General features: G+C 45.0%; 4 protein-coding genes and 2 long non-coding RNA genes across 23 annotated transcripts in view; 4 read left to right on the top strand and 2 right to left on the bottom strand.

Moving 5' to 3' along the window:
- The window catches only part of MBNL3 (muscleblind like splicing regulator 3), a 94,526-nt gene extending 64,434 nt beyond the window's left edge, over positions 1-30,092 (top strand). For 7 of the 12 annotated variants that reach the window (XM_042029129.1, XM_042029136.1, XM_042029130.1 and 4 more), the window contains 7 exons: positions 5,344-5,544; positions 6,976-7,212; positions 14,722-14,872; positions 17,147-17,182; positions 19,284-19,378; positions 20,816-20,889; positions 22,797-30,092. In XM_042029129.1, coding sequence (XP_041885063.1) covers positions 5,344-5,544; positions 6,976-7,212; positions 14,722-14,872; positions 17,147-17,182; positions 19,284-19,378; positions 20,816-20,872 — 777 coding nt within the window. In that variant the 3' untranslated portion in view covers positions 20,873-20,889; positions 22,797-30,092. The remainder of the gene's footprint in view (positions 1-5,343; positions 5,545-6,975; positions 7,213-14,721; positions 14,873-17,146; positions 17,183-19,283; positions 19,379-20,815; positions 20,890-22,796) is intronic. The other 5 variants (XM_042029132.1, XR_006016268.1, XR_006016267.1 and 2 more) reach the window with 5 other exon arrangements.
- Positions 30,093-44,495: 14,403 nt separating this feature from the next.
- Positions 44,496-54,412, top strand: RAP2C (RAP2C, member of RAS oncogene family). Its single transcript, XM_042029138.1, has 3 exons — positions 44,496-45,056; positions 46,770-47,089; positions 51,923-54,412. Exons 1-2 carry the CDS (start codon positions 44,784-44,786, stop codon positions 47,046-47,048), a joined length of 552 nt encoding a protein of 183 aa, XP_041885072.1. The 5' UTR covers positions 44,496-44,783; the 3' UTR covers positions 47,049-47,089; positions 51,923-54,412.
- FRMD7 (FERM domain containing 7) lies at positions 51,957-80,937 on the top strand. 7 transcript variants are annotated; one of them, XM_042029124.1, is made up of 13 exons: positions 51,957-52,044; positions 54,788-64,707; positions 68,689-68,793; positions 69,141-69,183; positions 70,455-70,488; positions 71,145-71,242; positions 71,371-71,485; positions 71,679-71,826; positions 72,969-73,064; positions 73,350-73,513; positions 73,739-73,807; positions 73,904-73,979; positions 74,146-80,937. In XM_042029124.1, the coding sequence occupies exons 2-13, from the start codon at positions 64,651-64,653 to the stop codon at positions 75,178-75,180; spliced, it is 2,040 nt and encodes a 679-aa protein (XP_041885058.1). In that variant the 5' UTR covers positions 51,957-52,044; positions 54,788-64,650; the 3' UTR covers positions 75,181-80,937. The 7 variants fall into 7 exon arrangements, 6 of the variants coding, with proteins under 6 accessions (XP_041885058.1, XP_041885055.1, XP_041885059.1 ...); XM_042029121.1 differs by having other exon boundaries at positions 70,410-70,488; XR_006016266.1 differs by lacking the exons at positions 51,957-52,044; positions 54,788-64,707 and having other exon boundaries at positions 64,714-68,793; positions 70,410-70,488; positions 74,146-78,083; positions 78,194-80,937.
- Positions 79,163-116,305, bottom strand: STK26 (serine/threonine kinase 26). Its single transcript, XM_042029126.1, has 12 exons — positions 116,045-116,305; positions 115,821-115,939; positions 100,929-101,159; positions 88,453-88,509; positions 86,670-86,778; positions 86,420-86,577; positions 83,764-83,949; positions 82,970-83,118; positions 82,237-82,330; positions 81,697-81,759; positions 81,470-81,606; positions 79,163-81,061 (listed from the first exon to the last, which is right to left on the bottom strand). The coding sequence occupies exons 2-12, from the start codon at positions 115,860-115,862 to the stop codon at positions 81,037-81,039; spliced, it is 1,251 nt and encodes a 416-aa protein (XP_041885060.1). The 5' UTR covers positions 115,863-115,939; positions 116,045-116,305; the 3' UTR covers positions 79,163-81,036.
- A 13,165-nt stretch (positions 116,306-129,470) lies between these two features.
- Positions 129,471-131,905, bottom strand: LOC121665185. The gene is made up of 2 exons (XR_006016265.1): positions 131,470-131,905; positions 129,471-130,210 (listed from the first exon to the last, which is right to left on the bottom strand). It is a non-coding gene; the product is annotated as an uncharacterized LOC121665185 (long non-coding RNA).
- A 144-nt stretch (positions 131,906-132,049) lies between these two features.
- LOC121665184 lies at positions 132,050-138,495 on the top strand. The gene is made up of 2 exons (XR_006016264.1): positions 132,050-134,833; positions 136,252-138,495. It is a non-coding gene; the product is annotated as an uncharacterized LOC121665184 (long non-coding RNA).
- Positions 138,496-142,505: the final 4,010 nt, after the last annotated feature.

Here is a 142,505-nt window from a genome sequence, read left to right as displayed (position 1 = left end):
GACAGACTTCCAGAGCTGACCATGGAGGTGCTTCAGCCCAGGGTCCAATTGATGTGGTGGAGCAGGGCACTGGTTTGCCCCGTGCTTCCCCATTAGTGCCTGAACAAGCTGTTGATGGAGCACGGCAGTGGTGACACACCTGCCAGCACTCCTGCCCTTCAGCTGCCTCTGCTGCTGCCTAGGGAAGCTGTTTCCTCTCTTTGTTTTCAAGCTCTTCATCTTTTCTTCCTGTCAAGGTCTTTGCAGACAGGACTATCTTGATAGTTCTGAGTCACCCATGCCCCTGAAGACAGCCCAGACTTTAACCCAGCCCTTTGTTCCCTCCTGGGGCAGCAGGATCCTGCTGCCACTCCTTGGTGCTGAAGGAGGGATTAAAGCAGAGGGTGAGCAACTTGCTTGACTAGTGATGCTTGGAGCAAGTGCTGGAGCCGATTTCGACAGGTGCTTTGCACAGGCATTTGTTCTGTGCAGCAAAAACCTGATTTATATCTCAGCCTCTAGTCAAAGGCATGCTAGGAATGAATAAACATACGTACCCTGGCCCACCCAGGAGGTGGTATCTCCCAAGAGACAATGCTGTGGGGTGTTAACACCTGTCTTTTACACTACAGCAGCCCACAAATGAGAGATCCTTTGAACTTAGAGTGTCTTTGCAGTCTGGTTGGGGAAATGAGCATCTGTATAAGTAGCTGGATGCTGTGGCCTGTTGGATTCACTCCAGCATGCTCAGTCTTCATGCTGGAGGGTGGCTTTGCAGCCAGCCAGCCCCATGCAGTTACATTGGAGGAGAACACTGGGTTTTGGGTTTTCTGACAGCATCAATAACGTTTTTAATATCAAGGTTTTCAGTCTTGTCAGTATGAGATCTTTATCTTCAGTTTCTGTTACCAGACTGTAAGCTGCCATTGTTTTTTGTGCACTTTCCTTATATAGCTCCTTAGTGGTGACCTGTCTCCCCTCCTTCATTCTATCAACACCTCTGTATTTACAGTGGGCCTCTCATTTTCAGGCTTTCCCTTTTTTAGGGTCTGAGGTAACTCAAAATCAACACTTCCTGGCTGAGACAGAGCTTGTGTTTGACAAAACACCAACCACTCCTCTGCCTTCCTCTTCACACCCACTCTGTGTTTCTTCTCTAGCTTTAGCACAATTTCTGCTAGGCAAATCAAATGCAACTTCTAGATTGTTAACAAAATCAGCTGTTCCAGGTTCTGTTGCCACCACTGGTGACAAATGTCCCTCCCTGGGACGGTGCCTTCTCTCTGCTCACACCTTCAACCCACCAGCTTCCATGCTTGAGGTCTATGAGGAGCTCAGAGCTGTCAAAGTCCTTGGCAACCCTCCCCCTGAGATGTGTTCTGAAAACAACCATTTCAGCTTTTAAAAATTATTGCTATTATTACAAGCATTTTAATACAATACTCAGTAAACCAGTCTTGTGAGCTGCTACCAGCCTGAACCCTTTGCTGCTGCACTGTAACCTGTTTCCCTCTGCACAGGAGTTACTGGTAGTGTCTCTGTGATGTATAAAAGTTAATTTGCAAGGAAACCTGTCTCTGTATTTCCTGAATTAGCAAGAGCTTTAAGGGGGGGCAGCAGGAGTAAGTGCTGATACTTTCAATCCTTCTGTTTTGCCCTAAAGCACACCAACAATTAAGTTGAGAGTTTGGTTTTTTAGTGTACAGCCATAATATTGCTCTGGCATGTCCCCTGTTCCTCCCTTCCTCTTCCTCACACAGCTTTATATCAGGAACATGATGCTGTTTGGTCTGGGATATCCCTTGGGTCAGTTGGGGTCAGCTGTCCTCTGTCCCCTCTCAACTCCTTGTGCTGCCCTCCATAGTCAGCTCACTGGTTGGATGGGGTGAGAGGCAGAAAAGCCCTTGACCCTGTGTAAGCACTGCTCAGAAACAACAAAAGCATCCCTGAATTTTCAATGCTGTTTCCAGTACAAATCTAAACCACAGCCCCACACCAGCTACTGTGGAGAAAATCACCTGTATCTCAGCCAAAAGCAGCACAGCTGTCACAAGAGGTGGACAGGAGGCATGTTGAGGAGGGCAGTGCTGTTTGGAGTAAAAATTGCATTTGGGTTCTGGCTGCAAGGAGGAAATTTGCTCAAATTCCCTGAGGACATGGAGGACCTGCACAGACATAGAGGAGAGAACTGGCTGGCAGCACTCCTATTACTGATACTGATGCATGAGCCAGACTGGATTTCCCAATCCAAGACAGGCAGCCAGATCTGGCGGTGAGCACAGCCCATCTTTTCCCCTCATCAGCCACAATAAATACAGAGCTCCCTGGTACCAGCTCACAAAGGCACAGTTTTCAGAGTGCTTCACACACTCCAGACTTAAAACCCCAGCTCTTGTATGTTTAATGTGTTGAGTGTAGTCTGCTTGTTCCCTGGCTTCGCACCCACTTGGTTGGGATCGGCAGCCCCAGCCTGCAGGCAGGGTGTGGAGCACAACTGTCACTTCCAATCAGAGAAGCAGGCACGTGGTGCAGGTGGGCAGAAGAAGCAGTTATGAAACCTTGGGAACACAGCAGCAACTGTCAGGGCACAGAAATGGTTGAACAAACAGCAGCAGCAATAAAAACTCATCCTGCTCTTACAAGCATCACTCTGCAGGTCTCCAGGGTTGCAAGTGGATCACATTACTCAGTTGTTCCTCATGCACATCTTTTCTCCACGCGCTTCAGCTTGGGTTTGGATCCATTAGCCCTTGCTGATTGCTCCCAGTGAGAAGAGGGACTGCTTTTGAGGGAGATGGAGATTGTGTTTCAGGGAGCAGGTCCTGCTTTCACCTTTGTAGTAGCTTTGATGAAGAGGCTGGTGTATCATCTCTTAGTGAATGTTTCAGGTGAATTTACTCAGTGTGTGGTGTTGCAAGCCCCCAGCATTCCCATTCTGCACAAATCCCTCCTTCAGCAGTGGGAGGAACATCTTCCCTTTGTCTCAGAAACCAGCGAGGTTCTTGGCCTGGCTTCTGGTTGTGTTTGAACCCAAGCAGGAGAAGCCTGCTTTAAAGGATCTCCTGGAATTTTGGAGCAATGTTTTTGCCATACCTGCTCAGTCAGGATTCTTCTGCTATATTAGCTATATTTTATTATGCTAAAAACATATAGGGTAGGTTTGCCCACACATTTGTGCAAGCCATATGTACTTCAACGTTTGGGCTACTACGGGTGCATAAAACAAATGCTGACAAAATGTCAGGCCCTCGCGTAACCTGTGCAGACTGGCCAGACTGGAGAAGCTCCTTAAAATAGCATTTATGGTGCAAAAGATGACGGAAGTTCAGCAGATACCACTGTAATTACTGGTAGTCACACAGAAGAAAACAGTCTAATGGATGCTGCCTTCTCACTAAAGTGTTCAGGGAGTCACAGCTTTGAAAATCCTTAAGAGATTTTTTTATCAGCAAAAGGTATAAAATGTCTGGGAGCCACAGAGAATTGAAAGAGAGGAGAAAATTATTTAATAAAGGGCTGTGGATTGGGAGATCTCTGGCTTTAGTGGCTAAAGTGTCCTGACAGTTAAAGCAGTGTTTGACTAAGGCTCCCAAGAAGAAAAATTGGAAATCCCTCCCAGAGAGAGAATTATTTGGTTCTGCTACACTTCAGGCATCCAGCACCACTGATGCAGGAAGCTGTGTCTTCTCACTGAGGAGGAGAAAATGGGATATATTCTGTCAACGATTCCCTTTCCTATCGGCTTGGGAGCTGCTTGCTGTCGCTGACCATAGGACGGGGAATTGTTGAGCTAAAGCTGGGTTAGGAGAGTTGGCTGGTGTTAGTGGGGGATAACTTCTTCCACATCACAATAAGCAAAGTATGAAAGTACCAGGATGAAGATGCTGTTGAGGAACACACTGCCCATATGTTGTTTCTTTTAGAAGTAGCAAAACGAAAGAAAGGTGGGAATGATGTGTGTGGCCAAAAAACTGCCCCAGGCCATTGTGTAAGCACACTTGTATTTATTGCCAAGTAGAGCCTGTAGCTCCCAAGGATGGTATCATGGACACCTGGCAATGTGAGTAGCTTTAACTGAAACTCAGAGTTCACAGTGGAACAGGTGACAGGAAGGAAAATAAAAATGGTTGCAAGTTTCAGGCTGCTTTCCTTGGGGGCTGCTCAAGCCCCTGCTATAGGAGCAGGTGTGCTGCCATGCATGCTTTCATTTTCAGTGGGGGCAGATGGAGTTTTTCATCAGCTGGAATTGGTTTAATTCCCAAGAATACTTTGGATCTTGTGCTTTAAAACCTCACAGACTCCCTGGCTATAGGGGCTAGTCACAGACTTTAAACTGAGCATCTGCTTAGGAGCCTTGTGCTCACCTGCCTGCCAGCACAGCAGCTCCTTTTCCAGAGAAGCTCTGCTGGAGCAGCTCAGGTTAGGGAAACACCTCTGGTCCCCTGCACAGAAGCTCTGCTGCACTCAGAGGACCTGCCTAACACAATGGTAGGGACCTAAAGTGGTTGAGATCTTTTTGGCATGTTGTTCTGTCCCAAGGAGAACATGGCTCCTTGTAGCACAGGTGGGGTCTTGGACCTTGCACTAGTCCACCTGAGCCATCTCATCTGGTACATGCTATCATTGCTATTCCAAGCCCAAGACTCGCCTGCTCTTGCCAAAGCCATGAGATTTGGCACGTTGTGACGTTAATGAGTTTGGTGTCCTCTTGCTGCCATTCACATGGAGCGCAGGCTTAGATCTTTCTGCAAAATGGCTTTTGCCTGGAGTGTGTTTGCACTCTGAAACCAACCCCAGATGTGCAGGATGCCTGACCACCGAGCATACTGCAGTAGAGATACCTCACATGACTGAATGATGCCTTTGGCCTAACCTGAGGCACACTGGTCGTGCTAACATGGAGCTCAGGGCAGGCTGATAGTGAATGCAGCAGAGCAGCTAACGGAGTTACCTGCTTCCAGGTCCTGAAGCTGCAGTTTACCTTGGAGTCTCTGTACAGCATTGCAGTGTAGGCATAAAGAAGCTGAGACGTTAATTTGGGAATGAGAAGTCTGTTTCATTTGGGCCTGCCCTAATTGCTGGCATGAAATCCTTAATTGTGTCATTAAACTATAAAGATCATCAATATGCTTTGATCTGACAAATCAAGATGCCTTGTATTCAGGATGAGTCACAAATCTGTGAGTCAGGAGAAGGGAATGGATCGCAAATAAATAGCAATAAATGAATAGACTGGAGAGCACAGCATTTTGATGTGGCTAATCAAATTGTCTAAAAGGATTGAAGTGTGATGCAAGGCTTTGATGGGTAATCCAAGCCAGAGCTTTTTAACTAATACTTTGTTTTCCCTCTTTCTATACACAGACAACGTTTCCTGTGACTCCATCACTTGCAACAAGCCCCACAATGGCTTTTAGTCCCTACCTGAGTCATGTTTCTCCTGGGATGGGCTTGGTTCCTGCAGAGCTTTTACCAAATACTCCTGTCCTGGTTTCCGGAAATCCTGCTGTTACAGTACCAGGAGGCTCTGCTGGGCAGAAACTGATGCGTACGGATAAACTGGAGGTATTTGGACGTCTGATACAGTAGTGCTGACAGGGATGAACAGTACATGTGGTCCCAACTGTTGCTGTCTGCTAAAATGACCTGATGCAGCACAGTACAGAGTTTAACTCGCAGCTTTCCTAATGCAGGGCTGCTGCTCTCCGCCAGAGCAGACGCTCTTGCGGGACCTTTTCCCAAATCCTCAGAAATTTGGGAAAACTCACTCTTCTGATATCAGTGGCTATTAGAGCAGGGTTAGGATTGTTTTTTGTATGTGGTCTTCCATGCTTAAAAAAAAAAACGACCCAAAAAAACCCAAGTAGACGGACTGCCCTTACACTTTACTGGGTGGGAGATGTTCTGGAGCTAGCAGACGTTTCCCTTTTGTAGAGCTGGGCTTATTGAGCTTTTACAGAAAGCTTTAAGCATTACACTGACGGGAGTGATGAGTGTGGGGCATTGGAAAGACATCTCTCCCTCCCCAATTGGCTGGACATGCTGGGACTTAGTGGTGGAGGAGTTGTAAATGTCTTTCAAACCCTAAGCAGAGACTCTGCAGGAGACAAGGGCTGAGGACCTGAAGTCAGAGGCCCCTGCAGGTGTAAATTATAACACAGGAAGATAGTGGAGAAGGGTGTAATTTCAAAACGCATTTTTTTGTGTTATATATTTTATCTTGCCTTGCTGATGTCTCATCTTTCCCCACGCTCAGTCTGACTGCACAATGGTGCATGAGCTACAGCACTTGCTATATTATTCAAGATCTTCTCTCAGTTCCTTGGACAAGAAACCTTGCAGACTTTTTGTGGAACCTTTTCCTCTGCCTCTGATGCTTCAGTGGTCATAACTTAAGAGAATCTGCAAAATCCTAGTACACCTAGTAATTTTGACAACACCTTCAAACACATTGCTATGTAATCAGATGTGCAGTCATGTAATGCCAGGGTCGGGGTTTTATTGTGAAGGGAAGGGAGACTATTTATGTGAAAGAGGCACCTCCTATTTAAGAAAAAGTACTTGTTGCAAATAGCCAGCAGCATGTAACATTTAGAATTAAATGTCCTACCCAAGAGTGTGATCCACAACAAATGCATAATCCAGGTGAGACACAAATAGCAGAGTTATTAACATTTAAGTCAGGGGAAGAATCCTGACTTGCAAAAGCTTTGTCAAAATGACACTGATTTTCTGGAGTCACTTTCCATTCTGCACAAATTCTGTACTTCGCTTGCATTTGATAATTGGCCTTATTAGCGTTGTGGGTTTTTTCATCCCCTGAAGCAGTTGTGAGTAGCGCCAGTTGCCCCTCTGTCTGTTGATATATGTGTTGCCCCAGATGAGCATGGATTTAGAATATACGCATGGTTTAATGTGGCCAACCGAACTATGTATTGAAAATACTGAATGAAAAGTAACTTGATGTTCTGTTCAACAACGTGACTTTCTTTTAAGGTTTGTCGAGAGTTTCAGCGTGGAAATTGCACACGTGGTGAGAATGATTGCCGCTATGCTCACCCTATAGATATTGCAATGATAGACACAAATGAAAATACTGTTACAGTTTGCATGGATTACATCAAAGGTCGATGCTCTAGGGAGAAATGCAAGTACTTTCATCCCCCTGCACACCTGCAAGCCAAAATCAAGGCAGCTCAACACCAGGTGAACCAGACAGCTGCAGCTGCAATGGTAAGTAGAGCTCTTCTCAAGCTACATTTCCATTGCTAAGAGATTTCATGTGTCATTTGTGGAAAAGTAGAGAGCTTTGTAAATGGCTGACTAGAGAGCTGAGAGCATGTGCAAGATGCATCCCATCTCTTCATCCTGTCTCCATTCTCACCACAGCATGAAGCCCTCAGTGCCACAGTACATCTCACCAGATAGGGACATGGTGCCCAACCCTGTGATTTGCTGACATGACATTGTGATGTGACATGAATGCAAGTGCAGCAGCGCCCAACGCCTTCCCTGGCTGACTCATAGGGGTCAGTTCAGCTTCCTCAATACATAGTACATCCTTTTCAGGGAGATCCTGGCCTGTTCTCTGCAAAAAGCGGGTGATACCAGTTGCTTGAGCTTAGCAAACTTGTGTCCGATACCTTTGCCAAGACTTAGTGAAATTACAAGACACAATCCAAGGGTGACTTCCTGACCTGTTTAATGCTTTGGACCTGGAAGACATGGTCCCACCTGCATTTTAAGTTGAATTCTGACTACTTATATCTACAGTTCTGAACATGAGTCAAGGAAGACTTACCAGGTGACTCCTAGCTTATATAAATGTTTGCCATTCTGTTGAGTTGGGTTCAATGGCACCTATTATTCCAGAGATGAGAGAGCTGGGGAGGGAAGAAGAGGCCCAGGGGAGCTTACCCATGTACATAAGTTCCTGATGTGGGAGGTAAAGAAGGTGGAGGTAAACTCTTCCCAATGGTGCCTAATGAAAAGACAAGAAGCAATGGACACAAATTGAAATTCAGGACATACCATTTAAACATAAATAAAAATTTATTTACCAAAGAAAGAACAAAGACTACAACAGGATTCTCCATCCTAGGAGATACTGAGAACCTGCCTGAATGGAGTCCCAAGCAAGCTGCTGTAGTTGACCCTGCTTTGAGCAGGGTGTTGATCTAGCTGATCTCTAGAAGTCCCTTCCATCGCTTCTATGATTTCTTAATTTTTTTAAAAATTAATATTGAAAAAGCTCTTACCTCCTCTTTGATTTATTATTAAGGCTACTAAAATTTTTCTAAATACCTTTTTCTTTTTTTTAAGATAGTAAAGGAGGTTGCTTTTAATTCATTATGAAATTTAATGCAGAGCCAGGGCAATTCTAGAAATTAAGCAAGTGCTCTCCTTGTAGTATCAATATTACCTGGAATGTAATTTGAACAATTAATTTATACTGCAGTATTTATTTGTCCTGCAGAGTTTATTTATTAGTTTTCTTACTGTTTTTATTGTTGTTGAAATAAGAGTGCAGGTCTGTTGAAAAATAACCTTCTGAAATAAAACTCTTATGTTTTTCACAATTGAATCTTTATTTTTTCACTAATTATATAGGACACTGCTACTTAACCAAAGCCAAGGCATGTTTTATTCATCCTGCTGGCTTCTCTTAAAAATGTAATTAACCCTATTTGTATGCTGCTAACTAGAACCTTTAAAATATTTATTGATGGCTTGTTGCATCACCCCTGCTACCAAAACAGCCTACATTATTCACTGACTTTTCAAGGTTTGATGCATTTACTCTACCTGTTGAGGTGTAAGACTTTATTAAAGGAAAGAAAGGTGCTCCATTTTCTTGGAGTGACAAACAGATGCCAGGCTATGGGTCTACGTTCTAAAACAGATTTGGAATGACTTCAAATCTAAATTCAGCATTTCTGAGGGACCCAATCCTGCAGTTACTTGATGTACACAAGTAGTAGCTTTACTCACTCCTGCTTGACTGAAGTTAGTGCAGCACTGGATGAACTGGGTAAGGCTCAGTCCCAGGACAGCACTTAAGCATGTGCTTGATGCTCCCTCCTTTTCCAGTGGTCTTTCTTATCGCCATGAGTGCTCTGCTGGCCTCTGCATGATGTGTAGCTGCAGCATGAGGGCTGGAGCCCAGTGCCAGTCCCTGTGCAGGTGCTAATACCTGAGTGCTGCTGCCCAGATGTGCCAGCCGATGTGATGAAGCTCCAAAGCACATGTCCTGTGATGACATTTCTTTACTTTTAAAACTTATTGAGGCAAAATAACTGACTTGCCACTAGGCCAGGTAATTACCCAGCCACCCCATGTTGTGCGTGCCTCGTCTTTTTAATATCTTGTATAATGCATTCACTTTTTAATTTTTTTTCTCTTCGCCTCCCCAAATTGCTGCTTTCTCTTGACACACCTCTGCTTGCTGTTTTTGTTACTGTGCTTGATCCCCCTCCCCGGCCCATTGCCATCAATGTGCTCGCTGCCTGCTAATTAAGACTCAGCCAGCTGTCAGATCACTGAAGCGACCGCTCGAGGCAACCTTTGACCTGGTACTTGGACCTTTCACCTTCTCGCTTTGCATGTAACCATCTTAGTCTGCATGAAAGCCTTCTGCTCTTGCTCTGTGGTGTTAGTGCCTGGGGAGACTGCCCATCCCAGCCAGAAATGTTCAGTGTGCATTCAGACATGCCAATCCTGTGCCCCACACACCATCCATTAATATCTGAGCTTTGCCTCCTGAAGCCTGGATGTGTTTTGGAGACAGTGAATAATCTTGCGGGGAGGCAGCTCTGGATTTTGAATTGTTTTTCCAAACACTTTGGAGTCACAAGATGCAATGTTTCAGGGAGAATTAGAGAATTTAGCTCATTAGGTCTGCAGGGTGCTGTAAATGCCAGAGGATTGGGTGGTTGCAGGACAGATCCAGTAACTTCTTTGTATTCCCAACATCACAGTCTTGTCTGGCAGTGCCATGCTGGTAACTGCCCTGCACAAGGATATTCTGTGTAATGGGCCTAACTGAGATTTAGAGGGAAGAGGGCTAAATAGCATTCTTAGGGATCTGTGCTGGGAACTGAAGCAGGTGCAATGTGGGACTTGGCTCATGTATTGGGTAAGCTGGGGAGATGGCTGTCCCTTCAGCTAGCTCTGTCTGTGGTTCATCCCCTCATTCCCCAGTGGGACAGTGTCAACAAAGGGACGGACCTCCCTCTGGGTGCCTTTTGCTTCAGTCTTAAGCATGGGATCTGCTCCCCGAGCTTCTGCCTGCAAGCTGTCGTTATATAAGCTGTCTTTGATTGTTTTATGAATCTCAAATAATATGTTTTACTTGGCTTTATGATGCTCATAGTGAGGCAAAAGCCATCCTCACAGTACTGTCAGTCCTGGCTCCATAGAAGACAACTCCTTCCCATTTTCCCAAATAATAAGGGATACAATACATTCTAAAAAAAAAGCTCCTGTTGCCCAGCTATAGCAGGGAGAGGGAAGAGTGGACATAGAGGAGCTGTGAAACCATCAAGCTGATATTGCTTCTCATTCCCAGAGCTAGAAAGGAGAAGCTGACCTGCTCCCCTTCCTCTCCAAAGACTTGTTTTTGGGTTTAAGTGGTCAAGAGGTTTCCTTATCAGAGTTTGAGGCAGCAGCAGTGGGAAGCCTTGCTAGGGCCCAGCTTCTGCCAGCAGTGGTGGAATGACGCTGTGAATGATGTCGCAGCCTCTCACTTCTGCTCAGCTGGCAAAGACACAGCCGCAAAGCCAGCACAGGCGGACCTGCACAATGTCTCGCTGCCCTCTACAAGAGCCACCACTCTGAGGAGACACGGTCTGGCAGAGAATCGGAGAGCCCATAAGTACTCCCCCACTGAACAAACCCTACAAGAGAAGTTACTTGTCCGAGTCCTCCTGCTCTGACACATCTAAAGGTTTGCAGCCAGTTGTTGGAATATGTCACCTCTACTGAACCATTCATGAGTGATAAGAGCATGTATGATTTTCAGAGGACACTGCTCACATTGCTTCTGCTGCTTGCCAGGGAATGGGTGCCCTCTCTCAGATCATTCTGTATTTGTCATGCCTGGCAGCAGACCCAGCCCCTCTTTGCTGAGTGCAGAAGAGTGAAAGTGTGATCTGGTCCTGGGAGATAGAGATCTAAGGGGAACTTTGAGGTGCAATTAAATTGTTTGTTGCAAAGAATTAATCCAGTTCTTGTCTTGTGAAAAATAACGAGAGGTTTGTTAACGCGCATGTGGGAAATTCTGACTTTGGCATGCAGTGTGTTTTTATCTGTCAGTCTTGCTGAAGAATTGCTTTCCATGCCATGGAGAGAAGTGGCACAAGCCTCTTTGTTCAGATGCTCATTCAAGCAGGACTGTGGCTTTCCCAGCCCAAAAATGAGAGTCTGCCTGGCATTTTAGTAGGGGAAATTGTTCATTTGGATCAGTGCAGGACTATCACATGGATACTGAACTGAATTAACCATTTCACTGGTGAAGATGTCCAGATGCTGGTGCAAGGGTTGCATACCCATGTGTGCACACAGACGCACAGGGAAAAAAATAAAGTCAGAAAAAGTTACTGTCCAAAGCTGCTGCTGTATTTGTGGTGGTCAGAGCTTGTCCAGAGGGAAAGCACAAGCAGCTGCATGAGGTAAATTCATCAAGTAAGTTCTTTGCTACAAGGGTTTAGTCTAATTCCTTTGCTGCAGTGGGGAGACACTGGCTACAGAATTTGGTGGTGAGGAGTCTCCATTGCTTGTTGTATATTCTGCTTGTGGGATTCCTTCAGAACCAGGACATAGTGGGAGAAAAAAATAATGTATCCCCTAGAGCTGCTACAATTCCTGCAGGTCTTGAGTGATACAAAAATTGTAGCCCATGTCAAATGAGACACATTTGTGTGATCCTGTGACCCTGCCAGATCCGGGTGCAGAACCTGTATTAGCCCAGCTTCATCATGTGCAATTTTAGATGCGTCTTTAAGGCATTATAGATGCCTTTCAGTGAGTGTGCTCCTGGCCTGAGGCTCTTACCTCTGCACAAGGGCTGGAGAAGGGCTGAAGCCAGATCCTTCTGTCTCCCTGGGCCCTCCTGCACCTTAGTATCTAAAATAAGATCGGTTGGCAACAGCAGGAGCACATCTTCATGGATCCTGTGTGAACACTCCTCCAGCTGCTGGGGTGGAGGGGTGACCCACAGGGCTGTGTCAAACCAGAAGCAGATCAAGATGGGTTCCTGGCTCCTGTGCCCACAGAGCCCACATGGGAGAGCTGGACTTCAGATGGCACAGCAGCTGCTGCAGAGTGCTTGTTTCTTTAGAACACTCTGGAAATACTGCATTTATCTGTGTTTCTCCAGCTGGGTGCTGTTGAGGGAGCAACAGTGAGGCTGCTATAGCCCCTTTCTTTCCCTTGCTCCCAAGGGGCTATAGCAGGTTAGTAGGGAGGGTGATGCTGGAGAGGTAATGGGATAGTCTGATGTGTCTTGACATCCCTGTGGCCTGCTGGTGTCTGTATGCTCCCTCTGACTGCAGTGCTGGTCTTGGGAATTGTCCTAGGAAGTGCCGGGACATCACAGCAAGGTCTCAAAAGCCTTCAGCTGTTCTGCTTTTGACACTACCATTTTGGGGTTTGGGGTGGCAACAGCCTTTGGCCAAGAAGCAGGGAGTCAAAAGTCCATTATGTGCCTGGCACAGTTGCTTTGCTGTAATTAGTAAATTCTTCTTCTGAGGCAGATTTTGGAAGTGTCTGAAAAGGATTATTTAGCAATTGGATACCATAAGGGGCATTAATTTAAGTAGCAAGTTCTTCAGTCACTGTAAAGCTGTAAAACCTCTGTGATGTACAGGAAACTACTCCAGACTCTGTAAGCTGCAGATCTGCCCCATGCCTGGAGGAACATTCATATAGCCATCATTAAACAGATGAGTTGTAGATACAGGCAGATTTAATACAGATACCAATGAAAGCTTACTTAGAAATGAAAACTGGTACATCATCCTAAAATGTGGATCTTAAGTAAAAGATTTTGGTGTTTGTGTCTGAGAATATTGTCCCATCTGACTGCTGTCTTTTGGTAGGAGCCAGAAGAAATCTGGGAAGATTATATCCTAATGCTGAGAATGGATGCCTGCTAGCATAGGCAAAGGATGTGTGCATGTCTGTGGGCAGTTTTGCAAATGCAATTTCTTCTAATTTTCTTTTTTAATATTAAAACCACCCAAAAGCCACCATGTGAGTAGAGATAGGATGGAGTAATGTTTTGCCTGGAAGTATGTTGCTTAACATTTCTCAGATGAGCAGTCTCCTATAGCAAATAAAATTTAAAGTGAAAACCTGTTTCTAGATAGCGACAAACTGTTGCAAGCTTTCACTTACGCTCTTGTTGTGTGTTGATCTTCATAAGGCTTTAAAATATCTTTACTTGTATCCTTTCTTCTGAGTACTGTGTTTGTAGCTTTAACCCTTCATTAGCCAAACCTTCTCCGTTACCTACTATTCATTTGTGACCTATTAAAATAAAAGTAGGAGTGATAACCCTGTTTTTCAGCCATTGCTTTGCTACATGATACAGACTAACAACTAGTCAGAAATTACCTGCTTCTGCATGACTTCCACGTGCTTAAATCTCATTGATGTCAATGGGAGTGTTACATGGAAGAGGACTGTGGGGAATAATTAAAAAGGACCCTTTTCTATCACAATGTGAAGAAAAAAATGTGGTTTCTTACTTGGGTACAATGAAAACCTGTAAATCATTAGAAACATTCCTGTCTCCAAAGAACCTGACATACTGCTTTGCTGTTGAGACATGCTTGGGTGAATGATGAGTAACTCACTGAGAAAAGTTCCTGAGTTGGGTTAATGCTTTTTACCAAGTCTGATCATGAAACAGGTTTGACGGCCTGGAAGAAGCCTGTGGTGTGATAGAATGAAAAGAAGGCATTTGTCAATGGCTTTTTCCACTGTTAATAACAAGTGAGCAGTATTTGACTGATGGAGGCCACCTTCTGTAAAGTGGGAGCTGGTCCAAATCTGCTGGTGGGCTGTGCCTCTGGTGTGAGCAGTGGAGAATCAGGCCTGGTCTTGACCATGTTGCTCAGCCTCTCTACTAACAAATGGAAATGCTTTTTACTGTGAATGTAATGTTATGTGTGTAATTGACAACAGCTACAGCTTTACCATCTGGACACATGGGTTGGCTGCACAGTGTGCATGCTTCCACACATGCACACATACATGTAGGCAGGTGTTGAACCAGAGGCAAGCATCCCTTTTTTTTCCATGGCATTTGTTGCTTATGCTAATCTTCATGGGTTTTAAATAGTCATCTACTATATTTTTCCTGTTTGTTTGGGGGTTTTTAATGCTTGTTGCCTGCAATGCTCTTTGTAGCATCCTGTCCAGGTGATCACCTCTCCCTTTCCTTTTCCCTGTGCTTTTTTCTCCCTCTGTACCCAAGTCAGTCCTACTGAAAAGCTCCTTAGCATCCCTCCTCCTTCTGGACTCTGTCCTTCCTCCTGGTGCATTTATTAACTGCTTACCTAGTGAAGCTATTGTTTCTACTCGTACTGTGACTTAGCTGCTCTTCTCTTTCCTGTCTTGCTAAGTTGATACAGTTGCAGGTGATTTGCAGCCAAGACCCCCTATTATTTATTGCATGCTTGACCTACATCTGGGCCCCTTCATTTACTTCACGTGTCTTTAATGACTCCTTATCCACAGGCCCTGCCGCCTGGTGCACTTCAACCTTTACCAAAGAGGCCAGCACTTGAAAAAAACAATGGTGCCACCACAGTCTTTAACCCAAGCGTTTTCCACTACCAACAGGCTCTAGCCAACATGCAGTTGCAACAGCCTACATTCATCCCTACAGGTAAGTGTCTCCTCGCTTTCCCCACCATCATGGTTTATTTTGTGACCTTGGTGTTCAGCTAATGAGCAGTTTTGTAAGAGTCCTTAGCAAAAGAGTATTGGTGTGTAGGTTCATGTTAAAAATGGATGAAAAATTAACATTTGTTGTTTGACTTTTTTCCCTTCACCTACTACAGTTTAGAGCTTTTCACATGTAAAGATCCTTCTTAGCCCTTTTTGTGTGGTTTGGGGTTTTTTTAAAGCAGTCAAACTAAGAAAAATGTCTGCATGTTTCTTGAATTCACATTTTCTGTTTTTCTCCTTATGGTTCAACTGGTTAATCCCAAATTAATTCTTTGACTCTTGCGTAGCTGTCTTATGGACTCATGTTAAAGTGTCTTATGGACCTCTATGCATGCTCTCTTGAGCCTGTAGGCACCTTCCTGAGCTTGTATCTTACTGACCTACATATTGCAGCAGCTGTGATGTTTATAGAGGGAAAGGTTAGTCTCTAGTAAGTACAGATTATATAATCCTCTTTAAAGGCATATATTTCCCTCTTTCTTGTCTTTTGACCAGTACAATACCCTAAGATTTTTAAAAGCAATTTAACTCCCAGCTTTTATTGTACCTTTAAGGTCTCAGAGTTAAATTGAAAGATACAGTTCAGTAATTCTTATAGGACTGGAAATATTAATGTGGCAGATGTGACTGACTTCTGACTGGCAAATTAACTGCAGTCAAATGAAAACCAAAACCTGCTTAGAGTGGAAAGTATTATAAGTGGCTGAATTAGGACTATTCCAGGGTTGATACCTCGTGTTTTAGTATCATTATTATCGTTCAGAGCATCATAAGAAAATTAATGCCCAGTGTTTTTAATGTTTAATGCTGTATTTACTTGTCAGATGATGTTTCCAAAAATACACCAAGTGTTCCTCTGGGCTGACCCCTGGAGGTGAACACACAGTGAACCTGCACTGTGGCCCTGTTGTTCTTTGGGGTCGGGGGAAAAGCTTTAGAGACAATCCTGTCCTGAGAGCAAACTTTCTCAGGTGGAGTGTGGGTCCAGGGAACGGGGACCTAAACCCTGTGCTTATGTGGCCTTTCTGTTATGACAGCCCTTGGAAGCACTTAGAACTCAGCAGCTGCCAAGATGTTCTTCCAGGGAAGTGGATTCTCATGTGGAGAGGTGGAGTCGTAGCCTTTTACCTTGTGCTCTGCAAAGTGTTGGAGGGGCTGGGCTGAGCTGACCTTACAATAGTTCTGTCAGATGCCAAGTGAAATACTTCTTCAGGAAGCACAAAACAGAAAACAGGAAGCACTTTGGGGAATGCCAGGTCCCCCAGCTGGCTACACACTTCTCTTCCTCAAGGTCGCAGTTGCCAAAGTCGACATAAGGACATGCATTTCTGATGGAATACCATAAATCAGCTGTACCCAGCTGTACTTGCTGTGCTGTGGTGCTGGTCTTATGGCAGTGAAATTACTGCAGGGCTGATGCATAACAGGGCTGCTTACTGTCATCTGCTCTTTTCTGAAGACATTAATGCTGGGCAGAGCAGCAAATTTCCAGTCAGAGGATGGATCTGTGATGAATTTATGTTACACATCAGACTCCAGATCTGGGCTCGGCCTTGGCAGCGCTCAGGAAAGCAAAGCAGAGAGGTGGCACATTGCAGCCCTCACCGTGGGGAGGGGAAGGGAGCTGTTGCTTTTCTTAGTATCTCCTGTTCAGTTGTTGAGAGATCAACATCATGGGTTGCCATGGCAGGGGGAGTCAGGCTGTCTCTTGAAAACAGCATCACCACTGCAATTTTTTCAAGTCCAGAAAAATAAATGCCTCTTTCAGCTTAAACTAGAGACTTTGAATCCCAGTCCCTGCTTGAGGGAGTAAATTGCTTTTGGAAAGTCAGTTTTAACATGAGTGTGACGTTCTTCTAAGGGCAGTGTTTTTTCTGCTGACATGATCAGAAAGAAATCAGCATACCCAATACCCAAGAAATCCCAAACAACCCAGATTTCTGGGATTAATCGTGTCATATAATACCAAGGTGGGAGGAGTTTATTCTCTACTACTCAAGAATTAAAGAATTAATTTGGTTTGCTATGATCTCTTAAAACTGAGTTTAAACTATTTGTCTACCAATATGCAGAATTTGTTTGCATGTGCTTAAATATTGAATGCTGCAAGGAGAATACCTGCTTTTTAGTTAAAGTGATATCTAACACTGAAGCTTCACTAATGAAATATCCCTTTTGTTCATCTTTCCACGCTTCCATGCATGGTGTGCAGGGTCAGTTCTGTGCATGACACCCACTGCAAGCGTTGGTAGGTTTTTCTACACAAACTTCTCAATTTTTCCTTATCTGAAAGAGATTGCAAGTTAGTATGCATCAGTGAGAACCTGGGTGGTTGAGTGGTGTGATTGTCTATCTGCTGTCTTCTTTGAGGCTTAAATGGTTGTATCCCTTTTAATTTCTGTGCAGTGCAGTGTTTCATGTGACTTATAATAAGAGAATCCAAGGTGATGTGTTTCCACCCCTATTTAGTTCTGCTTCAGAGACAAGAATCTGTCACTTAAATGTCTTTACAACCTATTTAAGTCATTGTCATCTAACACAAGGAAATAGCAATGGGAGGATCCTGTTGGCTTATTTTGTTTTATTTTGTATCAAGCAACAGGCAGACTTAAGTTTGGATTTTTAGTTGTTCTTCTGAGGATATTTTAGGAGATTGGTTTAACAAAGGTGCTAAGGAGGAACACATCTGGGGTCAGCCCCCCTGCCAGAGCAGGGTGCTGCTTGTACAGTGAGAGAAGCAGGATTTGGACCATGGACTGGCTGGAGAGTCATCTCTGTAGGGCAGTGTTAGGTGTGCAGGTACAGGAGATCATAGGGAGTTACCACTGCAGATATACGTGGGATGCAGGGAGGCAGTGGGTCTGAGTATGTGCTCATTAGTGCTGCAGGGATCCACTCTGTTCAGGCTCAGCATCTGGGTCTTACTGAAACCTCTGCAGGCCTTTGAGGACCTTCCCCTCTGTCTACAGCTGCTGAGCACAGCAGGGTGGGTGAAAGCTGAACTTTCATCCTCTAGCCAAGGTTATGCAAGACTACCAGCATCCAGGTGTGTGCCTGCCTTAGTCAGAGGGAGAGAAGCAGGAGCCCTGGGGAGGGTGCAAGGCTTTCCAAGAGCAGGTCTGGAAGCTCTGGCATGAATGGCTAAGCACTCTGCTCTTGAACCTGCCTATCTCTATAGAGCAGGGAGGACACATCGCTTGCATAATAAGGAGCCGAGTCCCTCAAATACAGCTCTGCCTGTAGGAAACCCCAACCCACACGTTCCAACATCTCATGGCCAGAGTGTGCACAGCCACAGCCACACGCTCCTTCCATGCTGGGGCTGGCCGTGGCTGCTGGGGTGGAGGGGAAGGCAAGTCTGCTTCCCCACCACATGTTTGTGGGGATGGCTGGGCCTTCCTGTGGACTTCTCGGCCCCGCAAAACCCTCTCGGGTTTGGGGAATGCCCATGTGTGCACCAGAGCATCCCTTCCAGCACCGTGCTCTGTGGGACGCACAGCTTCAGGAGGCTGCCAAAGCTCCCTGCTGCCGTGTTGTTCTTTTGGATGCTCTTCCTGCAAATTGTAGCTGTTCAGATGCATTTGTGTATTTTTCCCTCTCTGTCCCATCCCCTCTTCATCTCCCCCACCCCGCAAGAGGGGAGTTTTGCCAAATCACATAGAATTAGGGTGGAAAGGAAGCATGCTGAATTTGTACAGAGAGAGCTCAGTCTGCCAGCCGCTCGTTTGCCATGCCTCCAGCTCTGTCCCATGCCGAAACATTGTCCCTGCTAGAGAGAGGCAAGAAGACCTGGTGACAGGGCTGCGGCAGCTGCTGCGAAGTGCATCATGTACCTCTGGTTGCTGGCGGGGACGGGGTGGGGAGGGAAGGGGACAAGCTTTCCCAGGCGGGCGGGAGGGTGCGCTTGCCAAAATGTCCCCACCCAAAGGAACGTGCACTGGCTGTGTCTAACTCCCCACGGGTGCGAGCTGACATGGGCTTTTGCTAGCACACCCATCCTCTCCCCCCTTTGGAAATTTGGCCCTCGGAGTCTAATACATCATTGTTCTGCTTATAAATGTACTAAGTGTTGAGAATGTTTTGGTTTTTTCCTTAATTATAATTGTAATTGGCTTTTCCCCTTCTCTCTTGTTTATTTTTTTTCCCAACGCTGTCTTGCTTTGCACTGTGATTGCATGCTGCGCCCCGATGTGTCCTTCATGACGATGTCACATGGCTTGTTGCTGTGATTCCTGCCACGCCCCCAAATCCACCACATGTTGCCATGGTTACATAAAACCAACCAACCAAACAAAATGTATATACACTCCACCCTCCCGTATGTCGCTTCCATGGTTCCCTTCCGAAAGTGCCCATGATGCACGGTGCTACGCCCACCACTGTGTCTGCAGCAACAACTCCTGCCACCAGCGTCCCCTTCGCTGCAACAGCTACCGCCAATCAGGTTTGGCCCTTTCAATGGCTTTCTTTCACGTGTTCAGATCTCGAAGACCGGGCGAGGGGCTGGATCCCGTGCAGGGTCGAGCGCCATTCCGCCCTGCTTGGCACAGGCTCGGGCTCGCAGAGGCAGCGTGTGCGTGTGTGTGCGTGCGTGCGTGTGGCCGGGGATCCAAGGGGGCTGCTTCTACCACCTGCGGGATGGGCACAAGCCCAGCCGGAGTGTAGGGATGGGCGATTGGCAGGGGTGCAGGCTCTCCTCCAAAAACACACCTCCCCCCGGGTCCTCAAAAAATGGGCTTTAAGTCTCCTGAGCATACAGTCACACAAGACCTGCAGCACTTCTGCTTTCAGTCTCAAGCAGAAATATTACCCCGAGCATCCTTCCGTGTGGTATTTTGGCATGTTCTCTCTGGGCTGGAAAGCGGAAGTGGTAACACAAAGTAGCCTCCCCCCACCACAAAATTGGACTCTAAAAACTACCAAAAAATCCCCAAACAACCAAAAATCAGGGATGAGGCTGTGAAGTCTAAAGTTTTTTTTATGCCAATAGCATGTCACCCATCCCTACAGAAAGGATTCTGGATGTGCAGTACGTGCCATTATAGCACTGCCGTAAGTGTACAGGATTCCATGCATGTCTGCCGAGCTATAATTCTTTCCAAAACTTTCCTCTGAAGATACCGAGTGTGATGGCTGCTTCTGCACCCGTCCTGAACTGTATATGCACAACCTGTCCTAGTGATGCTTCCTGATAATTTGGTGTGACACAGCTTCTCCCAGTTAGACCAGAGACATTTCAAACAGTTTTTAAAAAAATTTTCCCCCAGTACTAATTTTAGCATTTTTATTTGTCATGCTCTCAGGTTTGGAGCTATTGCAAAGACATTGGGGTGTCACTTTATTCTGTTGGAGGCTGTTAGCCATGCTGAATGCCAGTAATATCTCTGGGGGCATCCTCTAGTCTTTTGCTGGTTGTGAGGTCATGAGGATTTCAGTAGGAGTTTTGCCTGCGTAAGTCCTAGGCAGTGTTTTACTGCTCACAGTAGGAACTGCCAGTCTTTTTCTGTGCTTTGTCATTATTTTCAGGTAGATCAGGTCTTACTCAGACTTGTATTGGTCATGGGAAGTAGAGGAAAGTAGAAATTCCTGTGCAGTGTTGCTCTGTGGCTGTATGAGTCCTGTTTCAGCCAGATAGTTTCAGGGCATTTCTGTAGTCTATGGAGTCAAAATCCCAGTACAATCACCAGGTACTCCACAAGGCATCAGTAGTGGTGCAGATACATTGTACCTAATGTGTAGCAAAATACAGACTTGGGAGTGGATCCTGTTTTAAGACACTGATGTACTTATTAACCTGATACTGAAGACAGAATAAACAGCCCGATCTCAAGGCAATGTTTTAATGTGTTGTGTTCTTTGTTTTTTTTTTTTTTTGCTGTAGATATCCCAGTTATCAGTAGATGAACTGAGTAGCAGCATGTTTGTTTCACAGATGTAGAAGTTCCCGATAGAACAGTAAGTTCCTTTTTGGTATTTCTCTTCACGGTGAATCAATTTGTACATGGGCACTGCATCCCCTTAACACGGGGCTGGCTCAGGGAGAGGGATGAGCCCATGGGACCCCACTGGCTTCATGCTCTGCCAATTCAACAGGAATTCAGCAGCTGCAGCATGGACACGGACCAGCCCCATGGTTTATAACGAGCACTGTTTTCTGTGTCTCAAGTACTTGTTCTGCGATGTTCGCCACCTCCCTGTGCATTCCACCAGTCCCATGGCTCTATTTACAGGTTGCTCTTGCTCTACACGGCTCCCAGCTGCCTGCAGATGCCTCTGGGATTTGCAGTGTTGATGGCAAAGACTGCTCTGGTAATGAGTCAGATGAAAAGGTGTAACTTCTCTTTTGCTATTAGTGATATATTTCCTTTCCTGGGCTGAGCAGAATTGGGTCAGCAGCAGCTGCTGTGCATCTGCAAGGCTGGCTTGGTCTGGGCAGAGCTCTGCTAGTCAGCTGCAGAGAGGGCCTGGCTCATGGTGGGTTGAAAACCAGAATGAATGTCATAAGCAACACAGTCTTCATCCCACCTGCAGATCCTGGACTTCCCTAAGGTGATAGTTTCCTCTGAGGGGAATGATGGAGGAATTTGTCCTTGGACTTACAGAATATTATTTCACAGGCATAGCAGCAGTGTCATTTTTCCATTGCTTTTCTTTGTGAGTTTTAGCTGATGTTCATGAGCGAAAATCCCTGGATAGTTTCAGTTCTTGACTGTGTTTTTTTACCCCAAGAGAGTAAAGAGCAATTCAGCCAATTCAACAAGAGGTCACCAGATTTTCTCAAAGCAGCCATTTAGTATATGCAGATATGCAACTCATTACTTCCTTAGGTCATATATTACAGGCAAGTACTTAAATGCTGGAAATTAATTTGGCAAGCAATTCTGTAGTGATATCTATTAGCAATCAACAGAAGCTACTTTCTCAGTGATGGTCCTTATCTCTGCTGACCTTAATTAAGTACCATATGTATACATGACCTGCTAACTGTGGCCGTGGACCTTGTTCATCAGGGGTGACACCAAGCTTATCCACGTTAGTGAAAATGTTCAGCTTAGACTGTACTGCTGTTTCAAATGACACACAGACATGACACCTGGCATGTTAACCCATTTCCATAACGTGTAAAACAGCCTGTTCCACCCAGTATGGAAATCGTTTGATTGGAAGAGCTTAATCTTGAAGTCTTTTGAGATTGTTTTCAGCATTTTTTCAGGAAACTTTCCCTGAGTGGGACTTTGGTAACTGAAACACTTGCTGCTCTGACAGATGTTTTTCTTTTCCTCCAGGGCTGAAGTAGCCCTGGTAGCCAGGCTGGTTAGTCTAGCTCTGCAGGACATAAGTTGTTGGGTCCTTCAGTGGAGGATTTTCATAAGTACATCCCAGAAGAGGCAATTTGTTCACATAAGAGGGTCCCCTGAGCACAGGGTTTCTGTGTCTGTGTTTCATCTCTGGGCTCAGTTTGCCTCTGGCTCGTCACTCCTTAGGATCAGATTTAATGTGACTGTCTGAAGGAAATGAGCTAACATGAATCAAGGATTCCTTTGGCTCTCTCCTTAGTCGCCCTCTACCTGGCATCCCATCCAAAAATCAGACTATTATTTGTCCACCTCCCTCTTTCACTATTTGTCCTGTCATCATCAAAAAAAGCCATAGGTGCAGATTTAAGAGGATGCCAAGTTGTGTTATTGGTGGTTCACCCTACATCAGAAAATTAATGGAATAAAATGTCTCTCTGCAACACACAAATGACAACCTCTTGGGCAACACAGTGAGGATGTAAAAGTATTAGAATGACTTTAAATTATAGATGTATTAACTTCTCACTATTTCTTTTTTGTTGTTTTTTTTTCTTTCCCCTACAGCAGACCACGTTGAAATTCTGAACAGTAAAATTATGGAGCACCAGGACTTCTTGGTGGGAAGCTGCGCATGGCCTTTCTGTATATATTCCCCTCTTCCCTCTATTGTTCTCTATCACCTCTACAGTAAGCCTGTTGCAGCCTACATGTTAACCAAAAACTGATCAATGGGAATGTCAAAAAAAAGAAAAAAAAAAAAAGCACTATAGAAACAATTAACAAACAGCGCTCTGTTATATGAGATATACAAGTAGGAAATTATAATAGACTTTTATAACACATTACTTTAACACACTTAATCATTTTATGACTACCATCCTGATAAGTGCATCTGCACAGTGGACTGTTGGTTTACTGTATACTATCGATGGATAAATGTTTGTCTTGTTTTTAAAGTGTTATCTTACTGTTTTGTTTACATCATAGACTATTGATTTGTTTTAAAGTGTACATCATTATCAAGTATACTCAATACCATTTTTTCATTATTGTTATGTCTTAAGTTTTCATATTCTGTAGGTTTTATGGGGTTTTGTTTGTTTTTTTACTAAAAATGTTATTGTGGGAAACAGGAATTATGTGCTTGAAAAACACGACACAGGAATGTTCTGCCCTTTGCTGGATTTTGCTGTTAATGTCAGCTGAAGTTCCTTATGTTAAATGCTCCTTTTATCATTTAAAATTTGCCTTCAGATAGTCTCCAAATTTTTAGTACCAGTGAAATGAAAGGACAGCTGTCATTTTTAGTCCAGTTCAGGGTATTTCTTTCAATACAATGAGCTGATTCTGGAAACTTTAGGAAAAAAACCCCAAAACCACAAAAGCCCAGGCTCAGTAGGGACAGGAACAATTTGATCAGACAGGGGTAAGCATCAAGGGATTTCTGCAGCTCTCTTGTCCATTGAAGTGCATTCTCAGCTGCAAACGGCGCACAATCTCTCTCGCTGTTTTCATGGTGCAGTCAAAACAAAAAACCAAAAAAATGGTGGTGGAGTGAGACAGCTTCAGTTGGGCAGAAGCTCATTGCATTGGAGAGGAGCAGGTGCCAGCCGTTGGCTGGGGAGGGCCCGGGACCATGGCTCAGCCCAGGCTGGGTAGCACCAAGCCCTGGGGCTTGTCTCCACCATGCATGCTGAAACATTTTGGCCTGAAATCTTATATGTGTCTCTTCTTAAAATTTTGTCAGCATGCCCCATTTGTTTAATCACCATTTTCTGTAAGTGGGTGATTTTTCTTCCCCGTGATCTCTGGCCCTTTAAAGCAAACACAGCAGTAACAAAGCAGCAAAAAGCTCAGCATAAGCTTTCTGCTGTAGATAAACATTCATCTTAATGGAGTTCCTGTAGGTCAGTGGATTTATTTTGGCACCTTCTACTTGGTCAAGAGCAATGTTTGCTGCACAACAAGGGCTAGTTCTCAATACCTCCTTTTCATACGCATGAATAAAACCATTTCACCCTGTGCACCCTGGACACCCCTGCCTGTTGTTATGCTGCATTGCTGAACAATCTGGCTGCAGAAATGCATTTTGGTTGAGGATACCACCAAACCATTTGGTTGAGGATACCATCCCTGCCATAGCTCTAGATAGTCATTGGCATTATGGGAGAGATGGATTTGCTGCTGTAAATCCACAAACTCCATACAAGGAGAAAGAGAGTCAAGCAAGAGGCCAGCTCACAGTGTCTGGAGGGGCGACCACCCCGAGCTCAGAGTGGTCCTGTAGAGTGCCAAATTCAGACAACCAAATTTTCTTCTCTTTTCCTACTTCCTTGGCCTTGGTTAGATTTTCCTTGCCCCCTCTCCTGCAGTGTGAGCACGGATAGTTTACTAGATGTGTATCTCCATGGGCCACAAGTGATGGAGTGGGACCTAGGATGCAGCCTGTGGCGCCCCAGGGCAGGTTCTGACCATCTGCCCATGGAGACTCACTCATAGCATGAACCTTTGAGGAGCCCAGCTCAAAAAGGCCTTGAGGAATCTTTTTGTTCAATTCAGCAGACTTTGAACCACATCCTGATAGAGAGGGGAAGAAAACATCCCCCCAAGACCTCCTTTATGGACCCTGAGTTTGACAGTTGCTTGTGTCCGTGGATGTTCCCCAGCTATCCACGCTCACAAGCAGCAGAGTGGCCTGAAATCAGTGACTCTGATTTGTATTGGCGACCACATACCTGTTCTTTTCACCACCGAGTTTCTGTTTCCCAAAGCCATAACATTGTTAGAGGAAAAAGTGGATTTGAGTACTTCCTGTTTGAAATTATTTGTGTATCAAAAATGGGTTTTGCACAACCTGTGCCAGTGCCTCAACAAAGAACAGAGCTGATCTTCTTAAGCCAGAAAGGATGCATTCAAGCTTGTATGGCTTTATGAGTTCAAGGAGGTTGAAATTTTTTCAGTGCTAAATGGATTTTTGTATATCTTGACACTTTGATGTAACCTCCTATTTTATTTATCGACTTAAACATCTGGCATAGATGTGCATAGAATGTAAACCTAGAATACAGCTGTTTTCATGTCACATTTAAAGCACTGAAAACAAAAGGTGTTAAAGGATTATTTTTTATTAAAGAGGTCCAGTGAGGGATGTTCAGGGTAGTTATATTAGGTGCCACAACAGTTTTTATATTGCTGGCAAATTTAGAGTTAATTTGTAAATGAGTTTAAGGAAAAAAAAGCTTGAAGCACTAAACTTCACCAAATTCAAAACAATCTTGGCAAAAATGCCATTTTGAGGTAGCACTATTTAAACCAGTTGTGCAATGACTTGCTCTAATTTTCTTTGTTCAAGAAAGAAAAGAAAAAAACCAGTCGCCAGACTATAAATTTCCTAAATAGACTATTACAAAGTCACCAAGCTAGTTAGTGACTCTAAACAAATGTCATAAAAGCATGAATATCATCTTTTATTTGACAAGAGATGTATGTAAGTTTGTTTAAATTGATATAATTTTAGTGACATTTTTATAAGCTTCCCACTTTCCATGAACCTATATTTTTTATTTATCCAAAGTTATTTCTCTTTGTCCATTTCTCTCAGCCTTATGCAAACAATATGCAAGAAATGCTGAAACTTGGATAAAACGGGTCATGCAGAGGGAAAATGAAAGCTGAGATTGATAATTTTCATGGAAAAAGGTTGTTAGTAGTTTCAATAAAAAGTACTACTACTAAACTGTAACATAAGCAGACAATAAAAGAGGGATTTAAAATAAAATGGATTCATAAAACTATTAAGATTATTTTTGTTAAATACAGTGTTTTTAGTAATTTGGAACATGATTTCACAATCAGCCGTGTTTTTTAGTTGGAAATTTTTAGCTGATGATTTTTGACTGTGTATTTTTGCATAGCAACGTTCTAGAAGCTGTTATGTCCCCGGGCAGCCCATGCAGGCCCTCTTCCCGAGCGCTCCGATGTGCTTTTGCTCCCGGCCACCCCACTGCTCCGTGCTCGCAGCGTTCCCCAGGGTCGGCACGGCCGGGCTGGGGTGCCGCTGCTCCTCCCGCTGTGCCACTGTCCCACCGGAGCGGGGACTCGACAGAGCCAGCACTGGAGGTGGGTGTATGTTGGTGGCACAGGTGGCTGGAGCAGGACACACGTGTGCTGGCAACATCCTCTGGCCTGGCTCGGGCTGGCACTGGCGCGGTAGGAGTAGCCCTAGGACACGCGGGTACACAACGACTGAGAAACTGGAGTCCTCGTTTTGTTTATCCCTTGTACATTTCACAGACATGAAAATTGAAAAAGGTGAAATTTATGAGGAAAATCTAATTTCCCATTCCTGTTGAATGGATTTAGTTTGATATTGACCTGATTTTACCATGTGCCTGGTGAAGGCCTTAGAGTATATACTGTATGTTAAAGACTGTAATAACTTAAAAAAAAAAAAAAGTAGTTGATAGCCTAATCCAAATGTAAATAGAGCTACAACTCATTGTTAGTAGGCTACAACGCATTAATTCATGTCATATATTTTGATTTCTCTACCATTAGTTTTTAAGGTTTTCATTATTGCTTCTTTTGATATCTTTGGTAACTAATGAATTTAATTTTGAAGGAGAGTTAGAGAAAGTTTTAAATTTTTAATACATGTATTCAGCCCATTTAGTTATATTCTAAACCAACACTGAAGCATGGTATAGAATACAGTCCGTAACTAGTTTGTATAGTTTACAGTTTAAGAACAAAATTAACTTTGTATGTAACTCCTACAATGATAGATTCATTGTTAACTAATTATATTAAGTTGTTGTTGCTATGGCAACAAAACTACAACATGGCTACCTTTGTATACATTATTTGTGAAATTTTCACATGTAAATTAAAAGTGATGTGTAACAGTATGAGCTTGTTAAAGGTACAGTTCAATACTGTCAGATAAAGATATGATTGAATATTTTTAAAATCCCAAAGTCCCATGTGAACGCTGAATTTGTGTCTTTAAGGTCACTTTTTCAGTCAAGAAGTTTACAACACATGGATTTAGAGTCAGGTTTTATAGCTTGTAGAAATTGTTGTGTGGCAAGGGTTATTCCACAGTATTTTCACTTCGGAAACACGGCAGCCTGTATTTACAACATAGTAACCGGTCTTGCTTTCATTTCACATTCATTCACACGGTGGGAATTCAGAATTAATCTGTTTCAGTACTGTAGCTTTGCCTGCAATTTTCTTTTCTCCAGAAATTGAACACTCACACAATTACGTTATGATCAGGGCTAAATAATTAAGCATATAACTATTTTAATACTAATTTATATTAGCAAAAACTGTACATAAGAAAAAAAATATTGTGGAATGACCCCGTAACAGTGTTGAAGATACAAATATGCTGCAGTTAAACTGATTCAGTTAGTGTACGAATGTGTGAGACACACCTTTTTTGCACTTATGTACATAGTCCACGAAAGAAATCCTTGGAACTTATTTTGAATATAAAAAGTCTGTAATAATACAGGAAAAGTTTGTAAAAGAGATAGGTATTACTAAGGCTTTGAAAAGGAGGAGTTTTTTGCTATAAAACTTATCTGAAAGCATGATGTTGCTTTGCTGTTGTAAAAGCTTTGTAGTTTGCCATAGCTTATTATACAGCAGACTGATAACAGGTCAGCTCCAACCTGCAGCACAGAGAATGGGAAACGGTGCGGAATGAATTAGTAAGGTCACTAGCAAAGATTCAAATTACTTTTTTTAATCAGCCTACATTTTCAAACACACCCCAGATCATGTTTCTGATAGGTTATGTTCTCAGTGAATCATATTAGGACTGGTAGGTCCATGGCAGCACACACACATTTTTCCTAGCACCTAATCCTATATTTTCTCTGGAAGTGTTTGTCTGTCGGAGGTGACTGTCATTGTGGCAAGTGTTTTAAATCCCAGAGCGAATTTGAAATGTCACAACTACTTTTTAACCTTTTGGGGCAAGGTAACAAAATGGAAGGACCTGGTGAGCCATAGATGGACAGGGATGGGTTGGGATTGTCTGGGACCAGTTCTTTCTGCTGTGTGACAGCCGTGGTGCTCATTTGAGAGGCACATGGTAGTGCTGCAGGTGGTGCTGGGGCAGGGACGTGAAGGCTCGTAGCAGTGTGGCCAGCTGGGTGCTCCAGGCTGGGACTAACAAGCCCCTTTGAGTTGCCACCACAGAAGAGCAAAGCTGTGGCCCCTCAGTGAGCAGCCTCTTGTTCCTGTTTGTGTTGGTACCACTGGGGCTCTGCAGTGCTGGGGGATTTTGGAGCAGCTGAAGTGCCTGTGTTGACCCATTTATTTTTGATTGGAACAAGTTTCAGTTTTCGTTGGATTTTTTTTTTAAGTACTTTTTTTTTTTTTTTCCCCCAAACCCAAGCCCTTGCGTTGCTTCAGAGAAGTAGCTGGTTTTGATGTGAGTCTGGTCCTTACTCCAGCAGTGAGTCAAGTCCCCCAGAGCAGAACTGGTGGGAGGTGGCACCCAATGTCACTGTCGCCCTTTCCTGGCTGCCCCAGGGTTGGGGGCTGAGCTGTTGCTGCCCAGTCCAAGACCAGCTCCTTGGCCAGCATTCCCGACTCCTGGCGATGCCGGTGTGTGCTCAGCCAGCCCACTCTGCACCATGGGGCTGTGCAAATGGTGGTTTGCTGAATTGGAGTAGCCCCAGGGTCTTTAAAATGAGGAAAAATCAGATGTTGCTTCTCTCCGTGGTGTTATATAATAACCTAGATTTTAATACAAAATAATCAGCTAGTTCAAGCCACCACACGATTAAGGCTTCCTTTTGCCATAGTCAATTGCTATAATCAAGCTCTTTCTCATTTCTAGGATTATGAGAGAAAAATATTTTGCACTATGTGAAATGAATCATAGCTGGTCAAACTTCATTGGAGTATGAGCATGATCATGACAACACTGCTAGAATCTTTGCTAGTGATCTTTACTGACATCCTCTATCATCAAAAATAACTCTATATGCCTCTCAAAGGAGATATTTAAACATACAAAATAACACAACTGTTAAATAAAACGAAGTTATTTTTCCAAACACACAACAGAGAGAATTACCTGACACCGAATTACAAGGTTCCAGTTCTTTATTACTGTACACAGATGCTATTTGATAGTGGTGGAAGCCAAATGATTTTGTTGCCATGGCTTTTGTATCCTAGCAGATGAGGGGATGATAAGACCATTCTTAGATTGGATTATGGGATTTTTTTTTCTTTCCAATTAGCTTTGTTTTAATTTTTTTTTTTTAGATCATGAAAATGAACTGACTCCTCACCCTTTATTACATCACCTGACAACAGATCACTTTTTTTTTTTTATAAATAGAGAATTGTATTTTAGGCAATCACTAAAATCAAAGAAAGAATGTTCTCCTAAATTGTCAATTTTAAATTTAAATATATAAAAACATTTATACTGTACTGTGTAAAGTAGATCTTTGAAGCACATTCTTCTTTTCATAGGCATTTCTGGTAAAACAAAATAAGGGAAACATTAGTTATCAATTTAATGGTATAGTTTAGAAAATGTATACAAACAACTACACTTAGCCCTGTGGAATTGTAAGAAATTAAAATATCATTGGATCCAGACTGGCGTAGGTTAATGCAGTATTTCAGTTCCATAACAGGATAGTTCATTCCCTCAACTGCTACCAACAGGGTGTACGCTTTGAATTTATTTTTCTTTTTGCCACATTATATTGCTATAGTGCTTGTACGTGCTTTAGAAATGTGCATAATGCTACTCATTTTAGTATGTTACTTCTATATTGTTATTGTTTATTTTTTGATCTTTTAATAAAGTGTATAAAATTCTTGGTTATGTTTTTTATGGATCCATATCTACACATTAATAGGAGTTTACTTTAAAAACTTTTCCAGTTCCAGTTTATTAGTTCCAAACTTCAAAGATTATGATGTAAAAATAATAACTAATGAATTTGAATCAATGTTATATCTGAAGTGTAGATCAACAGAATAAATTTCTTTCCAGAAAATACCTTCAGTATTTTGAATTCTATGTAGCCAGTGCCTCCTTTTTACTGGATGCATTTGGCCTATCATATTAAAGTTACTAACACAAGACAGACATTTGTATTTTAGAAAAATAAAAAGTAAAACTTTCCAGATGCTGCCTTTTGATTTCTCTCATGCCTTAGACTTAGGGACGTGAGTAACTGCCCTTGTGAAGTCTGAGTGTCAGTCCAGCCTTGGCACACTTTGGGGACACGTGATGTGGTCTGCTTGGCTTGTTATTTTCTATGCTTCCTTTCTGATCCTGTCTGTGATGTGATTAGAGAGGAGATCAGAGCTGTGCATTTGAAGATAACCATGAAGAATAAATCAACTCCCATTCAAAGGCCTGCAGCTTTTGTAGCACAGTGATGTGTGTATTAATTTTTCTCTCTCAGCGTTCAGGCTCACATCTCTGGCTGACACAACCTGGGGCTGCCTCTCACCATGGTCTGGAGCCACCCTGGCTGAGCTGGGTCTAGGCTGCTGCAAGAGAAAATTGCTTCTTGATGAGCTTGCGTAACTGAAACGCTGTAACACTGTGTAGATTTAGATGTAAGAAAAACGCTCAGTAGCGTGGCCACCTTGGTCACCACCTTTTTACCAATAGCATTGTGTCAAAGGGGCTTTTACCCTTAAACTGGCTGGAGGTTGCTCCATCAAGGCTTAAAGCTGGAGGCTTAAACCCTCCAAGCCAGGGCACGTGGCTGTCCTAGGCCACAGCGTCACTCAGCTCGTGGGTGGCAGAGGACGATGCCGGGAACCCCAAGGATGTGAGTAACTGCCCTTGTGAAGTCCAAGTGTCGGTCACAGCCTTGGCACAGCCTTGGCACAGCCTTGGCACCCAGGTGGCTGTGACAGGACACCAGCATCACAGGTGAGCCTGGATGGTGCAGCCTGAGGAGTCTGGTGCCAGCACAAGGGAGTCCCCTCACAGCAGGGGAGGGATCCTTGGCTGTTTTCCCAAAAGGGTTTTAAGAATCTGACTCTTATGACGTGGGGGAGGGATTAGGAGTTTGAGAATGTGTTTCAGGGGATGTGGGTGCAGTAGAGCTGCTCGGGGCAGGAGCCATGGCAAGGAGGCACTGCCAGAGGAGGCTGGGCAGACACCGCTCCTCATCCCCAGTAGGACAAGCTGCTGACTTTGAGAACAGACAGATCGAGCCCAGGACAAATTATGTAACTGCTGCTTTTTCATCAGTCTATTCCCCTGACTTCTCCTTGCAGGTTAATTGACTCTCTTTGTGTGTCAAGGCCACTTAGAGCTTTCTTCTATAAATGACTCCTGCCTCATCTGATGGCACAGTTAAATGTCTGAATTGTTTCTAAGACCAAAAAAAAAAGTGGAACTGAAACTTTTCTAAGCAGTTGATGTGGAAGCATGGGATCCTTCCTGAATGGTTACTCGTAACTTTTATTGCTAGCTTTGGTCTGGCTTGCTTTCACTGCAGGATGGAGACAGGAGCTTTCAAGTGATGCTTTCCTTGGAGATGTGGGAAGGGCTGGGCCTTGGCTGCTTGGAGACACCAGCTCTGCTCAGAATCCTCCCCTGTGGAGGAGGTTGGGGGTAGGAGTCCCACACTAGCACCAAAAATCGAGGGTAGTCCATCAACAAGAGACTTTGTGTTTCAAGGCCAAACAGCATCTTTGGGCCAGGGATGTGGGATTTTACCTGGGGCCCTTTTGCAGAAGTTATAGGAGGAGCTGCTGCAAACTACTTTATAGATGGAGTTGGATTAAAGGATCTGAGCAAAATTATTCATGATGCTGTATTTACTGCATGTGTCATTTTGAAGTCTTACAGCACCTGGCCTATCTATCTTCTTTTTCATTGGGGCTTGTCTGTGCAGGAAAGTCAAGTTTAATACAAAAATCTCTATTTAGCTCTTTGGTTCAGTGGGAAACATGGGAAAAATTCCATTTTTCAAGACTTGCTCCATATTCAGATGGTCCAAAGCCAGTTTTTATTCAATGTGGACTTAGTGCTGGATAAATAGATGAATTTGGTCTATTTATTATGAGAAATAAGAGAATGGAGAAATGTTTGGCTAATCCCCAATGAGTTGTGGATCTAAAATATCCTCTCCAACACAAGTAGCCCTTAACTCTCCCCAAGAGGGGTCATGTCAGAGTGCAGGGCAGTGTGAAACAGCCTGTACCTTCACTTGTGCCCTGAGCTGTTACTGCAGATGATGGACTCAGGTGCCTCCTCCAGCTCAGGTGAGACCTGCCTCGAGTACATCTCTGAGATGGCAGTACATGCCAACAAAGGATCCCTGTGAGTGGGCTGGGAGGCCTCTGCAGTGTCTGTGGGCAGGGAGACAGAAAAAGCCACTGCCTGAAGGCCATGGGGACGGGCTTGAAGGAGCAGCCACCCAGCAAGCCAGCTCTGATGAGGTCCCAGCAAGGCTTGGCTCAGTTGGAAAATATTTACTTTGCCCTTCCCTCCTCATTTTGCCTTTTTCAGGGTGGCTCTGCCAGTCTGTGTAGCAGGCATGTGCCCTGGCATCTGCCTCACTGTTCCCACTGCCCTTCCCCTGGATCCAAAAGTGTAAATACAGCCCTGAGGGGATGGCACTGTGACACCTCACCACCTGCCTCTGGAGGATCCCTGCAGCCAGGCAGGAGGCCCTGGTATGGTGCTGCTGCACCATTTCTCTCTTCACAGCCGCAGCTGGGTTCCACAGAGGTATTTCTGCTTTGCTCCATAGTTCGTGTAAATTATTTGCTCGTAAATATTATCAGAGCCTTCCCAAGGGAGCTGCTGCCTCCCACCCTACGCAGCCACCGTGTGCTCGAAGCCTGTGTCTGTAATCGATGCAGCTTCAGCTTTAATGTTTCACAGCACCAACATTCAGCCCATCTCCATGGCGCTCCCCATGGCCATGAGAGCTTTGCAGCCGTGTCCCCACCTGCCCCACAGCCCTGTCAGCCCTCAGTTTTGCCCCCACACCTGCAGCACAATGGCACCTGAATGTCTGGCAGGGCTCCCACTGGTGAACAGCTTCTGGCAATCACATCAAGGGGCGCTGGGGGTGTTTTGGGCTGCATGTATCTGCACCAAAGCAAAGGTGTTTGTGCTTTGTAAAGCTTCTGGAAAACTCTTGTTGAAGAAAACTGTTTTGCTTTCCCCCACAGAAGCCTGAATCAAAGCCATCAGTCATTTGCCCTGTGGGGTGAGCTTGCCTGAGGGTCACACTGCCACGCTGGTAAGGAGACACAGGATATTCCCATCGCTGTTCTCAGAGCTGTGTGTGGCTGTGCCAAGGCAGGGGAAATACAAAGGTAAGACCATGTATTCTCTGGGGTGCAGAGTGCTGGTGGCCACCCACACCCCATGATGTTGGGGTGTGCAGGAGCAGCAGGTGCTGGCTCAGCAGCTCCCCTGCCCAGAGCATCCCTTGTGCTTTGGAAGCTGAATGTGCCAAGTCCCACTGCCCTGGCCTTGTCATGACTTGCAGTGAGGTTTGGGACAGGCAGGGCCCCAGCAGTCCTGGCAGCAGGAGGATGGGTGACACACGGGTTACACACTATGATGCTACTTGTGCTATTGCATGAATCAAGGAGATTTTGGTGAGGGTAATGAGGGCAACTTGGGGCTCTGAGCTGGGGAGGATGAGGCCTTGGAAGACTTTAATTTCCTATATTGCACAGTTTGAGGGTGGTGGCTGTGGCCACATTTGGACCAGTGGGGTCAGACTGAGGGTAGCACATGCTGAGGAGGGAGGTGGGCTGCAGTTCCCCCCACCAGGCTCTCACCCCTCTGCCAGCTCTGCTCAATTATGGGAAATCCTTTAAGCTTTTGCATTAGTGCTGTATTTAGGTCTGCACTGTATTAGGGCTTGCCATAGAGAGCGCAGTGAGATTTCTCACTTAATAAAGAATGTTTTAAAGGCATTTGTCACCATGGGTCTGGTGCCAGGAGCCAGGTTTCTGGGCAGGCAGGGAGGGTGCTGTGGGAGGTGAGGGAGGTGGGCTGGCTCCAAGGCCTGCTGCGCTTGGCCCTGGCCAGGTCCCATCTCTGGCCCTGTGCTCCCACACTGAACACTGGGACAGAGGGTCCTGGTCTGCCCCCATTACCAACCCAGCATCAGGTTGTGCATCTCAGAGCTGGAGCTTGTGACCCTCCCAGCCCATCTGCATCAGCACAGCTGCTGGCAAAGCCCAGCCACCCTCCCGTAAGGTTCCAGGGCTGCTGTGCTGGCGGGAGGCCCATTCTGCTGGCAGTAAATGTGTCACTGGATGGTGATCAGGGATCTTGAGTCACGAACACCCACCGCCAGCCAGCCAGCCTGGGCGGTCCAGGCACAGGGCTGCAGAGCACTGGCAGGAGCTGGGAGAGATCTGCTACCTCCTCCTCCTCTGCCTCTCTCCACCGGCAGCCTCACCAACCTGCATCTTCTACAGGGCACCAAATGATGGAGCATCCCTCTGGCAGTGCTCACCTGGGGCTGAGGTGACAGGCAGCTTCCCTGGACCAGTGTGGGATGTGATGGTCCCCCCACACCCCTACTCGCAGGTGTCTGACACTGCCACAGCACTACCCACAGCTCTTGGATAGCTTGGCAAGGATGGGGCTGGGGGGGCTGCCTGTGGAAATGTGTGTCCCCTGGACTGCAAGTAGCTGAAGCTGGGGCTGGTCCAGCTAAGGTGTGCTGCTGGGAGCCAGGAGGAGCCTCTGGACTCCCCTTTCAGTGTGGATTTTTCTTTTAATCTGGTAATTGTTGAGGCAGCGGAGTATGAGATCCAGATTTTGGGCTGCTGCTGATGGTGGCTGTGGCAAATGGCCCACACTCTTGTGGAGGGCAAAGCTCAACCCTTGGCTTGTGAGCAAGCGAGGAGCCTTCTCTCCGTGCCCTGTGAAGGGCACTTCAGATCCTTGTCTCCAAACTCCAACCCCTGCAGTCGTGTGAGGGTCACGGCCTGGAGAAAGCCAGGCTTCCACATCAGACCATGGCTGCTACATGAAGGACAGGAGAGAAGTTGTGCTGCGGCTCAAGTGACATCCCTGAGCAAGCCCAGTGTAAGTGCATGTGGCAGCCCCCTTGTTGGGGGCTCAGCTGGGAGCCCCGGCAGCCTCTTCCCCTTTTCCTCAGACCTGCTGAGTGAGCAGGAAAAGCAAAATTTTGTGGGATTATTGTGAATCTGATGCTGAACCAGCCCCCAGAGCAAAAGCAGCCCCAGTGCCTCTCCCAAAACCACCACTGAGGTCCCCAGGGAGGGCCCCAACCCCAGAGAGAAATCATCAGACAGGAAAAGCTTTTCTTTCTGTCTTTGCCTTCTCCAGGCCCAGACTTGATTTTTCCTTTCAGCAACACAAAGTGCTAGAGAGGCTCAGCAGCCAGAGATCAATTTTCTCTGCTCTTGGCATAATGTGTCTGTGCAGGGGGAAGTGGCTTTTTTCTTTCTCTTGCCACTGTGTTGAGACTTGGTGGGTGACACCAGGGGCAGTGGCAGCTGCATTGCTGGAGGGAGGGTGATGGAACGCATGCCAGCCTTCACCTGGTGCTGTGCTGATGGAGGGTGTCAAAGCTTTTCACTCATGGCCATTGAAGAGAAAAGACATTGCTGGGAACGAAATCTGAGCTCGGTTCAGATATCAGTATCACTCTAAGGCACAGTGCAGGGTGGGACCCTCCACTGCTGCCTCTGCTCCTGGTGTGACATCCCCTCTCATTCATCACAAAGCACTGGCTAATGGAGGATGACTTTCTTTCTGGAGAACATGCAAAAATTTGTCTCCACAGGAATAGCATGCAAAGATCTCATGTTTAAGTGATTGGAACATAGTGGCAACACAAGGTACGAAGACTAAACAAAGGGATTCAAGATATTCTCAATTACGCAGACAAGATAAGGAAAAAATTAAGAGAATTGCAGAATTTTAAGAGGATGGGGAAGAACTTGGCATGGGATTAAATACTAGAGAAAATATTAGAAAAGCAAAAAAGTAGATGAGAAAAGCCTGAGGGGTGAGGCAGATGGACCAGAGCAAGGAGAGCTGCCAGCCCACGGACAAGGACTAACCTAGGGATGAGCCCTGGCACTGTCCCCACAGCATCCCAAGTCCACATCCCCACACTGGAGCTGTCTCCAGGTCTGCTGTGGCACAAGGCAGAGGGAAGAGAATCCTCTCCCTGGCACTGGCATGGCTGGACTTACTCAGGGGCTGCTGACAGTGAGGTGTCCATGGCTGTGGATCAATGAGGCAATGGATCAATGAGGCAGTGGGCCCTTGGCATAAATGGTGGCTCTGTCCGTGCAGGGCTGTTTGTTGGTCCATCTGTGCAGGGATGGGAGGTGGCTGCCTGTCCTGGAGGCTGGGATGGAGGACTAGCCTGGCAGAGCCACACTTTGCTTCCACCAGCCACTGGTTTGATCCTTTCCAGGCTATGCAAATTAGGAAATTCTTTGAAATACCAAAGTGTCACACTGAAATACCAGGCAGCAGCCCCTCACTTCTTAAAGCAGAAATACAGCTGGGGTTTGGATCACCGGCTTTTATCCACAAAATGCTTGAGCAAGTTCATAAACTGCAGAACAAAATACTAAAGACTGCAGACAATTATGGCAGAGACCTCTGGAGTCCTCCCCAGCACAAGGAGCCCCAGTGAAGCTGTCAATGGCTCCCACTGCTTCTGATCCTGGCTGGCAAATATTAATTTTGTCTTTTTTCAAGTTGAGAAATTAACTGTTTTGCAACCCATCTAATTTGAATACTCTAATTAAGCAGTTTTGGCACTTTTCTCGTCCCAGGACCTTCCCTGGCCAAGCACTTTAACACCTTGGTTCCCGGGCTCCTGGAGCAATCAGCCTCAGAGGTCTGCTGGTTTGGCTCTTTTGGATGACGATGATGGATGCCACATGTTATCCAGGCTGCAGCTCTTCAGGGTGTTATGAAGACCCTTGCTGTTGTCTGGATTGTCTCCAAGCAGCCAGGTGTCCTTTCCAGGAGAGCTGACAGGCTCTAGTGTGGAGGACACACAGCTTTGTACCATCAGCCTCCCTTGACATGGAAGCTGATCAAGTGTCTCAGAATGAGCTCGCCGTGTTTCTGCTCTGCAGACAGTTTGTTGGCTGTTGACAAAGGCAGCCTGGGGAGAAGCTCTGCCTGGCTCCTATTGCCCATGGCTCTGCCACTGCACTGCTATGGAAAGCCTTTCCCTCTGGCCTCAGGTTGATCTCCTCCGGAAGCATCTCATCCAAGATATGCCTCCACCCTCATCAGAGGCACGTGCAATGTGGCCATTTGGGGACGAGTGCCAGGCACAAGCACTCTCTGCTGATGTGTTTGCACATCCTCAGCTGTGGCTGGGGAAAAGAGATGGAAGGGAAAGTGAGTGTTATCAGCATGGGTATCAGGGCCATGCCAGGCAGATGGTCTATGATATTCTGATTTGATATTCCATGATTCTAAATCGAGTAGGACATGCCACCCTGCAGCATTTGGTGACAGCGGCACTGACCACCTGGGAAGTGTATCTCCCACACTCCATGAGTGCTGCTAGAACTCAGGTATTGTGCCATCCACTCCCATCCCAGCCAGGAGTGATGTTCCAGGAAAGGGCCACCAGTATTCCAACAGAAATGTCTCCATGTCACCCACCGAAGGCACTGAGGTCCTGCCACAAAAACAAGGTGCTTGGCTGTCTTGGTGACACTGCCTGTCCCAGGCTTGAGGACAGGACAAGGCAGTGGGTGTTCTGGTCTCAGGTCACCACACAACCTGGCAGCAGCCGCCCAGGGACTCAGCATGCTTTAATGAGCTCAGCACCAGAGCCTGCATGGAGGAATTAACGTTTCAGAATAATACTTGTCACTTTGCTGTGAGGAAATTGTCAAGTGAAAAGCAATTTACTAAAAAAGAGGGAGGAAAGAAATGGTTTTGCTTATTTAAAATCAACATCACATTAAAAGTATTTTCTCAATACCCCATTGGTGTTGAAGTTTACATTTTCTCTCTCTTGTTCTCACCAATGAGAGTAAAGCAGGGGGGTTCATTCTAATTAATTGTTGGCTGCTTCATTTGGCCAGCAAATTTCATGAGCAAGGCTACACATTTCTGTAGCATTTGAATTGCAAATGCTGCAGGAATATGATTAAAAAAGGAAAACACGTGGAATTCTAAAAGCAAATGTGAACCTTTCTGTAGGTTTAAAATTGCTTTATTTTTATTGATGCCATGAAGATTTTTGCCTTTTCTTTTATACCCCTGTTATACTTGTTGGGGTTTTAGGAGCTCTCCTGGGCTTTTTTTTCTGTTAAAGGAATTTTCCCCCATACATGTTGCTAGGGGAACAAATGGCTGGGTACTTAAGAAAACAAAAGAGGTGCCTATGGGGGTGGGGTGCATCTGGCTACTCTTTTGTTTCACCTGGGTGTGCGGGCAGTCGGTCTCCTGCGCTTGGACAAAGAGAGAGGCTGTTTCGTCGACTGCTTTTCCTTCTGCCGGAGAAAAACCCTGGCATCCCAAGCCCGCCTTCCCTGCCCCGCTGGGAGCCGGGCCGTGGCTGCCCTGCCCCGCCCTTGCTTCGAGCCTTCGCTGCATTGTAGCCCTGCTCACCCTGCCTGCCCAGGCCTCTGGGGGGTTCCCTATTTGGATACATCTCGTCTGCCACCCGGGATTTGTGCTCGTCCCTGCCGTTCCAGCCTGCTGTTCCCGAGGGTCCGGCCGGACACTTGGATCGGCTGCCCAGGGGTTTGTGAAGCCTTTGTTCCATCCCTCCTGGGATCCCAGGGCACCGGTGCCGCGTGCTCCCCGAGCTCGCTCCGGAGCGCCCCCTGCAGCCGCGGGGGAACCATCGCACCTGCCCTGCTCACCGGGAGCCGCCAGCGCCCCTGCCGGCTGCGAGCGGAACTGCACCCGAGGGGAAAGGGTCTGACAGCCGAGAAGGCTGGGACTGGGTTTGTGATTGTTTGCTGTTACTGCCATAGTTATTGCTGTTTGTTTGACTGGTTATACACGTATGGATATATAATAGTAAAGAACTGTTATTTCTATTTTCCACATCTTTGCCTAAAAGCCCCTTGATTTCAAAATTATAATAACTCGGAGGGAAGGGGAGTCGCATCTGCCATTCCAAGGGGGGCTCCTGCCTTCCTTAGCAGACACCTGTCTTTCAAACCAAGACAATACCTTTTTTACAACTTCTGTATTCCTAGTGCTTTTTGCCTACGTTCTTGGACTTGTTAGTCAAGCTGAGAGCCTAAACATTTTTAGAAACTTCGTAGTTAGGGATCAGTGTGCCCCAGACCCCAAGGTCCTCTCCAGAACACATTCTGTAAACTAAGACAGAACCATCCAGGAGAGGGTTCCTTGGGGAGGGGGGCTCACTCGAGCCTCTCATTGGGGAATTTTTGATAGATATGCCAATTAGTAAAACCTATAATGATATACCAGCTCTTTTGGGGTGGGCATTTTGCAGGGTGCATTTCAGTGCATATGACCTGGACGTGTGCACCTAAGGATCCTTAGAATAAATACCAAGGTAAAATCCCTTTTCCCCTTCTAACCGTGTATGAGTCTTGATTTTAAGACCAGGAAAAGGCATCATTACAAATCTTAAAAATATATCTTGACAGAGTGTTTAATCTTCTTTTCATTTGGAGTTTAAAGCAACAGGTTTGGTTATGCGTTCACTGTTGCCTTCTGGCTTTTTAGCCTTAAGGAGCTGCATTTTCAGTTTTACTCTACTATTGACTAGAAACTTTAAAATATGTACGTATATGTATTTCTAGGAAGAGGCTGTCCCGTGTGTTGGTGATTTAACAAAGGCAAATCTGAGAACAGCCCCATCCCCACAGCTTTGCAGAAATTCGTGGAAGCTGGTACTCAAGGAGAGGGTGCTGTGCTGGCATCATGTTGGGTGTGTGGAGGACAGGCCACTTTTTGGGAGCCACAGAGCTGCAGCTTGGCATGAGCCCAACACAGACCTGGTGAGCAATAGCTGGAGGTGCTTCCCAGGCACTGCAGAAAAGATTACAGCAGCTCGGACTGTGAAGGGCAACGAGAAGAGAGCTCAACATCTGGAGAAAATAGAAAGATAAATGACCCAGGAAACCACATTTCTGGCTTCACCACCACTAGCTTGCTCACACAGAGTGGTGACTCATCACCACGCAGAGACCCAGACATCCGCTTGGATGCTGATCCTGTAGGCAAGAGATGCAGCATCAGAGGGGATAACCAGGAGAGAGGGCTGGTGGGGAGGCAAGGGGCTGCAGGCAATGAGTGTGGCAGGGTGTAACAACAACATCTTCCACTGTGGTGCTGCTCAGTGCCTGGGCCAAGCTCTTCTAAATGGCTGGTGATCTGGTACCATGTCTGGGAGCCAAAGAGAGATGCTTCTCCTCCCAGAAATCCCAATAGCCTCCTTGTTGTATCAATTATATTTCAGTGCAGCCCTACTTCTGCTTCAGAATCGGTAATTGCTTTGGAAAATGTTGTTTACCTCTTTTGAAGCACCATCATCCTTTTTGTTGCTACTAAAGTAATGGCTAAAAGCTGAGGGATGGCAGAAAACCAGAAATTTCTGAGAAAGGTCCTCAGGATTTGCCTCTGAGTCATCTCTATATTGGCAGGAAAAGCTGGCAAAAAAGAAAAGTATCTCTGCAGGTTCTGAAACAGCCCCAGAATTAGGAGTCTGGGCCAGGTGGACACATCCAACCCCTAGGACACATTTCACTGGAACCTGAGGGGGCTGAGATCAAAAGCTGTCATTGCAGTTATGTGACTGGTGTGACATGACCTCTTTGAACGAGCTGCATGTGAGAGCAGCCCCCAGTGCTCCAGTAGCCATTCAAGCCCCGAGGTGATCCCTACTCTGCAGCTTCCATGCTGAACACCATAAGGCACAATAAGTGGATTAGCAAAACCTCTGGAAGAGGCAAAGAAGAAATAACACTAGGTCCTAGATTGGTTTTGCATGTATTTACGCAAATGATGCCCCCAGCTAGACGGTAACTGAGGTGAAATCTGGGCTATCCCTGCTGGCCTGGCTCAGCAGCCTGCTGCAGGCTTCCTGGAAGAGGAGAACCTGGGTTGTAGCTTGGGCAGACACAGGGAATCAGAGCCAATCAATGCTGGCAGTGGAGACAGCCCACAAGAGGCAGTGGTGGCCATGCAGCGTCCACACTGTGGCTGCAGTGGGGAGGCTTTGGCTGCTGGGGGGTAGTGCAGTCCCACCCTGGCATCCACAGGACATGTTCCAGACTCCTCACTCCATCCATGGCTTGGAGATGCTCCTGTCACCTCTCGGGGTACTGCTCCCAGTCCTGCCTCCTTGCTGGGCACAGGCAGGATTCATCTCTCACATTGGTGAGATGGGGACTGCAATTATTCCTGGCCCTTGCTTGTGCCATCTGTTTTGTTCTCTGAACATCCCTGCAGGATCTGTGTCTTAGCAGGTTAATTTAATAAGAGCCTGCTTTATTGTTGCTGGCTGCAGGCAGAGCATAGAGCAGCTGAGTCCATCAACAGCACAGAGCTGCTCTGGCAGCAATCGAATCCTGCCCGGATGTTCATTTGGGAAGATTGTTTTGCTGAGAAAGGGCAAACCCTCCCGAGGCAGCACCGAGGGCTGCGCCTTGCTCCTTTCTCCGTAGCAGAAGATATGGAGAAAGTGGCAGCAGAGATTAAATCAGGCCTTTGACCTGGGTTGTGCCACACCTCACCGGGAGGAGATGGTGATAGCGAGGGAGTGGCAGAGGTGGTATTGGCAGGAGGTACCCTGCATGTCTGACTCAGGACTTGGCCATTTATGGCAGAAGCAGCTCTTCCCATCCAGAGTTTCAAAACCTTTTACATCACCAGCTATTTTTGTGGCTCAGGATATGTGGTTAGGCACAAGGCAGTGAAAGAGCTGTGCAAACTGTTAATGAAGGGAATGACTTGTCTTAAGGATAATGAACAACCTGGTGCACTTCGAGATTGGCCTTTTTTTCAGCTGTAGACATCTATGCCCAGGTATAAAGTGCTGTGAGTTGGGAAATAAATCTTGGGAATCCAAATCAATACTGCAGGAGGGAAAAAAAATCCAGTTTCCCAATTCTGTGTCCACCTGCTTAGGCTTCCCCTCAGCCCAAGAGTGAGGCATTGCTGGTTAAAGTCAATTGCACAAAAATACATTTGGCTTTTCTCCCGCTGTGCTTTGTTCCCTTCCTCTCCCGCAGTCATTCCTCCACCGATCACAAACATAATGGATCAGCAGTGCCACAAAGCCATGCACATAATGAACCTAAGTGACCGTGTAATCTTATTATTGTCACCCTCATCCTCCCTTGCCCCTTTTCTCCCTCCCCCCGTTTGTCACTGTCACCATTGTGTCATTGTTAAAATTAGATGGGAAGCTCCTCTGGGAGCAGCTGTGGCTTTCCTTTATCCTGAGCACCCTGAGTGCCTTAAGGTACTTTGCAACAACTCGTGATTTCTAATGGGGTTAAAGTAGGAGGCAGCCTGTTTTAATGCTCACCTTTTTTACGTTTTTGAGCTGATTCACCAGCCACATGAAAATCTTCCATCCAAGCACGTCTGCCTCCTGCCAGCAATTCACTTGACAACACAATTCTGCAGGCAACGGCAAAGGAAGGAGAGGGCTTTTTACTTACATGTAATAAAGAAGAGTGAATCAAATTTGGTGTAACTTAAGTAAGATTTGTTCTGGAGGATAAAAGTCCTCACTGACCTTTTCCCATAATGGACATGTTCTCTTTATGGAAAGAAAGCGAATAAAATAAGGCTGTTTGTGAAAACAGCCACAAGCAGAGTCACCTTCTCAGTACCTTTGGATGGTTTCAGCCCGGACCAGGCACCTCTCTAGGGCTGCTGGAAGCCCAGGATGGACACAACGTGGCAGCTGTGTCTTCCTTGGACTTGCAATCAAACAGGTGATGCAGAGGGTAAAGGGACAAATCCAGCATCTCACACGTGTCTGCTGAAATTCTGCAGGCCTCAGGGAGCAGCAGAAACAAATTTGGTTTTATTGGAGGGCAGCTTCCCCTACGGGTGGGAATCATCGAGTTGGGTCTGAAGTGACTGGGGGATTTTATTTTAGATAGAAAAGAGACGTTGATTCTTTTTAGTTACTTCCTCTTAACAACGCGGGAGTTCCATTGACGAGGGAAGCGCCGGGGCCAATTCCCGAAGCGGCCGGGAATGGCCCTGGTGCTGTGCTGACACCTGCTGTCAGCCGCGCCGCGGGAGCCCCGACGCCGCCAAGCGCAGCATCCGGAGTTTAGCTGGGAAGACTCGTGCCGGTTCTGGGAGGATTTCCATGGAGAGGGCTCCGACGGAAACGGAAGAAAGCGCGTGGCAGCCGAGCAGTGAGGCTTGTGGCAGCTGTGGAGGTGAAAAGACACGGGACAAATCTTGCAGGTAGAGGTAACAACTTTCACAGAATCACAGAGTGGTTTGGGTTGGAAAGAACCTTAAAGATGATCTCGTTTCACCCCCCTGCCATGGGCAGGGACACCTTCCAGTATCCCAGGTTGCTCCAAGCCCTGTCCAGCCTGGTCTTGGACACTTCCAGGGATGGGGCAGCCACAGCTTTGCTGGGCAGCCTGTGCCAGGGCCTCACCACCCTTACAGTAAAGATTTTTTTTCTTAATATCTAATCTTAACCTACATTCTTTCAGTCTGAACCCATTTCCCCTTTCCTGTCACTACATTTGTAAACAGTCCCTCTCTGTCTTTCCTGTAAATTCCCTTCAGGCACCGGAAGGGGCAGTTAGGTCACCCCAAAGCTTTCTCATCTCCAGGCTGAACAATCCCAATTCTCTCAGGATTTACTCATATAAATGGATGGGTGCGCCATCCCTCTGATGAACTTGGTGACCCTCTTTGTCACCAGCCCAGCGGGCTTCCAGGGATGAAGAACCGTGGTACCGGTGTCACAGCCCGCGTCCCCTCTCCCGCGGGTCTCTTGCCGGCAGGGAGCTCAGAGGAGTTTAAGGAGTTCGAGCTATCGAGTGCTGAGCAGGAGCTCGTGGAGGGACAACACGCCTCTCACAGAACCGCCCTTGAAGGGACTGCGGGCACGACTGCCATGTTAAGGCCGCCATATTGGGGGGCCGGGTAGGGACAGTGCCTCGGTGCCTCACGCAAATCTGTCCCCCATCACAGTGCGGGTGCCTCGGTGTCACATTCCAACCTGCCCCCCCGGGCGCAGTTCGGGCGTGCCGTGACGCAGGACACCGGAAGTGAGCGGGCGGCGACGGGGCGGGGCCGCCTCCGGTGCCTCAGCAAAACCCTTCCGGGTGGGGGGTGGCCCTGGCGGGCGGGTCCCGCGGCCGAGGCGGTGATGGCGAGAGCGCGGCGGTGAAGGAGGGCACTGGGGCTGGGGCCGCGCCGGGTACTGACGGGGCTCTCCCTCCCCCCAGGACGGCGCGGGAGCAGCGTGGCCTTGCCCTTTTCCTGAGGCGGGCCGGGGCTATGCGAGGGCCGCGGTGCTGCCTTCCCTAGGCCCGGGCCCGGCGGGGAAAGGCGAGCAGGGCCTGATGCGGGAGTATAAGGTGGTGGTGCTGGGCAGCGGGGGGGTGGGGAAGTCCGCCCTGACGGTGCAGTTCGTCACCGGGACCTTCATCGAGAAGTACGACCCCACCATCGAGGACTTCTACCGCAAGGAGATTGAGGTGGACTCGTCCCCCTCGGTGCTGGAGATCCTGGACACGGCGGGCACTGAGCAGTTCGCCTCCATGCGCGACCTCTACATCAAGAACGGGCAGGGATTCATCCTCGTCTACAGCCTGGTCAACCAGCAGTCCTTCCAGGTAACCTCGCCTGATGTCCCGTCCTCGGAGGGAGCCGTCCCTGCCCCCGGGAAGGCTCTGGGCCGAGGAGGAAGTTTTAGGGGTAGCCCACGTGTGCGTAGAAGCGCTTTATCTCCGAGGGGCCAAAAGTGTAAATGCCCACTTTGAAAGCGCATTTACCAGCCTTGCTTCTTGATGGAAAACTGCTTGCTTTGCAGGTACTTATCAGGGTGCCACCATTGTTAAATCCCACGCAGTGCTGGAGAACAATGACTAGCTCCCACTTCCCCAACAGAAATCTCTTGGCGATCCCCTTTTGTGAAGAAATCACTCGATATTAGAATCAAGACTTCCCCTTCCAATCCCCTCTCCTTCCTAAAAGGCATGTTTCTCCAGTTGCTCTTGAAGAGAGTCTCATTGTTCTGGAGTTGTGACTTGTTAAGTGAGCTGTTATTTTCCGCTCCCTCCCCCCAAATATATTCCTGTCCAGCATGAGCTCGATGCTCTCACAGCATAGATGGAGTACTGGAGAGGAGAACCAGCTGTATGTGATAATTTGTGGATCTGGATTTGATTTCTATTATTAAAACTCTCCAAAAAAATGGAAATATCTCAGCCAGTTACTGGTCTAAGCTGCCTGTAGAAACGGGGCTTTGTTTTTGGGCAGTAAGCGAGTTTAGCAGCGCTCTATGCAGTGCAGGGTTTTGCAACTCCTGCCTTGGCTTGGGCTGCCGAGCTGGGTGTGCTCCAGCTGCTTGGCAAGACCTTGCACACCCCCGGTTTGCTTCTGCTGAAGGCTAAACCTTATCTTAGCAGAGGCCTCGAAACAGCCCTGTGCAAGCTGAAGACATGCTTATCTCTGGAAAACAACAGTGACATTGGGATGCTTCTGCTCTCATTTTCACTGATTTTTGGGTTCCAGTGAGCCCGCATTATTTGAGGAATGGATGTACAATAATCCACCTTGTTAATATTTAATTATTTCTGTCTGTCTGTAGTGTGTTTGCTCGGAAGGCTGTAGGTGTAAACCACTCTGCAGTTCTTTACACAGTGGTAACTTCAAACGCTGGGATTGCTTTGTCTCAGTACTGTGCAAGAATTTGTAGTACTGATAATAACTTAAAACACTCGGGGCAGAGGAGGCTGACTCAGTCTTTCAAGTGTAAACTCCCCATGTCGGCTCAAACTTGAATAAATGCATCTCTAGGTAATAAAATCTCTTTACAGCATCTAATTTGGTTACTTACATGTGATTAAATGTGTTCACAATGAATTATTCTAAGCATTGCAGGACTGAGAAGGCTTTATTTAAATTTATGGCTTTCTCAAGCTGTAAACTAAGCACAAACTTCCTAAATGGTTGTGTAATGGCATGCCCCTGCTAGGGTTACAGGTCCTTAGAGTTGAGACAACTTCTTCAGAAAGCTGCAGCTAGCCTTCAGAGCAGTGATACTGTGTCCTCCTGTGGCTGAACTGACTGTCACTTTCTGTTTGTATATGCACATAAATTCTATAAAATGTGCATGTATTTATATAAAAGAAAAAGTAACTTAGTGATAGGTAGTAGATTTTCTCTGAATTCTAGATCTGTGTGACTATGAGTTTAAGAAGTCTTCCGATGTATTTTTAATGTTCAGTTGCACATGAGGGTTATTAAAATGTGTTTCTGTAGTGGTTCTATAGCAATTCCATGTGATTCCTTACATGTACTAACCAGCTGGATTGTTTGATCAGGACATCAAGCCGATGAGGGACCAGATTGTCCGGGTGAAGAGATACGAGAAAGTTCCTCTGATCCTAGTGGGGAATAAAGTGGATCTGGAGTCAGAGAGGGAGGTCTTATCTGCAGAAGGCAGAGCCCTGGCTCAGGAGTGGGGCTGTCCCTTCATGGAGACGTCAGCCAAGAGCAAAACAATGGTGGATGAACTGTTTGCTGAGATCGTCAGGCAAATGAACTATGCCTCCCTGCCTGAAAAACAAGATCAATGTTGTACAACTTGCATCATCCAGTGAGAGAAATTAAGAAAAACCTCAACCACGGCCATACAGAGCAGGTTGGTGGAACAGTCATAACTAACTGAGGTGCCCAAACACGGTGTTTAAATACAAAATAAAGGGACAGGGAGTCTGAAATGAGGCAGTCTAACCTGGAGGCAGCCTTCCTCCAAAAGAGATGGGAGCTTGTGCACGTGGTTGAGTCAAATGGACTTCTTGTGTTACCTCAGTAGGATTAGTCAGGGAATGCTGCATTTGCTTGCAGTAATTTTACAATGACACAAAGTGAATGATGTTATCTGCACCTATATTGACTGTCAGTGCTGTATTTGATGCTACGTTATTCTGAATAATGCTTTGTGATGTTGCAGTGGGTTTATTCTTGTAGCTGGTATCTGAATTATTTTCAAGTAATGGGAGCTACCTTGGAGTTCAATGGGATTATTGTTACCAAATTTCCCAGTAGTTGTTCTGAGAAGACTTTGAGCTTGTTTAAAAGAAATAAAATTCTGTGGTACAGAAACTGACTGTACTTAGAGTACCCTTCTGCCTTATCAGTGGAATAAGTTTCTTTTGCAAGAGAACCATCCTGAGAGGTGAGAAGTGGCTCGAAGCCCATATGTAATAGTCAAGGGCGTGCACAAAGTGCTCTTCATCTCAAATCTCCAGAGCAGAGAACTGTAAAATGGCTTCCCAATGCACAACTCTCCTTTCCCAGTGACTCATAAGAGGTGTGATGAGAGTGCAGTGTTCAGAGGGCCCTTTGTAAAGCTTCCCCTGTGTCAGGTGTTGCTTTGATTTTTATTTTTTTCCTCCAGGACAACTGTCGTTGGCCTTTCACACATGTGGTCCTTTTACACATCTTTTTCACCTGACTGTGAATGGGTCTGTTCCTCTCCGATGTGCATTCCCTTGAGGTGGTTCTGGACCCCCCCCCACACTCTTGTTTCCCCTGTAGCTGTTGCAGGTCTTGTTTCACCGCTGTCTCGAATCCACGGTACTTCAAAGCACCATTGGTGTGCTCTGTATGCAGCCAGCTGGTCCCTCAGACCTCCAGTTGTCTGTTGGACCTGTCTTTGCAAACAACTCGTCATGATCTCCAAGGGCAAGTGCGGGAATGAGGGAGGATGTGGAAATTCAGGGGAAGGAACTGCCCCTCCTGACAGCTGCACTACCTGAGGCTCAGACTCCCACTGCCATGTTAGTAACTTGCTTAACTCAAAAGAGCTTTTTGTATCTGAGTGACAAGAGGGAAAATAGGTTATTACTGGAAGCTTTGGACCATGTATCCTCTTTAATCTTGAGTGCAAGGTCAGAGAGTGAAGTCTCAAAGCTTGTCTTTGAGATTGTTATCAAGTGCTTTGTAAATATAAAATTGTAGGTGCTCATGGCCCTAGCATTGTTATGCTAGAGATAATACATGATGTTTTTATCTCCAGTTCTGTGAAATTAGGAAGGGCTGCTGTCACTGTGTAAGAGGTGTATGTAAGTTTGAGATTTGCTTGTTGAAAGGTGAGTGAACTTGTTTTGGAGCAGAGAAAAATACACAAGTCTTTTATGTTAATCACACCTGCAGAATCTTTAGAGGTCTAGGAAGAAATGAATCTAAGAAATTACTGCCTTTTTTAAAAAAATTCAGTGCTGCAGGGGTAATATTCTGAGTTGTGTATAGTAATGCAATGTTGCAGCTATTTCTAAGGCAGCTTCACAGACAAGATTATGTGGACTAGAAGTATCATGCCAAAGGGTATGGCAATCCCCTGGATTCATCCTGTGCTGGTTGCTGTCTTAAACTCTGACACAATCAGGCCTTTCATCCTTGAAATTTATGGTTCTGGAATTGATTGCTTTTAAGGGAGGCTTTGTAACCTCTCTGCTTCTGGATTGAGCGCTAAGTAGCACATTTAATCTTAAAGGTGAAATTGAAGTAGGGGCAGGGCCACATGTTATTCCTTTGAATGACAACTTGTGTGTAGATTTGGTGGGTTTCCTAAACATCTTCTTGCTTTAGAAGAAACAGCTGTATTCTTATGTCTCTGTGAGCTCTTGAGACAGAGGATCCTAAGCTTTTGTGATATAGATTTCCTCTCCTTCCTTCTGCCTGGCTTAGACAACCACCCCAAGCCTTTAGCAGCAAACTGCTTCCTTGCTTCTGGGGAATGCTCTCTCTGCCCAATATAGCCTCATCACCTGTGCCAAACAAGTTGTTCCTTCCTGAACCATTTCCTATTCAGTTCTCACCATGTCTGGAACTTTTATTACTCATTCTGGCTTTTCAGTCTTCATGCTCTGTATATTTCATTTCAGCCTAACACTTTTGGGGTATTTTCCTCTTCCTGGCTCCCATTCTATCCTTGTTTTTTGATTGAGTAGATGTAGGATCTCATTAACTTTATCATATGCCTTTGCTGCTTGATAATTTCTGTCTGATGTGCTCTGGTAGGAGAGATGCTGATGGTGTCTTGTGATAGCTCTAATCAGCTTTGTAATCCTGTTTATCTGTGATCCAGGAAACAATTGCTGCTTGTCAGACCTCTGCTTTAGGAGTGACCCCTCCTAGGTAAATTGAAGCTGAGGAAGTAGAACCAGGTGTCTGAAAATCTGTGTGTAGGAAGTGGGCTTGAACTACAACTGTGTCCTGGAATAATCATCATCATCTCTGTGTTCTGTAACCAGGTTGTGTCCAGGAGGAGTCTTAGGTGTGTCAGTTCAGAGAGCAGTTCATACAACCGTTTGTGTCCCTGCAGTTCTGATGCAGAAACCCATGGGAGGGGTGGGGGTGGATTTTTTGCTGGGCCTGGGTTTGCCTGAGGCTGTTCCAGTGTCAGTTTTAAATCACAGGTATCATTTAACCTCTTTCTGGTGCTGATTCCTTGGCCTGTCTGTCAGCTATGGTGTGTAGGTTCTTTCGTGTTTTTGAGGAACATTTGCTAAACTGCTGTTCCAGTCAGCTGCCTTGGGTGAGATGAAGGATGGAACATAACTGCATAGTCAGGATAACCCGTAGTTCCTTTTAAAAACGTGTGTTGTTCTCACATCCTGCTTCCCACCTCCCCTTTCCTGTTTCTGCAGTGGTCTTCTGTTGTTTTGTTCTTGCATTCAGAGATAGGAGAATTCCAGGACCTGCTTTGTGTTCCTTGCTCCAGTATTTCTCTTGGATTTTCAGTATGACACTGTTTTGTATTTTGACTCTTTAAAATATGGTATCTGGTACAGTGCTCGTGCACTGAAGTCTTTCTGATATTAATAGGATTTGTAACACCTTAATGTTGGTATGAAAGACTGATGCTGGTTAGTGATTTCTGTCCCCTGTGTTCATGAGTAACCGGTATTAGCAAGGCTGAAGGAAGAGTATTCCTCTCTAGGAATAAGAACTGAAAGTGTACTCTCTTCTGGTTTATGTGGCTGTGCAACACAGACACATTTAGTGTACTATGTTGTTGAACTTCCCCATCTCTTCTGCCTGCTTACAGAAGAGACCAGAGAGTGCTAAAAAATACCACAGGCAGATGAAGCCAGATAAGGTACCATATAGTGTTAATTGTAGTAACTAAACACAACTTAAATGGAAAGATGACAAATCTGAATTGTGGTGTCCCTAACCTGCAAATACAAGGATGTTGAAGGGCATGTAGAGGAAAATACCATAACTTTTTTTTACTGTTCTTACTATTCCCAGCAATTCTTTGCTGACCACATTATTGAATGCTGGGCTTAGATGAAGTTTTTGGGGTGGATCTCACTCTGGTAGGATGAGGAGCTGCACTGTAAATGGTGCCTCTTCTGTGTGCTAAGGAAAGATAAAACATGTATTAAGCAAGTCTAATCCATCCCCATTAGAAGCTAAATGTTGGTTTGCTGCTTTTGACAGCAGAGGGACCCTCTCTGTCTAAAACTTTTGGACCAGCAACAGTGTGTGAGGTGGGAGTGATCTCACCAGACTGGGAGAGAATTGCTGTTAGTTGGAAAACATACAAACAAGCAAAAAAAACCTGGCTGTTGGCTCCTGTCAGGGCAGGAGTGCTGCTCCTGAATGTTAGGCAAGAAGGAGAACCCTGGCTATGTCAGAGCACTCTGTCGTGACAAACTGTTAACTTAGGGCAAATCAACAGCTGCAAAGAAATGGTGCAGTGGGAAATATAAGGTCCCGAGTTGTTTGGAGAAATCACTTCAAGAATTGAGAAGGCTCCTCAAAATCCCTGAAATGCCATGGATCAAGCTAGAGTGAAGTACATGCACTTGCAGTGACAATTTTCTACAGATTTTGAGCTTTGCCTGAGACTTTTAGGATATCTCTGCAGATAAATCGTGGGAGCTACAAGCAAGTTATCTGAAATGCAAAGATGTTTTGGTCACATTGGTAACGTGTTGGTGTGCTTGATTGAGGATGGTGGTGTACAGCTCTGTTCCTGCTGAGGCTATCTGAATGCTAAGGGGCTTTTTTAGGAGTTGTTTAGAGGATCTGATAGCTGAGAACTCAGATGTCAAAACTGAGTTAGTTGGCTCATTTGCCTATTCCCAGAACTTGTGCTAAAGGCCATTGCTGTATGTTACTGGGTGTTACACATACACTGGGTCCTGCATTGGTGCATCTGTATAAGAGAACTTAAATTTCCTGGCATTTTCAGATCTTTAGATGCAATTTCATGTCCCACAGTAGCAGCTGTTACAAAGTTAATAGCAGTAGGTTGTTACCTGCTTGCCTCTTGTGTTACCAGAGTTAGTGGAGAATTTGGGAATGCTGCTGTAGAAAACAGTGCTTTGGAGCTCAGGATGGAAAACTGGCTGTTCCAGGCAGGGGAGAAGCCGTGTTCATTTTGAATGTGTATTGAATATGGCTTTCATTAGTGTTTTTTGTTTGTTTGTTTTGTTTTGTTTTGTTTTAATTGCAGATAAAACTCAGAGGAAACTTGCACAGATGCTGCTTTGGAGAACTTTCAGCCCAGGTTGCAGAGCTGAGCCTTGGTAAACCTGTCTCTATCACAGCACATTGCCATACATCTAAGTGCATAAGGTTGGTGGTCTCCAGGATCCACACACCTTAATCAGAATGCTTAGCATGTTTACCATAAGTTTTAAAATCTGTCGTTTATCTATCAGTCATTTTATAGCTTTCTAGGTTCATATAATGGCTAATATGCAAAAGTTCATTTTTAATATTTTAATTGATTTCTTTAATCAATTTCTGAACTTGTATTTATTAAATACTTAAACTCAGTATTACCTACTCAATGCCTTTTGAAAGAAGAGAGTTTTAATGGAGAATAAATTGAGCCTTAAACAAATGGTTACTTCTGTATATTACCTCGCATCAGTGCTTATTTCTATTTGCAAGGTTTTCTCTACAATGTAGTTGGTCATTTGAGACTTTTTGTTTACGTGTGACAGTGTCATGAAAAGATACTGAAGGCACCTCTGTTGTATGGATGTAGTATCCCTTTTCTTGGCAAATGCAGCTGTGACAATGTGTTTGTAACCAGTCTGATTTGACAGTTTGGAATAAGATGTAAAGTCTCAGCTGATGTTTCTCACAGTCTCGGGTTTCTTAATCAAAAATGACAATTGTAGCATTGAAAAATGGCAGCACACTTTTCCTTCTACTGAATTTCTAAACTTGCTTGTTTACAAATAGCTTCTCTATGCCTTTGAAAAGGGATAATGTATCCTTCAAAATGGGCTCTATGCCTACCTGTCAGCTCAGCTTTGCCTGGCGCAGTAAGAGACATCTAGTAGACCTCTGCAGATGAAAATCTAATGCAAATAAGATCACTTTACATTTTATAGTTCTAATATTTGTCTTTCTGAATAATATTTTAAAGCAATATTTGTTAAAGTTTTTCTTGCACTGTCACAAGTTGCTTTTTAGTTTTTTTTTTTCCCCAATGAGCAAGGTTAATATTAGAGACAAGTTGGTGTAACAAGGGGAAAAGCACCAGGTTTCAGTGATACTAACTGCAAGTGTGCTTTAAACAGCCATTGCCTTCCTTATTGTTTACCTGATCAACATTTTCTCTGAATACTTGAAAATTTTGACAATAACACAGGTATAAAGAGCAGAATGAAAATGTACAAAGAACAGACGAAATCTTTTTGTTCACTTTTATTAATGTGTTGCATACATGAGAGCTTTTTCTAGCAGTGGTTTAAAATGTGTATTTTTTTTTGCAGAAATTTAATAACTGCAGCTCACCTACTGCACCAAAGTTCTAGGTTTTTAGGAGCCCAGCTTTAGTCATTTGAACATGCTTCTAGAAATGTACGTTCTTTCCCTGTAATAGCTAAATATCGATGAGAAAAGCTCCAGTAAAAGCAGTGATGGATATATGAGGTTAAAACTCAAAAATTGTATTGTGGATGATGGCATTTAAAACAATAAAAGATCACCGGTACAGTATCTCAATATTAATGTGGATTTTTGGTAATAATGCAGGCTGACTTTACAATATTAGCAGAAATAAAGATTCTGTGTCTACATTCAGTGTTGAATTTGAATCCTGAAAAGAGGAGGACACCAGGATTTCTGCCTGGTTATTGAAACACCTGATTTTTTTCTGTGGGGTTACTTGAATTTTTTTTCCTGTTTGTACAAACTTTATAAACAGGCTAAGGCTAATACTTAGGTTTGCACTTTAATATCAGAACTAAACCAAACCTTGTATTCAAAGTAGATTTTTTTTTAAAGTGATGGTTGTTGATCTTTTTTGTAGGTCGTAAGGAAGTAATAGGATATGAAAGTAATTCATAAAGATTCTAGTTTTCCTTTGTCTAAGAAGGAAAAATTTGGTTGATATTGATCAGTGGTTCATTCCTAGGGGTAGTTTTCAAAGCAGTGTTCATTTTCATTGACCTCAGCAAAAAAAAAAAAAGAAAAAAGAAAAAAACAAAGAAACAAAAACAAAACAAAACAACCAAAAAACCCCCAAAACAAAACAAAATACAAACCTTAAACTTGAACTAGCTTAGAGTGACAGGACTGGGAAAATGAGAGATGGTTTCATCAGCACACTTTGGGGGGGAAAAGGGACCAAAAGTTTATTTAGGCTTCCTCAATAGTTTGCATGTGAAGTTGCTCATTAGAGTAAAAGGCTAATAATAAATGCAATATGTATTGTCTTTACTATGGCATCTGTTTAGGAGTTGTTCAAATTACTGCAGTAGGGCTCTACAAATAAAAATGTAACCTAACATCTTGTATCTAATGTACTGTATCTTTATCAGTCATAGGTGAAATCCTGAATAACAAGTGCAAAAATGGAACAATTACCTATAATGCTTTGTAAAAAGATTTTTCCAGTAGAATTCATTCTTGTCATTTTGTAAGACAACCCTACAGTCCACCTGTTTGTAACTTTTTTAATAAAATAGATACCTGTATTACCAAACCAGGGTGAGTAGTCTGTGTTCAGTTTCTTCTGGAATGGGCTGAGCTGACAACCTGCTGCTGCTTTTTGTTTTGTGGGTTGTTTTTGAGGTCCTGGTTATTCTAAATGCAGTAACCGCATCTGAATTGTCTTGACTGAGTCCTGGTGTGGGGGAATAGGGTGTACAGCTGTGCCCCAGCTGGGTGTAGAGCTCACAGTCTTGGGTGCTCTGAGGAGAGAGAAGGTGGGAGCATCATTTTCCTGTGCAAAGCAGGCACTCCCTGAGCTGGGGGCCAGTTCAGAGCAGCCTCCTCACAGGCTAGTGTGATCGAGCTTTGTTCAAAAGAAATCTGTGTTTGTCTTGTGCAAGTCTTTAACGTTCTTGTTTTCATACAGGCTTTATGTGTGTGAAGATGGCCACAAGTCCTGACATCACCTTGCAGTGTCTGTAGCTGCCCTCCAGCCAGAGTTGACATCTTTCCACCACCCTGGCGGAATGAATGCTCCTGGAGCTCTGCTACAGGAGAGGCACAAGATTTTTCCAGAAAATCAAAGCGCCCAAAGCTATTTGATAACAATTATCTTAAATGTTCAGTAAAAGCCCTGAATTTGCCAAGTCAATGGTTGTCATCTGGGCCCTGTAACAAAAAGTGCATGTTCCTCAGGACATACAGTCTTGGCACTCACCTTTAGTACTGCATTTGTAACTAAAGCTGTGCATTGATGTAAAATGTGATTTCAATCTAAGAAAAACTTGATAACTTGGTACCTTCAGTTCTCAGTGATGTGCAAACAGGCAAAAACCATGTAGCCTGCTCACCACCCCTCTGTTGCCGTGGCTAAGTCCACTTCACACCCCTCAAGTTGCCTTAAAAGTGGTCTCTCCTTATGACACTGTGCCAGAAAGTTCTCCCTTTGTCTAGATTCTGCTGGTCGCTGGCCCTCTCCCCCCTCCCATCCCTTTTCCCATTGGCCCTTGTTATGTCATTCAACCTTGCCTCTGCCCCCCAGCCCTCAGACTATTGTTTTTGGATGCTCTGCCTGCCTTTGGGAGTTTTCGGGATAAAACTGGCGCGGGCTTTTGGTTGTTGTTCTTTCTTGCCTCTGGTCCCTTTGGGGTGTTGCCATTAAACGCCTCAGAATTGCATGCAGAGAACCCCTCTCGCCTCTTTGTCTCCGGTTCGTGCATAGATTGTCTGTGTGAGCGGCTGTTCACAACCACCTGCGAAGCTGATATTGTATGCACGTGTAGGTACTAGCAGAGTGCCGCGTAAGCGGTCCATGGGAGACCCAGTAGGGTCAAACACGGTATTGATCCACCGAAGCTCTCAGTTCTTTACCCCTCCTCCAGCTGAAACAGCATTAGCCTTATCTTGTAGGTATGTTTCTGTGCTGTTTCTTCTTCCTCCTCACACTTCCTTTGCTGAAATGAGAAGTAGTTTCCATCTTGAGAGGAAAATGATAGAGAAGAGCAGAGTGCTCTTCTAAGTGATTTTGGGTGAAATGTCTGCTTCCCTAACCTAGCTGAGAGGTGAGGGTGAAGCATGCCCTGTTCTCATTAGTGTCACTGAGGGTGGGAGCTGACACTTCAGGACTAGTCTGCTTTGAGATGTAACTATCGGGTTCATTGCTGTCTGAGTCTGATTTCTCATGTGGTTTAGAAGAAGTCAGAATGCAGCAGTAATACTCCCAATTCCTTATGGCCCTCAGTATAACTAAGAAAGCTGCTTCCTGTTTCCACTTGGAGGTTGGGAAGTGATTCGAGTACAGCTGTTAAGCCCCTGAGACTTAGACCACTGTTTTGTTTCCAGGTGACAGTGTAATAATACAGGCTGGGTTGGGGATTTTGAGGAAGGACATAAGATTCATATTCAAGGCTATTATCTTTCAAAAGTCTTGGTGCTGAGAGTAAAATCGATTGCTGCTTCACAGACTTGTGTAGCATCCTTTGTTAAATAGGTGTGGAAATGTCACGTTGCTTTGTCTGGTTTTGGGGCTGTTTATGTAGTGTTTCGTGGCAGCTTTTTCTTTGGTGTACCAGTTCTTGCTATACAGGTGCCTGCAGAAATCTCCTAGTGTCGTGCTTCCCCTGTGCAGCCAGAGGACAGGGATGTCCCCCCAGAGCCATCAGAGAGCAGGAGGCAGTTGCAGCACAGGCGAGAGGCCTGTCCCCACCCTGCCTCCCCACCCAGCACGGGTGACACGTAGCTGTGTCACTGCCTGGGGCAGAGCTGGGCCCTGCAGACTGACTGGGTGTGCTGGGGTACAACTCACAGCCACAGAAAACCCCACAGCGAGGACAGAGACCCTGCCAGAGTGGAGGGTGAACCACCGGCTACACCTCGTGTGGAGCTGCATGCTGGCCATCTGCCCCAGGAGGCTGGGCTGTCATTACAGTGTGAAACTAGGTGGAAGTGTCTAGTCTTAATTAAAATGAGATACGAGTTCCAAAGCAATACGTGTTGATCTGTGTGAGTTATCTGTGCTCGAAAGCCAGCAGCCCGGGTTGCTGGGTTTGCTGGTAGTTGCTGGGGTTGGGTGAGTCACCGCTCTCTCTCTGGCTGAAGTGCGAACAGCTCCTAGAGCTGCGGGCAGGCTCTGTCAGGACATGACGTGGCCCGATGTTCTGCGCTCTGAAAGTGAAATAGTGTGGGTTTCGGGTTTTTTATGTAGCCGCTTTTATCTCTGTCTGGTCAATACAGCTGTGAGGAGCAGAGAAGAAGGACTCTGAGTTGTAAAACAGCGCAGCGTTTAATTCAGAGGTGATGTCCCACTGGTAGTAGTTTGTTGGTGCTGCCAAGGGCAGCATTGAGCTTGGCTGGCAGTAACAGTGCTGATTGCAGGATTGTAAGGGATGAAATTTGTTCTCTGTGGAAACAGTGTATTTAGTATTGGAATCAACTTACTTGCCTTTGGTGCTCTCTGTCAAACCTGAGGTTTTCTTCAAGTCCCTCCAAAAGGTCTGGAGCAATAACTGCAATAATTGATGGGAAAGAGTCTCTTATGTTGCCGGAACCTGTAAAATACTCACTCAAAGGAGGGGCTTTGCTGTTTGTTTGGTTTGTGGCATGTCTGTGCTCCTTGGTGTTGTGTTGGCTCAGTCTGTGTGTGCTGTGACAGCTCTCTAGCAGTGCCTTACTTCCTCTTAAGCATATTTCTAGTAATAAGGCTTGCGTGGGATTTGAGACTCCACAAGACTGCCAGTCACTGGGTGACCTCAATTGTTCTTGCCTGGGAAGAAAAATTCTAACTGTAGCGCTTCCCTCCTGGGGCCTATGGGGAAGGGTGTATTAGAGATGTTGAGGTGCTTGGACTTGCTTGGAATCAGATGCACCAGCGTTGTACAATAATTTTGAAATCTGACTTCTTGCATGTAAATAAATAAGTGGACTAGAACTTAAATAACAAAGTTGAAAAATTCTCAGACTTATGAAAAGGATTAGTATTTCATACATTTGTGAAACTACAGTGTAACTTGTTCAGTCTTAAGACTCATGCTTCTACGGAAAGGTTTAATTGATTACGACTGCAACTCAGTAAAGCAAACAATCAGCTTTCTGGGAAATTTCTGGCTCTTCCAGAAATTGTTTCTTTTTTCCTGCTGCTAAGCTGACTAGTTCATACAGTTTTATGTCCTTAGAAGATCTACCTTGACATTAGGTTTAAATTATTTGGTCAGCCCAGAAAAGAGAAAATACACTCACTGTTTTTGGCATTCCTTAAGGGTTACTTGTTTTTTTGGGAACTGGGAGATAGGATGATCAATCATCAGCATGGGATTCATCCTACTGCTGGGATAGATCTTTGACCCTTTTTCTTCAAATTAATAATGATTGTGTAATCACTGACAGCCTGGCTCCTGCGGGAAAACAAGAAGGAATTAACTGAATTTTCAGCAAAGCTGATTTATGTTGGAAAAGAGAGAAAGCTGCTCACAGAGCACAGGTAACTGCTGGAGCAAGTTGCAGCTATGTGGGATTGTGAAGGATTTTCGAAGATGGTATTGGATAACCACTGCTGGAGGAAGGAGTGTGTGAGGCGTATGTAGCTCCTGCCTTCGTGTGTTGGGCTGTCACATGGGATCTCTAAAGTCCCTTGCAACGCCGTATCTCTGTGACCACAGTCACATTTCTGATCCTGTCATTATTTTCCATTCATTGTTCCAGGAATTAGCACAGCCTTGCTAAATGCTCTAGGTCTAATCTCAGTAATACAGATGTTTTAATAGGTTAGAAGAAAGATTTTAGCTGCAGGGCCTGCCCAGTGTCAGGCTGTGGTTAGAAGTGATTGGGTGTCCAGCTGCCTTCCTTTCCTTTCAGCTGTCTGTCCTGTGAAGTCGTTGTCAGCACAGGATCACAGGCCATCCAAATGGCTCCATCAAGGGGCCCAGTTTAATAATCTAGAAAGATTTTGTGAATGTACCCCTGAGACCTTGGGACAGTCACAATGTAGTAATGTTTCCTGGTTTTGGAAATATGTGTGTCTTGTAGCTGCCACTACCTGCCAGAAGGCCCTGGAAGAGGAGCCATGAAGTGGGGATCACCTTTGATCACTACAAAAGTACCAAACTCCCAGCTTCAGGTGGATACTGCTCTATTGTCTTCCACACTGCCTGCTGTGAAGAGTGGCTTTAACATGCCTTTCCCTCTGCTGTGAGCTGTATTCCTGGAATTTGATGCACCCTGGTGGGACTGAAGTGTGATAAGAATATTTTGAGGAAGAACAAAAGGACAAAAAGGAGTGGGGGTTGAGGGGCTACCTGGGAGGGAAGTGTTAATAAAACTCAGGATCAAGATCCATATGGTGGAATGGGTCTGACCCATTGGCCTTGGAGGTACCTGGAGAACGTGTGTTTCTTTGTCTAGATGTAATCAAGGCTTACTCAACCAGAGTTATTTGTCTTGAGCCAAGAGGGAAACCACATCTGTCATGAAAATAAGCAGCATAGTTCCTTAGAACTCTATCCTTTCCACTAGGATTCAGCCTCTTCACCTGGCATTGCAGACTCAATTTGGCATCTTCCGCAGACAAAGCTGTTGGCTTAGGATCCTTCCTAGTTCTTAGCAAGTGACTCAGCGATGTGTGAAAAAATAAAGGACAGCAAAAAAGAAAGGTACCAGCCCAGTGCTGTGCACTGCTACACAGGTGTGGTGAGGTGCATCGCCCCCGCTGGAAATCACTGAATGCTGTGCGATGCCCAAGTCCCTTGGAGGCATCAGTGCTCCTTTGATTCAATACATTTATGAGGGCTTTCTCTTGCTGCGTAAATTGCCTTCTCATGTCTTTGACCTGTTTGAATTAGACATCACAGGGTGCTTTTTATACAGCTCTGCCAACAAAAGAGTGCAACTGGCACATCAAAAATGAGATAAAGTGGATATCTCTGGATATCACCAGAGTCAGGGTGGTATTTAGTTTCTTCTACAGCTTGTGTTGTCATTTGTATTTACTTACAGCAAGCTGCCTTCTGCAGTCCTGAAAATAGTTTTTACATAGCATGTAAAATCTGAAAAAGGAGGAAAAGTCAGCAATGTCCATGGATGCACGCTGGAATGTGTGATTGCTGGACTGACCTGCTTATCCCTGCACACCGAGTCCTGTCCTGTGTTTGTTGTGGGGCACCATCAACACCACGGGAGGGAGCGTGGAAACAACAAGTGGCTTGTCCTGGGGTGGTATGGCTCAGAGTGTGGCGATGCTCCGGCCCTGGGAGTCAAACACTGTGTGGTGCAGGTTGAAAACAGAACAGAAATGGAAATAAATTTTTATTTCAGGGCTTTGGGACTTCAAAGGGTTCCACTTAGGGTTAATTTGTCTCAGGTGTCTGGAATTGCAGTTATGCTTGGTGTCTAGTGCATAATCGAGGTTATTTGGGATTTCCTACTCTGTTATTGCAGGTAGGTAAAAAGAGCCACTTACCTTAGCTGCTGAAGCTGAAATAAAAATATAATCACAAGAATAAGATTTACTTTTATTCTATGATTTCTTGGGCATGAGATTAATTTTGCATTAATTTTGCCTTGGGTGGGACTGGGACAAACCTGAGAGGAAAACGCTGCTGCATAATGTCACCTTCTGATACCGAAATGCTGCTCAGAGAAGTCTTATCCTGTAGTAGGACGCTAATGGGTGAAACCCACCAAAACACAAAATAAAAAAATGCAATTATTTCCGTTTTCCCAGCGATTACTTATGAGTAATGAGTTTCAGCACAGTGATGTCAGATAGTTGGCAAGCAAAATTTGATGAAAATGTAAATGTATCATTGTTTATTATAGTCAAGAAATAATTTTGGGGCAGAAGTTTTTAGAAGGGCAGGACATGGCGAGTCAGCTCTAACTGTTGAGATATGCTGAAGATATAATGTGATTTGTGGAGTAAATGTAAAACAATGATCATTGTTAAAGGTTTAAAGGAAGGACCATGTCCCTGGACTGTCCCTAACAGGCACAACCCTAGTTTTTCCAGCTTTCTCCGGTATTTTTCTGCCTCACAGTTTAAGGGTCTTTCCTAGGACCTAACTCACATCCTCCCTGCAATTTCCAGCAAATCTTCATTTTCTCTTTAGCTTGGGAACACAGCTGATCCATTCTTCTGGAGTGGCCCTGCGTCAATCAGGTGATTGTTGTTCCTTTCTTCTCTTTTTAGCTAAACAAACTCAATTTTTTCAGGCTTTGTTTTTTGAAAATACTTTTTTAGGGGTATATTTTATAAAAAGTTTAAACCAATTGTTCTTAAGCTGGGACCTCAGCTGAGAGTGAAGACATTCCTCCTGGAGTGGCAGCAGGAATGTGGAAGGTACCCTATTCTGGAAAGAAATGCTCCTGTTTACAGTGTCGGTGCCATGCCTTGGATTCATTAACCAGGTGGGATATCCTGTGGGAGCCTGGAGCTGTTTAGAAGGACTTTGGCTGTGCCAGAGCCTGCTCTCAGTGATGCAGCCAAGAGGTGGGTTGCTCCCTGCCCCTGCAGTTGGGGGAGTTATGGCTGGGTGAGGAGGGAACGTGGATGTTCTCCTGGCAGCTCCAGTTGAGGAAGAGGAGGTGAAATGTGAGTGTATGAAAGATCACAGGTGACTAAAGTCTACCTGGGCAAGTCCTGTCTGGCATTTTGAGTGTGCACTTCTCTCTGCTCAGCAACGAGCTGGGTGTGGGTTCTTGCCTCTTGGACAGTTTAAAATCCCCTGGCAGATCTCTATTCAATGACTTTATCTATCCATTTTCATTTCCTTTCCTCTAAACCCAATTTAAAGATAAACATGGCAAAGCCCAAGGGACAGCAATGCACAGAGCTGCAGTGATGCTGGGGTAGCATGTTACGTCCCTTCTCTCCCAGAGCTTCTTCTCTCACAGCCTGCTCCTCTCTGGGGAGGCAGTGGGGATGTTTGGGGCATTTCCTTACCCATCCCCAGGCCCAAGCCAGAACAGCAGCTGAACTCGCTCACTCTCTGCCTAGTGACAATGGCTCACCATTCTGGGAGGCTCTGCAGGGTGTAGCTACAGTGCTCAGCTCTCTGCCGTGTCCTGTGGGCTGCCCTCACCCCAACACCAATAGGGATCAAAGGAGAAATCCCCAAACGTCGATGTGAGTATTCTCCTTGGAAAAAGGGGCAATACGGTTTGGGAGGAAGGAAAGTTCTTATTTCTTGCTCTGCTCAGTCCATCCCAGCCAGCTGCAGGGTATATGAGAGGCTCAAGAAGACCCTGAGCCAATGCATCCGGCCTAATACGGGGTCAGATGCACTCGGTGGAAGAAAGTCCTTCCTGGGAGAGCTGGTGCAATGCAGGATGGTGATAGCAAGGTCCAGAGTATTTAAAAACAACGGCTGAGCTGGCTGAGCAAGCTGCCCTGAAGCAGAACTCACTCCAACATGCTGCTGCTCAGGCCCCACCATGCTCTGGTGCTGCTGCTTGGGATCCTCTCCCCACCTGCCACTATGGTTGCGCTTGCCCTTCATGGGTTCTGTGCTTTCCTGCACTGTTTTCACATTATTCCCTGCCCCTGCAGATAAGGAGGACATACATACCAGGCTGGACTTTGGCACTGGCTCAGGCCAGGAGCTGGAATTACTCCTGGTGCTCCCCTTGTGTGCTGTTCTGGCTGGCCCCCAAGTCACCTCCAGAAGGAGATAGATGGGGGTAAAATAGGTTTCTCCTCTGCTTGGACAGCAACAATCTTCATGCCCCAAGGAAACCTTGCTTGTTCCACATGTCTTCTTGCTGTCCTTTAGTATCCTATGCCAAAAAGTTCTTGTTTATGTAGTTTGATCCTGTTTGCTGCTGCTGTCTCCATGCTGTGTCCATGGATAGCTTTATTAGGTGGCCAGAGGTCCTGTTTAACCCAACACAGCCTTATTCCTTCATAGCAAGGTAGTGAAATAAACTCGTTTTTGCCACCCACAACCTGACTGGCCAGTGCCCAGCTTCTAACAGCATCTGTGGAATCCAGGGTCAGCACCCCTGGCATGCCAGGAAAGCCTGTAGCAGAGAGACTTGGCTTCTTCTGGGCTTTGGGGGGTCCTCTATTGCACCCCCATACATCCCTTCTGCCAGTCCAGTGTCCCTGCTGTGCTCCCAGTGCGGAGCTGTGCCTGTGATGTGAGAGCCACTCAGGAGAGCTGCTCTTCTCCTTGGTGCCTGTCAATGTTTGACAGCACAAACATTTTAAACTGCAGAGGGAAAGTACACTCACAGCCCCCCCGGATGGTTTGTATGTGATGCTGCCCTTCTCCTGACACAAAGAGCTCAGACCCCAGGGCCACGTGCAGCGCTGGAAATTTGGTCCTTGACATGGTGCTGGCATGTGGGCCATAGCCATCCCGTCCTGGCAGTGGAGCTTGATGGACTCATCTGCTTTGTGGAGCAGCTTTGCAGGGAACAGCAGGTTGGCTTTGACTTTCAGGCTCCTTTTTGTCCTGGTTAGCAGAAGACTTATACATTTTTTCTGTGGATAAAACCTCTATGTTTGTTTTCTCTGCACCAGGGATGACAAGGTATTATGTTGCCCTGACAGTGTCTGTCCTGACAACCCCAGGAATATTAGGGAAGTGTAAGAGAGGCCATGGCGAATGGTCTGGAGTGACTTACAGTGGAAGTTTCAGCAGAAGCAGGCAAGGGAGCTCTAAATGCAGCCTTTTTGATTTGCCAAGCTGTGTTTCTATCACTCTGGGTCCCACAGGATCATGTGTGGTTGTGACTTTTTCCAGCAGCAACAATAATGATCCCCTATGACAGTCCAGTGCCTGCCTTTGGCACGGCTCAGTGCATTTCTTTCTGAAAATGGGGGCTGCTGCCCAAAGGCTGCTTTCACCCAGAAGCTCAGTGAGGGGGTCTCTGATGGGTGAGAGGAGCCAGGGGGGTCAGACAGCTCATCGTGGCCCTGCAGCACCTGGGGCAGAGAAGCAGCACAAATGTTCTCACCACCACATGAAGCGAGGCTGCCCACAGCAGCCTGGGCTGAGCCTGGGGGTCTGAGGGTGGGTGGCTGGCTCTGGCACCCCGAGGACGAGCTGATGAGTGGGGACATGGGCTTTTCAGATTTGAATTGGGAACCAGGTTGTCTCAAAGGCTTATGAGACTTCACTAAGCTGCTCAACCAGGATGTGAGCTGGGAATTAGGAGCAGGTTATCCTCTGCCTCTCCAGGAAGGACTCACAACTGGTTTTGAGTCCAGTTGGAAACATTTTCCACTCTCTGGTGAAGTACATCAGTCCATCGACACATCGCTCAGTGGACAGGACATGATCTGCCCACCCCATGGAGCCAGGACAGCTGCCAGCCAGCTGCTCTCCCAGTGCGCCTTAACTAGAGCAGAGCAAAGGTGACACTCACTGCTGGGTGACTTTGGCAGGAGAGATGCTCAGCTCTTCTCCCCTAACCCTGTGGTACCAAGCATGGGTTGCTTTGCCCTTGCATTGCTCACTACCAGCTGTTTATCCCAGCCCAGTGTTTATCTCAGCCCCATTACTGCCAATCTTCCCCCTAATTAGTACACCCATAATTCACAGGCAGAAAACATCCTTTATTGCAGTGGTGACATTTAAACCAAGGTAGGTATTGGTTTGTTGCGGTATTTTTGAATTAGTTTTTAGGCAGTCAGCTTGTCTGCTCCAGCATCTGCTCCACATCTGTGACTGCAGCCTTCTCCATCCAGCTGAGAGGGAATTATGTGTGCAAGAGCAGTCAGGGCTTCCTTCCCAGCTCCTGGCTCACACCGCTAGAACTGCCGTGCCTGCCACACACCCAGCTGCATGCTCGAGGATGCTGCACCTGAAAGTTCAGTTCCTGGATGATTCACAGAAGATCTTTGTAGCTGATGTAAGTGGGTATCATATTCTTACTGGTTTTTTGGTGTTAATTAATAAGTCATTGCTGCTCTCAATAATTGCATGGTCTCTTATAGCTTCTGGTTTTCAGCTTTAAAAAAACACCAGCAAACAAACAAGAAAACCAATCTCAAATTCAAAATGAAAGGTTATAGTACTAATTGGTAAGTGGTTTTTTGGTATCAACACACTCCTACACTCCTCTGTTATTGGCATTATTTATGAAGAAGGAGGAATGGCTTTTACTTATCTGGTGTCATCTTTAGTAAATCAGTTAATATGAAGTGATGGTCTTGACAAGTGTTGAGTTCTCTCATTTGTCTGGTTGCCAGGGTAAACATTCAGGAAGAAAGTAAAGTCTGGGAACAGAATAAAAATAGCATATTTGTCCAAGCTATCCCTGGCAAGAAACATCTGCACACATCTCTTCCTGGGCATTCAGTTGAAAAAGAAAACTGTGTGGTTTTGTGAATAGCTGAGGAAAAATCCTCAGCTGTATCTTATTTTCTGCATGGCAGTGTCCTACAACACACTGTGAATAATAATTCACATTTAACAAATGGTAGCTCTGAACTGGGTTTAGAATGTTAGGTATTAATATCTATGGTGTTAGATTTATGCATATGTGTATAGATATAACTAAAAGCAGATATGTCTTGACTGTGTGTTGGAAGCATCTTTTTACAAGTGTGATTGGACATTTACTGTTGGTTAGGGTTTGATAATCACAGTAGCTAATTGAATTAGCTAATTCAAGTAGATTTATTCTAGTGCTTACCTGCATCTCCTGTGGGACCAGAGTGTTTAATACAAAACAGGCTTTTTGTCAAGTTTTGTTGCTTTTCTGATATGGTCCTTGTTCTCTGGTTTATAGCACAGCCTGAAAACTGCTCTCTTGGATGTACAGCTCCATTTCTTTGTGATAGTATTTTGCAAAAAAGTGGATTATAAAGCAATTCCATCCCTTGATACAGTATGGAAATTGTTTGATTTAGTTTAATTAATCTATCCTAGTCCAGGAGACAGCTTAAAAATGAGACTAGTCAATTTAAAATGCCTTCCCCTCCTCCCCCCATTGATTAGATCAGGTCATAGTGAGACACAATTTAAAAGATGCTGCTGGTACAATGTTGCTGCATTTTTTTCCGTCTCTGTTTTCTTATTTGCTTGAAACACAGCACTATAGCTCCGCACAACATGTTAGTGCAGCAAATCGCTTCCATTAGAGGAACTCCTGGTCATTTCCTTTTTTAGCATGCAATGGTATTGGAAACCCCTTTTAGGCATTTCATGCATTTGCTGCTGTGTGGGTACAACAAATGAATAGCTGAATTAGTGACTTCTCCAGTACAAAAGGACTGCTTTGGGCTAAGTTTTGAGCAGATATTTTAAGCAACTCTTCCTAAACCCCTTCTGACTTTAGAAAGCTCTTTTGAATGTGGAGTACTTCAGTATAATGGGAGGGAAAAGGACAAAAGAGAGAAAACACAGCAGGCCTGATTCCCCCTGCACCTCATGCTCAGTGTAAACATCTCTACCTGCCTCACATGGGTGTCACAGCTGCTGGCATGTGCAGCAAGGTCTCATTTCCAGGCTGCTTTGCATGAGAATAAGTTCCTCTCCTGGTGCTGGATGCTGACCCAGGAAGGCTTCTGCCTTCATCTGCATCCTTGCTGACAGTTGGGACTGCTGAGTTCCCAGGATTTCTTTCAGCTGAGCACTGGAGTTGGTTCCCAGGATGACAGGTCTGAGCCCCCAGGGCAGGGGAAGGAAGGGGCTTGGCAGATCTCTGAACATCCCCACTGTGTCCTCCCTGCTGAGCACCCCATGGCTGAGCCTGGGATGCTGCTAGGCAAACCAAACAAGCCCAGAAAAACCAGTTGCTGAGGCTGAGTGAAGGACAGAGTCTCCTGTGGTCATGTGTCCCTTGTAAAGCTGGAAATTCCTTGACAAGGAGGTGTGTGGGGCTAGTGGCAGAGGAGCGAGGGCACAGGGAGCCTTAGGGCTTTTGGTGCGTGACACCATGTGCTGGCTGCAGCACACCTGTTAGGGCAGGCATCTCCCAGGGTGGTGGGAAAAGATCACACCAAATCCCACGAGCTGTTGCTCACTCTTAAACTACAGACCTGGGTGTAGCAGCCTGTCCTACGGGGAACGCTACAGATAGGGGCTTTGCCGTTGGACTGCAGGTGCTGCCAGAGTCCCTCTGGGCACAGGGTCGTGTGTGTGTCCCATGTTGCTATCTACCTCTGGAAGTGCCTCTGGCTTTCTGATTCTGCTCACAGTCCCAGATGCTTTCACCGAGGAGAGGAGGAGCCAGTGCAGCCTCTCATTTTCACCTTCTACTCTGAGGTTTCTGCCTGTGGTTGCTCACCTGGTCCTGCATCATTCTCTGAGGCACATGTAGGCTTGGACATGGGACGAACAGCTCCACACGTCATGCTTCTGCCTTGCACTGTGCTCCTCCAGCACAGCACCCACCTCTCTCACTTGGTGCAATGCACGGCTGATGCTGCTGAGCATCACTGTACCCCAGTGCTTGAGGCAGCACTGGCCTCAGCACCCCAAAATCCGGGACAGGACACCTGCAAGCAACCCTCTACAAGAGAAAGGCTGCTTCTAAAGCAGCCCCTGCAGCAGCAGGGCTGTGTCTCCCAGTGAGCAGGTTTTCCTGGGTTTGGGACTGTTCCTGTCCCATGGTGCTTGCCCTGGGTAGTGGTGGGCTTGGAGCAGAGTGGGTTGCTCCCAGAAGACATATGGTAGGTAATAACCCAGTAGTGCTTGTCCTTCCTGGCTGCCTGACAAAGGCCAAGGCCTTTCATGCTAGAAAATGCTAGCTTGGAAATAAACATTTATAGTTGTTTTAATTACCCTTGTGATCCAGTAATTTTGAGGAGAACCAGGAGTGCTGCAGAACGAGTACTGTTATTACGCTATCACCTTTCTGCAGCCTTTCAGCACAGAGACTGCAATTTCATGCCAGAAGAAGCCCTGAAAGGTGGTTATTAGTGCACATCACCACCAGAAGCCAGGTCCCTCCAGTCCTTGCTGGGAACAGCCACTGCCACAGGGAGCTGCAGCCTCTCTTCCCCTCCATCACCCAAAATGCCATAATTTAGCAGCTGTCTAACCTGGCCTCTCTGCTTCAGCTTGCTTTTTGCAATAACCCATACTTCTTTTTGGTCTGCTTTTGACAAACTGATGAAGGCATATCAGGGTTTTGATGGGGTGGGTCACTGCCATCTTAATTTTTGGTGCTGTCTGGAGCATTTTCCAGAGTCAGGGGTCTCCTGGTTTGTTCTCCAGCTGTGTCATACAGCACGGCAACAAGTCAAGAAAACACCCTCCAAGTGCTTCTGTTTACTGGGAATAACTACATCCTGGCCTCCCTTATCAGCATGTAGTGCCACTTAATTCATATTGCTAAAACTCATGGATGACTCAGAGCCCATGGCACAGGATTTCTGGTCCTGTTGCTGTTAATCACCATTAACCATAATAGTAGCTCATCCCTGGTTGTTGGGGCACACGGACTCACTGCACATGTTTGAGGTCTGCTCCTGTTGGCTCTTAATTAAGCACGTTTGCCACGGCTGTCCCTGGTTCAGGCAGGTGCTGGTCCTGGGGATCACTCACTGGTTTGCCAGGGACAGAACTGCCCAGACAGTGATAGTTGCAAACAGTGAGTCAAAACAAGGTTTCTTTTCTCTTGCTTTCCTTTCTGGTTTACGTTAATAAGGGAGAGAAGTGATGGGAAGGAATCTGATTTCCAAAAGCAGGGAACACAGCATGCAGTTGTCCTATTGTACATGCTGAAGACAACAGCATTTATTGAGTAAGGTATTGCTGCTACATGGTCAGGAAAGGGGTTGAAGGCAGGGAGCTGAAGCTTCTCCCTGTCTCTCTGAAATCCCATCATGGCTGCTATCAGCATTGCCTAACCTGTTGCTTCTGTGCTGTGTTTGTTTGCCAGCAAAAATCCTGTGGGAAAGCGCTCTTCAACCTCACCTGCAGCCACCTCAACCTTGCAGAGAGGGAGTACTTCGGGCTGGAGTTTCACAGCCAGGCTGGGAACCAGGTGAGTGCAGCCAGCAGTGCAGGGCCCCAGAGCAGCCATCGCCTGCATGGCTGGGGGATTGTTAGCACCTCCCTGAAATTCCAAATGGAGAACTTAAATAGAAAGTTTTGGTATGATGGCAGAAAAACCTTGAAGATGGGAGTTAGGAGGGGCATCACAAGCCCCAGTGATATCTACAGCTCATGGGGTCTATCCATAGCCATCCCTGTGTGGCTGCCCAGCAGGACACTTGTCACAGCAGCCAAGCTGGCCAACAGTTTCATTTTGCATTCCACCATGGTGCTGCGACTTTTATTCCCCATCGGTTGTGCTGTTTATTCACCCAGCTCTTCACTGCTTCATTTCAGGTCTGGTTGGAACCACTAAAACCCATAACAAAGCAAGTCAAAAGTAAGTATTTCAAGAATAGAATTCTTCTAAATCACTACCAGTGACAGTCTAGCACAGACACATTCATGCAATGTTGTTGCTTGGGGACAGGATCTCTAGCTTCCAGCACTTACCTGAGCTCATTTTAGAGGGTGAGGTTGGGCAGGACTGTTTGCAAGGACACCTCAGTCCATACAAAATCCCGTGGAAATACCACTGCCTTTGCAATCTGGTATCTGCACCCTTTTAGGCTGGAGCTGTTCATAACCTGACAGCTTGGCAGAGGAGCAGGGGTGGCTGAGTGCCTGCATGGCCATGCTGGCAGTGTGACAGGCGCTGCTCCTGCATGCCCTCCTTTTCCCTTTGCAGCTCAGAGCAGCCCAGGCACCTGCATAAGGCAGGGTCCCCCCTGTGCCCCGCAGGCTCTGCCACTCCTCCCCAGCCCCACAGAGATGCTGCAGAGCCTGACCTGAATTCCTGACCTCCTCTACCATGGCCTTGACCAGTGTTAACATAGTGCCCCTTTCAGCACAGGCCTCTTTCCATCCCTGTAATATTTTCCCCAAGTACACAATGGCTGGGAGGTGACTGAGAGCTTGAGGCCATGAACCCAGTCTTTGCCATGGGGAGGCTGCAGAACAGTGTTTGCATGAATTTCCCTGAAAGAGGAAAGCCTGATAAGGAGCCTTCTCTTTCTGGGTGCACCACAATTGGAATTATTTCAGGCACCTATTTCCTTTACCATGTGCCTTCTGGGTGTTTTGTGGCAGTCAGTGCTTGCATAATTGCCTCCCTCCCTCCACGCACTTTACCTTGGGCTTGGCTGCTTGTTCTCACTCATCCCACAAAAAACCTTTGCCCAAGCAGCCTCCTATGGGAGCTGTTGCACCTCAAGTGTTTGGAGGGCTGAGTTTAACACACAGCCTCAGTGATGGCAATTACACCGAGGCTCTGGCCATGCTCCCTGGCACCATTTCATGGAAACCCCCTCCCAACAGGCATTTTTGCAATTTAAAGAATTGCTGGGGCATTTTCTCTTTAGTACTCTTTAGATATAGAAATCCCTATTTTCGTCCACTGGTAATACTGGGGGCCTGGGCAGGCTGGTTTTGGGGATGGGGGGCAGTCTGTAAGTTTGTAAGGGTCCAGATTAATTTACTCTGTAAGGAGGCAGCATGTGTAAAGAGAGTTGTAAATGTTCTCAATAGACATGTAAAAGAAAACTTATGAAGATGTTGTGTTTTAAGATCCTAAGGAGGTTCTTTTCAAATTTATGGTGAAATTTTTCCCAGTGGACCCTGGCCACCTGAGAGAAGAACTGACCAGGTACAGCACTTGTTTTATTACTTTCTTACCACACAGTTCTGTGTTTTTGCAGTGTGTTAATTCTTTATCCACCGCAGCCTGTCTGTGAGCATTGATTATCCTAAGTATCCTAAGTATACTGTTTACAGAACAAAACCAGAGGATATCTTTTCTTGATCCTCTGTTTTTAAACACAGTCCACTTGAAAGATCAGCTGTCTTATGAGGCTGCAATTTGTTTACTGCCAAATGCTTTAGCAGTTGGGCACAGAGTCTGACTGCTCAGCCCAGCTCCTGCCTCAACCTGTGTTCTGAAAGAACAGTTTTATTTTTAAAAATTACATTGTTAGCTCTTACAATTTTAGAGAAAGCATTGCAAACAGGGACTAAGAATAAAACCAAGACAGTGCTTCTGCAGAACGTCAGCCCAAAGAGAGGCAAATGCCCTCCAAAACAGAAAGGAATGTTAATTCTGAAATCTACTAATGAACATTTCAATGTACAGGGATGTACTGGTCATGGTGGTGCCCAGCTGCAGCCTTCTGCAGGGGCTGCATGCTCCTCCTGTGACCCTGTGGACGCGTATCCCATGGGTTGAGACATGGGAACAGGCATGGCCCTCGTGGTTCAGCCCAGCACCCAGTTCCCCCCAGGGCATGCTCCTGTCCCTCTCTACAGGTACCTCTTCACCCTCCAGATCAAGAAGGACCTGGCACAGGGGCGGCTGCCCTGTAGTGACAAGAGCACGGCGCTGATCATCTCCCACCTGTTGCAGTGTAAGGGCAAGCAAGTGCCTGCAGGGACAGTGCCCCTTCCCTGGGGACAGGCTTTGGCTGTGTAGCCAGGGGTTCCCACTGCACTGACCCCTCACAGTCTAATCCATGCTCTCCCTGTGTCCCCAAAGCCGAGGTGGGTGACTTCCATGAGGAGACAGACCAGCAGCACCTGGCCACACACAGGTACCTGCCCAACCAGGAGTACCTAGACAACAAGATCATGCACTACCACCGGAGACACAGGTAAGGGCTGCTCCATACCACTGCCATTCACACAAATCTCCTGATGGAGTCTGCTGACAGGATGTTCCCATCAGCAGGCAAGGCGGGCAGTGGGGTGGGTGTGATGCCAGCACATACAAAATGGCATTTTTTTCAGCCCATTTCAGCATCTGCCTTCTCACTCATGTTGCTTCCTGTGCGTTCGTGTCTCCAGAGGGAAGACGCCTGCCGAGTCGGACATTCAGCTGCTGGACGTGGCCAGGAAGCTGGAGATGTACGGAATCCGCCCGCACCCCGCCAGTGATGGCGAGGGGACACAGATCAACCTGGCTGTGACACACATGGGAGTGCTGGTGTTGCAGGTGACCCCGGGGTTCAGGGGTGGCTGCCAGCACCCAGGCGGGGTGGCCTCTCCAGCTGGAGGTGACCCTTCTCCGCTTAGAGTGCTCCAGACTCTCTCAAATCCTACAAGAGGGCATGTGTTCCACAGACCTCGGGGGTGAAGGTGATGCTCTGGGATGTGGCTGTGGGGCTCAGCCCCACTGTCCCCCAGCACCCACTGTGTGTCACTGAACCTTCCCCAGCTCTGCTGGCCCTTGTCCCATGAGAGTGGTGGCCGTGTGAGCACATGTTCCATGGCTCTGTCACATGTGTTCACTGTGGAATCTTCCAGCAAAAATAGCCTCCCACGTCTGTGCAATTACGTCACGCTGTAATCACAGCCGAACTGCACAGTAAATACAGACTTCCTCATAGCCAGCACGAGGCAGTGCTCTGCTCCTACACCAGCTGATTTCAACCTGGGAACATCTTGTCACAGCAAAAAGAAAAATAAACCAAACTTAAAACCTAGCTGTGGGTCTGCTGTTTGTAATTAGTGCTGCCAGACCCGGTTATTTTTTCAGAGCCATAAATGCCCCTCACGCATGCTTAGAGCATTTGTGAGTCCATTAAAATCTGGGCTCTCCCAGAAAGCTGAGAGAGTCCTGGTGCCACAGAGTGGAGTAACACAATTTATCCCGGTTCTCCCATGACAGTGTTTTGTAGCTGCATCTAACTTATTGCAAAATGGTAACAGGATAAAGTGTGCTTGCAGCCTGCTTAAAGCAGGTCTAAAGGTGTGGGGGTGAGCTGAGCACTGCTACACTTCCCAGCAAGGGAGGGGAGAATCTTATTTCTTTGGAGGGGTGATTCTGCCATGACATTTGAGCTGGCACAGATAGGACTCCCTGCCTTGACCTCTCTGAGGTTTGTCTTAGCATCCTGGAGTTTTGCAAAGAGCTTCAGCAGGCAGAGTTAAGCCCTGAACCTCAATTTCTACTTGTAGAGCCAGCTGATGAGGTGGTCAACACCAAATCCCAACACCCTTTCCCCAGACCCCAGCAGGTCCAAGAGCTGCATTGGAGTTTCATGCAGTGTCCTGTGAGCTCAGGCCTTGGCCCACTGCATTTCTGTATTTATAGGTTGCTCCATCCAGCTATAACTGCTGTGTTTGTTCTTGCAGGGCAATACAAAGATCAACACCTTCAACTGGTCCAAAATTCGCAAACTGAGTTTCAAGAGGAAGCATTTTCTCATCAAGCTCCATGCAAACATCTCTGTAAGTACCATGCCACAGGCAGCTGCTGGGCTCAGGAGCAGACAGCTGTGGATGGAAGGTCAGCCACACAAAGTCCCCAATTTTGCATAAAATCCATTCCTGCTGCTCATGGGTGATGCTCCTTCTCCTTGAGTGTGAAATGTGCTAGTCCTGTGTCCCCAGCGGTGTGACAGTGCACTGCCTGGAGCCACTGACAGCCCACATGACCCTTTAGGGGTTCAGGAGGGCAAATGGCAGAGCTTGTCCCGTGCCCCTGACACCGGCTGTCCTGTCTCTGGCACACAGGCGCTGTGCAAGGACACACTGGAGTTCACTATGGCGAGCCGGGACACCTGCAAGGCCTTCTGGAAGACATGTGTGGAGTACCATGCCTTCTTCAGGCTCTCTGAAGAGCCCAAGTCAAAGCCCAAAGCCCTTCTGTGCAGCAAAGGCTCCAGCTTCCGCTACAGGTAAATTCCCAGGGGAAAACCGAATTGCTGGGGCCAGGAAGGGTCTGGGGATGTCTCTGAGCCTCCCCTTTATGTTAGCCCTGGCTGAATCCGAGGGGGTGATAACAGCTACTTCTCCTGGAGACACCCCTGCCTCAGTCCTGCTGCATCCCCTCATGTGGGGCACAAGGCCTACCCAGGGCTGGGGCTGATGGTGCTGCTCACATTTCTCCCTCCATGCTGCAGTGGGAGGACTCAGCGGCAGCTACTGGAGCACGGGAGGAAGGCTAAGATAAAGAGCCTGCCCTTTGAGAGGTACTGGGGGCATGGAGTGGGGGCAGTGCCTGAGGGGACTGGGAAGAGGGGAAGGACCCTCCTGGCCATACATCCACCCATGCTCTTGTACTGCAGGAAGCACTGCACATCCCGCTACGATGAGAGGCAGTGCCGCTCCTCCCCAGACCTTCTGGCAGATGTATCAAAGCAGGTAAGTCTCCATGGCATCAACAATATTTCCGTGCTGAGGTCTTGGCATTGCTGCCCCAGCTGGAAGAGATCAGCTGCAGGCCAAGCCAGACCCTCAGCTCTGGGTGCTCTCTTCCCATCCTGCTCTGGGCACCCATCTGGCACCCACCCCTCTGTGCCCCACCCAGGTGGAGGAGCTGCGCCTGGCCTACGGCAGCCGGGGCTCGTACCACGCCAATGGAGTGCATGCCTCTGAGCCCACCCTGGACAGCCAGCGTCGGAGCTCCACCATGGAGGTGAGGTTTGCCACTGAGCTGGAGCACTCCAAGACTGAAGCATCCCCCACTTTCCTGCCCCACTCCAAAAGCTCGTCTGCTTTCCCCCTGCTCTACGCTGAGCTGGAGATGGAGCGGGCATGGGAGCCCATCGACTTCTTCGGAGCCAGGAATCCCTTGACATCCTTTCGGCCCCACCACCAGTTCACTGGGAACAGTAAAAGCACCTCTGTGGGCAACATGCGGGAGGTGAGCACCCGGCCGCTGGTGTACATGGATACACCCTGTCCCCTACCCATGGTGGCCCCGGCCCCGCCAGTGCTCTTTTATCTGGACAGGGCCCTGCAGTCTCCATGCCCTGTACCAGCTTCTGGTGAGGACACAGCAGGACAGGCTGGTGCAGGCAACCCCGTAGCAGCAAAACCCCCTCAACAGAGCCCAGGTGAGACCCAGGCTGGGCAGTTCCATTGTGAGGCTATAGGCACAGCTATGGGCACAACCATGATGGGGAAGAACAGGTCACTGGCTCACTCCTTCGATTACAGCCTTCAGGAGCAGCCTCCCAAGCGGTCTTGGAGCCAGTCAGACATGAAAACCATCTGCTTCACCTATGGCTCCGAGTTCAGGCCCCTGGGGCCGTGCGCCGCACTGAGCAGCCGGAAAGGGGGTGTTTATTGGCACGTCCCAGCCCAGCAAGGGCTGGCTCCACAGCCACGGCACTCCACTGAGCGCTACCTGGGCAGCAGCACTGAGTCCAGTGACTCTGACTCGGACCTGCTGGCCACTGACTACTGCTCCCTGTACGGCCGCGTGCTGCGCTCACCCATGGCCCGCGTGCGGCTCTCCTCGGGCAGTCTCCAACTGGATGAGGAGGATGAGGAGGTGTCCTTTGCCACCAGCACTGCTGAAGAGAGGGTTTCCAGAGGGGCCTCCAAGTATTTCACCTAGATGCCTGACACCAGACAGAAGGAGCAAAGGTGGCTGGTGCTGACCCAGGGTCAAAGAATGGTGACACTGTTTGTGGGTCTGCTTACAGCTTATGAAACATTGATGGGATTGTGTTGTGTGAGTGCTCTTAGCTATAGAGGATGTGTTAATGGACATCAGGGTGTGTTCAGAAGTATTCAACCCCCTTGGGTTGGTGGTTTGCCTCTGCCACCACACTTTGAGAGGGGGAGTCTTGCTTCAGCCACAGAGGCCAGGGATCGCCTAAAGCCCTGCTAAGCCCTTATGTCCTGCCCAAGATGATGCTTGGAGCTCAGCTGCTGGAGTCTTCTTTGAGGGGGAGGGAGAAAAAGAGACTTCTCACAGAATAGTTTCAGCTGCTGCTTTTCCCAGCTCCAGGGAAGCACACTGGAGGGAGGGTGTTTCAGGCCTTTTTGGAGAGGAGCAGGATGTTCATGAGAGGCTGCTCCTAGAGCTGATGCCATGCGGACAGGGAAAAAACCCCAGCACAGAGCCCATCTCCTCCACTTGCCTCACCTCCAGTGCTGCAGGGGGCACCTGGTACTCAAAGACAAGGCTGTGTGGCTGTCTTCTCCCTGGACAGTTTAATGAATTATCCTCCCCACAAACATCTGAGCAGCACTTGTCAAGCTTTTAGAAGCACCCCATGGTGAGCACTGAGAAGTGGGTTCATACTGTAGAGCTGTGCTTTGCTTAAGCCCATCAGCCATCAGCTCCTGGCAGCACTGTGACAGCCCCAGTACCCCAGTGCTCTGCTTAAATTTGAGGGAGAGAGATGCATAAGGGGGTTTTTTGGGGTCCTTTACTGCCCCAAATCAGTCCTCAGTTAAGCAGCAGGAGAAAGATATCAGGATAAAGATATCAGGAGCAGGTAGGAAAGGAACAGGCACCTTCTTGGAAATACTTTTATTACAAAAACTTACTATTACCCTAAACCTACATTAAACCTACTGAGAAATTTTGAGAATGATGACACCTCCCTAAGATTTTATGGGAGGATCTTGATAATTTTCTTTAAGAACAACCCTGTAAGTCTTTGTAGGACATGACTGTAAGCAGAGGGACAGCCAAGAAAATCCACGGTGGAGAAACCACTGCAGCCCTGCTAGAAAGATTTCAGAAACAAGGAAGCTGGGACAAAAAAAATAGATTAAAATGCAAAAAGAAGCGGGCGTATGGGTCCTGCGCACTCTGCTGTCCTTTGTTTTAGAAGGTGGACAATAAAAAACAGTTGTTCACACAGGAGTTTTCAGTTCCTCATTCTGCCCTGTGAAATCTGCACTCCCCAGTCCTGCAGGCACACCCACAGCACACCTTGCCCTGCGCTCCCCAGCTCCTGGGCAGCCCTCAGTGCTCCAAGGCGCTGGTTTCCCTCTCTTGCTCTGCTTCCTAGCTCCCTCTGTGCCTGTGCTGTCCCAGCAACTGGGGAGACTTGTGGAGATCCCTGAACGCTGCTAGAAACGGCCACATTCTTGGTTGGTTGCCCAAAGAAATGCATTAGCCCAACAAGTGAGTACATTTTAAGGTTTTTCTCCTAGTTACCCTGTGCTGAAGCTATGACCTGCAGTGATCCCTCATGCTGCTCTGGCAGATGTTCTATTGAAAAAAGGGATAATCTTTCTGGCTAGAGGGTTGTTTCTTCCCCATTCCCAAAGCTCTGTACCTTGGAAAGAGCTTTGAATCACCATTCATTACAACATTTAAGAATGGCAGTCTGTGGGCACAATTTGGTAGAGGGTTAAAAAACCAGCAGTATTTCAAACACAGGCTGCACACAGCCCTGGGATCTATCCCACAATCCCTGTTAGCCTCCTCAAAGCATGTGGATACACAGGTGAGGGCTGGCCCAGGTCAGCTTTACCTTGAGCATGTCCCAGAGCAGACATCTTCCCACCATGAGAAATTGTACAAACACCCTGCCCAAATCTTCAGGAACTGCCAGGTCTGGTCTTCAAGACTATGCTGGGAAAACAGCATCGAGAGGAAGAAACAAGGACTTGGGAACTATTTTTCGGTTTTTCCATGGACTAGGGAGCACTGGGGCACAGCATGAGCACTGTGCCTCAGCACATCCTACACATGGTCAACAATAGCAGAGCACAAAGCAGCTTGTCAGTAAGAGACACAAATTGACATCTCCGAGCTGAATTCATTGTGTAAGCCACTTTCTTGGGATTGACTAAAATTAAGGAACAATCCCAGTAAGCAGTGGCTTACTTGTCAAGGAACAACGGAAACAACCCTTGACCAAGTCTTTCCCCTCGGTCCCTCCTCAGCCCTATTCACCCCCAAGATAAGGACATCTGTTGAAGCGACTGTGTTTCCCTAGGGAAGAAAAAAGAAGGATGGAGAGAGGATGTGGAAAGATCTGGTTTGCTGGTGGTAAAAGACAAACAGCAGTACCTGGAAAATGTAAACTGTTATAGTCCTTGCACAAAGGATTATTGAAGGGGAGAAGGCACAGCAGTGTCACAGTGTGAAAACATTAAGCTACTCAGTGCATTCAGAGAGAAGTAACTGGTTTATATAAAACAGATAAAGGTTTAGACAAAATAGATAAAGCTATGAAATAAGCCAACATACATACCACTAAAACTTTTCAAAGAGGAAAATAATTTTATTCCAGTGTTAAGTCATAAAACAGTGTGATAAAAATCAGACTTTTAACAATTGCTAAACTTTGTGCAAACACATTAAAACCTACACATTCTCCTACTCAGCTGTCGACATTCCAAGGCAACAGCAGGTGTGATGACACTACACTGACTGCACAGAAATGAATAGGGGGGTCAGAGACCAAGGGCTTAAAGAATGGTTGCATTGATAAAGGACTCATCTACCCAAGAACAAACACATTTCTCTATTCTGCAATTCAGACTACTTTGGTAAGATTACTTCAGCAACAATTCTTCTCAATCTACAGCAGGAAGCCTGGCAAACCAAACGAGCAAGAAGATGGATCCTGCATTAATATTTTGATCTATCTTTCCATTAGGTATCTGCCAGCAACAGAATACTGCTGATTAAGTTACACAGTTCATCAATAATTAACACCTGGGTAAAAGACAGCTCTTCTCTGGAACCAGCAATACAGACATCCCTTCTTAGGAGCTAATTATAAACTTACAAGGCACAGAGACTTCAGGCATATGCAGCACAGTGAAAAAAACCTTCTTGAATGGACTGTGCTACATGAGAATGAGTCTGTTTTGCACACATGTGGGTGAGTTTTTCCCATGCTGTCCCACGAGGTAGGTATACATCCCACTCATTCCACAGGAAAAGAAAAGGCACCATAGTTCAGCAACTAATTACAGTTGTATCTCAAACATGTCACGTTCCAATTTCCTGTGTCATTTGCTAATCCCACCTACCCAGAATTATTAATGGAGTTGCACAGATTAAAGATCCCGTGTCAACAGGGTAGAGCCACCAGTTAGAAACTCAGGAGGAATTCCCATCAGCTCTTCCCTCAGACTCTCACAGAAAAAGAACACCTTAAGGGAAGTGACATGGAAGTAAAAACATGTTTTTAATTCTGAAAAATTTATATGGAGCTCCCTCAAGTGAGATTTGTGTTGAGGGTGCCGAGGTCAAAGTTGAGAGAGCTGTGGCACAGGCCTTTGTGACCCTTCACAGCCCCATGCCAAGGCCAAAGGCAGTCAGAGCTGTAACATTGCTGCCGTGGTGGCACTGCTGGACATACCTGTCTGAGCTCACACATCCTGGGGTCTCCCCTCTAGAAAAGGAACCAAACAGAACCCCAGGACTGCTCCATCCATTCCCTGGGGCATAGCAGCTGGCAGGTGTCCTCTGCACAAGGACCGCGTGGGACACCCAGAGCTTTGCAAAGCACCCACGCAGGGAACACCCTTCTCAGAACACAAGTCTGTGACAGACACATCCACACCTCTGCACAGCTGTTGAAATCCAGAAAAAAATGATGCACAACAGAACAAGCTCATGAAAGTTTGCGGAACTTAAATATTTATTTTTAAACCATTTAAAACCCCCAAAAACATTGAAATGAGCCTCATCTATAAACAGATTTACAAGACTAACAACTACAGAAGCTAGAGGAGCACTACAATGTTTCTGTGATGCAGTTATTTTGTAAATCTTCAGATCAACTGTATTTACAACTTTTGCTGCTTTTACATTTATAAAAATATTTATTTAATCCATAACATTATTGTTTTCAAAAACTATTTCCAGGCTTTTTTCTCAGATATAAATTCTAATTGAATTTCAGTTATATAGCAGATGAAAGTTTTAAACAGAAAATTTTTTTAAAAATTAAAACAAGGAGTTAAAAGTAATTTTTTTACAGTGTAGGCACCATTGAAAATAATTGTCCTTGGCATATCTAACCACCATCTCTCACGAGTGTCCTTTATATAAAAATGATGTAATGGCAACATTTGAGGAAAAATGCAGTATTTACTTGCACACCATTACTTTTTCAATATTTGGCAGATAAATTTCAGATTCATTAAAATTACTTTTGTGCAAAAACAAAATGTGCAGGTCTGAACCATAAAATAAACACACTCAGCCTTTATCAAAAATAAATTTACACCAACAGTTCCACAGCTAAATACTGAAAAACAACCCCAGTTCAAAACTTCAGCATAATATACATACTGGGTTGAAAAAGGGAAAAAACCAAATCAAAACAAAACAACAGAAGAGATTACCCATCTAGCAGTACCATAAATATATAACTGAAAGCAACTTTATAGTCTTACCTACTTTTTATGAAAAAAATCACTCCGTACTGCACAGTACTACCTTTTTGTGAAAGAATATCTATAACTCAGGTATTTGCATATTAACTGGTAAATACATATTTAAAATACACTTTCAGAGAATTATAAACAAATTATGTTGATGCATGGTATTTAATGTATCTCAGAACAAAAATGTGTATAAATATATTACAGGAGAAACAACACCACCACAACAGAACGCTGGTGTTACACCGATACCTGCGTGTGAGGTATGTAACATGTGACGCTCGGCTTCTCTGGCTCCCTTCCACCCAGGCATGTATACTCAGAGGAAAAAAACTAAGTTAAATTGGACTTCAGGTTTTGTCCATTATTGCCAAAAGCCCCACCCCCTCAACTGTATTGCTCTAAATTTTCCTACCATGATGATATAAGATTGAGTTACTACTTCAAAACCTGTTCTAAAAGGTAATACACAGACTGTACATCAGGATAGACCTGTTGCTACATATCACCTGCAAACTATTGACATATTGCTCTCAAATATATTTAATCATAGAGCTGCCTAAAATACTGTACCAAATTAGAATTAAGAGATACTGTTGCAGGTTTGTTTTTCATGCTGGTTGAAGCAGGTGCTACAGCAATACCCTTGCCACTACATGTTTTGAATACGCTTGTGAAAAAGCTATTTTTCTCTGAAGCTTGTTAGTGATTTACAAAAGTTTAACTCATGAATATAAAAGAGCTGTACAACTCCACGTACAGGAACAAAATAGCATCAAAACATACTGTACTTGAACATTCTATTAACTAAAGTAATGGTTATTTCTAAAAGCAAAACTGCACCTCAACATTTATCAGATTAAACGGGTGAAGCTACAATATTAAAAGTTGTTCTTTACAAAATAATTTCCTGAAAATATAAAACCATGTGCACTGCCACAGAATAGTTGAGTAGGTTCTTTCAAATCCTCAATCACCATCAATATGTTGCAAAGATCCAAAAGGCACAAGGAGCTCATGAGCTAAGCACTGCCAAGCCTGAAGTAGTTTTGGTGGGTTTCACTGGGTCCATACGATACAGCAGTCAATTGTGTGAAGTTTCTTAGGATGAGTCATTAACAGAAAATCTACAGATAAAAAATGCAAGTAAAAAAAAATTGTTAATTATATTGTTTCAGTTAGGCAAACAGCACATAAATACTTCTGCATCACTAAACTAGTATGTGCCTTCATCTCAATGGTTCATAGGAAAAAAACCCACCAGAAGTGACATTCTCAAGAAAACATTCCTAAAAGAGGTAAGAAAAAGATTTTATCTCCCCTACTGCCTGTAAATATGCTTAAGAGAAACCTGCAGGCTAAATTAAAGCAGCAAGATATAGCAACTACAGTAAAGCTGCAGCACTTCAAGACCAGATACAGTAAATAGTCACTATTAGTTTAAGTCTCAAACAGAAGTGTTACCTATAACTACAAAGCTAAAGGTTTAAAGCACTGGACACAGCAGATCTTTCCCTTATCACTGAACTACTTACTTCTGAAATTTCTCCATAAGTTTCTTCACCATCTTATCTGTGATCCCTGGACACGTTGCTTCTGCCACATTGATGCTTTTCTCAAGTTCCTCAATTGCTTTCTTTCTGTTAGCATTATTTGTGTCCTGCTGCTTGAGCTGAGGAGCAAACCAAAAAAGATAAAAGTCAGGAAAGTTGTTAGACATTTGGCTAATACTTTCAAAGAAGATTTTTACACCAACACTTACCTCAGCAAACACAGGTGTGATTATCATAGTTAAACAACTCAGGGTTTTAACAAGATCCTGATCCTAGAAGTTAACAAATAAGGATTACATCAGCATATTCCCATACAACATACACACTGCCTCTAACACAGCACATGTGATTTTGGAAGTTGAGTTAAATTTAACAAAGTGCTTAAAATATATTACAAAACCCACAAAGGCACAGTACATCAACAAATGTTACAGGATGTTGAAATAGATGCCTGATGACACATCTCAAACAACGTCATACAGCATCAGAAAAACAGTTCAGTTTTTCCTCACTAGTAAGAGTCTTTAAAATTCCCATCTCTATGAATGGATCTACAGTTCATCTGCAGTATATTTTGCATTTGAGGCTGACATGGCAGAGGAAATATCACTAACATGCATTATCTCTTGAACTGCAAAAATACCAGTCAGTTCTAATGGAAAGTGAAGTTACTAAGTTTTATGACTATTTTCCTTAAATAGGCTTCAGAACCAGCAGTTAGAAAGAAGAACTCCCCTGTCTGTACTTACCGTCCCATTCTGGAGCTTCTTTGCATCCGGCTTCTTCCGAACGGTAGTAAAGCTCCACTCAGGGTGAGAATTATTTTCTTTGTTGCTGGACTCCCTGAAGAAAAAAGGAGATGATGTACATAATACTAGCCATAACATGACACCAAGCAAGCACAGGTAACCCAAATACATAACAGGATTAGTTCCATAGTCCTTAAAATAAGAAGAAAAACATGTATTGAAACATTAACTGAACTTTAAAAGAGGCTGAATAAATTGAAATGTGATCAAAGCAAACAGAAGATGTTATCTACCCACATGGCTTACCTTCTCCCATGGCATACCATTTGAAAGAGTTATCTGATAGCCAGAAAAGCAAGAGACTTACAGAAATCATGTTGTTCCACAGGCATTGTGCAAACTTCTTCATGCACCTCAACCTTGCTCTGCAATGTCTCTAATTGTGATTCAGTGGTTTTGGTACAACCACTAGCCTCAGACTAGGAAATAAATAGCACTTAAACAGAACAGAAATTGATTTCAAAGAGAGAAAGTTTAAAGAGGTAACAAGCACATGGCTTGACTTATGTGTTAATCTTTAGGATCATACAAGAGGTTTTTTTTAGAAGAAGACAGTAAAAAAAAGGAACAGAGACAGGTGTACAGAAATGGTGTTATTACACAGAAAAGTTGCAGCAAACCTACTTAAAGAACATTATCTAAACAAAAAAAACTAAACTGAATATAAACTTACGAATCTGAACCATCGGAATCACTTTCGTCACTACTATGTCCTTCTGCTTTCCATCTCTTAAACCTATCAATCAGTTCTGTCAGATAGGAAGTCTTCTTGGCATTTTTCATAATGAATTTGTGCTTCAGAAGTTCTTTTGCAGTGGGGCGCTGCAAGAAACACTTTAAATATTTAATGTTATGCTAACATTTCATGATTTTAAATGCTAATAGGGGAGATTTAGAAATACAACAGACTTCTAGAGCTAACTTGTATAAACGGGAAGTCAGAAAAGCCAGTAATCCACGTTTACGACCACGCTAAAAATACAATCAAGTCATCCATAGACTACACAGCTTATCCTTCTATGTTAGAAGGCCACACCCAGGAAAATGACTAATGAAAACTCTCCAAAGCAACATTTCCTTGTAAGCTGAATTCAGACAGCAAAAGTTGTGCTGGAGAAAAGGATTTCAGATGATTTTCTCCTCTGTTCAAACTTCTCTTCTGATATTATCCTAGTTTAGAGTGCATTTTAGGAATCTGCCTCTGCCACTGTAATTTCTTTCAGCAGTCTCCCTCCTTCTTTTGAGTATTTTAAACAAAACAAACTAGGATAGAAACAGATATTAAAAAGCATCACTAAAATTTACAGTGGTCTCTAAATTTATAGTTATAGTTTATAGGTTATAGTCTCTAAAATTACTTCAATCACTGATGATGCACAACACCAGCAAAATATTTCACAAGCACAGGAGAGCAGCAAACAAAACTGAAACATCTTTACACACACACACACACATTTATCTACTCACAAATGTTGGGTCCTTATTCAGACATGCATCAACGAATTCTTTAAAAGGTTTACTGAAGTCTCCTAATAAAGTGGGAGGATTGTTTTTCGGAATGAGGAACAGAACTCTCATTGGATGCATATCTGAGTTGGGAGGCTCCCCCTTGGCCAGTTCAATTGCAGTGATGCCCAGTGACCAGATGTCAGCCTGAGAGAGGGAAAAGGGACTGTTAGTACAAAATTATGGGCTGTCATAACTAAGTATTTAATAACTGAAATATTCACATATAATGCACCTATATAACAAAATTAATGTTGATCTAAGTACATAATGCAAACATTCCTTTCTAACACTTCAGGAAATCTTGACTCACGAAGACCTGGCTGACTTAATTCTTTAATAACAAACATCTAGATCATCACTTTTGTTGCAGCTGGTATTCTAACACTGCCAGCAAATTAAACGGCTACTTAAATTTACACACTTTTGGAAAAGCTTCAGAAATATTGATCTTCCTTTGATTTTTTCCATATATTAGCAACAAACTACCACAAATTTCCTATGTCTAATTCAGAGTTTGTTTAGGTATCCAACCTTGTTTGACAGCTCACTCTAAAGGAACAAGGCAGAAAGCTGAATCAAATCCAGCAGGGGATCACTTAATTTCTTTCCTAACTGACTGCTTGATGAATTTAGCTGGAGAATTATTGACAACTAGTTAGACTTGAAACACCAAGTTCACAATGTAAGTCACAGAAGAATAATGAAGTACCATTTATTTTAGCTAAAAGCAAGCATTATAAACAAATTTTTTGTATCAAAACGTAGTATGATATTTTGATATGATACATAAAATACTACTATTCTAAAATTCTTTTCTGATTTTGATTTTTTTTCCCCAAAAGAAATATATTATTACTTGCATCTTTTTAGATGAGCTACAATAGCTATTTAGATCACTAAAGGTGTTTCTCACTAAAAAGCGTTTGGCAATAGTTGACTACACTTGGCACAGAATCATAAACCAAAACTGCCCATAGAGTAAACAAGGATTACAATTTGCATCTCTCCAATACTCCTCTTCTGTTCACAAGACCTAAAATAGCTGTACTTTATAGCAAAGAATTAAACTAACTCACTGTTTATTACTGAAATACATAACCAATAACTGTGTATTGGAGCAAAATTATTTGAAAGAAGAGATGGGGCTTACAAATCTCTGACACTACTAAAATGTATGAATTTCTAGTTTATTTCCCATCATTTTGGAGTAGAAAGAAGAAAGATTAAAATTCAGTACAGATACCAAAACAGTCATCAGTATTAGTCTAGAAATTTAAGTGTATCCTATCCAAATTCTTCATCTCTCCTACCAAAGGCTTGTATCTTCTGTGCTCTCCCATCAGACTACTGGCATGGGAAAAAAGGGGAAAGACATTGCTCTTGCAACATACTGAGGAGATATGGAAGACAAAAGATTAGGTTGCTGGGAAAATACAAATGAAGGGGTGATAAAGCTGATGTATACACAGGGCAAGCAGAAGAGGAATTCTTCCCCATCTGGCTGGCCAACACATATTTTTAAAGCAGGGTAGAGGGCTTTTCCAAAATGTCCTACAAAACACATTACAGTGGGACCACTGGAACCCTAAAGAGGAGAATTCCAACTTATCAGCAAGAAGCGTTGTGACAAGTACACAAATTCCTTCAAGTCTGAATGATCCCAGGAAAGTCTTTTGGAGTGTGAATGTTTTCAGGACACTTCAGATATCCAACAGTTTTTTCTTTATATGCACATCACGTAAGTACAGTTTCATGTTTACTATTTGAGAAAAAGCAGTAAGAAAGTATTACTTCACACATACCAGATTTTTATTCTCTTGCTCCTATTTAAGGTTTTGTCTACAGAGTGTGTAAAGTCCAATGCCAGACTGAAACATACTGCCATTTCACCAGCCACATGTTCTAGGACATCTTGTGGTTTGACACACAGAAGAGGGGACTGTTACCTCCTTATTGTCATTTCCAGCACCAGTTCTCAACTCTCAGAAAAACATGGAAGAACTCTGCTTTTCCACTGCTAGTTCACATAGGAAAACTCTCCTTCGCAATTAGTCATCCATCAAGAGCTCTCACGACAAAGAAAGGCACAAGGTACCAAAGCCACAGCCACCAAGTTACTCTTTACCTTCTCAAGACCTGTGCTAAAATTTTCAGCATTACATGGATCCTCAGAAATACTATTTGAGAAATTATACCCAGAGCTGTGTATTAAAATCTGAGAAGAAATTAACATTTCGGCTGCCATCTTGGCTTTAAATAAACTGCCATGTCCTGGTGGCATTTTATTTTGTGAATACTTTATTACTGTTTGAATTAAATGCAAAACATCGAATTGAAACCAAATCAACCAACCACCCTACATCCAGGGAGCTGCTCTGAAAGAGACACACGACATCACCATTTTACTTGGTGACTTTGCACCTGAGTACAATGACATGTAATGACTGTATAAAACCAATTTAATCCTACTTTTAATTTTATTATTTGAAATCCTGTAATTTCAAATCCACTTCCCCCCTCCCCCTCCATACTGATAGAGCTAAAAGCAAAAAATTAAAATAAATGCTGTTGGATAACCAGATACAAAAAAAGTATGTTCTACTCTCGTACTTACTTTTGAATCATATGCTGACTGCTGAATAACTTCAGGGGCCATCCAAAACGGGGTTCCAACAAAGGTATTTCTCTTAATTTGTGTGTCTGTTAGCTGCCCAGCAACTCCAAAATCAGCAAGCTTAACATCACCTTGCTCTGATAACAAGACATTGGCAGCTGGCAAGGGGAAATAACATGATAACAAAATTAGAACACTGTTTTACAGTTTTTAAAGGCTTTAACAAAGAAACACTTGAAATGTTGCACACCTTTTATGTCCCTGTGAATTTTCTTCTCTGAGTGTAGGTAGTCAAGGCCTTTCAAGATTTCCTTTAGCATAGTAGCAATCTGGAACTCATCAAATGGGCCTGCTCGCAGCTTCAGAAAAAAGATGCATTAAAATCATTTTAGTCTTGTATCTAATTTTTGCCTTGCTTTGACTAAATTAAATCTTAAAATTGAAACATGTTTTTAAAGTAAAGAACTAACAAAATTAATGAAATATTCAATGCAATATGTAATTATTCTAATTGAAATAGGTGCCACTGGAATGATCACCTTCACATCTCCTCCACATCAGTGCCAATACACTGAAAATGCTGTTACTCCTCGAACATACACTGTGTTCCCCTCAGCATTCAAAGCACAAGACAAGCAATAACTAACTTTCCACAAAGTTGTATGTCCCTACAGGCAGCAAACATGGCAGACTGAATTTTGTAATTTAGATTAAGTAAATTAAGAAAACCAGTTTATTTCAAAACAGATTAATCTGTTGACTGTGGGTTTTAAATTTAATGATGCAGTTTTTACTTGTCCCAGCATTTTTGATTCCATGTCTGCTTTTGTATCAAGAACCTAACATGCCACTATAAAGCTGGTAGTATGGATTAAGTGTAAGCTTTGCACATTTGAAAGCTATGCAAATAAAACAGAAGAAATTAAGGTGAGTGATTAAAAAAATACCAACGACACAGCACCAAAACACCATGAAATTATGGCCAGGCAAAGTGAGGCAAATGAGGCAAAACTTAAATTTTACTCTTCTAAGATTTTATTCTTTTACAGGTTCAGTGATTTAAACTGGCACAAGTAAAAACTATTTCCCTGTTTCTGACACTCCACAGAATACGATCAATTACTCAAAAGTGTCAAAGAATACCTCACAGCCCGCTCAGGGCCAAGTTCTAGAGCTACAAACTACCACATGCTACACCTAATTACTATGCTTTTGATGAGTTGATGCGATGTAATTTCATAAAGAATTTTAAATAGAGTTGTGAAGTCAAGCACATACTTCAACTCTCGCAGACAGGACCCCAGTTAGCAAATACATAATTATCACCATTTGATAACAGTGAAGACATGATATTTTCCCTTCTGAATCACACAAAGACTGAGCTATATTATCTTACAGGAAAGGGTGGGTCTGTAGCGTTACTGAGGCAGAGCTGCACCGAAACCATGGGGAAACCACATCCACACTCAGTGGACTGCACTTGTGCACTCTCCAGGCTACACCCTCCATGAATGCCAACACTACCTGAAGTAAAAGGCACTTTCATGCTTAACTGAAAATACCTGAACATGGAAAACCCAACACGTTTTAACCAGTTAAAATTAACTGTGGCTGTGGACACACTCTTCATTCATTCCTGAGATCCAAACCTAAAGGAAACATTTTTTACCTAAGCGTAATGAATTCTACTTGGAGGAGGTGGGAAGTGATAGACAGAGGACCCCAAACCCAAACCCCCACCACATACAGCAAGAAAAGAACTTCTCAAACTAAAAGAAACCATTGCTTCATTTGACTGAGAACAAATGGATGCTTCCTAATGCTTAGAGACAAAAAGTAAAATAGAAAAATTAACATGAATTCAATGTGACAGAACTACCATTCAAATTCACACTTTTTGGAGCATTACCACATAGCACTGATGTAGTATCAGCTGCCTCCAGGTACTTATTTTTATAAAGTGATATAAAAACACAATGAAATAAAGTTCACTGATACTTATATTGCAAAAAAAAAAATATATATATACTTACAAGATCCAAAGCTGACCCGCCACCCAAGTATTCCATTATTATCCATAGTTTTGTGCCCTGTAAAGAAGGCATGAGAGAAGTTGAAGGCTGCCATAAAAAATTATATATATATATTTTATATATTTCAATAGACTACCAGCACACTCTTAGGAGAAGGCAAATACAGAGTCTTGTTATCACCTAGTTGTATGCAATTACTTCTTGTAGAATGATCACACAGCTCCTGTGAAGTCTAAAATATTAATTAATATGTTTGACTTCTGTATTTAAAAAGCAATGAAAAAACACCATTACTACTAACCAATTTCTGCTAAATAGTATCTAAAATGATTTCACTTAAAGGAACAGAACTTACAGGGGAAAAAAGTGATTAGGTGGTGGTTTAAGTTTTAATTAAATACAAATAATTATTTAAAGTGGACCTTGCAAATACCTGAGTTTCTGCACTTCCTCTGTGGAGATGTATCAACCTCCAGAACTGACAAATTCTTCTAACACTGATTTCTAGGTGATGACTTTGTCCTCAGCTTGTCACTGCAAAAGGTGGCTGGTTCATAGAAACAAAACTGGAAACATTGGTAGCAAATCTACAGACTACTTGCCTGCCAGAGTCCCCTCACATTCTAGGCAAAACTCAAATATGAATCTATGGGCTACTATTTCAGAAAATTCTGTGAATAAATGTATTTCTTTATTTAAAATAAAACCCAGTAATTAAAAATACTCAATTGGACCACAGCTGGTGAAGTATCACACACACTGTGTAAGTTTCCAGCAAATACTTACCAGTGCTAGTTCCTCACAGCAGAGCACAAGCTCAGGGCAGGAGTACTCTTTAAAGCCTCTTGCATTCTTCATTGTATACTTTCCCACCCTATGGCCTGCCCAGGGATGGAAACCTCAAGAAAACTCAGCAAGCAAATAAAGGTGCAATTTCTGAAAACACCACATCCAATCATCCTAACAAAGTGTGCTCTGTTAGATTTACACTGAATTTAAAAACCACATAATTTATGAGAGTCTATTCCAATATTATGATCTCAGCAGGGAAGGGCTGGCTAATTTTAGCAGTTTTTATAAAGCCCAACTTTGTCAGCTCAGAAGACCTGCAAGGAACTCCTGTTCAAGGCAAACATTGTGGTTACCAGACATGTTTGGAGGACTTGACTATTACTTGAAAACAGTACAGGGTGAAAATGAGTAAGTACTGTTTCTCAAATAATGTCTCAAAGAAATTGCTACTATCCACTGTAACTTGGTGTGGACATTTTCTAGCCAGGCATGAATAACCTTTTTCCTAGCTATTTTCTGTCAGCCAAGTATAAATAGACAGGGCAGAACAACCACTATCTTTAGATTGTCACAAAGCTTTGCTGCACAAAGTGCTGCACAATTCTGATGGAAGTCTTTGGATGCTACAGGAGGATTTCTCCATATTCGAATCTGAAAAGCTGACAGTAACTTCAGGTTTGTTTTAACTGCAGAAGAAAAGAGCAAGCTCAGGTGGCTGTAATAGCCACAAGGCTAGATATTGAAAACCTTGGTCTAAATGACACAAATAAGGAAAACAATCACGGAATTCCAGTCATCAAGAGATTTATCTCTATGGTACCGTTGGGAAATCCAGCTGAAGCACTTCATCAAGCTTACCAAATTTGTGTAACCAGAATATGCCAGAACTACAGTAACTTTTAATCTTTTTCTTGCTTGAACTGGTAGGGGAGTAATGCATTTTGACAAGCCATTAAGCTGGAGGAAAACACTCACTTCAGCTATCCAACCTAACTTATCCAGGGTACCCTCCACACCCAATGGTTTATTTATTGAGATGTTAATCGCAATCAAAGTGCAATAGGGGATGAGGAGACAAATTTAGATCCTGACCTTCTACAAATATGAACAAATACCTCTATCAGGACTTAAATTATCTTACAGCCACAAAAGCTGCAATACAGCTGAAGCTTATATGATTCTACACACATTAGTGAAAGGCATGATATAAAGGTAAAACATTTTATTATTGTACGCAAATGTGTTTATTAAGGTGCATTCTTTGACTGTATATATGTTTGCAAACCACCTACCCGCATGTTTAGAAAACACTACTGATCTTGCCAGACATGCAACAAAAATTTAGGAAAAAATTACTAATGCCTAAGCTTTAAGGTTAATTCAATGGGAAACTCCCATTTGAACTTCAAGATATCCCACATTACCATGATATGGGGGTTTTGTACCTTTTTGTGTCACAGTAACTGAAAACTGGCATCAACTTTATCACAAGAACCTCAGGGAAGCAGACCTCGCCATCTTGTACCAATGATGAGGTTTTATAGATTAAAATACCTGATAACAGACAAGTAACATTGCACTGCTAGGAAACTATTAAGGGACTGTCCACACTTTTAAAAATCACATTTACAAGTTGGATATACAAGCTGTAGCTAATGAACAGCTAGGCTGCAGAATGTGAGAGTAACTTACACAGCATCAGCTGAGCTGACTAAGTTACAAGTTAGTAAATCAAGTAATTGAAAGAGACACTCCTCCCTTCTGCCTTTCAGCAGCAGGGGCATCTCGGAGAGCCTGCACGCAGCTGGCAAGCCCCAGGCTCCCTGTGACTGGGCCACTCCACCATCTCCAACAGCCACAAGGCTGCCTTTGCATCCTGAAGTGCAAAGAAATTGTCAAGATACAGACTATGTAGAACAGAGTGTAAAAAAAAATAAAATCTCTCATCTGAAATGTTTGCAATTAGAACCCCCTCACAACTACATCTCTTCTTTCATGTTTTAGCCGTAACAACTTTTAGCTATCAACTATCTTGCTGGAGGGAAAACTCAAAATGATGACAAGAACAATCTGCTTACTCAAAGATTAGTTAAAATTGATTAGAAAACCAGAGTAAGTTACAACAGAAGATGTTCCACTACAGTTCAGTTCGATGAACCGACACTTACATGCTAAACTTGAAGCCAACACATGGTCTCAGCTGTGATTTCTTCAAAGTAAAAACTAGTAAAATTTAAAGACTTAAGACAGATCTAGATTACTGAACTAGATAAACATCAGTAAGTGCTGTAGGTAAGCTGAATGCCTTTGCATTGAGGGTTTACTTTGGTATTTAGTCAGGAAAACACTAAGTCTCTTTGAACAGTGGAAAATTACAAACATTTCTAATGGCATTTCTACAGCTTCAGAGAGAGCTCCATGCATGATTAATACACTTTAATAAACTATTTCTAGTCCATAAGCATGATCTGAAACACAGCACACTGGCTCAACTGTTTTGTTTCCCTGTAAATAAAGATGCAAAGGAAAAAAACAGGTATCTTAAATTTTTAAATACCTTCTATTTACCTTATGCTCTTTTTAACCATTATCTTAAAAGGTATTTCTAGGAATTTTTCAGTGATCTTTATACATAAACAGAAGTATCCAGCAACAAACATATGGGACCACTGTAAATATGAACTTCACACCAGTTATATCCATGGCAAACGGCTTCTGATCTCTGCAGCCTAGGACTCAGCTTTGTAAAAAATAAGATGTCTTAATTTTCAGAATTTAACCTCAATATTCTTTAATTTTTAATTATACAGTCATTTGGTACATAACTGTACTCATTTCATTGTTTCAAAGAGATATTTACAATGTACAGGAAGATGAAATCCTGAATGAAGTACTGCACTTAGCTTAATAGTTAGGCTGACTGCCACTCTCAAAGAAATAGCTAATAAAAAGTTAACAGCTAGAGCAATTAAGTGAAAAACAAAAAAGGAGACAGACACAACTCTCAAAATACCTGTTATTACAAAAATGAAAAGGCAGAATAAAAGATTCTTTGCACATTGAACAAAACCAATACCCTCTTTCCCCTGAGGAGTCTCAGTCTCAAGCTGAAAGATCCTGAACTAGCAACCAGGGATTAATCTAATCTAAGAACAATTTAGGCAGAAGATACTACTTTAAAAGTTGCTTTATTTACTTTTAATTACAGAATTAAAGGTACTCATTTATTTGTGGACATTTTTATTCATTTACTTGGGGAACAGCAAGAAGCAGAATTACCTACCATGATACTCTGGGATGAAAAACATTCCTGTGAACAACTTTTTAGGGTTTGTTTGTGTTTGGTTGGTTGGTTGGGTTTTTTTAAGAGGAATTTCTTAAAGGAATGGGAAAGTAACCAAAATTCCACAAACACCTCCCCAATCTCCATGCATGGAAATTTTCCCTCCCCAAAAACTTTACAAGCATGAAAAGTAAACAAGAGATCAGCATTAATCTTTCAGAATTTATCCATTTAGAATAGAAATGGAAAGAACCCACAGAGTGGTGAGGAGAGTACTGCAGCATTAACATGATTCTACACTCACCACGAATTTTTAAAAAATAAAAAAACCTAAGCAAAATTCAAAAGTTATTTAGCACTGATAGAATAACTAGACTTTACTTTCCACATCTATATTGCTGCAAATAATGAAAAGACTATTTTCTTTCCCTAGTCAATCCATAACTTACAAAGCTTTTTCCACTCCCCACCCCCCAGAAAACAAAGAAGAAACAAAACAAATCCTCACACAGCTTAATTCCTCCATTTATAGCTGCTGAAATCACTCTTTAATGCTGAGATTTCACAAAACACTTTTCCAAGCAAAGCCTCTGTACTAGTTTGAAAACAAACCAGTGGGAGGCACCAAGTCCGAATAACAATTTAATAGGGAAATAAAAGAAAAGGAAAAAAAGAAAACACTGGTTCAAACTGACAGAGTCAAGATACAACCTGACTCCCTGTTCGTCAGGGTGGTGGTAGCAGTCTGGTAGAATGGTGGCTGCAGTCCTCTGAAGCGGTGATCCTGTAGAAAAGGGTCTGCTCTTCCTCAGAAGGTCCAGTGGTGGCTGTGTAGCTCCTGTCCTCTGGAAAGCCAGTGGAAGGGTTGTCTCTGGTGTTCAGCATCTCAGATTACATCCATGATGGATGGTTGGTTCCTCCCTCTGGGTGGAGCATCTCACAATGGGGTAATGAGTCATGAGGCCAAGTGTTGATTAGGCTCGTTAACAGAAGATAGTCCGGAGGGAGTCATCTATGAGTCATTCGGCAGGGCATTGATGGGCCATTAACAGAAAGATAGTCTGGGGGGAGGAGGCAAGGAAACACTGCCCCACCCGATTTCAACAGCTCATGAGGATGGTGATAGAATACACCGCAACCCAGGACATTATCCACCCCTTATTCTATTACCATCTATTTCATCCCAAATCAATACCTTCCTTAAACTCTACACACACACAAATATATATACAATGAAACCCTACACACAGTTCTCACCTAAGATTAGGTCTCCTTGTGGTACACAATGGCTTTCCCCATCTTTCTGCATTACCCACCAAGTGTAACCAGGTCCTTGAGCAAAGACAATCCCACGGATGGGTTTGCCTTTGCCTGAGGTGGGATTAATCCAAACAGTCTTTCCTAAAATACCTCTCAGGTGTACCACAGGGACTCTATCTCCATTCTCTGTGTGCAAGGGTTCAGATTCGGCAGGGCCAGCTCGATTGATGCACCCTCGGGTATTGACCATCCATGTGGCCTTTGCTAACTTCAGGTCCCAATTTTTTAAGGTCCCCCCCACCAAGTGCCTTTAGGGTGGTTTTAAGTAGTCCATTGCAGCGTTCAACTTTTCCAGCAGCCGGTGCATGATAAGGGATAGGATATATCCATTCAATACCGTGTTCTCTAGCCCAGGTGTTGATGAGGCTGTTCTTAAAATGAGTCCCGTTGTCTGATTCAATCCTGTCAGGGGTGCCATGTCTCCACAGGACTTGCTTTTCCAGGCCCAGGATGGTGTTCTAGGCTGTAGGATGAGGCACAGGGTAGGTCTCCAGCCATCCAGTGGTTGCTTCAACCATGGTCAACATGTAGCGCTTGCCTTGGAGGGTTTGGGGAAGGGTAATGTAGTCAACTTGCCAGGCTTCCCCATACCTGTACTTTGACCATCGTCCACCGTACCACGGAGGCTTCACCCGCTTGGCCTGCTTGATTGCAGCACAGGTCTCACAACTGTGGATGACCTGTGAGATGCTGTCCATAGTAAGGTCCACCCCTCGGTCACGGGCACGGTATGTTGCATCTCTCCCCTGATGACCAGAGGCATCATGGGCCCAATGAGCTAGGAATAACTCTCCCTTGTGCTGCCAGTCCAGATCCACTTGAGATACTTTCACCTTGGCAGCTCAGTCCACCTGCTCGTTGTTGCGATGTTCTTCATTAGCCCAACTCCTGGGTACGTGCGCATCCACATGTCGAACCTTCACGGTCAGCTTCTCTACTCGGGTGGCGATGTCCTGCCAAATCTCAGCGGCCCAGATGGGTTTCCCTCTGCGCTGCCAGTTGGCCTTTCTCCAGCGATCCAGCCATCCCCACAGAGCACTAGCTACCATCCATGAGTCGGTGTAGAGATAGAGCCTCGGCCACTTCTCTCGTTCAGCAATATCCAAAGCCAGCTGGACGGCTTTAAGCTCTGCTGACTTGATCCACCTTGTCCCTTGGTAGCTTGTGCAACTCGTCGTGTGGGACTCCATACTGCAGCTTTTCACTTCCGGTTAGCGCCTACAATTCGGCAGGAACCATCAGTGAAGAGGGCATAACGTCTTTCAGTCTCCGGTAGCTCATTATATGGTGGGGCTTCCTCAGCACGAGTCACTTGCTCTTCCTCTTCTTCAGAAGATAACCCAGAAGTGTCACCTTCCAGCCAGTTTGTTATAATTTCCAGAATCCCAGGGCGATTTGGGTTTCCAATACAGGCACGCTGTGTGATGAGAGCAATCCATTTGCTCCATGTAGTGTTGGTGGCGTGATGCGTGGATGGAACCTTTCCCTTGAACATCCAACCCAGCACCGATAGTCGGGATGCGAGAAGCAACTGTGCTTCAGTGCCGATTACCTCTGAGGCAGCTTGAACTCCTTCATAGGCGGCCAAGATTTCCTTCTCTGTGGGAGTGTAGTTGGCTTCAGATCCTCTGTAGCTTCGGCTCCAGAATCCCAGTGGTTGACCCCGAGTCTCACCAGGCACCTTCTGCCAGAGGCTCCAGGACAGACCATTGTTCCCGGCTGCAGAGCAGAGCACGTTCTTCACCTCTGGTCCTGTCCTGACTGGGCCAAGGGCTACAGTGTGAGCGATTTCCTGCTTGATCTGGGCGAAGGCTTGCTGCTGTTCAGGGCCCCAGTGGAACTCGTTCTTCTTTTGGGTAACCAGGTAAAGAGGGCTCACAAACTGGCTGTACTTGGGAATGTGCATTCTCCAGAAACCTATAGCGCCTAGGAAAGCTTGTGTTTCCTTCTTGTTGGTCGGTGGAGACATTGCTGTGATCTTATTGATGACCTCGGTGGGAATCTGACGTCGTCCATCTTGCCACTTTACTCCCAGGAACTGGATCTCTCGGGCAGGTCCCTTGACTTTGCTCCTTTTGATGGCAAAGCCGGCTTCCAGGAGAATCTGGATGATTTTCTCTCCTTTCTCAAATACTTCCTTTGCTGTGTTTCCCCACACGATGATGTCGTCGATGTATTGCAGATGTTCTGGAGCCTCACCCTTTTCCAGTGCAGTCTGGATCAGTCCATGGCAAATGGTGGGACTGTGCTTCCACCCCTGGGGCAGTCGGTTCCAGGTGTATTGCACGCCCCTCCAGGTGAAAGCAAACTGGGGCCTGCATTCTGCTGCCAAAGGAATGGAGAAGAAGGCATTGGCAATGTCAATAGTGGAGTACCACTTCGCTGCTTTGGACTGCAGCTCGTACTGAAGTTCCAACATGTCCGGCACAGCGGCGCTCAATGGTGGCGTGACCTCATTCAGGCCACGGTAGTCCACCGTCAGCCTCCATTCTCCGCTGGACTTACGCACTGGCCATATAGGGCTGTTGAAAGGTGAACAGGCCTTGCTGACCACCCCTTGGCTCTCCAGTTTACGAATCATCTCATGGACAGGAACCACAGAGTCTCTAGTCGGTGCGGTATTGCCGACTAGATGTGTACTGTTGCTGTGGCTATTGGCACCTGTTGTTCTTCAACTCTTAGCAGTCCCACGGCAGAGGGGTCATCTGAAAGGCCAGTCAGTGTACTCAGTTGTCTGGTATCTTCTGTCTCCACAGCAGCTATCCCAAAAGCCCAACGATGTCCTTTTGGGTCCTTGAAATACCCATTTCTGAGATAGTCTATGCCAAGAATGCACGGGGCCTCTGGGCCAGTCACGATGGGGTGTTTCTGCCACTCGTTCCCAGTTAAACTCACTTCAGCTTCCAGTACAGTCAACTGCTGGGATCCTCCTGTCACCCCAGAAATGGAAATTGGTTCTGCTCCCACATACCTTGATGGTATCAGAGTACATTGAGCGCCGGTGTCAACCAAAGCCGTGTATTTTTGTGGGTCAGATGTGCCTGGCCATCAGATCCACACAGTCCAAAAAATCCGATTATCCCTTTCCTCTACCTCGCTAGAGGCAGGGCCCCTCTACTCCTGGTCATGGTACACGTTGCTTCCCTCTAGTGAATATGTTCCTGAGGTCCCTTCAAGAGGATCAGTCATACTATTATTCCTATACCATCTGGAGTTCTGTGCACAACAGACCAGAGCAGCGTTGACTCTGGATGAGCTTCTTGTGGTAGTTGTCCCTCTTTTTAGTTCACGTACCCTGGCTGGTGAAGAGGAGGTGGGTTTTCCATGCCACTTATTCATGTCCTCTCCATGTTCCTGAAGGAAAAACCAGAGATTACCTCGTGGGGTGTATCCTCTCTCCCTGGTTGGGGGATGCCTGCTCCTAATGGCAGAGACTCTTGTTGGCTCTGGGGAGATGTGGTAAATCTCTTCCTTCAGTTCCTTTTCCAGTTCCTGATGGCCTTCTTTAATCAAGCTCCGGACTTGCTCAGCCAGCCTTCTTTCCACGGATGAGACATGGGTGCGAAACGGGGCTGTGACGGTGTCCTCATAAATCCTTAGTTTGTTCACCAAGACGCCCACCCTGTCCTCGCCTTCCCTCCATTGCAGCGTTGCCAGGTAACGGGAGTACATCTCTGGTCCAAGGCGTGCGAACCTCAACCACATCCCTGATGTGCACTGGACACCATCTGGGCTCTTAGGAAATCTCTCGTCTTCTGAGAAAATGATCTCCAGCACAGACAATTGCCTCAGGCACCGGATACCTTGTTCCATTGTGCTCCATTTTCCTTGGTGCACCTGGACGTCTTCTTTACAAAGGTACCTGTCCCTTACACTTGTCAGCAGTCGCCGCCAGAGGCTGAGAGTTTCTTGGGTTCTCCCGATCCCCTGGTCAATGACCACATCCAGGGACAGAGATCCCAGCTGCCTGGCCTCACTTCCATCCAGAATGGTGTCATTGGCTGCAGCGTCCCAGATGCGGAGCAGCCAGGTCAGGATGGACTCATTTGTCTGGCAGGTGAATTCCCTTCGCAGGTTGCGCAGCTCACCCAGGGATAGCAACCGAGTGATGATCTCTGGCTCTGCCTCTTCTGCTGGGTGCGAAGGTCCTGCTGCATCCTTGTCAGTCACTATGCGGACTGATTTGCTTTTTGATTTCTTCTTCTGAACAGGAGCAACTGCAATCGGTTTAGGCTGTTCTGGTTCAGTGACAGTTTGTGTGGAGATGCTGACAGCGCCTTTGGTTTCTTTCTCCTCTGTGTCAGTCTGCATGGACATGGACGCTGTGGTCTTGCATCTGGGTTCTTTCTCCTCTGTGTCAGTCTGTGTAGAGATGGACACTGTTGCTTTGCGTTTGGTTCCTTTCTCCTCTGTGTCAGTCTGCGTAGACATGGACGCTGTTGCTTTGAGTTTGGTTTCTTTATCCTCTGTGACAGTCTGTGTAGACACGGTGTTTGTTGCTCTGCTCTTTTTCCCTCCCTCATCCTGAGGATGCTGTGCCATAGCTCTTATTCTAAGCATGGTGTACTTGGTGCAGGCTGTACAGAGAAGACAAAGCAGAACTGACAGCAAGTTTATGCCGTCTTTGACATCCAGAGGGAATTCAATATTTTCAAAAACTGCTGTGCCTGGCCTGAAAGGCTGGAAGAAACCACTCTCTACTCCTCCCACCAGGGGCTAGGTGCGATTGTTGAGGAGATCCCAGACATAGGAACCCAGACTAGGACAGCCAAACAAAATTGAGTATATATTCTGAATGGTATTCATCGCCTCGCAGGTTATTATTATGCTATAGACATAATAAACGAATAAAGCAATTCTCATACTATTCCCTGGTTTTAACAGGAGTAATACAACAGGCAGGTAGTTCCCCATGTGAGGAAAAATATAGAGAGCAAGATACAGTATCCATATAGACAAGCTCAGCACCATGGTGAATAGGTTTCTGTTAATACAAAATTGTAGTTCTGACTTTCTCTCAGAGCAAGCCCCACACTGGGTGCCAAAACATGTACTAGTTTGAAAACAAACCAGTGGGAGGCACCAAGTCCGAATAACAATTTAATAGGGAAATAAAAGGAAAAAAACTAAAAGAAAACACTGGTTCAAACTGACAGAGTCAAGATACAACCTGACTCCCTGTTCGTCAGGGTGGTGGTAGCAGTCTGGTAGAATGGTGGCTGCAGTCCTCTGAAGTGGTGATCCTGTAGAAAAGGGTCTGCTCTTCCTCAGAAGGTCCAGTGGTGGCTGTGTAGCTCCTGTCCTCTGGAAAGCCAGTGGAAGGGTTGTCTCTGGTGTTCAGCATCTCAGATTATATCCATGATGGATGGTTGGTTCCTCCCTCTGGGTGGAGCATCTCACAATGGGGTAATGAGTCATGAGGCCAAGTGTTGATTAGGCTCGTTAACAGAAGATGGTCCAGAGGGAGTTACCTATGAGTCATTCGGCAGGGCATTGATGGGCCATTAACAGAAAGATAGTCTGGGAGGAGGAGGCAAGGAAACACTGCCCCACCCGATTTCAACAGCTCATGAGGATGGTAATAGAATACACTGCAACCCAGGACAGCCTCTTCCAAGTAAAAACACTTTCCAAGAGTTACTTTGACCTGTTTGTACTTCAAGGCAAACAACTGGGCTTTTACAGCACAAAGTTGAAAGGATAGATATTCAGGAGAATAGAATTTAGGACTTACCTCATCACAGAAAATAAAGGACTGTAAAAACTACTGATCACGTCTGGATCTGCAGTACCATTTGTGCACTGCTCCAGGGGAACCTTACTAGTTGAATTCAAAGTTATCTTGAGACGAACCTGCTTGTTCTAATATAGTGTGATGCCAGAAAGTAAATCCTACTTCTCAGACCTTTATTACTTAATAACAAACAACACAAAAGTCCCACTGATTGAGCCCAATAAAGAGAAGCAAAAATGGGATATCAATGGCAATTTGTATGTTTACTTGCATATGAAGAACTCTCAGTGAACAGCAAAGCCATTATAACTGTCTTGCATTAGCCAAAATGAGAAGGTAGCATTTGGAGTATACTAAATATACCTGATATATTGGAAAAATAACTTGCCCACTTACTATAAAAATATAAAAAATTGAATACATTTGCAATTTGAACAGGAAAAAACATCTACAAAGAACATTACTAAATAAATTCTGCAAATACTTCTACGTATCACTGAAAGATAAAGCACAAGTGTGACACAGAGAACACTTACCAGAAATCTGTCTTTAAACTATAGAAAACCCCACTACACCTTAAGAAAGCAGAAATGCTGAGAGGGAGACCAAGCACCACAAAACAAAACCAACCAGAAAAACCTCCCAAACTGAAGCAAACATACCAAAACTAACAAAAAAACCAAACACAAGCAAATAACCCCTCCCGGACACTCAATATACTTCAAACTATCATTAAAACTTTAGCTTTTATCAAATAGTTTTAGGGATTTTTTAAAAGTCACCTAAAATACGTCTGCAGTGAAAAACACTTAAGCATTATCTAAGGTGAAAAGTCTTACTCAACATTTTGGTCTTCTGTAGGTTTTCATTTTTGTTTGCTAAGTTATGCCTTAGATAACATTTTACACAGTGGTTACATAACTCTGCTGTCAGTGTTACTTTGTCTCAGGCCTACTAAGCTGCATAACTGCCAACACATTTTACATGGTGCAGGGTTTCTTTCCACACCAGGAACAACTTTTGTTTCTGTAACTACAAAGGTATATTTTTCTTGCTCAGAAAGGCCACAAAATTATGCTAGGGATTGCGGAGGGAAGAGAGAAAACCAAGGTCCAAAAGCAATGGCAAAAACAATCCTTTATCAACGCTGTTCATTCTGTAGCCATTTTGTGCAAATCCCAGCCACAAAGAGCAAGCAGCAAAAGGAGAAAAATGAAGTGGAAAACTCTGTTCAAAGAAAAATAAAAACCTACTAAAAATGCCAAGTTGGCATGATAAATCTTCCTTAATTTTAGATGTTTTTCCTAGCAGCATTCTAGCAAATCTTTGTGAAATACTATACATTACCTTTAAATAAGATCCATAGTATTTTGTTACATAAGGACTATCGCACTGACTTAAAACAGTTATCTCTTGCTGTATATCTTCTATTTCATCTTCTGCTTCCTCAAGGTCTATGATTTTTATGGCAACCACTTGCTGTGTCCGATTATCAATTCCTTTGAAGACCTCACCAAAGGAGCCTTTCCCAATGCGTTCCAGTTTTGTGAATAGTTCTTCTGGGTCTGCTCTATGGTTCTAGAAAAAGAAAAAAAAAAAAAAGGAAGGGAAAAAAGACACGAGTTGCCTAAGTTACTTCCAAGTTATTAGCCCTCATTACTTCCCAAGAAGCACATCAGCCACATTTACCATCACCAGAATGGCTGCATTAGATAAAGTTATTTCCCACACACTAACTTCTAATTCAGCTATTAGTTACAGAACATACATTATGCAATTCTGTCTAAGGTAAGTGAGCCTTACCAGGGAGGAAATCAGGTACAAACCTCATTTCACTTCCTCACATAACAACCCTTTAAAATGAAAGAATAGAGCTGTCCTTAACATTAATCCTGTCTGTGCAGTAATTCAGAAGACTGGGGAATGCAATTACTGGCACAGGACCACCATCATCACCCAGGCAGAAAAGGCTGGACTTCCCACCTGGCCAAGAGCCTGAGGCAGGCACAGCTCCCTGTCACGTAACCCAGTGAGGGGTGGTTGGGAGAGGATGGCAGATTCCAAGATCAGGTAAGACTAGGTGTCTTTGGGGCAGTTAAAAGTGCTGACAGAAAGATGAGCCAAAGGAACTGAAAGATGTTCATCAAAGAAATAAGAAGGCTGTCATGGAGTACTGAACCCACGGCACTGATCAGAACTGACTGCTACCACCATACGTGCACACAGAAGCAAAACGCTGCTGAGGACACCACTGGTTTGCAATCTCTGCTGAGTAACTACTCTTAAAATCACCAGACTGGTTATTATACAAGTATTTTAAATTTCTTAGCTTCACTCAAGTAGTTAGGAGGGCAACAAAGAAGGAGCAAATTCTCATTTTCCCTTCAAGATAAAGCATGCCATGTGGCTGCTTAGAGAACCTTGCATATCCAAACATCAGAGCAGTGGCTTTTGAAGGATGAGGATGACACACTCCACAGTTTAAGAACACAGAACTTCAGACCAGAGTACAAAAGTTTACTGAGAAACATTCTGAAGAGGTCAGACAGACACACCAAAAGAACAGAACAGCCCATGTTTTGAAGAGCAACACAATTAAACACCTTACTGCTATCAGAACTGGGCAACTGACTGCACAAATCAGAGCTGAATAAAGAAACATCCCTGCCTGAAAAAAGCCCTCTAATTCAGTAAGAAGTTTTGAAAATACGGAAGAGATGCTTTGCTCTGCATCTTTCTCACATTCCAAAAGTCAGAACCAGCAAAAGAAGCGGCAGGTTTGAAAGAAGACATTTAACCTAAAGCACAGATTACCCTACATAACCAAATACTCAAGTATCAACATGAAACTCCAGAAAACAACTTTACATTGGTGTTCTTGAAAATTCATGAGAAAATCTTTACTGGGAAAAAAGATATTTTAGTACTTTAAGCTAGTCCAAAATAGACAGTCCCATTTTCTTACACCTGGGCCCTTATTGTTGCTTCTTCCCTTTGACCAGAACCAAAATGTATTCAACAATAAGGTGAAAGAATCAGGAAACAGATTTAGCTAAGAATTAACTATATGATTTGCCAGGTTTATTTTCAGCTGAATCAGTTCACTGCTCACATATACCAAGCTGTTATTTCTGCTATCACAAGAGGAGGGAACATGAATTAGTACAGCAGATTCATACTGATCTGTGGAGGTAAGATTTCTAGATTTTGCAAACAGACAAGACACACTGCTGCTCCTGAGAAGCACATTACAAGAGGAATGAGGAATTTCCCCTTTGTCTACAAGGAGCTCATTGCTACTCTGCTCCATTAAAAACAAACAACTCCTAGAAATAGTTAAACAAAAAAAATGTATTTTCTTCTGTTGATAGAGACAGTGAAAGACCCAAAAGATGAACAAATACACAACCAAAGCAAATTAAAAAAAAAAAAAAAGGGGGGGGCCTATTTGGCCTGAAACCTGGGAGAACTAATATTGTTATATTGGGAAAGAAAATTACTGAAGGCTTGAGGTGCTCATAAAACTTTTAGTTAAAATGGTCCCAGAACACCAGTAAATCTTCAGACTGTCCAAAGACAGACACATTGCCATACACTACTGCACCAGCTCCTGCCATCATTTCATCGCTAAGACTAGAAACCATTTAAAAAAAAAAATCTGGATTTAAAATCTATTTTCATGAGTGCTCAAAAAAATTTTTGTAGGGACAGGTGTAGCAAAAGCAGCAGCGACTGCCACCCAGCCTTTCCCTGCTGCCAGGTAAGATGCCAAACTGTCGTCTAGCCAGGAATCATTTCTCAACTGCATTAGTTACAATAAGGAATAATTAACTGATAGTTCTCCATTTACAATGAACAGAGACACACAGTTTCCAAGAAACAAGTTAAGAGAGATGACTGGCAAAACTTTTTATTGATGCTTAAATACTCATCTTTACAAAAACTAGCTTCAATTTAAGACACACTTGGAATCTGGGATTTCAGGAGTCATTCATACTAATAGCTGTTGTTGATTTTAGATTAAACCTGTTAAACACTTCCAGTCAGATAAAAGAAAAGCAATTTAATCACAGACATACTCAGCTAATCCAGCCCTTTACAAATGTCTGATCACCTCAAAGGGCAACACCTGGATTTTGCATGGTTAAACAGAAAACTCCTCTGGGCTCCTCAGCAGAAAAGCACATCACTCCATCCTATACACCCACTCAACCACCATCAACAGAACAAACCAGGCCTACAAATTTTCTCCCCCAAGCTACTTCAGATGAATCAGAGCTTTAAAGGCTATTTCATCTTCCAACAACTCCTGATGCCATTATGTGTGAGTGCTGGAGTACAGGGAGAGATCAGTCATGGATGGACTTCCCAATGCTGCCGAACTCCATGTACATCCCTGGGAGGAGGAGGTGGAACAGAGGGGCATCAGAGGAGAACAAACTGTGAGAGACTACTTGAGGAAACAGTCACATCTTTCTATTCTCAGAAAATCCACTCACAGCAAGCAAAGTCAGCTTTACAGCTTCTGCTACTCACCGAGGCTGACAAAGCACTGTAGGACACTCCAGGATAAAGACAAATATTTCTGACCAACTACAGCTAATATTGAGATAATGTCCTATGGAATGACTTCAAACTTGTAAAACTACATAATTTAAAACATGGCCATAGTACAAAGACTGCATTTTGAAACATATTTGCTTTTACGTTTCTTAATTTCCTTGTCTTTCAGCCTATTGTTCTACAGGAATGTTTTTCTATAACTGATGAAAACAAAACAAAACTTTAAAAGACTGCTCTGTAAACAAATGTACAGAAAGGATGAAGATGTATTTTATATAAACAGAAGCGTATATGTGTGTATACACACCCTCAATACATACCAGTAAATTTCTGCAACACAGCTGTCAGCTAAGCTTCTAATATGGTACAAATTGAGAATTTTAACACTATTAACACTCCTGAGCAAAACCACCCATTGTTATTCCTTGTTTTTTCACAGATCTTTCACTGAAATGGAAAAAAGCTTTAAAAGATGCCTGCATGAATAACTTTTTTAAAAATAAATACTGGTTTCCATGGGAAGTCATATCTGTTGGGCAGCAGATGGTAACAACACAATAGACAGTATATGGACTCCATCATCACCTCTCCAAAGATAACACCTTGTAAGTGCACAAATCAGGCAGAGAATGTCTTGCTCTTCCCCTCCCTAAGCCTGGTTCTATAGACAAAAGCAGCAACAAGTATGACAAGCACAGGCACATTCACATGCCAGCTCCGTTCTCACCAGTGTGACTAAAAGCACCAGCATGAGTGTAACAAGACAAGCCCTCTGCACTGCTTCCAAGTATGCCACTTCACCAGCCCAGTACAACCGCACAGCCTGGAGCTTTCAGGAAAACTCTCTTATCCAACCTTGTGCCATCACTGTATCTGTTTATACACATATGTATGTGCACACAGAAAGTCACACAATCTGGCTCCAAAGAGAGGAAGTCATCCAGTCTGACCACCCGCCCAGAAGCCCCAAATAAAAAACACTATAGCATAATTTTTGCCAGCATACTTTTTTTTTTTAAAACGTAATTTTTGCCAGATGTTGCATCAAGTATTGTGCCAATCTGGCTTATATAAGCACTTTCCTTTGATTCCAATAAACACGTGTTTCTGAAGCAATGTCCTGGCTGTGTTCTGCTACAACACTGACTTGCTGATTCACCTTTCTGCTTCTGACCCTGTCATGTACCTGTTCTTCAAATTCTGAATTCTTCCTTTAAAAGAAACTTAAAACATACTGAATATGTAACTTCCAAGATTATACAGACATCTAATAGACCAAATTAGAAGAAACAGTGTGTCAGGCTTTGTCTGGATCTGTTGGTGCGGGACAGCTCTTTGACAGAAACAGGTCTTCTGAAAATGCGTATTAATGAATTTCATTCAAAGGTACTGAATACAATTGAATGAAAAAGCAAAACTTGAAAGAATCTTGGACAGACTGAACTAATGCCTTGATTCTAACAAAATCAATCACCTAACATCCTCTAGGATTCCTAAAGCAAGTATTTTAACAGTCTTGTGAGATTTCTTCTAAGTAGTCTGTCAACGTGAGAACATATATCCTCTTGTCTTAACAGTATTTCTAAAACCTGAGAAATGCTGTTACACTAACAGGACTTTCAAGCATCTCCCAGGCTTTATCTGGAACAGAAGTTCCCTTAGAATTGTAGCAGTGCTACAGAACAGCTCACCTACACTGGGAGACATTACCCAAATAAGCATTAAATAAAGATAAAATAATTAGTTCAAATGATTTTATAAAAGGCTGGTAAGAGAAGACCACAGAGTGTTTACTCATGTTTTTCGAGCACCCACTACTATGGCACCCTAACAGGTCCTGGTAGCTTTGGAAGCCATCAGATTTACCTGTGTTTAAAAGACTGTATTTTCAAGCAATTCCATTTGCAGGCATTTACATATTCTCAGATAATAAAGAACCTCTTAAATTTTTCTTCTGTTCAGACCCCCCAAAAATAAAATTAAGAGGGAGTAAGAAAGACAAACCTGATAGGCTACAGAAATTCTTAAGAGTAATGTCTTAATTGACAGATACATTCTTCTTATCTCTTTCCATAGAGTATCTGCATGTAGTTTCAGATATTATATATATATGCACACACATTATACACCATGCATGTTAAATCATATAACAATATTTATTTACATAAATTACATATATTTTCATATTTTACCTGCATAAGGAAAGTTACTCACAGAAACAGTGCCATAGGTGGTGGGGGTGTGTGTATACATAAAAATTTAAGTAGTTTGAAGTTAATGAAGGCACAGGTGCAGATTCATTATTACTTACAAAGAATAAGAAAAAATGAACCTGCTGACATTCAAGACAAGGGTGGAACCTCTAGACATCTCTTTTTCTCCATCTTGAACACATACACACTTCTGTTTTCAGCTACTTTGGCATGCAAATAAACTCTAATGCTGCCCTGCAGTCCTGTTCAAGACTCAGATACCAGGATTTGATTATATTTACTGGAACTGTATGATACATATGCAGAGAAAATTATTTTAACAACAAAATAATTTGATTTTATCAAACTTTTACATTATCTAGAAGCTTTTCTACTCAGTGGGTAGTAAAAACTAGATCTGGGTTTCACTGTCCTTAAAAGGGACCTGACTTCTGTTACACCCTTTATGAAACATCTCTCTTATCTGACAAGGCCAAGACTCACTGCCATTTTTAGTGAGAACCTGGAAAACTTCATATAAAAGCAAAAATAGTAAGCAAAAACATAAGTGGCTTTGTTTTTATCAAGTTAGCCATAGGGTGAGCTGCTTGAAAATGTATATGACTATCAAAACTCTAAAATCAGCATTCAAATCCACCTATTGTCAGATTTTTAAGGAAAGAATTACCTTCATATTCAAACCATCTCTGACCTGTGGCAGATGCAAGCTGCTGAAAATGGAAACCACTGAACTCACTTCCTCTGTTCTTAGCTTTTTTTTCACACAACATAAAGCAGCTTAGGAAAAAGCGTAAATAAGCACAAAAAAAGACTAATACCATATGTCCCAAAGATTAGCTCTTTGCAATTAAAAAAATTTACACCAATTATTTATAAAGAGTACTCTGCACTGAGGAAAGGAAACTATGAGAAATTTCTCATGACAGTGAGTTTCTCTATAACTGACATCCTACACTTCAAACGGAGTCACACTTGATTTCTATTCTGTGTATCAATACCTTTTAACTACCTAGCATATTTTTAAAAAGTCCTCAAACCACTGCATATAGTTGCATGATCTCCAGTCTGTTCACATGTCTGAGGAGCATAGCCTATTAAAAAATTCAGAGAAATTAAGGCAGGGGGAGGGACACAAAAATTACATGATTGAGTCTTTACTTCGATTTGAGAAAGATGTGAGTGGCTAGAATGTTTTCTAGCTAGAAGTATGGACATCCTGAAATGGAGAAAGAAATCAGTTCAAGAAATCAACAGGTTCTGTGATGTCCCAGTGTTCCAACTAACTCTGCTCTGCATTTGTTAACAGTTCAACAAACTGATCTTTCACAACAAGTTTCATCTTCTCTGTTGAACAGTACAGTATAAGTGACAGCTAAATGAGTAACTAACCCACCTCAATGAACGAACCTGAATTAGAAGTCAGAACATAAAGGACTACTGCAATTTCTCATTAAAGAACACTTGTAACCTCTCCATTTTAAGAACTGCTTTGAAAAACCCACTCTGCAGAGAGATCTCAAAGGCCACATCTAACAGGAATATGGAAAAATAACCATTTATGGGCTGCAGCCTACTTTTAGCAGTGTGCCTTTCCTTTCAGCACCAGCCTGCTTATCAGTACACAAACTTTTTTTTTATTTTTGCCACACCTATTTCAAGGAATAACCACGTCAGAACTCTGCCAGCAATAAACTATATCATTACAGCATTTCAACAATTTTCCTAATATTTAAATACAGCTAAGTGGCAACTCCTACATAAATCTGACAGGCCTTCTCACTCTAGAAGCCATTTTAGCATTTCTTCTGTGTAAAGTTAGGACTTGATACACAGATTTTCTGCCTGTAAATAAGATTAGAATCATACTATAAGCCAGCTAGAACAAAGATAAGGTTTTAAACAACAAAATCCAGGTTTTGAACTTGCCAGTTCATAAACTAAAAAGTAGTAAAAAGACCTCAAGTATAACACGTTAGTACTTTTGCTAAATCTCTCCAGTGAAGAAGTCATTACTTATTTTCAGTCTAAACAAAATTAAAGTGAGGCACAAACACGCTAGTTGAAAAAGGATGGCTCCAAACCACAGTGTGGGTGGGCTGAAGAGCAGGCCACAACTTTAGTTACCACAGGTAACTGAAGTCTTCAGGCATAGTGACTGCCTGCAATAAACCTTAAGTGGGACCCCATACTTAGAGGGTATCGCCATTCCTTTAATTTGGTGAGGGACCATTTGGAGAAAGGAAGGCAAACACACCAGTCTACTAGAATCCTAGGTTTCTGTCTTCTCCCCAAGGCTAGAGGACCACAAGCTTGAAAGCTGTACTCTCTTCTTGAACACTGGCCCTTGATCATATCAATGATACTGGACCTGAAGTTACAAAAAGCAGACAATGAAAAACCAGAAATACAGCCCCAAAATGAGCTACAAAGAAAGCAAGACATCTCTGCTGCCAGAACCAACCTGCCAGTTTCAGGAAACTCCTTTTTCAATTACTTTGCAGCTCATTCATAGCATGGCAAAGCATCTCATTACATAAAACGAAAGGGGAAGGAGGAGGGGAGGAAAAGAAACACCCTGTTAAAAAAAAAAAAGGAATCAGATTCTTCTTGCCAGCTAGACTAGAATAAAGCTGTGCAGGAATGTAACAATGTTCTTGCTATGACCAGCTGCCAGATGACACTTTCCTAGGTGAGAGATCAACAGCAAGAACATTTTGGTCCCCTCATAATTCTCTATGTTTTTAACTGATCTCCATCAGTAGAAATTCAATCTTTTTTATTGTGTTTTACATTTAGGCATGCTACAACGCTCATGGTCACTTCAAGCTGTACAGTGTTTTTATTATTCTGCATTCAGCTCCCAACACAGAAGCTTCCATTGAAATACAACTTGACATCTTGCAAAGCATGCACACCCTCTGATCCTCCCCCAGTCAACATTATTCAGATACTCAGAACATGTAACAGTACTCCGCTGAGAGGAAAGCCTGCAAAAGATGGGGAGCAGGGGGAAACAGGAAAAAAACCCATTCTCCAGGACTGAACACATGGTTCTTGAATTCTGGTTCATGTAAACAGTGAAGCCACTCTGGGCTCTCAGACTTCCCCTTCCTAAGCTCAAGTGTGAAACCTGTAGATTTCTGCACATTTCTCATTCATTTTTCCTTCATCAGTGCCCAGAGAATTCATGCAGAACCATGACAGACTTTGTCACAAAGCTTTTTCAGATATGCTGCCTCAATCAAGATCATTCAAATCCAGATATTAGCAACACAGTTTCAAAAACTGCAGTTCTGTGCAACTCTTCAAAGTTTTCCTTATGAAGAAGGAACTAAGTTGAAGCCATTCTCTTTCCCGAGCTACGGACCTAATCAATATAGCCCATCCCTGCAAAAACACATGCACAAAGTATGAGGAAGAATGAGACCAGCAAGCTACTGCTACCTTGTCAGCACCTGTATTAATAGTTTCTCTGATTCAGTTCTTTTTGACAAATTTATTTGGCTACCAATTCTCTGGCAGAGGAGATTTCAGTATCACCAGGTGGGCACCCTTCCCAGGAGATTTAAGCTTCTCCTTCAGAGCTAAGGAGTGTGCTCAGTGATCCTCATCTAATCAGGAGAACAGACATGTTCCAGAAGAACTGCAAGAAGGTTTAAATTTAAAGAACAAATGACAGTTCTTTAGAGTGAATACCAGTGAGGCAGTATTAGGAAGGAATTTGATTTCCAATTATTGTAAGAAAGAAATAGCAGGATTTGGAACAGTGACTCCTGACACGATAGATACCTCACCAACTCTTTATTTCTTCAAAGACAACATACAAGCAGACACTACAGCATGACAAAAAATATTTGTCACAGAAGCATTTCAAAACCAACTTTGTACTGTTCATCTCCAACCTCATCTTCCCAAAACCCATTCCTGAACCCTTTTGTCAGTTATTAAATTCAGTCCCTTAAGAATAAATGAAAGATGAAATGTCCCTAAGAATAAATGAAATTTCATGACTTCTAAATCTGAAGACAGTCACTTAAAGAGCAAACAAGTGGTACTTTTACTACTGGTTTTAAAATTCATCCTTTCACTTTTAGAGGTGACTGAAAACTGAGGCTACTACTCTTGCCTATCTTCACTAATACATTTCACAGGTCTCATAGGACAAATGCTGTTGCAGAGGCACACTCATATATACTCTTCCTGGGGTGCCACCAAGTTTCTGTATATAAAGAAACATTCCTCCTCTCAAAACAAGCACCTAAATAAAAAATTGCAATATATTCCTGAGCTATTGCTTGCTATACATTCTCCTTTTGGAGAAAAAGGAGAAAAGCAAGACACAACTTTCATCAGGACCTGTACAGCTGAGACACTGGAGTTCAAAAACAGCCAGTGCAAATATTTTAAGTGTTAAAATCAGAATAAAATAACAATTCTATAATTTTAGAAGTCAGAACTCTCTTTTCAGATGTCATGTTTTTATCTTTGGGGGAATATTATTCTCTGATCAACATTGACAGTGTATGATGGTACAAAACAGCACACAGATTAAGGTGCGTTGGTTTACGTGCTCTCTCCAGTTTCAGCTGATTTGCCTCTGAATTCCAAGTCAAAGCACATAATGTGTCTATAGAATTGTAAAATATGCACAAAAAATACTACTATAGCACTGGACTTTTGCTTTTAACCCTGGTAAAAGCATCTGCTGAATTCCAGATGATTATACCTGCACAGCTCCCATGTTCCAAATACTTTTCAGAGCTCTGTCTACTCCTTTTGACAGCAGTAAGACAGTACAAGGATGACTGAGCCCTACTTTTCCTGTCACCAGAGTAACTTACCACAAGGCGTAAGACGGAAGAACCACGTTCAGCTAATAAAGCCTGAGCTGATTCAGCAAGCTACTACTAGATACAATATAGCTTGTAGGTCCTACACAACCAGGAAAGGAACAACTGCAGTGTTGAATTCCACAAATACTTTAAAGCAGATCTGCCTCAAGCAGCAATAAGGCATGCTCTCCTTAAGGCTTAAAATATTGTCTTCCTGCAGTCTACCTGCACTGTGGCTCAAAGTACCAATCAAGGAACTGAAACTGGAAAAAACATCACAGTCCACATCAACTTAATCAAAAGAAACCAGTTTTCTAGGCACTGAGGGAAGTCTCCCAGTGTCCCGTGAGTGCTAGACTTTCCAGTTTCCCTTCAGTAAGACATGTTGCTAAATAATAAAAGTTTAAAGCCTTTTCAAATTCACTGCAGAAGCATCTGGATACAGCTCAGGTCCTAGCAGAGGAATAAATTAAAAGAACTTTGAATGGATCTTTCTTCAAAGGTTTAAGTTCCTCTAACATGCACCTTCTAAACATTTAAGTATTTTACAGTAACAGACTGGTTGCTTTTAACAGAAGCCATATTTTTTTAACTTCAATGCATAAGGTTTACTAGAAATCTGACACACTTCCCGACTAGCTTTAGGTACCACACACTTCTAGATGTGCACTAAGTTAAGAGAAAATGTGGGGTTTTTACTAGGGCTATGAAAAAGACCATTTACAAAATTAAATGGTACCTATCCTTTAATCTTTCTCCACCCACCCAACTAGGCAGTAACTGATCTGCCCCTGAGCAGCCTGCAGGGAGGGACTCTCCAGCTTCCAGGCTCAGGCCATTCAGTGAGCAGCACCCTACAGCCACTCTTAACCAGCAGCACAGAGAGCAAAGCTCACCTTGACATCCAAGTTTTCATTTCATCAAGCAATCCTTCAGTTGTGAATCAAGAGTACACTGGCTGATACGTCATGTGCTCCTGGCTGCTCCACTTTTAGAGGAAGTTAGGCTCTTTATTGCAAGATAGTGAATGCTAATAAAAACAGATGGAGAGCAGGTCTAAACAACCTTTCTGGCTGTGCTCAAAACTACTGTCATACAGGATCAGGAGATACAAACAAAGCCATGAGAAAAGAAACAGAAAGTGTTTAGATGAGTAGGATAGCAGAGATAACGGGACATAAACCCCCAAACCAGGTTCCAAAGACACACATACTAACAAAAAATGCAAATGAGAAGAAATAACACTTCCATCAGTTAATAAATTAATATTTCACAGACTTAAGGGTTTGCATGACAAATTAGAATAGGAAAAGGGCAAGTTTATACATTTAAACTCTACCAGCTACAAAAGGCATTTATTAGTTGAGTGATGCTCCATCAAGTTTACAGACTAGTTTACAAAATTTAAATGCTGACATATTGAAAAGTAGCCACCCTATCCAACTTAGGAAGGTTAATTGTTACTCACTTGCAGGTGAACAGTTTCCAACCTCTTTTATCTGTAAAGAGTTTTGGAGCACTGTGTGAGATGCTGCCAAGAACATAAGTTCATCAGAAACACATCAATCTGAAATGACGGACATACTTGAAATGTTCCGATCACTTGAAACAAACAACGGTCTGAACTATGTACTCTGCCTGCTGGGCAATATAAAAGCACTTGTGTAGGACTAATAATACGGGGTCCAACACCACCTTCACTCCAGCTGTTTTCAGCACCTGGGCTGGCAAAGACACAGACAGACAGCAACATCTCTCTCACAAGCTGTATCCAGAAATGTTCCGTAGGAGTTCAGCTGGATTCCTTGAAGATAGTGCTGGTGAACAGGTTTCTCCCTGTGAGATCCCCAAAGCATTCCAGACAAAGAGCAAGTTTTATTTTTATCCCAAGGAACAAAGTTACTGCGACATTACTGAATAAAACCTCAAACCTGACAATCAAGCTCACTGCAAACTATGCTTCCTATAACCAGGACACCTTAACTGCGCTCACCATCCTTTCCATTTTCTATCTCATCTTGGATTCTGTGTAAAATGCCATAACTTGGGGTATCATGTTCATCTTCAGACCACTCATTTTATACATACACTGAGCACTTTGATTTCAGTAGCTGGGTAAGTTAACACTGTACAACTGGATCAAGTGAAGCCTTTCCAAAGGAGCAAGGAAAATGCATGTGTTTAAGAAGTTATTTGCAGAGGCAAGAATTGTTAGGTATAAAATTTCATTTTGTTAGGGACACAAGACAGGTTAAACAGAATGTAACCACTACATAAACAAATGGCTCTGTAACTGCTCATAAGGGCAACTGATAATACTACCTCTGGGTCTGCCACTCCTGCCAGGGGAATAAAGTCGGGCTCCAAGTCCACCAAAATAACTCTGTGTGACTTTCTGTAATTTTCCATATTTGAGGTTTTTTTAAAGGGGACCTGACTCTTCATTAAGCCATGTTTTTGGAGTATGCAAATTACATAACATGTTTATTTCTGGATTTTTCTTGATACTTTTTGTATAATGAAATGTAAGGGAAAGCATAAGGTGACAATAAAGCTGAAAACTTCAAACTTGTGACATTCTCTGACAAATTCCAATTCCAACTGTTATATTCAATAAAACCTTCCCTCAACAGATTACAAAACAAGAGGTTTCACATTACAGGCACTTTCCCACAGTCATAATTTTAACATAACTATTAGATCTTCCATCACAGAAGAACCTGTTCCTTCTTAATCAACCACCACACATTTACTTTAACACTGAGCAGAAGCAGGGATGCTTTTACCATCACTTAGATGATCCCAACTGAACAGTCCAGATAGGTTAAAAAAACCCAAAGGAAGGAACTCTTCTGCCTCAGACTGCCACACTGTTGTTGCATCAGTTTTAGGGTTTTTTTAAAATTAAAACACTCTGTATTATGACTCTTCTAGAAGAAGGATGAGCAGATTAATATCACACCAAATTCTATTTCTTTGTATTCTAAGGGTTTCAGGACTTGTCTAATCATCTTCATTTAAAAAAAAAAAGTCACAAAGGAAAAAATTGTGGTTTAATTCTATGCATCTGTACCTATCTAATAGTTTTTAAAAATGTTTTTAACATACTGATATATGTTAAGGGCTGTGGGTTACACTAATAACAATACTAGTGGGGATAAGAACACTATCAAGATAAAGTTTATTGGTATAACAATGGAAAAACAGAACCTTAAATAATTTCAAGGCCCTTTTGTGACAGCAGTTATGGAAAACAGGACAGCAATACATTAAGCAGATATAAAAATAGGAAATTGTCAAACTAGAATGTTGAAACAGAAGTTTCCCAAATACAAACACACTAGAAAGCCCAGAGGATGTAAATAAAGAGGCTCAAGCTAAAGCCTTTAAATATTTTATCACAAAAATTCTTTAGGATGTTCTAATACAACCATTACTCTGACACAATGGAACAAGTAGGCTGAGAAGATGTGGCTTGTGTCCTCTTATAGAAACAGAAAGTCAGTGAGAGACCATAATTTAACAGATTTCAGAAAACCTAAAAATTATTAGAAATGAGAAAGTTAAACTAAACCATAGCACTGTAACTGGCCTAAATTAATATACAAATACCATTTATACATCAATTCTACACTTTCTAGAAGTCATAAAGTTACCTGACAATGAGATATGTTAGCTTTCTGTTCTGAAGCCTCCTGAACTCTCTACTGTATCTCTCACATACATGGAGATGTATAATAAATATTTCTGTGTTATCTGAAGTGAAAAAACCTCCAATGTTATACAGGTATGACTATCCCAGAAGTTAAGAGAATGCTCGAAACACTGAAGGGGCTGCCAGTATCTGACAAGCAAAAATGAACAGTGAAATGAGATGGGTTCTAAGCTCCTTTATGTTGATAAAGATCTCTGGCCAAACTTTTATCAGATTGTCCAGTGGAGTAGAATGAAGAGTCAGAGGTATTCCACCTTTCCTATGGAAGCCATTAACACATCAACTTGTTTGTTTTCTAAGCAGGTAAGACAAATGACAAAAATGACACCAGGCCTCATTCCCAGGCGAGGAGAGCTGCAGGTTGCTGACAGACGATGTTCCCCAGCGGTCTGTCCCCACCAGACCTGGCAGATGAATCCCAAGGTTCTCCGGGAAGCTGCACTACAAGCCCAACGGCAGGTTGGTGGGGAAGTCCTGCAGCAGGTCGGCCTGCCAGCGCGCCTGGTATGTCATTTACAGCGCACCCACACACCCTGCGATTAACTTCACTTCGCCTTTAATCAGTTTTAGAGGCTCTTACGTGCTCCTGGATGCGGCGCGGCCATCCCTGAACAAAGGGGCCAGGGAGGGAGGAGAATCTCTTCTCCCCCGCCGGGGTACAGGTACGCGGCCCCCGAAGCCTCCCGTTACCTCGGAGCAGCCCCTGCTTCCCTCCTTGCCTCCCTCGGCGAGGCGAGCGGTCCGGCCTCCCTCCAGGCCGAACGCGACCTCCTCGCGGTACCGCTCGGCTTCGCCCACCCGTAGCCCCCCGTGCCCCGGCGGCGGCTCCGCCCGGTGCGGACCGCAAGCGCCGCTTCCGGAGCCGGGCCTGGGGCCGGGCCCGTCGCCTCCATTTTGGGCCCGGCGCGAAGCTCACCTGCATGCCGGGCACTTGCACCGCCACGGGCGAGTGGGCCATGGCGGGCTGCGGCGGCCGGGCGGGCGCCGCCCGCTGCTCCCCGATCTCGGCCTCTTTCTCTTGGGCGGCGGCGGGGCCTGGAAGGACAAAGCGGTGGGAAGGCGGCGGCTTCAGCGCGGGCCGCGCTCCCTCCTTCCCTCCCCGCCCTGCCCGCCGGCCCCCGCCCGCCGCCGGCTCCTCACCTCGCGGCCGCGGGGCTGCGCTGCGCGAAGGGCGGGCGGGGGTCGCTAGCGCCACTGTCCCCTGCCCGCGGGGCTCCCCGCAGCGGCCCTACCCATGCCCCGCTCCCCGGTCCCGACGCGGGGGCGGCTGCTCGGGGACCCCGGGGTGGCGGCTCTCGGCGCGGCCGGGGCTAGCTCAGAGCGCCATGTCGGGCTCCAGCTGCAGGCGGCTACTGCTGTGCAGCAACTGCTTCCTTCTCGGCTCCGGCCTCGCGGGGCGGAGCCGCCCCACGGCCACGGCGTCACAGTGCCCGCCTCCTCGGGCGGGCCAGGCCTGGGCACGGCGGAGGGAGGGATAACGGAGACCGCTCAGCGTCAGTACACCCTGGGCTTGGGGTTGTGGGGGCCGCGCTGTCACAGAATCACCAACAAATAGGTTGGAAAAGACTTGTGAGGTCATCGAGTTCAACCTATGGCCCAACACCACCTTGTGGACCCGACCATGGCACTGAATGCTACGTTCAACCTTTCCTTTACGGGACGGTGACTCTACCACCTCCCTGGGAAGCCTGTTCCAATGTCTAATCACCCCTTCTGTGAAGAAATTATTTCTAATGTCCAACCTAAATCCCCCCTGGCGCAGCTAAGATTTTGTCCCCTTGTCCTGTCGCTGGTTCCCCGAGGGAAGAGCCCTACACCCACCTAGGCTACACCTTCCTGTCAGGGAGTTGCACAGAGCAATAAGGTCCCCCCTGAGTGTCCTTTCTCCAGGCCAAACACCCCCAGTTCCCTCACGGGCTCCTCATCGGACTTGTGCTCTAGATGGTTCACCAGTTCTGTTGCTCTTCTCTGTACCTGCTCCAGCACCTCAATGTCCTTTCTGAATTGAAGGGCCCAGAACTGGACACAGCACTCTAGGTGTGGCCTCACCAGTGGTAATGCCGACCCCTCGGGCGCTATCATGGGGTCCCTCCTGCACAGTCACAGCAGTTTCTCCCTGGCCCCGGTGCCCCCAACACCCCATCACCCCTGTATCCCTGTGTCCTGCACCCTGGAGACACAGGGTAGTAACAGGGTGCAAATAACTGAGGGGATATTTGATGGGGTTTACTTGCTTTTGTGACAAAAGTGGCGATGTCTTCTTGTTCCAGGGGTGCTTCTGGCAGCCAGCTTTGGCGGAGGTGTTGAGGGCAGGCCCAGTTCATCTTTGGAGGTTCAGCTCCCAGTTCAGGGTGGTTGGCTCACCAGTAGTGTTCCCCCTTCCTTGGCCAGCTCTGCCCACCCTGCACTGGCTGCTGCAGGGCTCTCCCAACAGACACCTCTGTCCCTCACCAGTACCTGCTTTTCTGATGAGGTGGGCTGCCCCCAACATTCTACCAGGGCCTGAAGAGGGGAAAATAACAGTGTTTTGAAGTGACTTTTTCCCATTCGTGCATGAGTCACCTATTCGCATGTGTGATTCATGTTCCTGTACAGGAAAGTTTTGCCAGTTACTCAAGCAAAGCTCAAACTGGCATCTTTTATGGCACTGGTTTTCCCTGCAGCCCTCTGAGCAAGACTACAGAAATCACATGGATCCATCACAAATATCTTCATGGGTATGCAAGGACTTCCCTCAAGTTCATAGGTTTCTAGGTCTAAAAGCCAATAAAAAGTAAGGTAAGCTGGAGGTGTTGGATTGCTGGCCATACCAGAGCTATCCTGCTGAGAGGGTGGGTCTCTTCAGAAAGGATGTGACAGCAGGCGGTCTCCCTCCCTTAGGACTCAGAAGAATGTTGCACTGTGGCAAGGAACACAAAACACCTCTGTTTAAGGTAAGGTTGTGTTAAAATAGGCTGAAGCCAAGAATTTCAAAGTTAGGCAGTCTTTCCATCCTTAACTCACTGTGGTTTAAACCAAAAAACAAATGGTAATGTTTGTAAAGGACGAGCTTGTGGATTATGGTGGAATATTTTTTTTCCAACTTGCCAGTTTGTTAAGCCTTTACTGTTGCTAAAATATTTACTTTCTTCTGCACCTTTTTTAAAAAAATAGCATGACTTTAAAAGGCTTCTGTGTGCTAGTTTTACATCTAAGTAAAATGCCTGGAGTTCATTTTAATGTGTGGAATGTTTAAGGTGAACTTTTCTGAAAGTTTATACCATATACTTAAATTCAAACATGTTTTCTATTATAAACCTCTGGGAAGAAATGGGGATTTCTACTGACAAAAAGCTTTCTTAATTATGTACAGCGGTTCAGCAAATAAGTGAATGAATATTCACTCATGGTACTTCTGATTCTGCTCAAACATATTTAAATCACTTCTCCTTCTACCTTTTAATAATCTTTAGAACATGAGCCCTGAAAAAATCCTGACAAATAAAATAGGAGGATTTTTATTTCATACTGCTGCTGCATTGCAGACCTGCTGCTCCTCTTCTGGTTCTGAGGCTTTGCTTTTCTCTTTCTATCCATCTATCACCTTGATTTTTCTCTCCAGATTCCTGCTAACTGTTTGTCTCAGCCTTGTCTTGAAGTTATACTCTCCCTCACATATTTTCTCCCTGTTTACTTTGTACCAGAGAATACGAATTGCCAATCCATTCTTCCTATTTTGGGGCCATATACTGAGACTTTTGGCCTTTTATACATTTCCGACTTGCATGCAGCTTAATGTAACATGAAAGGGACTGTAACAGATTTATTTAAGAGAGTTCTGCTTCTGCTCTTGCAGGACAACTGTGAAGCATGTGATAAGGTATTCTCCCCAGTAATTATATCTGTAACTGTCTCCCACCCACGGCTGGTTGGCCAAAGGAACTGCAGTGACAAAAACACAGAGAAAAACATCCTGTGAAAAGGCAGGTCAGAAAGCCCAGGAATGACATGGTGAGCAAAGCCAGGGAGGAAAATCTGTCAGGGAATCTTAAGTAATCAGCTGGTCATGCAATGACTGAATAATTGAGCCAGGCTGTGAAGTGAGGTAGACTGGCACCATAACATCTAAGAAAAGGGCTGTAATATTGTATGCCCCTCTGTAATTAGCAAATTCTAGTTTGTGCATTAAGAAAGACAGGTGGTCAGTTGCTGATACTGCTCTATGAAAGACCTTCCCTGCTCCCTCCCAGCTTGCCGTTTAAATACCTGGTGCTGCTGTTTTCCAAGACCTAGAATGTGTCTATAATTCACGTAGGACAGCTCTCAAGGCCTTACAGTGGCAATGTGACCCAAGTCAGACCTTCAACTGTTTCATGTTTTTAAACTACTATTTTTGCGTTGCTGGTGTGAAAATAAAACTATTTTTACATCAGAAGACTGCAGGGAGCTATCAAAACCATGGAGCTTTTGGAGAGTACCTGCACCACGTTAGTTGCTTTATACCTACCACAAAAAGTGGTAGAAATGTCTTTCAAACTTTCAAACATAAATGAATAAAATGAAATTACTTAGAGTGCTAAGCAGAAAAATACTGCATTTTACAGACTCCAGGGACTCCTCATAGTGATGTGCTGGGGGGAGGAAGGGAACAGGTGTCTGATCTGGTTCTAGCAGAGCTGATGCAAACTCACACATCTCTCTAGAAAATATAATGCCCAGCTTCTATGTATCAGGATGGATCTGGGTATTCCAAACCCTTCAGTGCCTTTGCAAAGTTCCACTGGCTGGTGTTGCACTGACCTTGGCTTGTGGTGACAATCCCATGCAATGCATTTAAAGGTACCCACAATTGTCCTGCCTGGCACCTTTCTCTCAATACAAGCAGCACAGCTAAAGGGTTATCCCATAAAAGTGGAATACAGCATCCCAAAATGGTAACTTCCAATGACTTTCATGCTTTTAAATCTGAAACAACTTGCCAAAGATATTGTGGAAGTTAAAAGTTGATTTGGATTGGGGAAAAAAAAGAACCACATTTATTTTATTAATGAGAACATCAGGGATGTAAAAGGAAGAATTAAAATGCTTTTGTAAGGATATAATTTCTCAATTCTTTGACATAAATCAGTCTCTGTTTCACGGGCATTAGGGAAATCACTTTGTCTTCAAGGCAACTTATTTAGGACCTTCAGAATTTCCAGCACTGCCACTAGAAGCTGCTGATACTAACATGGGAGATAAATGCAGTCCTTGTCAATCCCTTATTACAACTTTGATATCTCTGTATCCAATAAATAATTTAAAGTTATAGAGCCTTACAGCTGGACTAGAATCAGTACCATAGTACATTCACTTCTGCTCACCACCTTCATTCCCATGCCCAGAATACATCTTGTCTCCCCTCATTCTCTAGTATTCTCAGTATCCCACCTTCCCCACAGCCTCTGTAGCTGTGGGTTCCCCCAGAGGAGGCAGCTCAGTTGTTCTGTAGGATACCAGGTGCACAGGGCTCCTCCAGCACAAATGGATTATTTAGATAATTCAGCTGCCCAAGTCTGCCAGTGCCAACTAAGTGTTAAAAAATGGAGATTTTCAAGTAATATAGCAAAAACATCCAATTTCTCCAGAGACAACAATGGCACATCCTTCACACAAGGATGATGCCTTCACCACAGTCCACGTCCTCCCTCAGAAGCAAGGGAGCAAAATGATATTTCTTAGCAGGGCAAAATTATACATCTTCTTGCAATCTTCCTCTTAGAAATGGCTGAACTATTTTTTAATTGACACTTCCTGTACTTTTAAGGAAAATAATCAGGCTGAGGTAAATGCCTAGGATGGAAAAGGTGGGTGAAGGATGCTGGTTCACCATCTCCTTCAATGTAAGGACTAAAGATCATCAAACAAGTAGATGCCAAGTTCAAAACAAACAAAAGAATGCACTTCTTCACACAGGGTATAGTTAAGCTGGTGGACTATTTGCTACAGGCCAAAAATGACTGGACAGTTTAATGGAAGGAAAAAAAAAACCCTAACATTGTGAAATACTGTTTATAAAACCAGCACCTCTGGTTGAGGAAGTAGGTGTGCAGCAAATCCCTTCAGGCAAGTGCAAGCACTGCCCCTGCTCACTCCATTCTTAGCTACTTCCCTGAGCCCCTTCCACTGGCTCCAGCCAGAGATGAGCTACTGTGATGGATGGGCTTTGTCCTTGCATGATTGGCCTGTTCCATGCGGAAGTTTCAGCCTGGAGGGTTAAAATTTGGTCAAAGTACTCGGCTGAGATGGGAGGAACTGCCTTGCAATGGTAGGCAGAGCTACTTGTTAACAGGACCGGTAGACACGGTGCCCATGGTACTAGATGAGTTTGTAGCACACAAATTTTGCATTGACATAATCTTTAATTTTCCATAACCAGGAAAAAAATCAGTGAGTTGTCTTTGTGAGGGTACTAAGCTGATAGTGCATGTGTATTGTACCAGTCTGGTGAATGTTGAGTCACTATGTTCTTAAGGTTTATGATAAATTGAATGGACTGTTCACAAGTTCAAGGGCAACCTTTCCACCTTCAACACAAAAAATCCTTGTGCCAGTTAACTTTTTATTTCAATACAATATTTGGCTTAAAGAAGATGATCTTCTGTAGGATAGTCCTGTGCTTCCAAGATTGCAAGGTAAGTGAGATGGGGCTAGTGTTTTGTTTCTGACCTCTTTATTACAAATATACTCTATTTACACTTCCATCTCTAAAATAAACCAAACATCTCTAAATACACACACACGGAGACACACATATATGTATTTATACGTAATTATATCCAATTCACTAGTTTAATATCAGAGAACATTGTTCTCAAATGATTGTTCTCATACATTCTTCCCCCTGTTTGCAAATATATTTTGTAATTTTAAATAATTCTTCCCTGCTCTAATTTCCCCCCATAGCAGGAAACCAGAATTTCAGCAAAGCTTGCGCTCTTGGAATACCAAAAATAGTTTGGTCACAACAGTGGAAAGGGTGAAGGAAGTGAGAGGCCCTGCCAGTGGGCAAACAAAACACCAGCCCCAACAGCACAGTGTCTTTACATAGCCAGTCCAACCTTTTTTTCCCCTAATTTTTTTTTTTTAGTAAAATGCATACAGTATTTATAGAATTAAAAACATTTCTATATAAGGGAACAGCAACAAGAAGCTGGTTCTGGTGGAATTCCTACACTAGCAAAGCATCCCTTCCAAAGAGGCTGATAGCCCTGGGCAGAACTCTGGGCAGGATACTTGTGAGGGCAGGTTGCTCTGCCAGCACTAAGAAAAGGGTGGAGAGAAAGATAGACAAGATGGGTGTCTTGGGGTGACCTTATGATGTGTATCCTATATCGCTGCCTATGCCCAGAAATCAATTTTTGTGCCGTTCTATGCCTTTAAACTGAGCCTAAGAGGGGGAAGGAAAAAACTGAGCAAAACTTTTTCAAAGCAGTATGCAGCTTGTTCAAGGTCACACACAGATAGCAATTTGTTTCCAGCTGCGGCAGGGGAGGGAGGAAGCACCCGGCTTGCTGCTCCTGGGACAGTTTTTTTTGGCCAGTGGTTCAGCTGCTTTTTCTCCGGAGAGAGACTGAGAGTTGAATTTTTCCTTCCCTGGAATTTCGGATTTTCTCCCTTTTCTACTGGACTGCTTGGTTGCTTTAACATCAGAGCACATCGGGAAGACTTTCCACCGGGCACAGAGGGCCTGGCCCTGGGCCAAGCCCCAGCTCCGAGGAGACCAAAGGGAGGACTCTAGCACTTTCCCAGGTTTTTCCTCCACAGCGAGAGATTTTATTATTTAGCATTATTTTCCTTTTCCTGTGTGTTTGTTAAATAAATAGTTTTATCGCCTTCACTTTCCTTCGAGGAAAATTTTTTTTTTCCCGAACCTGGTGGGGGGAGGGGTGGTTGTGCCTTCTCTCAGAGGATATATTTCTAAATTTGGCCAAACCGGAACAATGGGTTAAAAAAGAGAGAGGAAAGAGAAGAGGTAATTTTTAAAATATACCATCAGAAAAAGAAAGGAAGGAAAGGAAAGGGCAAAGGAGAAGGCAAAAAAAATTCAAAAAGAAGTAATATCTCTTCTTGGTAATTCTCACGTGGAATTACTGTACTAAAGGGACCTCCTTACCTTTCCTACCACTTCTTCAATATTTTTTGGTGCCTGGTTTCTGTTGCTCTCAAGATGATGGTCTCTTCAGCTCAGCCTCCAGCCAAACTGGTCCATATCTGCAGCAAGACAGTGATGATCTGATGGAGGCAACTGGGAGGGGAAAAGAGGAGAATGAAGTACTAGGGAGCACCAGCTGTGAGAAGGAGATTGCTTTTTCCCAGCCTTGCCAGGCTTTCAGCACCAAAACAGAGCTAAACAAACAGGTATGCGTGCACACACACACACACGTGTGCACAGACACGTGAATGCAGATGCACACACATCTTCAGTCCCTGTCCCCAGAGCGTCAGCTATCCTTCCTGAAAAGCCAGGGCCATCAGCTTGCTTTGCTCTTGCCTCTCAACCTTGTTCCCCTCCCCAACAGCCTGCCTGTTGGGCTCTGACAGTGCAGTTGGCTCCCAGGAAGAAGTATTCACACACAATGGCAGCTCGAGAGAAAAGTTGAAAAGGAATCAAAGCCATCTCTGTTGAAATAAACATCTGCTCTGTGTTCAGTATCATGGCAACAGGGCTCACAAAATGCACGGGCAGCCTTCCAAAGGCTCCTGGCACATCACAGCTATCAGTACCTGCTGAAAACAGGCTGATGGAGTGGTCACAGCACAGTGGGGAGCACAGATGGGGGCACTCAGAAGAGAAAAACTTTGGTCAAAGCTAGAAATAACTTTATGGTTCCCTTGGAGGAACACAGCTCAGAAATCCACTGTCCCTGCAGCAATGCTGGCAGCTAGGAAGAAGTGGTGGTGCTACAGTTCCTTGCATGTGGCTGACGTGTGCTCATTACCCCAGCCTATAGTTTCTTCTCAGTTGCCCCAATGTAGGCAGAGGAAGAAAGCAGTGGGATGTGGCTGTGGAAAAGCATTTGTCCCTGGAGACCATTCAAGGAGATGTGTGTTTGATGGCTCTCAGTTTACATTCAGTTCCATGAGGAGTGGTCAGAATATGCAGAGACCCATTGCCTTTGCCTCTAGCTACAAGTTCTACCTGGACAAATTGGGACATTAGATGCAAACCTCTCTGTTTAGCTTTCCATCCCCATATCCCTGCAGAGGCAGCACTGTGACCCAACATTGAACTGAGTCCAAATGAGGCAGTGACAGTGACAGCCAGTGTATCCAAGTGCTGCATTTGTCATGTATATCCTCTAGTGATGGTGTCTTAGCAGGGGAAAGACCACAGCTTGGGTCATGGAGACTCACCTGAACCCCCAGTTGGAACTTAGTAATGATGGCAAGAGGTCTTTTTAATGAGTGAATTGGGTGTGGTTGAGCCAGGAATCAATGGGAAGAGACAGTCTGATAATACCACTGTTACTCAGCTTCTTAGAGCAGAAATGCACATGAAATGCAGGAATCTGATACCTTCCTGGGAGAGGGAACAGAGATTATCTTTGTCTCCGGTCCAATTTACCCAAATTCCCCTCAGAGCACTAAGGGACAAACATGGCCTTCACTGAGAGCTTCAAAAGGAAATTTCTGTTTTCATAAAAGACATACTCAGTCGAGTTGGTTGTTAAAAGGGAGCCTGAACAAGAGGAGAGACTGGAACAAATCTCTTGGAAAAATGTCTAAAAGCCACCGGGTTGTGGGAAATGGGACTCAACATCTGTGTCCCGGTTGAGCTGTCACTCAAGAACAGGAAGCATGCAGCTTTGTGTGAACTGCTAGATGTCACAGATGGTGCCTGTTGGGTGAAGAAAATCAGGAGATGCTCAAGACTTCAGCAAGGACAGTAAGAGGGAGAGGGAGGGCAATCTGAGATGAGGAGTTGAGAGCTTTGTCAGTTTTACACCAAGACAGGGTAAAAGGATGACAGAGACAAAAAGGAAACACAGGGCTAACAGAAAATCCTGCTAGGTCTTCATCTCTGTTTGAGTATGTAAATAGAGTGATCTGAAAAATTTCCTGGCTTCACAATTCTTGTTTCCAGGAAATGAGCCCTCAAGCAATGCTGGAAACCAACCCAGCTGCCACCACAGCTGTGACTAGCCAGGGAGCAAATGGGGTGATGATAAGGTGACAGTTCTTAGTCCCAGACCTGCAATCAGACTGGTACAGGCAAAGCCTGGTAGGTAAAAGAAAACTTCAAGCAAGGGCCAGGGTTTCTCTGGGTGAATGGGTGAGACCAAGGCACCAGCATGGTGAGTGTGTGGATCTAAGTGCAGTGTGTTCAGTGACAGAGGCTGCAGCAAGGAAGAGAAATTTCCACTAGAGTCACTTTTCTGCCAACTAAGAGCAACCAAAGAGCAGATGATTCATGAGTACACATCTGCCCTGGCTGCTTTGGAAACTCTCCCCTATCTGGTCCAACTTGTGCTGATGAGGAAGTCAGATGTAAACATGTGGATCAAGGCCAGCAAGGCTACTGGTGAGACTGTAAATGCTATGATGGTCACAGCGTGACCTGTGTGCTAGAAGGCTGCATCTATAAAACACACAATGGGTGGTGAATCCTTCATGTATGCTAGTCCTTGGCCAGCTTTGCATCCAGGAAAGTGGGCGCATTTTTCAGAGATAAATAATTGTGAGACCTAGTTAAATACCACCCTCTACTACAAGATATTGAGCAGCAGATTCAGCCCAGGAAACTGCCACTACAAAGGTTAAAGTAGGGGGAGGATATGAGTGAGAAAGGGATGAAAGGAAGAGGAAGCTTCACAGACCCTATTACCTTTGACTACTAAGGAGCTGCTGAATACTTGGGTCATTCGTTCCCCCTTGCTCAATGTGTGAGTGAGGAACGATAGCAAAATAACCTACCAGAAAGTGTGAAAGGATCCATCCCCAGGAGATGTGTCAAGAGTGTGTTCCAGAGCCTGATCTTCCTGCTGTGTTTGACGAGGGCTGCCACGGGGCAAAACGTTTACTACACTGACTGAGATACTAATGGGAGTCAGGGGATAAATGGGAGAAGAGGGAAACAAAGAAGTCACTACAGCAGAGGAGAGATGAACTTTCATAAGAGGGAAGTGCAGAAAGCTTGTTTATGAGCTGCTGCCAGGAAATCCTGTGACTAACCTTATTTCACACACCGATTTTATGGACTGAAGTTGTATTTGTAGCAGGCAGGATAAAATGCATAACCAAGCTGTGAAAAGGTGGGCTCACCCCTCCTTTGGACGGTTACAGCACTCTCTGAAAGCTCTCCTGCTGTGAGAGCATCCCACCAGAGCAAGGCTTTGCCTTTGCAGCAGAGACTGTTGCCTAGGGGCCCAGGAGCAGATTTTGTAACCCTAGGGAGGAAAAAAACCCAGCAAATCTGTATTCTTGCAGAAAGAGCTGTTCTTTTTGCAGTTCAGAGAGAGCAAATCTGACATGCCATAGTTTTGCACTATGCTGGTCTGATTGTTCCTGTGCAGCACAACAGGGCGTCTAATCTCTTTCCATTCCCTCTCTCCTGCACCTGTCCTCTCCTCTTTGCACTCAAAGAAAAGCAAGACTTTATGTTTCTAAAGCTTCAGTGACAACTTATGGATCATATGTGAAATGTATAGAATGGACAGGAGTGTTCTCTAACAGAACTTTCTACTTTCAACCCATACTACAACGTGGACAGAAGACCAGAGGTGATCTGGAAGTTTGTGCAAGTCAAACAGGATGGACCTAAACTACAGCATCACCATAAAATGCCTGTGCTCATGGCAGGGAAAGCTAAGGAGGATGCTGACAGACTTTTCAAAAACATCGGGGAGGAGAAGGAAGGCTCAAGGGCAACAGTGCCAATGCAGAAAGATTGTAAAATAATGCTTGATTTGGTTAAACATCAACTCAGGTAAGAGGAACAAGCCAGCCTCCTGAAAGGGTTTGCACAAGCCAAAAGGATGAACTGTTTGGCTAGGCCATATAGGCATGTGTAGCAAAAGCAAGCAAATAAACAAGTGAAGTGATTTTTCACAAACAGGCTAAATAACAAGAAAAATGTTGCAGTGGCAGGAGGTATTAGTCTGGGCTAGAGGGTCCTGTGAGTGGAACAAGGTGCATGTTGTGTCTCAGCTCCGTCACTGCTGTGTGCCCATGCTGCCTGCCCCCGTGCATCTGACAATGGGGTGCTGCCTGGCAGGGTGAGCCAGCATCCTCAAATGTCCCCCCTGCCCCACATCCAGCCATCAAGGAGAGAAAACCCTGCAAAGTGCTCTTCATCCTCTGCCAGCTCTTGAGGCAAGATGGGTCACCAATCTGCAAGTGTAAGGTCAGAAAGGGCAAGTAACACACCAAGACTGGCCCAACATGGTACCAGTCTGCAGAGGTTTGTGCTTGAGCTGATTCCCAGAGCCCATGAGCTGCTCAGAGGCAGCACCAAGCCCTGAGAAACAGGCCCAGTCACCAGATACTTGGCCTTACGCCCCTGTGGATTAGATAGGTTCCACCCGTCCAGTTTATTATCCTACATGCATTCTCTGGCATGTCTTCCAGTGCTGCAGTTCGGTGATTTATGGCTGCTCGGTGGGATGTATTGCTGGATACTGGCTGGCTTGTCCCAACCCAATGAGCAGATCTGAACTGTGTACTGTTGGCAAGTCATACTGCCACAGGGATGGACAACCACCACGGCTTTATTTTGAGCTGTGGTGCTTTCCTTTCACTTCTCCCTGAAGTAATGGGCAAAGGCAGTGGGAACCTGCTTTACTCCGATATATGGCTGTAGAGGGAGCAGGGACATGGCCAGCCACAGTGGGTGGCCCCTGGCAGAGATGCACACCATGACATTATACTGCAGGAACTGCGTTTGCACTTGCCAGAGCACTGGGCTCCCTCATGCCAAGACCCAGTGGCCCCTGTGCCCATATCTCTCCCACCACTCCTGTTCCCGGCACAGGCAGTGCTGGGACTCATCACATCCAGGTTAGATGGAGCTCCTGCAGCCTTGTTTGTATGGTTGCATTCACTTCCTGGCTAATTATAGCTGGGGTAGATTGAAGCCTCTCCTGGTGCCTCCCCATCTGGCACAGCATGTTTGGGTGAGCAGGTAAGGCCCTGGCAGTGCATCCTGCTTCCCACTCATCTCCCTGTTCCCACCACGGCCCTGCACAGCCCTAACCATTCTGTGCTGTCACGTTGCAGCCAGGTCTGTGCAGAACCTCACCTGCAGCTGCAGTGCTTCCCCTAGATTTCCCCAGCACTCTTAGCAGGGGTTTCTGCAAGTGGTTTCTGCAGGTGCTTTGCTGTGCTCCAGAGGTGCCTGTATAAGTTCAACCCACATGCCTTTGCTATCAGGTCCAGCAACTTGCCTCCCTCCACCTGCCCATGCTGGTACTCCTGTGGCATGCAAGTACCTGAACTTTGGAGCAACTGATGCCAGCTGGATATCATTGCTGCGGTTCTATATCAGAATGAAACCACAAAGCTCTCACACACATATGCAAACATTTGTGTGCATGGACTGCAGATCGTTCTTTAGATCATCGTGATAAACACCCTGATGTGTCCTACAGCACAGCTTCCTCAGCTTTTTGGTTTTGTCCAGTTACTTCCCCAGCCTGGAATTGTTCCCCAGGAGGGACCTGAAGAGCAGGCCACAGCACAGAAAGACCCCATGTGGTTTCCCTGGGGTCCAACATAGGTAACCCTTTGTCCTGGACTGGTTTTTGAGAGATGCCTCCATGGGTGGCTGGTGCAGACCTGGATGCACATCTCCCTGCCAGGGACAGAGGTGATGCCCAGCTGGTCCTTGGCTCAGTGCATGCCCCTGGCACATGCCAGTGGGGAGGGCTACAGCTTCCTTCCCTGCACAGATCCCTGAAACTTCCTGGGTGTTAAAGAGTGGGGACCCTTGTGAGGAGCTCTGTTCAACCTGGTCCTATTTTCTCGCACTGGTAAGATGGCAGGGATGAGGAGGTGGGTTGTCCCAGTTGCTGCCAAGGCAAGAGCTCAGCACCTCCCACCTGCATCCAAGTTTATACTGTGTCTCCAACATGGTAAAGGAAAATACAGACTGGCAGCATGCCCATCCAGCAATCAATCTGCAGAGTGGGGGAGCATGAGGATCAGAGTCAAACTCACTGGGTCAGGTAAGGTGAAGATGGGAGCCTCACCCTCTGGATCAGCCCCCATCCAGGAAACCATTTCCATGGACACCTGCCCTTCTCACTACAAAAGCCACTCTGAGGAATGGTGCCATGTGTCCCTGCTAAGGTCCCATTCTCTGGAAAGCCACTCTACATTGGCCCTTGCTGCCCAGAAGTCTCCACTTTCTTCTGCTTTGGGAGATGAAGGAAAAGAGGGAAGGCAAGCAGCAACTGATTTCCTTTCCCAGCAGTAACTCTCACACCAGTTAGTGGGAAGAGGCAGCAAAACTGTGACCAGATCACACAGAGGCAGTGAGCACCTGGTGAAGCAAGGCCTCTCCCCGGTTATCTGGTAGATACATATCACATAACACCTGCACCAGAACTGCCTTTGAAGCCAATCTGTTTATGAAACAAAAATGAGAGAAAATAACCAAGTCAACCAAGGTGTTTGAGCATGAAAAGGAAGCTCAAGTCAATTAGCTTCCCTCTGATGCCTGAAGTGGATGGGGATTTGGGGGTGGAGGAGCGATGAAACAGCAGATTATCTGACCTTCATGCATTTGCCAGTCTGGCCGGTTCCACGGGATTTCTGGCTGCTGACATCACTGTGCTCCTCCAGGAACCAGCCAACCTACAGTAGTTTTCAGGAAATGCCAAAGAGGTGGTCATTACTGGTTTACTAATAGAATGTCACCCTTCCCCATCATCTCAGGCTTTCAATCTGGGCCTGGGCACTCCACTCTGCCTTCTGCCCTGAGGGACTTCCCAAGCACTTTACTACATCAGGCTGTCCTGGCAGAGCAGCCCCGAGTCCTTTCCTATTTATTTGTCCCATTCCACATTTATTTGTCCCTCTTGGTCTGGCAGGAACATAAAGCATGTTTGTATCATGTTCCTCCAGGCACCAGCACTGGATGTCCACAATGGTGCAGTAGTGCAGAGGTAACCTGCCAACCACAGAGATGTGTAGCAGCAGAGATGGCTTCATCTGTGCCACATTCTGCATGACCACAGCACCCTGGTCATGCAGTTCTGCTGCTGGGAGCCCTAAAGCAGAGTGTGGCACATTGTCAAACATCCCAGAGTGGCTGGTCACAGGTCACAGGCTGCTTGGCCCTCCTTCCTAGAAAACACAGCGTCAGTTAAAGCAAAAAAATCAGATTTTGTGGAAGTATCAGAGACTGGCTATTCCCAGGGAGTAGGGGTCAAAGCTGACTGTAAGTGCCCTCTCTGCAAAACGGAAAATGATATCTGCTGCTGACACTGGGTAACTATTGGGCAATACAGCCATGGGCAGCTCTCACCCACTGGATTTGCTTTAAAAAAAAAAAAAAATTAAATTTCAGGATACGGATGTATAGGCAGCTTCTGGTAGGTTCACATCACAAGAGCCCCAACTGCTCCCTTCACACCCTTGGGCTACATTTTATACCTTGACCAAAGCCCCTTCTGGTCCCTCTGGGTGCTGCTCAGTGTTTGGGTTAAGGATTGTGCATCCACAGTGGAGAAGTAGGAGGAGCAGGAGGACTCACACAAAAGCAGGAGGTTGGTACAAGGCTGCAGTTCAGGGACATTCTCAGATGGGAAGGTCCCTGTGCTCTGAGAATTTCTTGGAGCTGATAATCCCCCACGACCAGACATCCCTCAGTTTATTCAAACAGCGGAAGGGATGTGCTCCCTCTGCTCACCTGCTAAGCCAGGTGCCCAGCATTGGCCCGACTGACCCTGGAATATCCATGCACTCCTCGGAGCCCACCTGCATCCCCCCGAGCAGTCTTGCACTCCCATGAGCACACCTGCACCCCCAGCCCTGGCTGTGCGGTTGCCGGTAAGGCCGCAGGGTGCCGGGTGTGAATGGGGTGGGGGGCTAAGTGTGCAGTTGGGGGCCAGGGCACGTGCAGAGGTGGCCAGGAGGGCATGAGGGGGTCCTGGGCACAGCGCAGCCTGTGCTGGAGATGACGGGCTGGGAAGGGGCGGAGGACCCGGGCAGGAGCCGTTTGTAGGAGCCTCCTGCCACCCAGTGTCGGCTCCAGCCAGCGCCGCGCTCCGCGGCTCCCCCCGCCAGGGGCTAGCGGGGGCTCTGCAGGCAAACAGCTTTCGAAACATCAGTTTAACAAAAGCAAAACCCAAATCAACACTCCCACCCCTTAGAAAACAGCCAGAAATCAAACAAGTCCCCAAGACACACTTCTTCCAAAAGCCCTCAAAAACCAAACAAATCCACGGCCATCCTGAAGCATCCTGAAGGTGTGCAGGACACGACCAAGGTCCCGGCGGATGACACCAGCTCTGCCCCCCCCACGCTGGCCATGCCGTCTGGTCTCAGGGCCGATGACAGTGTCACCCTCAGGCCTGCCCGGTCGCACTCAGGTCATTAGTCACCTTTGCACTCAAATGTGACATTTCCCCTTGTGCAACGTTGGTTTGATGGAGGTGCAGAGGACGGGCCAAGCGCTTCCCCTCCGCTCCAGAGTAACTTCTGGACCTTCCGGCCACTCTCGGCTGACTTGGTCAAGTTCCCAGCAGCGGTCCCACCCGGTACCTTCTCCTTCCCGGGGTCCGGGCCGGCCCCCGACCGCCCCGGGCCGGGATTTCCCATCTGGAGCGGGCACCGAGCGACGGAGCTCGGGCTACGGAACCCGCAGAAGAGGTGGTGGCCGGGGCCGGGCCAGGCGGAGCCACAGCCGGTACGGCGAGAGCCGGGCCGGGACGAGACCGCGGCGGCCGCCCAGGGGTGGGGAGGAAGCGTCTCCCACGGGAGGAGGGGGGACAGGAGGGCGGCACGGGTCGGCAGAGGGCGAGAGAGACCGGGAACGGGAGAGGGAGACCGGGAGAGGGAGAGGAGAAGGTCAAACAGAAGAGGTAACGGCTCGCTAGTGTCGCTGCTGCTACCGCCGCAGCGCCGGGACCGTTTGTCCCTTTGTTCTTTTTCCGTTTGTCCGTTTGTTCGTTCGCCCCGCGCAGCCCGGGGGCAGCACTGGCCGGTCCGCTACCGGGTCATGGGTCAAAGGGTGATGAGGCACTAACACAGGTTCCCCAGAGAAGCGGTGGAAGCTCCATCCCTGGAATGGTTCAAGGGCAGGTTGGATGTAGCTTTGAGCAGTCTGGTCTACTGGAAGGTGTCCCTGCCCATGGAAGGGGGATTGCAAGAAGGTAATCTTTAAGGTTCTTTCGAACCCAAACCATTCTGAGATTCGATGTTTTTTGCACATGGGCCTCTTTTGCTGGAAGGACAATCCATTTGCAAGGACACAGTAAATCCAAAGTCCATACAGTACTGTACCAAAGGATTAAAGTCTTCACTCTTCAATACCTTCTTACTCAACCTCGCTAATTTGGTTCTTCTGAATTTCAACCAGAAATCAACCAGAGATCATTCACATACTATTACAGGGCTGTTCCTCTTTGTTCCTCTATTTTGAGCAAATAATGGCTCAGGTGTCTCTCACTGATATATTGCTGACTGAGGACTAGTCTTCTATACTGCTTATAGAAGAAATTTCCCTTAGATACCCAATTTAGCATGGAAAAAAAAAAATCCATTTAAGGGCCTTCAGGAGGATCAAGACATAAAAGTAGATTCTATGATTCTACTTATCAAACCCACAGCAATGGTATTAAAATGTAGGTTTATGACCCCTTCCTCAGTATTTATTAATTAACACTCCAGACTAATTTTGACAGATAAATATGCAGCACCCAACAAGTATAGATCACATGGTAAGAGACACAAGCATCCATCCATACAATAGTCCAACAATTGTGTTTCATTTTATACAGATAACTGAGACCCGGACATTGCAACCAGCTTCTGATTTACGTTTCACCAGTCCCCTTTCACATTCTGAGCCAAGAGCAGTAGTGTGTTTAAGGCTTTTGTGAGTGTTCCTTAACCCATTCCACGGCAACCACCTCACTCCTATTCCCTTTGTTCTGCCATAGAAGATTCCTCTCTGATCTTTTTTTTTCCTGCAGCTCTTGAGGATCTGCAGGCACTGACCGGCACCACTCATTGTGGGTTTTCAAGACAGTGGTGTGTCTGTGCTGTGGTGGCCGCTGGGGATGGGCAGTAGACAGGGAAGGCCCTGAGATGGCAGGGGAGGGCTGTGAAGGGTGGGGGCTGTGGGGACTGGCAGAGGATCGACATGGAAGGGGCTGCTCTGGTGGCGTTGGGTCTGCTGGGAGTATTCAGGGGGAGGCCTTGCTGTGATGGCACTTGGGGGGAACCAGTGAGGAAATTGGAAAGCTGAGAGATCTAGTGGAGTTGGTAAATTGTGAATCATTGTACTAAGTAAACTTACAAGCAGTTTACTTTCAATATAGTAAAAAAAAAAAAACAAAAGTTAAATATAGAGCTACAAAATTTGAATTCAGTTACTGGTTTTTTTTTTCTTTGTGTTTGAGCTGAAATTACAGGTGTAATGTTTTGTAGGGTTTCAAATATGGGGGATAAACACGAAACACTACGTACAATTATTCACTGACCTGGCACTTGGGCCAGGGATTTTTATTTGTTTTTACAGCATTCATGATTTCTGTGGTCAGTGCAAGGCATCCTTATCCCATTTCCACAGTAGCTGTGTATGCCCTGGAAATTCTTTCCACATGACCTAATTTCTGAGCTATAAATTAACATTCTTTTTTAATTTACAAGTGCTGTGAGACATTCTGAATGCTTGTGAGTCTTTTCTAATGTCCTTTACTATTTAGTGAGAAATTCTCTGTGCTCACTTCAGTGTCATGGCATTTCAAGGGGGGATCACTGCTATTGTTTACAGGAAGTGAATGTTTTTAAGGATTGCAGTTGTAGTCATTTTGGCTTCTTTTTCAGAGCTGTCAAACCTAGAATGCATGCCTGATGATACAGATTAAGGACATTCTAGAGAGAGATTCGTTCCAGTGCCTGTGATATGCCTGTTTAGAACATAAGTAATATATATAGACATTATAAAAGAAAGTTGACAACTAAGCCATGTGCTAGAGAGATGCTTTCAGGAAAGGAATCCCATCTTAACTTTGATCACATGGACAGAGAAGAACTGGCAGTAGATACACTAATCTCTGAAGTCAATTTTATCAAATTAGAAATAAAAAAGGTTAGCAATAGTCTTTATCCATGTGATTGTCGAACCAGGCTGGACTACATAAGTAACATTAGTTCCGTTAGTGCCAAAAATTGCTGTAGTCTGTGTTCATTTGGTACAGCTTTGTCACCCTCTAGTGCTCATATCCAAAAAGCTGGTAAGCCTGCTGTTACTCTCTGTAAATTTTTAGCTGTATGGATTGGTTCAGGGTTTTTTAAGGAAGAATTTTTAGAAAAGAAGCTGATTGCTGGCCAGTCATTTTCCAGCAGTAACACAAGACATTTTTAACTGATGTGGGATCTAAACCAGGAACTCCTGATTCCTATCTCTGAACCAGTCTTTCATCATTATTTAACTTCTTGAATTGAGTTTCTGAAACTTGATACGCTAAGTACTGAAGAAAAAAAGAGATTTGTTGTAGTACAACTTCTTTTTGTGAAACACCCAAGAAAGATGGGATTTATTCTTTCTTTAATTGTATGCTTTATAGTAGTTTTGATAAGTTTTCCTTTGTTTAATTTAAGATGTTCACTTAATTTATTAATTATGTCTTTATTAGGATATTAGTTGCAGTGTTCAGATTCTTCCCCAGCAAATAGAAAAATTGCAGTAATTTAGAGAATTAAGCATAAGAAGAAATAATCTTCATATGCTGCCAGATGGTAAGTTACTAGTCTTCATTTCTTTGATGTAAGAGATGAGAAAAACTGTTTAAAAAGAACAGATTCTTTGTTGTTGCTGTTGCTTCCCATCCGTCAGGTCGTGGTTTCCCAGTTGGCTGAGTTGAGCACTGGAAAGCAGGTGCTGCAGTGGTTCTCCAAAGCAATTCTCAGAGAAGGGTCAGTACTGAGACATTTTTTCTGCAACCTGCTGGTGGTGACAAACCTTCAGTTTTACCAGCTTTTGCCCGCTTGTATCTTTGCTTCCAAAAGTAGCTGGGAGACATGGATGACTTGAACAGTGTATATATTGCTAGGAAAGTATTTGCAGGACAAGCCAGTTTTAATGGCAAGTAAGTAAATTAAAATCTGGACAGGTGATAAAAATAAACCTTGCAACTTATACAGAAACACGAGCAGGGCAAAGTAAAGTGACCCTGTACAGATCACTGTGCCAGCAGGAAACCCCAAATGAGCAAATTTCTTGAAAACATGCAAGGAAAAGAGTTCTTCACATACACCAAATGAAATACTGGAAAAGGAATCATTGTTTCTGAGAGCTAATTCTTTAAGTATTAAAAATATTTCACACCAGATGGATGCTCATGGAGAAGGGAAACCACCAAGGATGAGAAGGCAATTGATAGAAAGGCACACTGCAAACACACTGTGCTCTTTCACAATCCAATCAAACCTGGAGACATCTCTCTCTCTGGGCAGGTGACAAGTGAGACCCAACCCAGGAGCCATTCTGTGGTTAATCCCCAGCCTGTGGCTAATCCCCAGCCCAGCCAGAGTAGCACATAAGTAAATGAGGTGATTTGGTAGGATGGTAGCACTACAAAACAAATTGCAAAACCCTGTGTTACCAAGTTCATTCCAGCAGGTTTTGCCAACAAAGGCTTTCAGAGAAACTCGTTTTTCTGCTCAAATGAAATAACTTGTGTTTGTGCTGAAGTCTGCTCATTAAATATAAAATTGGAAAATCATGCAAGAAAGTCTTAGAAAAAACTGGGTCAGAAGGGGCCTCTGGAGGTCATTCTGTCCCTGCTCTATTCAGAGCAGAGAAAGATGTGATTGCAAGGGGCTTCCTTTTGAGCTCAGAGAACACACGGACCACAATGAGACAGGCACCAAGGCTGTGCCCAGCAACGGCAGCCTGCCTTTGTCACAGCTCCTGAGGTGCAGCACCTGCTCCTGCAGTCCCTCACTGGGACACACTCCCTCTGCATGTTCCTTGTCTGTAATTCTTGCTTTTACAAAAATAAATGATATTTCACCCTTCAAAAATTTTCCCCAAAGTGACAGAGGAAAACACCAATAAAAATGCAAAGGTCACATTTTCCTGTGCTTTCTAAAATAAAATGACAGCTGTAATATCTGAATTATTTACTCTAAGCATGACGTTGTTTTCTTTCCAGGTGCTTTCCTAACCTACCCAGGGCTATTTTTCTCATGCAGAGGCTCATGGCTGTAGCCACTCCCAGATGGCACACACTAAGAGTGGAACCCCAGAAGCTGCACAGGGAATTGCTGAAAACCAAAAAAGCCCAGAGTTACCAAAGATTTTGCCTTCTCCTTGGGGCATGAGTGCTGGCAGCTCTGAATCTCCTGGGGCCTGGAGATGACTGTCACTGTCCCTCCTGCTGTCTGCTGCTGCTTTTGCACTGAGAGAGCAGTGAGATCTCAGGCCTTGCCACTGGTGCCACACTCCTGGGACACAAACAAGAGCAAATGCAAATGACAGCACAGAACTGTCCTCTCTGCTGACTGCTGCATCCTGAAAAGCCAAATCATTTATTTTGTATTTCCTTTGGGTCTGTCCAGGTGGGGATTGCTGACCCTGCTGTGATTCCCTCTGCTCTCCGACGTTTTCAGTGCCACTTGTGGTCACTTCAAAGGGGGCTCAACCCTGTGAAAAACGAGGTTCACTCTTTATAAAATTTTAAGAAAAGTTTAATAAAAGGGACAATTAGGAGGCAACAGCAAAAAAGATATTACGGCCAGGTGCTTTGACAGAGCCAAAGGCACAGTTCTACATCCAAAAGATCATCTTTAAAGTACATCGCTTACTGCATATTCATCACCATCATACATAATTCATAAATTCTTTAGAGTTTCTAAGTATCATCCCATAAGCCTTATCTTCCTCCTTGGCTCCATTCCATCTCTGCCCTCTCCATCAATTCTTCTCTCTGGTTTCGGGTCTTCTTCTTCTCTGATAAGATGTTCCAGGAATGTGAAGAGTCTCTCTGCCCACCTTCTCCAAACCGACTACATAAACAATAGACGATCTGTACCATGCATTACATCATAGAACCTAGGCAAAGTTTCTCCAACATTAAGTAACATGCAAAAAGCCAACATCACAATACATTCATAACAATTATATAACATGCGAAAAGCCAGTATCATAATACATTTATAACAACCCCATGCCATGTGCTCTGCATTCCCAATGTTCTCATTCCCAACTGTTTTGCTTTTGCAACTTCTGCAGTTCTGCAGCAGAATGGCAAGTGCCATTTGGGTTTGGGGTTTTTTTGTCTTTTCTCCTTCCATATTTTCTTGTTGGGAAACGGATCCCTCACTAAATCCATTAAAACCTGGTCTCTTCCATGGACTTGTGTATCTGCAGCAGGGATCTTTCCACCAAGCAATGTTGCTGCACTCTCAGCATTTGCTTTAGTTTACACAGCTGTTAGCAATAAGTGTGTGTGCCTTGATCCCCAGGCATGAAAGCATCAGATCCAGGAAGGAAAAAAAAAAGGTATTACAGTTTTGCTTGGGTTTCTTTTTGGTCATTGACTTTTTCTTTTGTGGACAGGTCCAAGCCCTAAAGCATGAAACACATTGCAGGACCCCTCAGCAGTGTCTGTCCTCCTGCAGTTACTTACACAAGGTGCCGCAGGCTCCAGCCTGTTTATTTCTGTGGGACAGCCACCATCACTTACTACCCACTTACTGAGATGTGCTCCCATGTTCACCCCCTTGGTTTACTAAGTGGAAGCTACTGTAGAATTATGCCTGCCAGCAACTGCTTCTTACTCTCTTAATGCCCAGCCACACTCAATGCCTGAGTCATGCCAGTCTTTATTTTCGGGAATAACCACACTCCATGCACATGCGTGCTTAGTTTAGGGCTCTCTTATTTATGCCTCCAGGACAAAGCCACTAGATGTGCCATCACATTCAATGCTTTGATGGGGTTTTTTAAAGCTTACTGAGCATACGTGACCTGCTAATTGAGTGGATTTTCATCGCTGCAGAGAATAACAACCACCTCTCACAAAGGCCCATCTACCTGCTGGATTTCCACTTTCTACACCAAGCCAATATTAGCAACACTTGGAACAAAGCCCTAAGTGTGGGATATGCGCGGCCCCTGCCCTGGAGAGAGGCCTGCTGATAATGAGGTTGCACAACCTCCTAGCAGAATCCCCTTGGAAAAAGCAGCACTCTCAGTTACGGCGAGAGAGGACACAGACCCATGATCCTCTGGGAGACCCTATGTAGGTTCTTTGTAACCCATTGGCTTTTACCCTCTCACACCCACCCCTGTACCCCTAGAATATATATATGTGCTCCTGTGAGACCAGAGAACTCGTCCCTAGCCTCCCTTTGCGAGGTGCGGGCTAATAAAGCTGCCTCATGCGGAACTGCTATACGAGCCTCCCGTCTCTCTTCTCCTGGTCTGGCCTGGAGATTGCCTCGCAGAGCAAGAGCTGAAATCACTAGCTGAAAATCACTAAAGAGCTGTTAGCTTCTCTGCAAAGGCACTCCACTCTGGTGGCTGAGGGAAAAGCTGCACGACCCCAGGAAGACAGTTCCTCGTGGGACCATCTCACTGGACCGGTTACGGTTTCCTGGGTCTGAGCTACAGACCCCACACCAGCTACCACAACTAAGAATTACTTTAATGGTGAACACATACATCCCTTCCCATCTCTCGAGTCTCAAACATAACTCAAAAAGTGTAGGGGTTTTAGGAGTTCTCCTAGGTTTTTTCCTGTTAAAGGAGTTTTCCCCATACGTGTTGCTAGGGGGACAAATGGCTGAGTACTTAAGAAAAACAAAGACCACTGGGGGTGGGGTGCATCTGGCTACTCTTTTGTTTCACCTGGGTGTGCGGTCAATCGGTCTCCGGCGTTTGGACAGAGAGGGAGGCTGCTTTCTTCGGCTGTTTTTTCCTTCTGCAGGAAAAGCCCCAGGATCCCAAAGCCCGCCTTCCCTGCCCCACTGGGAGCCAGACCGTGGCCGTCCTGCCCCACCGTTGCTTCGAGCCTTCGCTGCATTGTAGCCCTGCTCACCCTGCCTGCCCAGGCCTCTGGGGGGTTCCCTATTTGGATACATCTCGTCTGCCACCCGGGATTTGTGCTCATCCCTGCCGTTCCAGCCTGCCGTTCCAGCCTGCCGTTCCCAAGGGTCTGGCCAGACACCGGGATTGCCTGTCCAGCGGTTTGTGAAGCCTTTGTTCCATCCCTCCTGGGATCCCAGGGCACCAGTGCCACGTGCTCCCCGAGCTCGCTCCGGAGCGCCCCCTGCAGCCGCGGGGGAACCATTGCACCTGCCCTGCTCACCGGGAGCCGCCAGCGCCCCTGCTGGCTGTGACCGGAACTGCACCTTAGGGGAAAGGGCCTGGCAGCTGAGAAGGCTGGGACTGGGTTTGTGATTGTTTGCGGTTACTGCCGTAGTTATTGTTGTTTGTTTGACTGGTTATACACATATTGATATATAATAGTAAAGAACTGTTATTCCTATTTTCCACATCTTTGCCTAAAAGCCCCTTGATTTCAAAATTATAATAACTTGGAGGGAAGGGGGGTCGCATCTGCCATTCCAAGGGGGGCTACTGCCTTCCTTAGCAGACACCTGTCTTTCAAACCAAGACAGATCTTGGTGCCCAATGTGAGGCCTGAGGGCATTAAGAGAGAGCGGTGAAAAAGGAATAACAGTTCCTGGATAACTTAATTTTGTGTGCTGGATATAGGAACCTTGCTAGGCAGCACTATGTGGTCTAGTTTACCCTGGTTTGGGTGGCAGTTGGTCATGGCTATATTCTTCCCCTTTGCAGCTCCTTACCTAAACATGCATCCTCTGACTAAGGCTATTGCTGTTATCCAGTTTGCACTATGGGTCGAGAAGGTGAGGAATTCATGGGCTTTTAACTTCCTCCGGAATGTGGGCACATGGATAAAGGGCTATCACACACTGAGTGCATGTTTTTGGGGTTATGTTAAAAATGGTACCTTCTGTGAGGAAATGACACCAGGGGAAGTTTTCTCTCAACCCCTCAACCAGTTTTTTGGGCCCACCCCACCAATTTTTGAAGGGTTTAGATTCCCTCTGAGTACTAACCAACTGGTGCTGGTAGGCCTACTCTATTTAGCACTCAGGGATAAGTTGAGATTGGCTTGGATAACTACCCAGACACCGGCCCCAGAGACTAGAGATCGTACTCCAGAGCCTGATCCTGCCCCAGAACCTGACACGGCCCCAGACACTAGAGATCCTGCCCCACAGCCTGACCCTGCCCCACAGCCTGATACCGCCCAACAGCCCACCTCAGAAATGGACTACCTGAACTGGGTGGGGGCACTGATGAAGGGGATGCAGGAGATGCGCCAGGAGATATGCCAAGTGCTAAGGGAATACACCTCCTCAGCTAGTGAAAAACCCTCTCCCTTCCCCAAAGAGGGTAAGCCTGATGGTGCAGCAGTGGAACCCGCAGATGTTACAACCGTCCAGGTTCCAGCTAAACCACAAGGACAATCACAGCTGGCAGAAGTCGCCCCTGTGCAAAGGAGGAAGTGTAAGACCAAATCAGTACGACCAGTTAATGATGATGGGGAACCAGGGCCCTCACAACCAGCAGGAGAGCCAGAGCCGGAAATCATCACTGAGTCCCTGTCGTACGACAGTCTCCGTAGTATGTGAAAAGACATTGTGCGAAGGGGGCATGAGCCTATACAACCTGGCTGCTTCGGGTTTGGGACCTTATGGGCACAGGTGTGCAACTGGATAGTGGTGAGGCAAGGTATCTGGGATCATTGACCCAGGACCCAGGTGTTGACCAGATATTTGTGAGGGAGCCAGGGCCCCTTTCTCTCTGGGAGCGGCTCTTAATGAGTGTGAGAGAAAGGTTCATTCACAAAGAAAGAATGCAGGAGTACCATCATAGAATGCAGCGGAAGACACTTGAGGAAGGGATCCAGCAGGTAGGAGAGGTGGCAGTATTAGAAGTACTCTTTGGGAGGGATGGACAGCATGGTAATGACCCCGATAAGGTCAGGTGCACAGGACAGATGATGTGGAACCTGGCAAAGCTAGGGCCACAGCAATACACCACCTTCATTGCAATGATTGATACTGACAATAACCGAGAAACAGGGGGCTCTGTTGCCAACAAGCTCAGGAATTATGACAGTATGGTCAATGGTCTGCTGAAAGCTCAAGTCTCTGCTGTGGTCCAGGACCTCAAAGAGGAGATGAAGGAGATGAGGGAGGAGATGAGGGAGGAGATGAGGAAGATCAGTGTGGCACCAGTGCAAGTCACAGGCGCCCAAGTCAGAGCCCATTGTCCCCCAGCTAGAGAGAGAGGGTACACCCCTCGAGCTGAGCTGTGGTTTTTTCTGTGTGAGCATGGGGAAGACATGAGAAGGTGGGATGGGAAAACCACTTCTGTCCTGGCAGTGCGGGTGCATGAACTCAAGGAGGGAGGCACTTACCGAGGGGGTTCCGCTAAGGTGAAAGTAGCCTCAGCCTCCCGTGACCGAGCTGCCAGGTATTACAGAAGGAAAAATGATATGTCGGATCCCCTTGAAGGTACCTCTGGGCATGTACACCCAGGGAAAGAATGATAACCAGGGCTAGAGGGGCCCTGCCTCTAGCCAGGAAGAGGCACGGGAGAACCGAGTTTTCTGGATGGTGTGGATCCGATGGCCTGGCACATCAGAGCCACAGAAATATGATGCGTTGGTTGATACTGGGGCACAGTGTACTTTAATGCCAACGGGACATGTGGGGGCAGAACCTGTATCCATCGCTGGGGTGACCGGCGGATCACAGCAGTTGACCCTGTTGGAAGCTGAGGTGAGCCTGACTGGGAAGGAGTGGCAAAAGCATCCAATTGTGACTGGCCCAGAGGCCCCGTGTATTCTGGGCATAGACTTCCTCCGGAACAGCTATTACAAAGACCCGAAAGGACTCAGGTGGGCATTTGGGATTGCTGCTGTGGAGGCAGAGGGCATTAGGCAATTGAACATCCTGCCTGGACTATCAGAAAATCCTTCTGCAGTTGGGCTCCTGAAAGTGGAAGAGCAACGAATGCCAATTGCCACCTCAACAGTGCACCACTGGCAGTATCGGACAAATCGAGATGCTGTGATCCCCATCCACAAGATGATCCGTGAGCTGGAGAGCCAAGGGGTGGTCAGCAAGACCCACTCACCCTTCAACAGCCCCATCTGGCCTGTGTGCAAGTCTGATGGGGAATGGAGATTGACTGTGGACTATCGTGCCTTAAATGAAGTGACTCCACCATTGAGCGCTGCTGTGCCAGACATGTTGGAGCTACAGTACGAGCTGGAGTCCAAAGAAGCAAAGTGGTACGCTATTACAACTGGTGAAGGGGGTCAGCAGCTCTGACCCAGGAAGAGGTGACCGGCCCGGGGAG

This window comes from Corvus kubaryi, unplaced genomic scaffold (assembly GCF_017639235.1).
Source record: "Corvus kubaryi isolate FWS band 111438036 unplaced genomic scaffold, C.kubaryi_AGA036_p1.0 37322, whole genome shotgun sequence".
Taxonomy (NCBI): domain Eukaryota; kingdom Metazoa; phylum Chordata; class Aves; order Passeriformes; family Corvidae; genus Corvus; species Corvus kubaryi.
This window is presented reverse-complemented; position numbering and strand designations above follow the sequence as displayed.

Coding starts and splice junctions, on each gene's coding strand:
- RAP2C (XM_042029138.1), top strand. CDS start 44,784: ATGCGGGAGTATAAGGTGGTGGTGCTGGGCAGCGGGGGGGTGGGGAAG. Junction 45,057..46,769: donor TCAACCAGCAGTCCTTCCAG/GTAACCTCGCCT, acceptor TTGTTTGATCAG/GACATCAAGCCGATGAGGGA.
- FRMD7 (XM_042029119.1), top strand. CDS start 68,569: ATGGTCAGGAAAGGGGTTGAAGGCAGGGAGCTGAAGCTTCTCCCTGTC. Junction 68,794..69,140: donor ACAGCCAGGCTGGGAACCAG/GTGAGTGCAGCC, acceptor GCTTCATTTCAG/GTCTGGTTGGAACCACTAAA. Junction 70,489..71,144: donor CTGAGAGAAGAACTGACCAG/GTACAGCACTTG, acceptor CCCTCTCTACAG/GTACCTCTTCACCCTCCAGA.
- STK26 (XM_042029126.1), bottom strand. CDS start 115,862: ATGGCCCACTCGCCCGTGGCGGTGCAAGTGCCCGGCATGCAG. Junction 88,510..100,928: donor ACTATGGATCTTATTTAAAG/GTAATGTATAGT, acceptor CCTTCTTTACAG/GGCACAAAACTATGGATAAT. Junction 86,779..88,452: donor GCGGGTCAGCTTTGGATCTT/GTAAGTATATAT, acceptor TTTTTTCTGAAG/CTGCGAGCAGGCCCATTTGA.